Genomic DNA, 144,179 nt, shown 5'->3' on the forward strand with positions numbered 1-144,179 from the left:
GTGAATTAGAACAAATTCAACATCAATGGAATGATAAGTCTGGAGTTAATTGGTGGTCAAATTTTAAAAAATCAGTAAATATGTGGTCACAACCTTCGGTAAAATCCGCAGCTGGTAATATATTGTTAAATCCAATTGTTATTATAGCTATACTTGTTTTATTATGTATTGTTTATCAAAGTAGAATAAGTAAGATATATAAACATGTTAAGTATGAAGTAGATAAGGGAGATGGAATATTAAGGGAAATGATAAAAAGAGCACAATCCTCTCATTCCATAACAAATGTAGAGAAAAGGGTGTCTCATGCTAATGATTATCATATGGTCCCAGTTAAAGTATGATGTGATTGTAGTATAAATGTGATACGAATGTGATACGAATGGTGAGTAAATGTGTATATTTGAAAAGATATGATAAGGATATTATCCTATCATCAGGGGGAATTGTAAAAGATTCTAACACATTTAACATCTCTTTTAACCCTAGTAATATGAAATGGACCATATATAATTATTGGTATAGGCAATAGTCAAAGATATGTAATCATTGTTCATAAATAAATGATTATTAAGATATATTAATATGTTTCAATGATAGGCTTCAAGGTTTCCTTGACCTTAAGATATGGAATGAAGGATTTGCTGAACAGGCGTTCTATAGATAGGATAGTAACTTGCTAATGCATGGTATAGTTGTAACTCTAAAAGGGCATTACAATATACGTACAGTGACTACCTAAAATAGGATTTCGACGTGTAAAGATCTTAGTGAGCATGTTTACCCAATTAGGTGAAGACCAATAGACTGACATCACTATCCAAGGCACATATAAGCTAGGCTTTTGTAAGACATGGAGAGGCATGGGAAGAGAGGTCGAGAGAAGATGTACTTGCCATCCACGGACTCTTCACGTCCCAACACTCCCTCCCTCCCTCCATCCTCAGGAATGCATAGGACAGATGTCATGAACTAAATTCCTCTCCAAGGTTTTGTAAGACTTGTTTCGTATTTTTGTTACCTACTTTTTATATTCGTCTATTTTTGTTTGTATTAAATGTTTCACCTTTGTTTGCATCTAAGTGACTCTGCCTATTTTTGACGCACAAAATGTGTTCCAATTATTTGAAGTTTGTATTTGGCCCTAAATATATTTTATTACAAACACAGAGTCGTCCTCTGCCTAAGGCACAGAGCACAACGTGGGCGCAAGGGGAGGCCGCATAGGCCCACTCTCCGGGTCAAAGCCCATGAGAGTCCAATCAGGGAGGTGAAGATCGGACAACTCGAGTGCCCGCAGGAGATCAGGGAGCTCATGGTAATAGCGCAGAAAAAGGAGATGTTGTCATGGCGGATTACCAGGGCAAAGGAGTGACCCCAAAAATACGGGATGCGCAGCCGCTGCAACTCGGATGTCAATGGTTGCAGGGTGCACCTCACCAGTAAGGTAAGGTCCGAGATGTCTTGGTAAAAGGTGATCTGGTGCTCCAGCAATGGCCATGAGCCAACTTCGCACACCTGGAACATCTATAGGGGACTTAAGGGGTTAAAGGAACAAATCTAAGTAAACAAAAACAAAGCTGTTGTTCTGTTTTCTTCTCTAAGCAAGAGTTCCATCATGCATAGAATAGAACAGAGAATTTGATATAAGATAAGATTGTTTGGTCTATCTAGTTTGCCTGTTTTCTTCTGCTTTGAAGACTCATACCTTAATCACTCCTTGGTCTTGCCTTACATTTGGGATATCCATATGTCTATCCCATACATTTTTAAATTTCCTTATGTTCCCTTATGTACAGTGGCATAATTACCTTTCTCATTCCGTTACTAGTCTCTAGCTGTACATCCCAGCAACCTAAGTAAATATACGATGTTGCAACGTTTTAAAAGTGAAAAGTTACAGCTTGGTAAATAAGTGGATAAGAGGGTGGCTGTAACACTAGACTAGTGGGACTGGGGAAGATTAAATAGCAAAATATTATTAAAATAATATATGATTGACACACAAAGTAAGTTAGTAAGTTTATTTTGCTTATTAAATATTCCAATTTTCAAAATAGATATTATCACATACATGTATATTTACTGTATATCCATTTTGCTATATATTTATGTGTACACAGTACTGCTTATGTACACACATATATTCATACTCTCTTTTGCATTTCAAGAATTAACTGTTAGGTAGAATTTATAAAATGTTAAAATATTAGGTATATGTATATATATATATATATATATATATATATATATATATATATATATATCCATTTACTCACAGAGTCCATTGCACACCATTCCAAATGTTCCAAGCCCGGTGCTAGTAACCAGCAGTTTCCATATAAAACACTTTCAGAAAGATGGTCAGCACTCCAGGTCTTTAAATTGACAATTTCATTTTATTCAAAGTCAAGTCGACGTTTCAGGATGTCCTGGATGAAAGTCAGTAATGACTGAAACGTCGACTTGACTTTGAATAAAATGAAATTGTCAATTTAAAGACCTGGAGTGCTGACCATCTTTCTGAAAGTGTTTTATATATATATATATATATATGCTACCAAATGTCAGCGTAGGCTATTAAAATGTTTGGGGATCACATGATGTTCCCACTCTTGTCCATTTCACGTTATCATATGACAACAGGAATGTACAAAAAATTAAAATCTTTTGTATTCTTGTCCACAAAAAGTTTAGCTGTTTAATTGATATGTCTGTGCTAAAGCAGGAGTAACCAATGCATGGAAATGCATGGGTGTACTTTTATGTCCTATACTAGAAATCTTATTGATATTTGTATAGGGTAATACTGTTTTTAGATTCTGTGTATAGAGCTGATCTTTCGATTTTGATCTTTGGACAGCCTGAGACAAAATAGGAGATCAACAAAAACAGTAATTAAAAGTAGAGTTTGCAGGGGAGTTATGGTTCCAAAGCACTAAAGAAATGTGTTGCAAAAATGACTTAGTGTGCCCTGCATAATGAATAGTTCAAGCAATAAAATGACTCAAGATATTTCATAAATTTAATTATGAATTATATTGCGCCACCATGGAATTTTCACAGAAACTCACTGGGATTGGATTTTAATAATGTTTAGTTAATTTGGTGAGTTGAAACAACAATCTTTCTGGAAACTACCACTGGAGTAAATAAACCCAATAGTTTCATTTCCTCACAGACACTAAATCTACATACAATACTATATTTTATAGCAGAATGGTACTTTATGTTTAGATGTATTTTGTCCTGTGGAACTCTAAGGGTTAGGTGTAGGGTTTGTTTTTTTTTAATAAGACACTATACAGTGTATGGGGGTGGCAATTAATTTGAAATCACAGACAGCAGTACACACACCTATTTATACCCAAAACAAACTGAGGCGAAGACTGACTACTACCATCTTTTTCTTTGATGATGACTAGAAATGTTTTGTTTCAGTTTCTTCTCTTGTTTTCTTTTATACTCAAATGTGGGTTTTTAACATAGTCCTTAGTCAGAGGTGAAAAACCCAACTAGAATCAAACCAGGGTGCATAATCTGAAATGTAAAACTGGTTAATCTAAAAGTCAGATTGAAAACGGACAATACCCGTAACATTATTTTATGTGCATAAGTGGAGACATGCCTATATATAAAATAAAAGTATACATATAGGCTTGTCCTGAGGAAAGTCCACGAGGTGGACTGAAACGTTGACATCTTGGCATTTTGCAAATAAAAATGAAGCACTATTGAAGACTGTGAGTGCTGTCTTTACTACTTTTAGATTATTTTTACTTTGCTATTAGCCAAGCACCAGGCACCATGATTTTTGAACTAGGAATCTAATATTTGTCACCTTATTTATGCTTAGGTAGGAATGCAGGGCTATTTGTTATATATATATATATTTGGTTGTTTAGCTGCACAAAAACCTCCAAAAGCATCATACTACCTTCTAATCAAGTGAAGGGTTGCTAGCAAACAGTAATTTTACAGTTTGATGGTTTTTCATTCAACTACAAAATACACATCATTAATACATGTCTCTATAGATCTCCTGTAGTAGTGGATGTAATGATGCACTGGTTTCTGTGCGTTTGATGCTCTGGACAAGCTCTGCATGCTCAGTTACTAACTGACGCAAGTCAGCCATCTTATGCAGGAGTTTGGGGAAGAGGAACGGGGCATCAGGGTGAGATATCTGCAAGTGACTTCGGAGAGCACCTAAAATTCCCTCCTGGATGTCTTCTACTTGGGCAGGACTCATGAGGCCAGGGCGATCTGCAGAGAGATAAAGCAAGCAGCTGAGAATGGCAAGAGAAACGATGTAAACTATAATTACTGATGTGAGGTAAGCATGGAAAAAAAGTGTGTGGTGAAGGTAACATAAAACAGAAGAATATAGTAAGGCAATATATAGCCTGTTAAGGTTAATATGATATGACTTTATCAATATCATCCATTTTAGTACTCTGCCCAAAACATATTGCATTGCGGTATACTTTATATTGTCTTCCTATATGTCCATTCTGTAAGGCTATGTGTGTCCAAATTACCTTGTCAATGCAACGGTAACAGTTTTCAACCACTTGAATTATGTATGTAAGTATGCAATTAACACAGTAATTACACTAGCTTTCAGGCTGATCCTTGTCAACCCTAACTCGCCACTGTTTATGTATGCTTTTGTAAATGCCTTGTTCATCCCTCTTATTGCTCTGTGTAGGGGTATGGCAAGGCTCAGTTCAGGTTTTTTTAATTCTCTGTCTTTAGCTCCTAATAGTAAAGTAATACACTGCTTTGGATTCCATTATCTCTACACTGATGACACACTATTTTACCTATTCCCTCCTGACTTGATATTTCAATGACTCTCTCTCTTTCTGAAATTGCTTCCTGAATGGCAATCCACTACCTAATGTTCTTTATCTCCAGGACAAATGTAGATTTAGGGTCAGACTAGAAAGTAGTGTAAAATGTAAAGAAATAGTATGCAAGAAAATAAGAAAAGGACCAGTATAGTAAAGAATACTAGGACAAGTTTGGAATGTCTAACCACCGCATAGGATGATGGCTGCTACAAAAAGTGCCAGATCATTGTCATTAAGCTCGAGTGCATTGAACTTGGAGGCGAAGTGGAACTTGGGCTCCATGATATGACAAAAAGGATGGCGAAGGCTGCGCAGGAACTCCCGAGTGACGAAACCACGTCCCCCAGCCACTAGCAGCCCGTCCTTGTTCATTAGCGAAGCCAGCATGCAAAAGATGGCCTCGTGGACCCCATACTTCAGCAACGTGACCTGGTCATTGAGGTAGAGTGTGCTGAAGCCTGGAACACTTTTGGCAAAATCAGTGAGTGCACGTACAGTCTCCACAGAAGTGCACTGGCAGCGATAGAATACGTGGACTCCAACCTCTGTCCCTGGTGGGTCTTGGGTGGGCAATTGATCCCACACAATTCCTTGCTCTGCTTGCCATAAGGTATCCAAGTCATGTATTACAAATGGCTAAAGAGGGAGATACGTCAATGCATACTGTTAGTAAGCAGGAAGTATTATATAATGTAATTCTTAATTGGGTACTTATGGATATGGTATAAAACAGAATAATTTCTATGGGTGGATAATCTTTCCTATTGAGAAGAAATACCTTGATGGTCTCCCATAATTTGTGGTGTAGTTTCCTCTTACCGAAATGGTACTTCTGCCGGTTAAGATGTCCCTTGCTCTTTTCTTTGTCATGGAAAATGTGCTCATGTAAGAAGAGTGGATTTTCTGAGAAATGTCAACCAGATCAGCAGCAGGAGTGTCTCTGGCTCCTGCCCCAGCTACAGGACTCTGCACAAGCCGTCTTTTCTCTGCTTCCGGCATCCGTCCAAACCTAATAGCTGCCATGAGTTAAAAAAAAATAATGGCTGCTACAATGACAATTTTACACTTCTTATCCCTAAACTCAATCATTCTATGCTTCATATATATATATATATATATATATATATATTGTGACAGAATACCCCTTCACTTTGGTACTCTGTCCGGGAATCTTTACTTACACACAGTCTTCAAGGCTGCAGAGACGGCTCAGACACGAGGAGGGTAAAATAAAAGGCTGGGCCTGTTTTTATTTTTCGTCACAGGCATAACAGAAAATAAATAAATCAAACAAAAAGCCTCGCTCTTGTGAGCACTAACTAATACAAGTTACTCCAACCTAACTGCAGTTGGACAGCTTATCCGTTCCAACAAAACAAAATAACACAATATATGCAATAATTGCAGCAGTCAGTGTTTTTGGCAGCTCTCTCTCAGGGAGCCAAATGATCTCTCCTTTGCCCTGAGACCAGGAGGCTACTTAACTGCCTCTCCCATTAATTAGTGGAACCAGGTGAGTACTAGGAGAGTATCCGATAATCTCCGGACTGGATTCCCACCTGCTGGTCTTCGGCTGCTCATAAACTGTGGAGTGGAGCACTGGCCCGCCCTACTCTCCAAATGCTCCACCCCAGGGACCCAAAAAACACACAAATAACAACAGACGTTAATAAGTCCAATATTAACAGTACATCTCCCTGGGGCTAGAAAACATATTGTGGGTAACCACCCTGCAAAATATAAGGGGATATATACACTCCCTCCATTATCATCCCCTGCTTTCTGTCACACATCCTCCCCCCCAGCTCAGACCTGATGGGGTGAGCGACCATAGACATCAGCGAGTGCATTCTTGAGAGCCCATCAGCATTTCCCTGTTTGCATCCAGCCCTGTGTTCTACTGAAAAGTGATAAGGTTGCAAACTCAGAAACCAGCGCGTTACTCTACTGTTTTTCTCTTTGTTCTGGCACATCCCTGTAAGTGGTGCATGGTCAGTTACCAGTCTAAACTTTCTCCCTAGCAGGTAATATTTAAGGTGGTCTACCGCCCACTTTATAGCAAGGCATTCTTTCTCTACAATAGAGTAATTCCTTTCGTGTGGGTTAAGCTTCCTGCTTATGTACAAGATTGGGTGCTCTTCCCCTCGGCTTTCCTGAGAAAGGACTGCACCCAGTCCAACATCAGATGCATCTGTCTGCAAAATGAATTCTTTGGAGAAGTCAGGGGTTACTAACACTGGTTGGGTACAGATGATTTCCTTCAACTTTTTGAATGCTTTCTCAGTTTCTGGGGACCATTTTACCAACACCGGGGCTTTTGCTTTTGTAAGGTCTATTAACGGACTTGCAATTGTAGCAAATTCAGAGATGAACCTCCTGTAGTATCCAATTAAACCTAGGAATGTTCTCACCTGTTTCTTAGTGGCTGGTTGCGGCCAATTGCGTATGGCTTCTATTTTTGCCTGCTGAGGTTTCACTAAACCCCTTCCAATTGAATACCCTAAGTATTTGGCTTCCTCTAGGCCAATTGTACATTTACTCGGGTTAGCCGTTAACCCAGCATCTCGGATTGAATTCAACACGGCTTGCACTTTTGGAAGGTGAGATCCCCAGTCTTCACTATGTATGACTACGTCATCCAAATATGCAGCTGCATAACGCATATGTGGTTTCAATAACCCGTCCATCATCCTTTGAAAGGTGGCAGGGGCTCCATGTAACCCAAAAGGTAAAACCTTATATTGAAAAACACCATCGGGGGTAGAAAAAGCAGTTTTTTCTTTCGCTCGCTCTGTTAGCGGAACCTGCCAGTATCCCTTGGTTAAATCAAGTGTAGTAAGGTAACGGGCTTTCCCCAGTCTTTCTACTAGCTCATCAACTCTGGGCATGGGATATGAATCAAATTTTGAGATGGCATTCAATTTACGGTAATCATTACAAAATCTTATTGTACCATCCGGTTTTGGTACAAGTACAATAGGGCTACTCCAATCACTGCATGACTCTTCAATTACCCCAAGGTGTAGCATTTTTTTTACTTCTGCCCTAACTGCTTCCCTGCGAGCTTCAGGTATTCTATAAGGTTTGAGGTAGATCCTTTTACCTGGTTCTGTTATAATATCATGTTTTATAACATTTGTTCTGCCTGGGTTTGGAGAAAACACATCTGTATTTAATCTAATAAATTCCTTCACCTCACGTGTCTGGTGTACTGACAGGGTTACTGGTATGTTAACCTCTGGTTCCACATTATCCTTTAGGGGAAAGGTAGTGGCTTCCACTGCAACTAAGACTTCCCTGTCCTTCCATGGCTTAAGCAGATTTACGTGATATATTTGTTCAGGCCTTCTTCTGCCTGGCTGTCTCACCCTGTAGTTTACTTCTCCTACCCTTTCAATAATTTCATATGGTCCATGCCAGGTTGCTAGGAATTTATTTTCTACGGTGGGGACCAGGACTAGGACTCTATCACCAGGCTGAAACACCCGAACCCTGGCGTTCCTGTTATAACTATTCTTCTGATCCTGTTGGGCCTTTTCCATATGCTCTCGTACTATGGGCATAATAGCTTCCATACGTTCCTGCATTTGGCTTATGTGGGAAATGACGCTACGATATGCAGTACCTTCTTGTTCCCAAGTTTCCTTAGCTATGTCAAGTATCCCCCGGGGATGCCTACCATACAATAATTCAAATGGTGAAAAACCCGTAGAGGCTTGGGGCACTTCCCTAATGGCAAACATTAAATAGGGTAACAGAAAATCCCAATTTTTCCCGTCTTTATCAATTACTCTCCTTAGCATTGCCTTTAAGGTTTTGTTAAACCGCTCTACAAGGCCATCTGTTTGTGGGTGATACACAGATGTTTTCAGGTGCTTTATGTTAAGGAGCTTGCATAACTCTTTAGTGACATTAGACATGAATGGTGTTCCCTGGTCTGTCAAAATTTCTTTTGGGATCCCAACCCTGCTAAACATCATCCACAACTCTTTGGCAATAGACTTTGCAGAGGTTGTACGCATAGGTATCGCCTCGGGATATCGGGTGGCGTAATCCAATATTACTAATATATATTGGTGTCCTCTCGCAGATTTCACCAACGGGCCAACAAAATCCATTGCAATACGTTCAAATGGGGTTTCAATGATGGGCAAGGGCACCAATGGACTACGGAATGCTTTAAATGGGGCGGTGCGCTGACAATCAGGACAGGATGCACAGTAATTTGTTATGTCTGCAATCACCCCTGGCCAATAAAATCTTCTGAGTATCCTTTCTCTTGTTTTGTCCACTCCTAGATGACCCCCTAAGACATGGCTATGTGCAAGATTTAACACTGTGCGCCTATAACTTTGTGGCACCAACAACTGTTTTGTTGCCTCTTTTTTACCAATTCTATATATTAAGTCATTATCAACTTCAAAATACGGATAGGTAAGTGGTTTTCCTGGGTCAGTAGGCGATCCGTTGCTTACTGCAATAGTGCTTCTAGCCACTGATAAAGTAGGGTCTGCCCACTGTGCACTATGGAAGTTACCTGGGCTAACTTCTAAATCAATTAACCCCATGTCTTGTTCCGGACTATTCAAGGTGTCAGTTTGTTCTGGATTGTCGCCAACTAGTGTTTTAATAGGACATAACAACTTAGCTTCAGGCTTCTCATCATTATTCAGCTCGTCTACCAACATCTCTGCAAAAGGAAAATCATCCGACAACCTAGATGCATTATTCTCAGAGGAATCCCATAACCCTAAAAAATGTGGGAAATCTCTACCGATTATCATGTCGTGTGCTAATTTTGGTACCAGGCCAACTTGACAGTTTACTGTGCCACAATGTGTCTCAACTCGTACTATAGTAGTAGGATAATTGTGTATGTCCCCATGTATGCATGCGATATCTACCTTATTACAATTATCAATACAAATGTCGGGAACCAAAGACTTGTCAAGCAGAGTCACCATACTTCCAGAGTCCAGTAAGGCCTGTACTGTTTTCCCTTCCACAGTCACCGAACACCATGGATGATTTTTTTCACAACCACTTTTGTTTGCAGAACACACGGATCGTGAATATAATGAATAACCATCCCTATTATTACCCAAGTTACACTCCATTGGTTCAATATTATCAGGGCAGTCTTTTGCTATATGTCCAAATGCCCGACATTTAAAACATTTTATCATTCTAGTGTCCCTTGTAGGTTCTTCCTGCATGAAAAAACCTCTCTCTCTTGGCGTTATGTCCCTGGAATTATAAGAGCCTACTTGCTCTTCAAAAGTTCCCCTTTTCCCAGGAGCAGTCTTACCATATTTGCTGGGGCTTTTTAGGTTTCGAGGTCGCTCCGTTGCAGGATGTTGGATTACTTCTTCGGCTGCAATGTACCGCTCTACTAAAGCAACCAACTGGTCAGCTGTCTGGGGTTCGCTCTGACTGACCCACCGGCGGAGAGTAACTGGTAAACCTCTCAAAAATCGGTCCATCACTAGTTGCTCCACTATGTAGCTTGATGAGTTAACCTCCGGCTGTAACCACTTCCTGGCGAGATGTATCAAGTCAAACATCTGTGACCGAACGGCTTTTCCTGGGCTGTACATCCAGGCGTGAAATCTCTGTGCGCGGATAGCGGCTGTGACTCCCAAACGTGCCAGGATCTCCAATTTTAGCTTGTTATAATCCCTTGCTTGGTCTGGTTCCAGATCGTAGTATGCTTTTTGGGGTTCTCCACTTAGAAACGGCGCTATTAAGCTTGCCCATTCAGCCACAGGCCAGCCTTCTCTTTCCGCTGTTCGCTCAAATGCCATAAGGTAGGCCTCAACATCATCTGTAGGCACCATCTTTTGCAGATAGTTACTTGCTCTGATTACCTTGGGACCTTGCAGTCCTTCTGCGGTGTCCCTGGTAAGCCTTTCAGATAGGACCTGGATCTCTTGCTGCATGGCACGAGTGGCATTTTGCTGCTCCTCTCTGAGCATTTGATGAGCTTCAGCTTGAGCTAATGCGGCTTGCCTGATCATAGCTTCTATGTTTTCTTTTTGGGCTAGCACCAGTTGCTGTAGTGCAGCGATATTCTCTTGCTGTATAGTATTAGTCTCAGCTGCCCTTTTGTTAGTTTCTTGCTGCACTGTGGTGCACTGGATAAGTGCTTTAATGACATCCTCCATTTTCTTTAGTCTCTTTTACACCTTACCGACTTGTTCGTGTGTTGCCCGCATTCTCCACCATATGTGACAGAATACCCCTTCACTTTGGTACTCTGTCCGGGAATCTTTACTTACACACAGTCTTCAAGGCTGCAGAGACGGCTCAGACACGAGGAGGGTAAAATAAAAGGCTGGGCCTGTTTTTATTTTTCGTCACAGGCATAACAGAAAATAAATAAATCAAACAAAAAGCCTCGCTCTTGTGAGCACTAACTAATACAAGTTACTCCAACCTAACTGCAGTTGGACAGCTTATCCGTTCCAACAAAACAAAATAACACAATATATGCAATAATTGCAGCAGTCAGTGTTTTTGGCAGCTCTCTCTCAGGGAGCCAAATGATCTCTCCTTTGCCCTGAGACCAGGAGGCTACTTAACTGCCTCTCCCATTAATTAGTGGAACCAGGTGAGTACTAGGAGAGTATCCGATAATCTCCGGACTGGATTCCCACCTGCTGGTCTTCGGCTGCTCATAAACTGTGGAGTGGAGCACTGGCCCGCCCTACTCTCCAAATGCTCCACCCCAGGGACCCAAAACACACAAATAACAACAGACGTTAATAAGTCCAATATTAACAGTACATCTCCCTGGGGCTAGAAAACCTATTGTGGGTAACCACCCTGCAAAATATAAGGGGATATATACACTCCCTCCATTATCATCCCCTGCTTTCTGTCACAATATATATACACACACACACACATATACACACGTACATTTGTAAACTGAAGAAAATGAGTACTGCCATATAGAATAACAGCTTTTTTATTGGACTAACATTCCCTTAAGGACAATGGGCGGTCCCTAACCCATTGAAAACAATGCATTCTGAGCCTGTACATGGCTTTGTCATTAAGACGGGACAAGCTTTCAAGAATATCAACCCCCCTTTGTCAAGTCAAAAGCAATACTAACCACAAAACATCTAAGTAAGACATTGGCAGAAGTACAGGGGTTAAGGAGAATGATACAGACTGATAAGGTACAGGTGACTTTTTAAGGTGTTCATGTTTAATCCTCTGTATTTAGCATTAAAATGGTTAATCATCAGTACTTTTATTTGGAGCTCCTTAATGGGGTGGTCCCTCTGGGTGAAGTGGTGGCCAACCAGGGTGCAGTTATTATTTTCATTGTGTTTGTTAATGTGCCATCTATGTTGGTTAATACTTAAATGCAGTTTCTGGCTGGTTTCTGCAATGTAACATACTGTTCCACATTTACTGCACATGATCATATACACAGTGTGATCAAGCACTAAATATCCACAGATCTCAGTTTCACTCCTTGTGATTTGATATGTCCAGATGTTAACAGGAATAGCTGGCAGCTCTGTCATCTCCCTCAACACATTGCCATCTAGGGCTGGGCTCGTGATTATACTGAAAAGTCAGCATCTTCTGTATCCATCCTCAGTATTTTAATTTGGTATATAAAACAAGAGATGGACATTTTAAAATCTTAAAAATTTAAATCATTTTATTTTATCTTATAAACAAAAAATACTGGATATTAATATAGAGTTTTGGAATAGTTGGTAAGAATGTTTACCCCCCCCACATATTTCTAACCTAGTACCATTCAGTAATGAGATGATTAAGAGACATTTTTAGCTCTATATGGATACTACCTACTTGGTCTCACCATTATGGGACATGCCAAGACTCAGGCACTTGTTAAACCGACAATACTGACATTTGTTTCGATTCTTCTTTTGGATCTTACAGTTGCGATCACAGTACTCATACTGGAGCCTCATCCGGAGGGTCCGCCGGAAAAAACCCTGCAGAGTGAAAGGAAGAGAAGTAATGGAAATACATACACAGTTACTGCAACACTATCAGTATACATTTAAAGTGGACTAACTGCCATTTACATTAAATATAACAAATCTCAAATTATTTAACTTGAAATTGCTTCACAAATGATTGATAAAATAACTTGTGTTTACTTTTTATAATGGTTATTTATCAGCAAAATTATTTTTCTCACCGAGCATAAATGCTATATACAGAAATACAGGCCAGCATTGACAAGAACTTGGTTTTATTGTATTTTACTCTAATAAATGTAGTGTTACAAGACTGTCCCAATCCCTATTTCCCACTCCCTGCAAATCGCTGCTGGTAGTGTCGGGAATGCCACTACTGACACCTGGCCGGAGGACAGCAAGATTTAGCTTTCGCTAAAACTTTCGAGTGGTGGTCGCTCTCCCATAAAGACTCAGATCAGTAAGATACCTGAGGGCAAAAGAAGGCAATTTTAAGAGGCATCCGGAGATATACGGGGTTTGGGTTCGCTTGATCAGGGGGACCCGGTTTTCTGTACACAGGACATTTTACAGCCAAGGGACGGGAAGAAGGGTGCCAGCCATATGGCTGGAGTGTTAACTTTGGGCGATATAGGGGAATGGAGGGTATTGTATTCAACAAAGGCTGTGTGTATAAATGTGTGTCCTGTAACTAAATAAAGTGTCTTTGTTTTCACCCTTCATCAAGTCTTGACTGATGTTTGGGTGGGGAGCTAAAGGGAGAGACTTTGGCGAAGATAGTCTGGTCGAGTTTTGGAGCTCTGCCACATCTGGTGGCAGTGGTGGGATGGTCTCCGTCCCTAACAGACATTCTAGTATGTAAACCGTTTGCTAAACCGCAACACCTGCTGGGGGCTCAAGGATGAGTGGAAAGCAACAAAACCAAGCCTGTCATCATTTCTGAGCTCATGGAGAGTGACCAATCAAGCACCTTATCAGCGGCAAGGTCAGAGGAAACAGAGTTTCAAAAGGGCATGCGATGGAGGCTGTCCCTGCTGGGTCCAGACCAATCAACTGAGGTAATACTCTGTTATGGTTATGGTACAAGCCACCAAGGCGATGAAGACAAGGGAACAGTGGGGTGGACCCCCTGCGGTGAGGCTGCATCGTTACAAGGTTCAGTGGCAGACGGGGGGAGGAAATTATCCTACTCCGCTTTTAAGACCTTCCTAGATGGAGGGAACAATATTATTGGCTACCTTCAAGATTTTGAGAGGCAATGTGCTCTGCGGGATCTGGAAATGGCACATTGGGTAATAGTTCTTAGGAGCAAATTAATGAGACAAGCCACAGAGCCGTACTGTGCCGTTCCCGACAAGGACATTACAAACTATGAGAGGGTTTAAGAGAAACTCTTAGCGTGGTATGCCACGAAGCCTACAGGAGAAAGTTCTGAAGCCTCTGACAGGGAGCATGCAGCAGGGGAACCCAGAATTGGATGCAGGGCTGCCAAGCTACCACCCTACAACTAATCCTCCTGGAGCAGTTACGGCCATGCTGCTCGAGAAGTCTGAAATTGTGTGAGAGACAAGTGACCTTTAACGGTGGAGAAAGTGGCCGGGCTGGTGGGCTAAATTAGTGGAACATAGGAAAATCATTATAGCAAAGTTACAGTACTAAGTAGCTAACTATAACATCATAACAAAGGATATAAACTTAAAACAGAGTTTAAAAAGAAATCTAAATGTCATAGTGTTAATCCTTTAGAATAAAGTATCACTAATTTACTATATAAGTTACTTGGTTATTTATTATATTTTACTTACCTAATCAATAGATTACAAAAACAGACCATAGTCATACTTTTTTTTTTTAATCATATACCTTGCAGCCTTCACAGGCATGTACACCATAATGGAACCCTGATGCTTTGTCACCACAGACTCTGCAATCCACACTCTGCACTTGTTCCGGATGCTCCTGGTGATGTGAAACCAGCTCATCTGAGGATGGAGAGTAATGTAAGAGGTCAAAACAAATTAGAAAGATACTCAGTATAACACATACGCCCTTATCTTACCTAATGTCGATGTAGTTATACATTCAATATCATTTAACCACTTAATAACCAAGGCTAATTTATACTACATGACCAAAGCACTTTTTTTGCTATGTCTTTCTTTTCATTTTTCAGAGCAAGTACGTTTTTTAAAAAACTATATTGACATGTTAGACACTTTTTAAATATTTTTTTTCAACAAAATAAGATTAAAAGGTATATCATTAGTGACAGGCGTGAAAAATAATGAATGTGATGTATTCATGTTAGATGTGTATCGCTACAATTTTGATATGTCAATTTTACCTTGATTTAATAAAACATAGCACACATTTGGACTGATGACTTCTCTTTTTTTTAAATAATCATTTCTTCCACTTGTCAGGAGCATAGACCAGTTTTGATAATAATTGTCAATAACCACTATTTGTATTTAAAAATGCACTGATGTTAAGTACTACCTCTTAATCTGTGCCTTGTTTGTGTGTTGAGTGTTTACATTTCAGTAGGATTAAGTTGTAAAATGACTACCGTATATGCATATATATTGGAAACTTTGTTGTCACACAGTCATGCTAGATATGTTAATTGTTCCATTGAAATCAATAAGAGTACAATTAGCACGATCAGCGTTCAAGCAAAATCATATGTGTGACTGGCTGCCTCTCGTGCGAGATTGAGTTACATGGTACTGGAAGCATAGTTAAGCGTGCATTAGACAATTTAAAAGAATTCACCAAATTGCATGAAGTAAACATTGGAGTCCAGACAAATATAATAAACAGTCATTTTCCTTTAATCCTCCGCAAGCTTAGAGGAGTGTTTAAATCCATTTATCCTAAAGGCTCTAGAGTATGGGAGATTTTAGGTCTCTCTTGTAACCAGCCCATTTTTATTAGAGAGGACTGTGCCTAGCTGGCACAACCTCTGTAATGTCTCTTAACTTGTGCTGTGTTTGCATCTGAGCATAACACTGAGATATGGTGTCATATGGCATCAGAGGGAGAAACCCTGCTGTAGGGAGGTCAGGCCTAGGGCAACACCCCACCTAAATAACCCACTGGGCATACCAGCCTGTTCACGAGGTCCCAACACAGAATCATACACTTGCATGTGCATGAAACACAGATGTTTTGTGGCTGTTAAAAAGAACAGTGTTTCAAAAGTGATGCACAACTATTGAAACTAAATTTCAATTCAGTAAAGTTTTTTCACCGATGCCTGGAAAAAACTTTAACCACAGCTAAATTGTGTTCACCCAATCAGAATAATAAGTAACAAAACAATAAGTATTGGATTTGCTTAATAGCACAGACATACTATATTACCTGCAATATAAAGAATACTAAGCTATAAGCTTGTTATACATCTTTGATCACTAACTGTAGCCGTAGTAGAAATGCTGATGCATTGTGAACTTTCTCACAACATAATAGTTATCTCTTGTTTTTTCTCTTTTTCTCTCTCTCTCACTCTCTCTCCACACACTTTTGATTACCATTTGATAAAGCACACATAATTAGACAAAGCAACAAGCTACTGTTTATATGAAGGTTAAATAGTTTATTTTACCGTCTTTCATCTGTCTGCGATGTTACAAGATTTCTTTTGCAGTATATAAAGTACCAGATCCACCCCCCACCCCTTTCGTGCTTTGCCACTTCCTGTGAGTCAAATGACATCACATCAGGCAGCTGGAATGTGTGGGGGAAGAGCACACACTGCCTGTGTTCCTCTCTGTTCCTTGACCAGGAACAGTGTTTCTTCCCAATTTGCACTTTCGCTCTCACGTGTAAACATTTTTAATTAAAATAATATTGTTTCTAGACATTTCACGGTAAAAATATATTTTCCTCACAGAAATATATACTGCGTAACATTCTGCACAGATGAACTTATTTGATTTTATATGTGATTATGCTTCACAAAACAATTACAGGACGCAGTGCTGAAGCCTGGTTTACAAGGGCATTCTCAATAATAGATAATCCCTAAAGCACTGTATAATATAACTGAAAGCATTCTGGTAGCATAAAACAGTAACAAAAACAAATCAAAATCCAAGCTCAATTTTCTAAATATATAGTCCATAGAAAGTTGCAAAATCTCTGCGGTGATTTTTACCAAACTCACAATTCAGCTCTGCAAATATAGTACAATAGATGAAACAGAGGAAAGGGTCTAGGATCCAGGGCTAGACTAGGCAACGAGGCACCCTTGCAGACAAGGTCGCTAAACCCATTGAAAACAATGCATTTTGAGTACGGGCTTTGTCATTAAGGGGTTAAGACAGGTGACAGGAGAAACACATAGAAGTGGCTGATGGCACACTGCAGCAGCCGATCAGCCACTGGATCAACAGATCAAGGAGTATGTAGTGATGTTTAAGCAGAAGAGTGTGTATGTATGTGTAAGTGTATGATGTTAGAGTGAGGGTGTATGTAAGTGTGTGATGTTAGAGTGTCTGCATGTGTATGATGTTGGAATGTATATGTGAAAAGTGTTAGAGTGAGTGTATGTGCAAGTATATGGTGTAAGTGTGGGTGTGTGTGGGTTTATGTTTATTTAAGTGTATGTTAGAGTGTGTCTTACTGTATGGCTGCAGAGTGTGATAGCATGTGCATGCATAAGACCAATCCCATAGTTTGTGCATATGGGAAATGCCAGGAGGCAGTCATTGAACCAAGCAGTAGGAAGAATATACTGTATACACCAGTAAATAAATGATGTTTAGAAGCATGAGGTATGAAAGCCCTGTTTGCTGTAGCAACAATGTAAAGTAGATTTCAGCTACAGAAAGGGTGCTAGCTATGAACAATTGATATCATAGGCTTTCCTGAAAATATGTACTCTGTTTTGAGATAATGCTTAAATGTTTGAAGTGAACAGAGATATGGGTGTTGTAAGGTAGAACATTCCACTGGGTGGGAGCAGAATCACTTAAATCATGTTTGCAGAAAATGGGAGAGTTAGATGAGGAGATGTAAGGGGTATGTTATAGTATAGGAAATATATTTGGGGATCATTGTTAATGTAGGCATTATTACACTAATAAGAATGATTTGAAAGGGGTAAAATTTGGAAGATTTACCTTAATGCAGCTGGCCTTGTAAAATATACTTAAATACTTTCTTCAGTCACCCATTGGATTATAAATTATACAGGGCCATCTCAGCCCTTTCTAGAAGTAAACTACCATCAGTACTGGCCTTTCATAATGAGTAATGAAGTGAGAACCGCAACTCTCCCTGTTGTGAATAGACTAGTGTGTTTATGGGTGTGACTAGGGGACATGGGATGTGGCCAAATGTTTTAGGTGATGGTGACGTATTTATAGCAGATCGGGGTGATACCTGCATAACCACCAAAAATGATATGCACCTGTTAGTGAAGAACATCATGAACAAAAACGGATAAGAGGATTTCGGTCCTAGTTTTACTGTATCTTTCATAAAGACGGACACATGGGACAGTGGGTTTGATTCAGGTTTCTTTGTCCATCATATATATACTGTTTCTAAAGGTGCAGCCTGCTTTCTAGAACACTTTCAGAACTAGTCTCTTGAATGTCCAACTCTTCCCATTTTTCTTTTTCTTCTGCAGTAAAATTTAAAGAGACACTTAAGGTCCTTTTAAATGTTCATGTTTTGTTAAATGCATGGGGGTATTCTGTAGAATTTGAAAGGTGGATTTCAATGATGAAAGCATTTTCTTGCCACTGACTGGCTACTTCAGGCAACCAATTAGTGCCAAGAACTATCAGACAACAAAGGAGAAGGGCAGATTCAGGCCTACAGAGTCTGCATCAGATGTTTTTTTCATTTTGAAAAACATTATGTAGGGGGGATGTCAGGTACAGTAAACCGTCCTTTTAAATGTAATGTGGCACAAAAGGAGCCACACTTATGTGTTTTCTTATTAATGTGATTAAACCATCAGTGAAGAACACAATTATTTATCTGCTAAAGGACGCATCTAATGTTTTGTGTAAGAACAGCAGCTTTACATTGGAAATCTGGTGGATTTCCAAACCATTCACCAATGAGATTTTGTGTTCTTCCCTGGGGCATCTAATAAACTATCCCTGTAGAATTCCCAAACACTTTCATGCTATCATACATTTCACTTAAGCCCAGGGGCATTGCAAGGGGTGGGTAAGGCGGATGAAGCCAGTATTTTTGGTCCTGACTGGGGAATGAAGTATACTTAATCCCAGAGTCTCTGGTGCTGCCCTCTGCTTCCTACTTCAGCCCATGAAGACAATGCTTCATGTGAAGTAAAAGGGAGGGGAGGCAAATTAAGCTGGACCAAAGATGTTTATGTAAATGTAGTTAAAGTGTGTGAGCATGTCATTGCATGATATTAGAATATATCGTATTTGCTCGATTATAAGATGATCCTGATTATAACCCCCCAATATTTGAATATTCATTTAGGAAAAAAGAAAACACCTGAATATAACACTACCCTATAGGGAAAACGTTTGACTATATTTACTAAAAACTATGATTGAGAAAAATGCATTGCTTGTTTATATTTCCCAACCAGCCCACCATTTATGCACTCTGCCCCCCCCCCAGATATGCCTTATACGCCTATATGCCACTTAAGCTTACCAATTGATCCCCAGGCGTGCCCCCCGTGCTACAGATTCCTTGGTGTCTAGTCAAACAGGTCACGCAAGGTATACTAAAAAGAATGATAAATTAGGTAAAATGGCAAAACCCAAACGCAATGTAGTTACCACAACCAAAGCAAAATGTTTTAATATCAAATGACAACATTTATTACTTGTAGTGTTTTGACTCGTGCTTTTTTTAGGTGAACTTAAACTACTTAGTTTACATTAACGGCAATGATGACTTTTGCCATAAGTTTTAGGTTAAACACATTGTGAAGCTCCTTTCAACTTTACTAGAAGAAGAAGACATCTTCCGCAGACAGTGTATGTTACGTCATGACGCCAACCCCGGAAGTGAAGAAGACAGCGAAACGGAGTTGAGGCTTGGGAAATGTACGTGTGACGTGATACGTTAGTCTCGGAAGTAGCGGCGGAGGCGTGGTTGCCGGGGTGACGGCGGGATGGGGAAGGAGCAGGAGCTACTGGAGGCCGCCCGCATCGGGAACCGGGCGGCGGTGGAAAGACTGTTAGGAGGAAAGCGTTTGAGTGGCGCCGGACCAGGTGGAAGTGCTAGTGGAGGTGTTGGAGGAACCGGTGGACCTACTGCCAGCCACCCACTGAGCAATCTGCTAAGGTAACATTCGTGTTGTTTTGTGTTCTCGTAAGTCTTATGTAGTGTATATGTAGTGTTTTCTCGTAAGTATTATCGTGTTGTATACATATTTACATCTTTTTGTACTATTTGCGATTTCATAGAATGTAGCTGAAGAAAGACGCTCCTGTGTATATGAAGTGCGTTATTCAGCAGTATTAACGTTGCCCATGTCCTGAAAATAATGATCTTATCATAGTTATTCTGTATTTGATGTATTTTTCAACAGGTAATCCCAGCATCTGGAACTACATGCACCTTGCTGTTTTACTTCATTACATTGTAAAGGCTTTTATGCTGTGATGAAATCATGAATGTATAACAAATTATACTTGTGACATTTTATTAGTTCTAATAGTTACGCGTCATTTTCTCATCAGTTTTACTTGCAACACGTTTATTTGCTAATTGTTCCAGTTCTTGATGAGCATCTTAAACTTCTATGGAATTTCACCCTTTGAGATCTCTTGGGACCCACTCTAAGTGAAAAGGGCAGTCCAGATGTGGACTTCCTTGCTCTCTTGCACCTAGAGGGATACCAACTGGACCCTATGCAGGGCCCGTGCAGGACAAAATGTACGTCTAGGGTTGTTGGTTCCCTTGTGCAGGGGAAATTGGCCTCACATTTCAGTTCTGGACTGCCCTTGGGACAGCATCGGGCTATTAGATGATGGAGATTTTACCCTTTAATCACACAAGCCTAAAAAAACTTGAGATGTTCCCAAGCAGCAGGGCAGGCTACCAAGCAACTGTCCATTCTTGGTGAGCATCTCAAGCTTGTTTTGTTTGGTTGTTCCAACATGTAATTTCTATTACGGCCACTCAACCTTCATCCCCTGCAATAGTTTTCATTTTATGTCACCAATATGTGTGTGGTTCATTCTCTAAGGTAGCTAATTTGAGCCTCTCATTTGTTGAAAAAAAAAAAAAAAAAAGGGTTTTAAACCTTGCATAGAAAGATTTAATTTGACAGTAAATAAGAGACGCTTGGTCCATACAGTCTGCAGCTTTGCCTATTGAAAAGACTCAAACCTTTATCAGTGCTTGGTCTTGTCTCAGAATCAGAATAGCTTTATGTCTATGCCATGTATGTTTAAGTTCCCTCACTAAATTAACCTCTACTAATTCTATCCTCTCAGTAAAAATCTTGCATTGCATTCTCTATGTATAATTTGTTTAATATATATTTTTATTAATGGTTGCATACCAGGGCATTCAATTCTTTTTCATTTTCTTTAATTTCGAAGAATCTGGATAGACCTTCTGGTAACCTTTCGATTCTAACATTTGTTTTCTGACATCACCAGCAGAGAATGCAGAACTTCCGTTCAGGTATTCTTTTATTCTAGTGTAGCAGCAGAAACCAAAGAGCATCAAGTAAAGTAAGCTTTTTATAGGGTGTACTATTCACAAATATGTACACCAATCATCAGCTGTTTTTATTTTTACACTCGAATATTTCCTGTTCTACTGCTCCATTGTATCATAACTCTGGTTCTTAATGTTATGCAGATAAAAATAATTTTCTGAAAACAACCAGAGCAATTTTCACGTTTTGTCTTCATTCAATTATGATTTCCAACTAATTTATTTAGTGCACCCTTGCTTGATTATAAGACAAGGTTTTTTTTCAAAGCAAATATTTTGAAAAATACCCCTCGTCTTATAATCGGGGTCATTTTATAATCAGACCTCAAATAGAGGTCTGACTATGAGACTAAGAGCCAGATCCCCCGCAGTGCTGCAGGGGACCTGGATCCTCCTGTCCGGTAACCTCCGCTGCTGGTGCTTCTGACTCCCTGGCACGTAGTCAGGGCAGCGGGTAGACGTCTACGTGATTCACGTAGGCAGCTTCCGCTGCATCCGGAAGGAGGTGCCGTTAGCGGGGGGTTGTCTGCGTCCATCGTCCATACACCCTCCGGCTGTAAGAGAGAAACTCTCCTCTCTCCACGCTTTTGCGTCGTTTGTGTTTAGATGTAATTTTCTCCTCGCTCATTTAGTGAACCCACACAAATTATATATTGTTTTTTTCAGGACAAGAAGGGCTTTTCATTTATTTAAAATAATTTAATAAACAGGATGTTAAAAACAAACAGCAGAATAAAAAAAAAAACCTGAGAAAAATGCATTTCTTGTTTTTATTTCCCAATCTGCCTCCCCCAGTTATGCGCATTTGAGCCCAGGCTTTCCATTGAGCCTCCCAGATATGCCACACTGCCCCTCCAGATATGCCTTATAACCCCCAAATATGTCCCCCCAGACTTACTCCCTGTGCTCCAGACTCCTTGGTGTCTAGTAGAGGCAGCTGGTGAACGTCTGCGCTATGCGCGTAGACAACCTCTGCTGGTGGCAGGCACTTTTGCTGGAGCTTCTATGACTGAGCACCGGAAGGTCATGTGACGCCGGTGCTCCATCACAGAAGCCCCAGCGGAAGTGCCGGGTAGTAGCGGATGATGTCTGCGCGCATTGCACAGACGCCCACATTGCACAGGTCCCCTGCAGCGCTGCGGGGGATCAAGATCTTAGTGTTATCATAAGATATATCTTATAGTGTTCTAACACTTGCTCTAGAAAGAACTAGGGATGCACTGAAATGAAAATTCTGGACTGAAGCCGAAAATTCAGCATTCACTTGGCCGAAACCGAAAATGACCCTCCTCCTTAAAAACAAACAAAAAAACCCACGCTTTTATTAAAATTAAGTAACACACTTACAGTGGAGTATGGGAGGGGAGGAGGAGGCAGAGTGGAGTATGGGAGGGGAGGAGGAGGCAGAGTGGAGTATGGGAGGGGAGGAGGAGGCAGACTGGTGTATGGGAGGGGGAGGAGGTAGAGTGGTGTATGGGAGGGGGAGGAGGTAGAGTGGTGTATGGGAGGGGGAGGAGGTAGAGTGGTGTATGGGAGGGGGAGGAGGCAGAGTGGTGTATGGGTGAGTTATAGTGGTGTATGGGGGGTATAATGAATTTCAGAGTGGCATATCTGGGGGAGGCAGAGTGGTGAATCAGGGAGAATTTCAGGGTGGTGCAGGGCATTTATGGGGGGTGGAGTGGCATATCAGGGTGCCCAGTGGCATATAGGGAGGTATAAGGCATAAATGGGGGCATAAGACATATCTGGGGATAAAAGGTATATCAGGGGGCTCAGTTGGATATCACTGGCATGTAAGGAGTATAAGGCATATCGGGGGCACAGTGGAATATGGGGTGCACAGTGGAATCTCTGGCATAAAAGAGGTATAAGGTAGGGCTGCAACTAACGATTATTTTCATAATCGATTAGTTGGCCGATTATTTTTTCGATTAATCGATTAATCGGATAAAAAAAATGAATGTAAATTTTTCATTTATTTAAAATAATTTAATAAACAAATTATATTAAATACAAACAGCATAATAAAAAAACTTTGATAAAATGCATTTCTTGCCTTTATTTCGCAACCAGCCCCCCCCCCCAATTTATGCACATTTGAGCCCAGGCTTGCCACTCTGCCTCCCACATATGCCACTCTGCCTCCCACATATGCCACTCCACGCTGCCTCCCACATATGCCACTCCACGCTGCCTCCCACATATGCCACTCCACGCTGCCTCCCACATATTCCACTCCACGCTGCCTCCCACATATGCCACTCCACGCTGCCTCCCACATATGCCACTCCACGCTGCCTCCCACATATGCCACTCCACTCTGCCTCCCACATATGCCACTCCACTCTGCCTCCCACATATGCCACTCCACTCTGCCTCCCACATATGCCACTCCACTCTGCCTCCCACATATGCCACTCCACTCTGCCTCCCACATATGCCACTCCACGCTGCCTCCCACATATGCCACTCCACGCTGCCTCCCACATATGCCACTCCACGCTGCCTCCCACATATGCCACTCCACGCTGCCTCCCACATATGCCACTCCACGCTGCCTCCCACATATGCCACTCCACGCTGCCTCCCACATATGCCACTCCACGCTGCCTCCCACATATGCCACTCCACTCTGCCTCCCACATATGCCACTCCACTCTGCATCCCACATATGCCACTCTGCCTCCCACATATGCCACTCTGCCTCCCACATATGCCACTCCACGCTGCCTCCCACATATGCCACTCCACTCTGCCTCCCACATATGCCACTCCACGCTGCCTCCCACATATGCCACTCCACGCTGCCTCCCACATATGCCACTCCACGCTGCCTCCCACATATGCCACTCCACGCTGCCTCCCACATATGCCACTCCACGCTGCCTCCCACATATGCCACTCCACGCTGCCTCCCACATATGCCACTCCACTCTGCATCCCACATATGCCACTCTGCCTCCCACATATGCCACTCTGCCTCCCACATATGCCACTCCACGCTGCCTCCCACATATGCCACTCCACGCTGCCTCCCACATATGCCACTCCACGCTGCCTTCCACATATGCCACTCCACGCTGCCTCCCACATATGCCACTCCACGCTGCCTCCCACATATGCCACTCCACTCTGCCTCCCACATATGCCACTCTGCCTCCCACATATGCCACTCTGCCTCCCACATATGCCACTCTGCCTCCCACATATGCCACTCTGCCTCCCACATATGCCACTCTGCCTCCCACATATGCCACTCTGCCTCCCACATATGCCACTCTGCCTCCCACATATGCCACGCTGCCTCCCACATATGCCACGCTGCCTTCCACATATGCCACTCCACGCTGCCTCCCACATATGCCACTGTGCCTGATACACCTTATACCCCGATACGCCACACTGCCTCCCAGACATGCCACACTGCCCTCCCCACATATGCCACTCCACTCTACCCCCAGATATGCCACTGTGGCCCCAGATCTGCCTTATACACCCTGATACACCACTCTGTCCTCCCCAGACATGCCACACTGCCCTCCCCACATATGCCTTATATACCCTATATGCCTTATACCCCCAGATATGTCACTCCGTCCTCCCCAGATATGCCTTATACCCCCCAGATATCTCATAGTCCCCTCATAGAGTCACAGACCATACTTTTATAAATAAGTACTGGGTTAATCTTCACTGCCCCCAGGATTTAGATTCCCCTTAGTTTGCCCCCCCCTTTATCTCTAACTGCACCTTAAGTTAACTTTAATAAATTAATAAAATTAACCCTCAGTCCTCATCATTAAATTAACCCTAAACACCCCATTAACCATAACTGCCCCTAAATTAACCCTAAAGACCCCATCAACCACAGCATCCCCTAAATTAACCCTAAAGACCCCATGAACCACAACAGCCCCTAAATTAACCCTAAACATACCATTAACCAAAACTGCCTCAGATTAACTCCAAACACCCCATTAACCACAGCTGCTCCTAAATTAACCCTAAACACACCATTAACCATAGCTGCCCCTAAATTAACCCTAAACACCCTATTAACCATAACTGCCACTAAATTAACCCTAAACACCCCATTAACCATAACTGCCCCTAAATTAACTCCCACCTCCCCTAACTTTCAGTAGCCCAAATATTAATTTTAAACTTACAGTTAGATGAGTGTCACAGCCATGTGGTTCTGGCCTTCTGGGAGAAGGAAGGGGGCGGGGCCAGTTGTCACAGTGATTACAGGGAGGGACTGGTAAGTAGGAGCTGCTGCTGTGAGTCAGACTAAACGGATTATATAATGAGGGGTATTTTTCAGAGCATTTGCTCTGAAAAAACCCTCATTTAATAATCGATAAAAATCGATTCACCTAATCGATAATGAAATTCGTTGGCAACGATTTTCATTATCGATTATTATCGATTTTATCGATTAGTTGTTGCAGCCCTAGTATAAGGCATATATGGGGCAGAGTGGCAAGCTGGGGGTCAGATGTGCATAACTGGGGGCAGTTTGGTAAATAAAAGAAAATATAAACAAGGCTTTTTTTCTCAGTTTTTATTAAATATGAAAAATAGTTCACATATGAATTAATATTTACTAATAACTTTGTATTAAAACCTAGTTTGAGAAACACTGTGTTTGGGTTCTTGTAGCTTTTATTATGTTAGTAAAATAAGAAGGTGAATAGCGAGAGGCCATTGCAATAAAGAGATGAAAGTGTAAATTGTACGCTTTTTATTACATTATTTTAAATTAAAAAAAAAATTGCATTTTTATCCGATTAATCGAAAAAATAATCAGCCAACTAATCGATTATTAAAATAGTTAGTTGCAGCCCTATATATATATATATAATTGCTAACAGCAATCGCACTGCAATCATGCCCAGGCAACCAGTACATGCTAGAACCTGGGCATGACAGGAGTGTGATTTCAATAACAATATTACTTACATGATTGTTAGCAGCAATCACACTCCAATCATGCAAAGTCAGCCAGTACATGCTGGAGTCTAGGTGTGCCTGGGAATGATAGGAGTGTGATTGCTGTTAATTATATATATATATATATATATATATATATATATATATATATATAATATTATTATATTTGTTGCATTTATACTGTGTGACCAACGCGCATGGTAAGCAGCTGTAGTCAGAGCTCAAGGTGTATGGAAGAGCATTTATTGGACAATGCAGATAAAGATATACGCACTTTTAAAAAATTTGAAGTTATCCAACAATTGATGCTGTTGAGGAGGTCGTTACAAGCTTTCCGCTCGTAATAAGGGGCTTTCAGCTGTTGCTAGATGGGCAGTATGGCTCAGGTCTTGGAATGCTGATACTGCATCTAAATCAGCGCTATGCGATCTCCCATTTGAAAAAGGGAAGTTATTTGGTTCTCCACGAGGAGCTCATCAAACAAATGTCTGATACTAAAAAAGCTCTTCCGCAAGACTTGAGACCTAAGTGGAATCGAAGATATCCATACAACAAGCAGAGATATTCCATAGCATCTGACAAATCTTCCTTTCAGAGACAAAATAAAGACGGAAGGGTACAAGCTAAACCCACTAGACAAGAAAGGCCAAGAAAATTCTGACAGTGGGAGGCTGCCTTCAGGTATTTAAAAATGCATGGTTCCAGACCACAAACAACTTCTGGATCAGACAAATAATATCAGAAGGCTACAAGATCAGATTTTTTAAGGCACCCCGCAGTCACCTCCTGGTCTCTTCAAACCCATCCGTAAAAAAACAAAAAAAACACGGCACTAGTGGCAGCAGCATCCAAACTCCTCAAGAAAGGAGTAATTGTAAAGGCACCAAGAAAGCAAAGATTCCAGGGCGTTTATTCCCGTCTGTTCCTGGTTCCAAAACTAGATGGTTCATTTCACCCAGTGCTGGATATAAAATCGATCAATCAGTGTATAAGATATCGACGCTTCCGATTCTCTCAGTCACTCATATCATCCGAGGAGGGGACTTTATGGCCACGTTAGATTTCCAGGATGCATATCCAATGGCAGTGAGATCCAGAAAGTTCCAAAGGTTTGCTATGAAATCAAAAAGCCATCGGTCATTTCCAATTCAAAGCGCTACCCTTCGGTCTTTCAACAGCTCAGAGAATCTGTACCAAAATTCTCAGTCAGTTAGCAGCGGAATTGAGACTTTAGGGGATATCGGTCATTGCATACCTGGCTAATAAAAGCCTCTTCGGCAGCCCAGCTTCAACAATACCTTCAGACCACAATTACCTTTTCGCAACGCCACGGATGGATTCCCAATGCATCCAAGTCCAATTTGACTCTTGACTCTTGACTCCTGGGCTTTATTGTGGACTCAATTTCAGTATGTCTTCTACTGAATAAGAAAGCCAGGTAGATAAGACCAAAAATTGCTCGGTTACAAGGAAATCCATCAGACGAGCAGTGAGTATCCTGGGGTTAATACTCAAAATACAAAAAAGTGAAGCGCAATATTCTAATTAAATATAAGTTAAGTATAAGTACACAGGAACAAACTCCCCAAAATGTTCCAAATTAAATACAATCAAAACCACAGAAGTGGTAAATTATATGTGCAACACAAAAATATGTACAACGATACCCTTCCAGCAAGAGTTCCCACACGCAGTATTCAAAAGGCTCATATATAAAGATAAGAGAGAAAAAAAAAGAAAAAAATTATGGTGTAGTATATCAAAGTAGGTCTAAAAAAAACCGCTATTAAGCAGATCTGACCATTACAATTTAAAGGGCATAAATATGCCCATACGTAAAGTGTCATGTATCCTGGGGTTAATGACATCCCCCTATTCCAGCAGTGGCATGGGCACGAGCAAGGATGAAACCACTACAGTGGCAGATGCTTTCCAACTGGTCCAGGACAGAAGAAGATCTGGATTCATGCATTTTTATATCACAGGACACCCTGCATCCTGTCCCTGCACCTGGTGAAACGCGTGGAGAGGCTGATTTTTTTTTTTTTTTTCCTTCATCCATTCATATCATCACTTACCTGTGGATTGCCTTTGCTTTAATGCTGTTACAGCTCACTTTGTGAGCCACCACTTCTTGTAAGTTGCTCCAATAAATAGGGGCCACACTTTACTTGCTATACTGTGCCATGGTATTATTTCTTTTACACAGATCATTGGAAAGAACTGCATTTTAGATTGTCCTGGATACGATATTTTACCATCGTTTTACCATGCGCTTCCCTACCTGTATCCATTACTCATATTAGAACATGTGGAAGTTCCCCTCAAGGTATTAGATCGGTGGCTGCTGAATGGAGTATCCTAAAAAATCAGGAGTTTATACCCGATTCATTGAAATTTTTATGCAGTCTTGAAAGCTGTCTACTTCCATTATTTATAACTGATTTGGGAAGCGTTTTCCAGGTGGTGTTCGCCTTTTGGCTATATCCCCTCTGCAAGCTTCAGTTCATCAAATTATGCCATTGTTTTCTATTTCTCTCTATCATGGCCCATTCTACTAGAGCTGTTGCCGTCTCCTGGGCGGAAGCTGCGGCTGCCTCACCTGACCAGATTTAGAAAGCCTCCATATGGTCATCTCTACACACCTTCACAAAACATTACAGGCTAAACATCCTGGCATATGAGGACGCTGCTTTTGGACGCAAGGTCCTGCAGGCAGTAGTTACTCTCCCTACCGTTCTTAACTTACCTTGCTACATCCCTAAGGTATGCTGCCACTTGGGGGAAGGGGAAAGACAATTTCTTACCATAAATTTATTCTTCCCCCCCCCCCTCCGACACCAAGTGGCAGCACTTGATTCTCTCCCAAATAAATTTTGTTCTGCACTCTGTTGTCTCTGTCTTGTTACTTTTGGGGAGTTTCTGTTGCCCGTAGGAAGGGGGCGGGCTTGGGGTGAAGCTTACTTAACTTTTATTTTTTTTCTTCAGTTTCCTGTCCTGGCCAAAGGTATGTTGTGCTTTGTGTCAGGGAAAAGGAATTTACAGTAAGACATTTTCTTTTTTTTTTTTTACATCGCGTGGAAGGCCAGGTGCGTCGCTTACTTGGAGAACACTTGGCACCAGCATGCATCCATGAAGCCCCCACCTCAAAACTTACAAGACTTGCTGCTAACGTCTTGGTGCCGGAAACCACAGTACAACTTAAGAGGTCAGGGCTGTTTAGGCGGCAAAAGGGGGAACTACACAATATTATGCAGGTGGTCATAATGGGTGTATATATAAAATATATACCTTGCAGGCTGATCAATAGACATAAGGACATGAAGTAACAGACCTTTAAGGGAAGTTTCCTTCCTAGGCCATTCATGTTTGCTAGGCAGTTGTGCAATTGCAGACACGGTCCACAGTGCATTATAGCACATAGGGGAGATGTTGCCTTTGTTCTGGCAGTGTCCTTTGTCCTGAAGAGGAAGCTTCTTTTTGTGTGGACTCCAGGAACTCACATGGAAGTGTTTTTTGTTTTGTTTTGTTTTGAACCCACTAACGACAAAGCCCGTACATGTACACGGGCTGCTGTTAAATAGCTGCATCACTGGAGGGTCTATCCAGACCCTCTTGAGAACTCTCGAGCTCTTCTTGCAGGTGTAATGTGGGTACTGCATTCAACCATGCAAGGTCAATGGAGCCCAGCTCACTAATCAGTGAGATAAGTGGGGAAAAAGAAAAAAAAAATGGTAACATTTAAAAATTACCCACTGTCGCCAAAAAAATATATATATTTTTTTTTTTATGAACAAGTCTTACAATTCACGTTATAGCTTCACAAAAATTCCCACATGGAAAGAGTTAAAATATTGGCATTATGGGGGGCGTGGTCGGCTCGCGGACAAGATGGACGTGTGAGTCCGGAGCTCTGGTACACCCGGCCCGTATTATAGCATTTATTCGGCTGCTAAACGCACGATGGGCAAAACAAATAAGCCACATTCTACCCCGAAGACTTCGGGACCGAGGGACAGGGGTTCGCTTGCCTCGGTTCGCTCGTACTTTGCCGCCTCCCCGGACCGAGATTCGAGGGATTCTGATCACAGGCCACCTTCTCCCACCGCAAGCCTGGATAGCGTGGCGACTGGTGTGAGTGCCCGGAGACCGCGGCTGCCTTCCCCGGGTCCGGAGGATCTCTCCTGGAAAGAGAGGTTCGATTTACTCCCGACGAAAGCGGACATCGCCGATATTGTTGACCAAGCGACCAAAGGGATACGCTCAAGCCTTACCGCGATTCAATCGGATATCCGCCATATTGGCGAGCGCGTGGCGACACTGGAGGAAGACCAACCCCGAGTGCATGCGACAGTGGACTCCCTGACCTTACATCTCCGAGAGCAGTCCAGTCTCATACAACACCTGTCTCGAAAGTTGGAGGATCTTGATAACAGGGGACGCAGGAACAATCTCCGGGTTCGGGGATTGCCGGAGTCGGTGGCGCAGGAAGAGCTCCCTGCCACTCTGCGGGCCATCTTTAACAAGATCCTCAACCGGGAGGACGCAGCACCGATTGGGTTCGACAGAGTGCATAGGGCCCTCAGACAGAGGCCTTCTGACTCGCTGCCTCCTCGCGATGTGGTTTGCTGTCTGCAGGATTTCCCCTTAAAGGAGGACATTGTGCGGGCGTTCAGATCTCGCCCTACGTTTACGTGGGACTCTCACGCCATTTCAGTTTTTCAAGACTTGTCCCCCGCCACGCTGCAGAACCGACGTGCGCTCCAGCCACTTACCAAGGCTCTTCGCGCAGCGAGCATCCCCTATCAGTGGGGCTTCCCCTTCGCCCTGCTCGTGCGGAGGGGCTCTACCACGCACGTGGTCCGTCGACCCGAGGATGTTTCGCATCTCACAGAAGCTTTGGGTCTGCCGCACTGTGAGGTTCCAGCCTGGGAGTACTCCTTCTCTCCGCCTGCCAGCCTCTCCGACCCCGCCAGGGAGTGGTCCCCGAGGCCTCAGCGCCCTAAGCGCCGACGACGCCCGGACGACGCCATGCCCTGATGACACCCGTTCCGCTCTTCAGTGGTGCAGTCTTCATTCTTCTGGCGGAGCTTCTCGTGGACGCCGTCGTCTCCCTGTTCTGCTCTTTGGAGGATTTTCGCTGTGCGCCTTACCTGCTGGATGTCGCCGTCCTTCGATCATCCTTCCCGTCGCCCTCTTCCCGGCCTCTCTGGGCCTTTCCCGGGACTTTTTTCGAGGAACCGTGAGTGGGACAGCGGGTGTGGGGACTGGATGAATTGTGGCTCCCGCCGACTGGAGTGTCCTCTACGCCGGTTGTTGCCCGTTTGACCGTTGCGGACGGGGGCACCTGTCTGTGGGCACTGTGATGTCCTTTTTATGGCCATGTTCGGGGCGCTGCCCGTTTGTCCACTTTGCTCTCTCCGTTCCTACGCTATGGAGGGGCAGGTTCTCTCTTACGATTTTGTGTTCTTTTGTTTTATTTACCGCCGCGGATCGACTCGTTTCTGATTTTATTTTGCCTTTTTACATATATTTTTCCGTTCGCACCCGTTCGTTTTTCCATACGTTCTCATTCACATTCACACTTGCACTCATTCACGTACGCTCGTTCGCAGGCATTGCCTCTGTCACATTTACGTGGTCGTGCGGCCTATGGCGCATGGCCCTCGTAGCCCTTTCTCGCACACATCGCTTCATGGGTTCGCCCCTATGGTGTCCTGTTGCACTTGGTTCCTGCAGTTAGGCCCTTCGTGTGGTCTCAGGGCCGGGTGTGCCTCTCCTCTCCGATGTGAATCCGTTATGGTTCCCTTCTCCACCCCCCGGAGCCGTCCTGTCTCCCTCTCCTGTTGGAGTGGAGTGCAGGTTGTTGACCTTCTGTTTGGTCGTTGGGCTCGTTACTTGGTGCCTCGGCACCCGGGGTCGCTTGTGGCCCGTGTTGTGTCTACATTTGACTCTAAAGGTTTATGTTTACAATTTTGGTTTTCTTGGTTTTATCTTATTTTCTCAGTTTGTACACTGCAGGAGTCTCACTGGCCTCCATTGCTCTCTCCAGGTCTCCTTAGATGGTCCCTGATTTAGTTAATGTTGCCTCTCTTAATGTCAGAGGCCTCAATAAGCCCCAGCAACGATCCAAATTTATTCACAGTCTCCACCTATTTAAGACGCATATCGCGTTTTTACAGGAGACCCATTTCAGGTCTTCACGGGAATTTAAACTTACAGACCACCGCTATACTCAGGTGTTCTTCTCTAGCTCTCCCGACTCCAAGACTAGGGGGGTGGCTATTGTGCTTCATAAGTCGCTTTCTTTTCGGCTGTTGGACCTTTGGAGGGATGCAGATGGCAGAGCTATATTCCTGAAGGGTTTAGTTGGTAATTGTAAAATTACTCTTGGCACTGTTTATGCGCCCAACCGCGGGCAACACCTATTCCTCTGTCGTTTGTTGTCTAAGTTTGCGGAATTTCAGGAGGGTTTAGCTATTTTTGGAGGGGATTTTAATATGACCCTCGACCCTTTAAGGGACTCCTCGGCGCACTCCTCGCATATTCCCTTTACTCATATTAAGAAAGTGAGGAGGGCCCTGCATTCTTGTCAGCTGGTGGATGTCTGGTGTTCGCAGCACCCCCAGGGGAAGGACTATACGTTCTACTCTGCAGTTCATACCCGTTACACCCGCATAGACATGCTTTTTCTTTCCCATCACCATTTACTGCACTTACATTCGCCTGACATCGGCATCCGCTCGCTCAGTGACCATTCCCCAGCCCTTCTCTCTCTGAAGTTGTCTCCGTCCTTTCGCAGGCCCTGGAGTTGGAGGCTTAACGAAAATTTGCTGGATAATCCCTCGTCCTTGGCTGACCTTTCGGGCCACCTCACTAACTATTTTAAAGATAATGACTCAGATGCGGTTCCCTTTCCCACGGTTTGGGAGGCGCACAAAGCATTTATTAGGGGGCACCTCATAAATCTTGGTGCCACGCTGCGGAAGCTTCGCTTAGCCGACATTATGGCCCTGACCGCTCGCATTCACCGCCTGGAGCTTTCCCACAAAGCTACGTTGGACGCGTCTGTGTTGTTGCAGTTACAGGCTGCTCGGGATCAACTGGTGTGGGTCGCCGTGTCTTTAATGAGGCGATCGTGCAGTGTACTTTTTTCTTTTTATTTTTTCTTTTTACTTTTTCCTCTCTGTTTTGTATTTTCTTTGTTACTCTCTCTTTGTTAGGGTTTCCTTTTGTTTACTCAAATGTCTCCAGCATTCTCCGCGTTTCTCCATGCTATTATACAGCGGCACTTCCATATTTGTGTGCTTCTCGACCCTGGTGTGCCGGTTATATTTTCACGCGACCCGGTGCTCCCTACCTATGTACCGACCGCGATATTTGGCTCTGGGTCGTCTCTGGAGCGTGTTATGTATGTTTGGTTTTTTATTGTGCACGCTATCTGTACGACTTCTCTGTACGCTCTTGTTTTTATTGTAGTGCATATTTTCAATAAAGGAGAATTGACAAAAAAAAAAATATTGGCATTATAAATGCCCATAGGCTGTCTAGTTTTAAAAAAAAAAAAGTATGATTTGATGGGGTAAATTGAATTTATCGGCTTCAAAGATGTCCCAAATATGGGACGTGGGCACAGACTGACCGGATGTCTAAATGGCAAAAAAATACACACCTCACAAAGGTGGCATTTTACCTCCCAAATAACCCAACAAACCCATGCACTGTATCAGGAGATGTTACTGAACACATATTGGGTGTTGTTTGACACGGACATATACCAGGAGCAGTAAATTTATACCTGAAGTACGTGTGACAAAGGCTGATGGTAGAACTAGTGCATGGAAATGGTTAAAATACCCGCATTTGAAATACCTTGGGGTGTCTAGTTTTTAAAAATATATGGTTTGATGGGGTAAATTTCATTGGCCGGCTTCAAAGATACCCGAAATAGCACATGGGGCAGAATGACCAGCTTTGGGCAAAAAATGGTTTTGAAATAGCAAAACGCTACTGGTACTTATTGCCCCATAACGTGCAGAAAAAAAGCATAAAAACATTGGGTATTTCTAAACTCAGGACAAATAGTAGAATCTATTAAGCATGTTTTTTCATTAGTTTTTGTAGATGAGTAAAAGGTTTATTTTATTTTTTTTTTAAGTGAGAAAAATTGGTTAACAAAAATCACCATATTTTATCATTTTTTTAATAGTAAATTAGATGATACCATTATTTTTATATCTAAAGAAAGCCCTATTTGTCCTGAAAAAAACAATATATAACAGGGGCGTCCAACATGCGGGACCTTGAGGTGCGGCCCGCGTGAGATCGGCAGCCAGGGCAACCGATATCACAAGGGCCCTGCTGCTTACCTGTGGGAGGGTCTTTTGTACTGCACAGAGGAAGCAGAACCCAGCAGAGTCACGTGAATATACGTGACATCACATGACTCTGCTCCTGTCCTGCTTCCTCTGTGCAGTACAAGAGAACACAGAGGGAGGCTGCGCCCACTGCTAAAGTCTGAGCGGCATCGAGAGAGCTGCAGTGCAGGTAAGGTTGTGAGGGAGAGTGTTTGAATGAGTGTGTGATTGAGGGAATGAATCTGAGTGTGTGTGATAGCATGGATGTGAAAGTGGGGGACATGGTACAGGGTGGCTGTACAGGGAGGCTGTAAGTGATGTGCAGACCCCATACTGCTGGAAGCATCAATACAGCTAGCCCGGTTTCAGCATGTACTGGCTGACTTGGCATGATAGGAGTGTGATTGCTAACAGCAATCGCAGTCCCATCATGCCTAGGTTCCAGCATTTACTGGTTGCCTAGGTATGATAGGAGTGTGATGCCATCATGCCAAGTCATATTGTTGAATTTGCTGTCCAGTTTTGGTGTGTTATTTACTTCTAATAAAATTGTGGTTAACACACCAAAATTGGACAAAGAAATACAATAACAATATTAATTTATATATGATTGTTGAAAGCAATCACACTCCTATCATGCCCAGCCAACCAGTACATAATGGAATCTGGGTATGCCTGAGATTGCTGTTAACAATCTCTTATTAAGAGTGTGGAATTCATTTTTGGTTTCGGCTAAGTGAACCCTGAATTTTCGGTTTTGGTCCAGTATTTTCATATTGATGCATCCCTAGAATAAATAGAACTTTTTCATTTTTACTTGTCCAGAATCCTGAATTTGTAGTCGCAAAACTTTCTAGGCCCAGAAATCAATGAGAGGAAAAGTAAAGGTTTTGTGTCATTTAATTTATTTAATCTGCATATTTTATTAAAGGCTAAAAATTACAGTGAAAAATGAGTGCGGCCCACCACGGAAAAAACTTGGACACCCCTGATATATAATGTGGTAGCATGAAATGCGAGAGAAGAAAATCACAGCTAAACACTGAAAAATGTTAAGAGCCATTGTCCCACAATATATTACGAGTAAGAAACAGTCTTGTCATTAAGGGATTAAACATATTTGTACCATACGTTTATTTAATCGAGTCCCGTTTTCTGTGTTTGGTATGCCCACACCAAATTTTGGTTGTTTTTGCCTTGTTCTTTTCGGAAACAGTTTTTTGACTGTTCTGTTTGGACAAAGTTCGTTGTTTTTTTTTTGTATTTTTTTTAATGTAAATCAGCCTAAGGTGGCTGTTTCCAAAGGGTAAGGACTCGCCTTTCAACTATAGCAGCACCATCTCAAGGTTTACAAAGAGATTCAGTCTTGCTTTTTTACATTGCAGTAGCAATGTACCAATGGATACATCCAGCATGCTATGGGACTTTGGATATGGGAATTTCTCAAGGATTGTGCCATTTTGATTCATTTCTAAAGGTGATTTGGCAGCGGTAGTATTAGTAGTAGTAGTAGTAGTACTAGTAGTAGGGTAGACACTAGCAGACAGACACATCCAGCCCCATGGTACATGACACTGAATTTTCCCCAAAATTTGAAAAACATTTAAATAATTTATCCCTTGTAGTAAGGAAGGAGATTGTGCTAAAGAGGCACTGGCAGACAGACCGAGTCCCCTCCAAGGTCTAAAAAAGAATAGATCCCCCAGAGTAAAAAAGGACATTCAGAGGCAAAGTATGGGCAGGTACTGGGAGGCTAGCATCTAGCCACAAGACTGAATCCCCTCCTTATATGAGGAAAAAAAAAATTTGATCCACCACAGTAAGTTAGAGCATTTAGGGGCACACATCCAGCCAAAAGGCGGATTCCTCCCCATATAAGGAAACAAATCCCCAGAGTAAGTTAGAGAATTGAGGTGCAGGGGCAGGGTATAGGCCAGGTGCTGACAGACACATATCCAGCCACAAGACTAAACTCTCCTACTGCTACTGACAAGTTAAAATTGAATCAGCACACTTATATCTACTGCTTACCCGTTCCTTTTGTAAATGCTGATTGACCAGAGTGAAAAGTCTCCCAGAGTTTCTTGGACCCATCTGTCACAGTTATAGCTATCAATAAGGCCACCCTCCCCTATTTTTTGGCTACTTTTATCTAGCAATCATAATGTACCCTCCTAAACACAGTCCATTCCTACTTTCCCTCGTGAAGGAGTGCCAAAACGGTTTGTCATAGCGATGGCTAAACTTTGGAAAAAAAAAAGATAAATCTTACTGAAATTTCTGCGGTTTTGTCCATGGGACCCCATCAGAAACCCTAATCTCCCAAGCAGCAGCAGGGAGATGTACCTCACCTTTTTATGGCGGTACCAATACACCTATAAGGTAGCAAACCGATTAATCCCCAGTCTTTACTCTCCTGACCCCTCAGCCCTTGGACTTGTCAAATCTCTTTGCCCTATCCCTCCATGTCCTCAGGTAACATTAATACTTCAATACCACTGTTTTACTCTCATGGAACTAAATGTTTTTTTGCTGTGTGTGTAATAATTGTTGTACTGTGTATTTTATGTCAGGGCTTGACAAATTTGTTGTGAATCTAGGCGCCAGCTAAAAAAGGTAGGAGCCAGCATTTGTTTAAAACTAACAGTTGGTCAGGAGTGATCTGATCATCATCAGCCCACTTACTAAACTCACAGCATTTGACCTGGAAGTACCCTGGACTTTCAGGTCACTGCTGGTTTGTTTTTTTTTGGAGGGGGGGGCGCGCAAATGTTAACCCCTGCAATGCCGCGAATGTGTCATACACAATTGTGGCATTGAAGGGGTTAACGCTGCACTGTCGCGCTCATGGAACGATCAGGCAGCAGGGGAGGGTTGGGGACTGGTCTCCACACTCATGTGGAGACTGAAGATCCCTCTACCCCTGTCCCTGAAGCTGCCTCTGGAAGCTGGGACGCAGACGGTAGACCGGCATCTGGTGGGAGGAGTCTCTTTGATCACTCCTGTAGGAGTGATCAAAGGGCTTGTAGGGGCTCGTTTTTGCTGTTGCTGCAGCAGAGCCCCGTACAAAACTGGTATCAACCCCTAATGGAGCGATCAGGCAGCAGGGGGATGTTGTGTCAGGTCCCCACACTTGTCAACACACAACCCCCTTCCCTGAAGCTATCTGTGGCAGATGAAAAGCCAATTGCTGGTCTGCCGGCAATCGCGGTTCAGCGTACAGAATCACTCCGTGGGGAGACAGCAGCAGCTCCCCTGCGATCACCACGATTGTGGCGATGTGGGGGCATTTTTTGGGGGATGTAACAGGCTGACAAGCCCCTAGTCGCCAAGTTCTCAGTCGCCATGGTGACCTTGCGCCTGGGATTTGTCGAGCCCTGTTTTATGTAATTGCATAAGTACCGTATTTGCTCGATTATAAGACGACCCTGATTATAAGACGACCCCCCAAAATCTGAATATTAACTTAGGAAAAAAAGAAAAAGCCTGAATATAAGACGACCCTAAAGGAAAAAAGTTTTACCAGTAAATGTTAATTCATGTAAACTATTTTTTTTAATAAAAGCTATGATTGAGAAAAATATTTTTTTTGTTTTTATTTCTTGTATTTTCCAACCTGTCCCCCAGTTACGCACATCTGCCCCCAGGCTTGCCACTCCAATATGGCACTGTGGCCCATGATATGCCTTTTAACCCTCTATATGCCACTGTGCCCCATGGTATGCCTTTTGACCCCCTATGTGCCACTCTGCCTCCAGAAATGCCTTATACCCCTATATGCCACTCTGCCTCCAGAAATGCCTTATACCCCTATATCCCATTCTGGCATTTAGGGGGTTAAAATGCATATTATGGGGCAGAGTGGCATATAGGGAGGTATAAGGCATTTCAGGAGGCAGAGTGGCATTAAGGGAGTTAAAAGGCATTGTATAGAGCACTCTGCCTCCAGAAATGCCTTATACCCCTATATGCCACTCTGGCATTTAGGGGGTTAAAATGCATATTATGGGGCAGAGTGGCATATAGGTGTATAAGGCATTTCAGGAGGCAGAGTGCTCTATTAAATGCCCCCTTAACGCCACTCCAGAAATGCCCTATGCCCCCATTTAACACACACACACACACACACACACACACACACACCCTATACCCCCATTTAACTAACACACACACACACACACACTCTCCCCTCCCCTCCCCTCTCAGCCCTCTCTTACCGGTGCTTCCAGCCGGGGCAGCGGGTTGACGTCGCCTTCTGCTGCAGCCGGAAGGAGGTGGCGTTGGCAGCGGGGGTTTGTATCCGTCCGTCGCGTATACTTTCCCCGGCTGTCAGAGATCAGAGTTCCCCGCACCGGTGCGGGGAACTCTGATCTCTGACAGTCGGGGAAGGTTTGCGCGACGGACGCAGACAACCCCCGCTGCTAGCCACACCTCCTTCCGGCTGCAGCGGACGTTGTCTACGCGGATCGCGTAGACGTCAACCCGCTGCCCCGGCAATACAGCAGGAAGCACCGGTAAGTGTGTGTATGATGGGGGGGGGGGTGAGACAGGAGGATCCAGGTCCCCTGCAGCGGTGCGGGGGATCTGGATCTTAGTCTCCTAATCAGACTCTATTTGAGGTCTGATTAGAAGACGACCCCGATTAGAAGACGAGGGGTATTTTTCAGAGCATTTGCTCTGAAAAAAACCTCGTCTTATAATCGAGCAAATACGGTAACTGTTTCTATCTTTGATTGTAAAAAAACCAAACAAACATGCATTTAGTTGGATTATGGACATAGTTTGAGGTAACCTGCTCCTTACCGCATTGTGGGAAATAGACATACATTTTGAATGTTGCTGTTCTTAATGTTTCATTAATTGGTCCTCCGCTCATAGTTTTATGCCATTTTTACAGCATCTGGAGAGGTCCCAATGTGAATTGTATAGACAACTCAGGATATACTCCTTTGCACCATGCTTCTCTCAATGGACACAAGTAAGCAGTTATTTAAATACTATTTTTATTTTTCTCAGTATCAAATAAAAGTTATACCAGATTGTAAGGCCGTTCTATGTAATCGCCTTTCAGATTTGACTACTGCTGATTTATTATAGAATTTGGTAATCTCGTTAGTTTATTTTTTCTTACTAACTGATATCTCCCCTTTTTGTTTAGTATAGCTTTTTGCTCATACTAATGCATGTTTAAATTCCCATACTATTTTATGAAGTGAATGTTTTGAACATGAATGCATCCCTAGTGGGTGAGATTAAGTTTGGTATATGAGAATTGTGGGGCTTTTATAATGTGTGGCTTATTACTTTTCATGTTTACAGGGATGTTGTTGAGGCTCTTTTGAGGAATGAGGCAGTAACAAATATTGCAGACAGTAAGGGTTGCTTCCCTCTGCACCTTGCGGCTTGGAAAGGAGATGCTCAGATTGTTCGGCTTCTTATCCACCATGGGCCATCACATGCAAAGGTTAATGAGCAGGTACTATTCCACTGGCCACTGCAAGTTTAATATCCAGTCGTAACAGTATGAATGAAATGCATACGCGTGTGTGTGTAAATTATGCTTAGCCCTTGTGTGCTTTTTTTTCTTTCCTGTGTCTTTGCTCTTCAGAATTTGTGAACTCAGTGCAATTGGTTCTTGTTCTTATTCTGGTACATATATGTATAAAATGCACATTCATGAAACCTTTAAATCACAACAATATGGACATGATGACATCACGCAGTTGCTGCAGATCTGTCGGCTGCACATCCATGATGCGAATCTCCCATCCCACCACATCCCAAAGGTGCTCTATTGGATTGAGTTCTGGTGACTGTGGAGGCCATTGGGATACAGTGAACTCATTGTCATGTTAAAGAAACCAGTTTGAGATGATGTGAGCTCCTGCTGGAAGTTGCCATCAGAAGATGGGTACACTGTGGTCATAAAGGGATGGACATGGTCTGCAACAATACTGGCTGTTGCGTTTAAATGTTGCTTAATTGGTACTAAGGGGCCCAAAGTGTGCCAAGAAAATATCCCCCACACCATTACACCACTCCAAGCCTAAAAAGTTGACACATAGCAGGATGGATACATGCTTTCATGTTTACGCCAAAGTCTGACCCTGCTACCTGAATGTTTCAGCTGGAATGGAGACTCATCAGACCAGACAATGTTCTTCCCGTCTTCCATTGTCCAATTTTGGCCTGTGAAAATGGTAGCATCAGTTTCCTGGTCTTAGCTGACAGGAGTGGCACCTGGTAAGGTCTCCTGTTGCTGTAGCCCATCTGCTTCAAAGTTTGACATGTTGTCTGTTAATACATTCTGCATACCTAGTTGTAAGGAGTGGTTATTTGAGTTACTGTTGCCTTTCTGTCATCTTGAACCAGTCTGCCTAGTTTCCTCTGACATCAACAAGGCATTTTCATCCACACAACTACCGCTTCTCTGTAAACCCTAGGGATGGTTGTGCGTAAAAATCCCAGGAATCGGCAGTTTCTGAAATACTCAGACCAGCGTGTCTGGCACCAACAACGATGCCACATTCAAAGTAGCCTAAATCCCCTTTCTTCGCCATTCTGATGCTTGGTTTGAACTTCAGCAAGTTGTCTTGACCATGTCTATATGCCTAAATGCATTGAGTTGCTGCCATGTGATTGGCTTATTAGCCAATTGTATTAACAAGCAATTGAACAGGTGCAATGAATAAACCATGTATACAACTGCAAACTGCCGCACTTCAAAAAGTCTTTATAGCACATCTCAGTTTAGATACACCAAATTTAAACTCCCATGTTCATTTTGGAATTTACTGCTCCATATTATATTTCAATATAATCAGGACTGTAAAATATGTTCTGGTATCCTTGGGCGTAGCATACACTGCACCATGTTTTTAATTTTGTTGGAAGTTGGAGAGAACCTTGGAGGGAAATGTTGCCCCACTTCTTGCAAGATTTACTGATGGGTCAGGATCATCTTGCTCTAAACTTCTAATTACCCCATTTGAAACTATGATGTTGGTGGTCTTTGCCTTTTTAAAAATGTAATAAGGGGTTGCATATTGCATCATTGCATCAGTCTTCCTCATGAGGGGCATGGCTTCAAAAGTTGATCTGCCAAATCAACTCTCTCTCTCCATATGCCTGATGTAGGCCTTAAGATAGGGTGCCTTCCTAAGGACATCCACTTTGCCCTGGACGGAAACAAGCACCGCTCTTTTATTGTGAATGGTGGTCAGCATACATACATACATCCTTCCTGTCTCTAAATTTTACTATCAATGGCTCCTCTTGACTCAAAGCTAAGAAAGGCCCCCTTTATTACTTTTGTATCACTAAGTTGTTATGGGAACATTTTTTTTTCTCTAATGGTACCACAAGCCGCAGTATCCATACAAGACAGCAGCTTGAACACTGGAAACTTGTATACTAATTATCTGCATACAAGTGGTGCGCTTTGTTCATTAAAAGGTTAACAAGGTCCTACACTATTTTTTCCACCTATGTCTAGGTGGTCTGGGTGACCTGGTGTGACATGCTGGAGGTTTTGTTCGCATATACCCAGAAGCTATGCATCTACCCACTACCACTCACACTATTTGTAAAACTGTATACCATACCTGCAGTGTTCTGAGGGGATATACAGTTTAAATCCCAACCTGCTTTTATGCTTAATTAGGAATTCATCTATGAATATTACTCTCTGGGTATAGGCACTTCAGCAAATCGACTTTGGAAGTGGTTAATAAGGGAAAAAAAATTAAAAACCCTTTCAAAAAGGATCTGGCCAAAAGCCAGTTGCAGGGACCTGCTCCATATAAGGATTAGGATTACTACCCGGAGCAATGAGACTCTTCTTAAGTGGGGATCCAGCATCATCAGATCTGCTTAAGTGATCCACAAAACTATCTAATGCTAAACTAGCATTATGCCTATTTGCAGCATATAACATCTCCAAAACCGCTAAAAATTTGTTTAGGTGAGCCCATACAGACAACCTGATTTCCCTTACATTGGCAGGAAGGCTTCACTGCTGATTCTGAATCCTCAAAATCTGCTGTTCCTCCTTGTGGTTCATTTGGGCCTTGTTTTACTAATCGTAATAGTAAATCCTAAGGTTGTGAAGTGGGTTCTTTGGTAGGGTCAAGGACCATTTTAGTAGATTAAAAGCAAATATGGACCATAATATTTTATTCGTATAATTTTGTTCCCCTCATTTCTGGCAAGTCATTTTGGGATTTGTTGATTATTCTATTCTTAACTTGATTGTCTATTTAAGATTTACGTGGCTTTGCTAATCTCCCAGAAGAATTGCCAGATATTTGATAGGCTTTGTTGACATTCCGTTAAAGTAAATGGTGTGGTAAGAATGATCAGCTAATTACCGTATTTGATCGATTAGAGGACGACACTGATTATAAGAAGACCCCCAAAATTTGAATATTAATTTAGAAAAAAAGCTTGAATATAAGACTACACTATAAAGTTTTACTAGTAAATATTCACATGTAAACTATTTTTTCATATTTAATAAAAACTTTTTTTTCCTTCTATTTGCCAACCTGCCCCACAGCTTGCTATTCTGCCCTCCCCAGATATGCCTTATTCCCCCTATTTACCTATATGCCCCCCGACTTACTAATGTATCCCTAGACTTGTCCTCTGTGCTCCAGACTCCCTGGTATCAAGTGGGGCAGCCGATGACGTCTGCGGAATGCACGCAGACAACCTCCGCCGGGGCTTCTGTGACTGAGCAACGAAAGATCACCTCACGCCAGTGCTCCGTCATAGAAGTCCCGGTGGAAGTGTTGAGTAATAGCGGAGGTTGTACAGAGCTACGGAATTTGATGGCGCTATATAAAACCTAATAAGTGCCAGCAGCAGCGGAGGTTGTCTGCGTGCATCGCACAGACGTCCACTGGCTGCCACAGGGATCCTGCAGGGATTTGGATCTTAGTCTTGTAGTCAGACCTTTATTTGAGGTCTGATTTATAGGATGACCTCGAATATAAGAGGAGGGGTGTTTTTCAGAGCATTTGCTCTGAAAGAAACCTAGTCTTATAATCGAGCAATCCCAATTCCGTTTTTAAGCATCCTGTGGATTTAAAGAATTACATTCTTCATGTTCACAGTCTGAAAAACCGAACAAAGTTTACTAGCTTACAACCGTTGATATACTTCACATGTTGTTTTTTTCTCATAGACTATAAACATACCACATTGTATATAAAGTATCTCTAGGCACAGTAAACCTCTGAGAGCAATTGAACAAAACGTAAAACAGATGAATTTGCCCAACAGTTTAGTTCTGTGCAGCTCTTACAAGTCGTGTAAGTCTGGTATTCCCATTAGTTTTACCTTTTTATATGGGAGTAGCTGAGCAGAATCTAGTTGAGATCTCCTCTCTGCCTCTGAGGAACAGAGCCTTATTCATACACCTATTGGGTGTTAATAATGACTTCACGGACTACTTTACCTAAAGCACGTTGATACAAATTTTTTGGTACAGACACAAGAATTGACACACATATTGTTTATATATTACTGTTAAGCTTACAATTTTTTTTAACTTCATGTGCTTTGATTTTTATCCCATCTTTTTTTTTTTTTTTTCTCGCTTTTTTTTTTATAGAATTTTCAAGAGATGAAAAAATACGGCCCCTTCCATCCTTATGTGAATGCTAAGGTGTGTACGCCCCTTTCCACATAAGTGTGTTTTGAATGACAACCTCCGCTCCTCTGTAGCGTGAGTCCCCTATATATCCCCTTTATACTACCTGTGGACTTTTGTGCCCTGAGCCTTTATGCCACATTATTGCTTCTGTCACTGCATTGCTTATGTTGCTTGCAGTTTCAGATGCATGTAAGAGAGCAAGTATTTTCCCCAATTTATTACCTCTTGGTTTTAAATGAATCTTATATTTGATCAGTCAAACAGAATATAATGGACAATAATCACTACAGCACGTGAAATGTCTTTGTTTTGTCTTAAGAAATGACATACCAGTTTTAGATAACATTTGTTTTAAACCATTTCCACATCACTTGACAAACACTATTACATACTACAAAACTGAAGTTCACTAAAATGGTAGAGGAAACCCTGCTTCCCTGAGTATAGACCTTACTTTATGTAAATTTAATGTATCTTCTTTTACAGACTAATTTTCTCTACCATCTCTTGCAGATGGCATGTTATTGAACTGTCATTTTGCTTCCTTGTATTCCACCCCCCCCACCCCCACCACCTTCTCGACATATCTATAGTGTGACTTCTATATGCATTTTCATTAACATTGTCTACTTGGATGACAATTTTGAGGCATTTTTTTATCACTTCTGCAGTAAGCTGCGTATAATTGGAAATTATTCTAGCCTTGGTGCACGAATAATTATAATTTTAATAAAGACAGGAGGCGAGTATTTTGCATATCTTCCTTTACTCTCACAGTAGCAGCAAAGAGAGTTAACAATATAAGTGGAACAACCAATAGAAAAACACTACATAGGAGGTATATAAACCCCTAAGCCATCCTCCCCTTCCTCTTTCGTCGCTGAGAACTGGACTGAAGAAACGTCCTCCAAACCGGCTGATAGTCCAAAAACTGACGCGAACACCGGACTGAACTGGAAACCGGAACCAGAATCCTCCGGGAACAGGTGGCATCACACCGAATGTAGCCAACAGAGCCCAAACACGGGTAACCTAATCGTTAGCACGCCGCGGTGAGTTCACGCTGAAATAAAGAGAAAACACGTAACAGGACCAGATTCCTCCAATACACAGAAGAATGTCGCATAAATATCAATAAGAACCACCATAACCGCAAAGATATAGACAAAATGAGCATACAAAATCATAGAAAAAAACATGCAAAAGAAACCCAAACAACTTACCCAAATACGGGGGGGATGGGAGGGAAAATACTCGCCTCCTGTCTTTATTAAAATTATAATTATTCGTGCACCAAGGCTAGAATAATTTCCAATTTTTAAGGCAAGACAGGAGGCTTCCCATTTTGCATTTTTAACGCCTGAAATCAAAGCCACGGAAGATAACGGGGGAAAGTAAAACTCCCTGAAAGTGGAGGCCTGGGACCAATCCGCCGCCTTGAGAATATCGTCCAGCGCTGCCCCGGACCGAAGGGCGCAAGATGCAGCGGCCCCCCCCGAACCGAATGTGCCCCAAAACTAGCATCCACTAACGCCAGAGAGAGGAGCCAACGAATCCAGCGGGCTAATGTCGGGGAAGAGACGGCCTTAAACGGCTTAACATGAGAGATGAGAAGCTGTGAAACCGGGGAAGGACTTACCATAGCAGAGCGAGACAAGTACGACCGAACACATCTGGCCACACAGATTTTAGGGTCATCAAGGAGATAAGGATAGGAGACAGACGAGGAGAAAGTCTTAGTCCTCCTGTGGATCTGGAACAACAGACCCTCCGGGGAGAAAGAAATGGCGTGTGTATTGAGAGCCTTGACGTCTGAAACCCTACGAAAAGAAAGAAGACACAACAGGAAGGTAGGTTTCGCCGACAATTGACGCAGAGAAAGGGACTCGTCTGGCCAGGATCGCAGAAAATCGAGCACCATAGCGACATCCCACAGAGAAGTATAGCGAGGTGCCGGGGGCCGAGATAAACGAATGCCGCGGAGTAGGCGGCAGACCAGAGGAGCCTTACCAACCGTCTCGCCCGAGATACCCACATGACCGCCTGAAATGGCAGAGCGGAAAACATTAATGGTACGGTATTAGTGGTAAGATTTTCCTGAGGAAAACATCTGCGCCAGAAAATTAAGCACGTAATCTAAAGGGGCTGAATGGAGATCCACCTGCCGTCCCATACACCAAGCAGCCCAACTTCGCCAAGCTGCCTGGTACGACTTTCGGGTACCTGGAGCCCAAGATTCACGCAGCAAGGATTGAGCCGCCTCCGATAGGCCTGAGTCTGATCGGGGTCCCCTGAGATCGTCCACGCTACCAGGAGAAGACGACCCTCCTGGATGAGGAGGTGAAGTTGGCCCTCCGAGCCCGACAGGAGAGAAGGAAAAGACTGAAGCGCCAGAGGGTCCCGTACCGACAGCTGCAACAAAGCTGGGAACCACAGCTGCACATGCCAGAGGGGGGTCACCAGAACCAGAGAACCTCCGCTGCGTCGTAAGTGGTGGATGACTCTCGAAATGAGGGCGAAAGGGGGAAACGCGTACGCACCCGAGGGCGGCCACACCTGCATGAAAGCGTCCGTCGCCAGAGCCTCTGGGTCCGGAAGCCAACTTTAGAAGTCTTTCGTCTGGCGATGTGTCCCGGATGCAAACAGGTCCAGATGAAACGGGCCCCTCCGATGTTGGAGATCCTGGAAGACCTGACCGTGGAGCCTCCAGTCGCTCGCGTCCCACCAATGGCTGGAGAACCAATCCGCTAGGAGATTCTCGATGCCCGGGAGGTATTCCGCCTGCAGGGTGATATTGCGAGCTAGGCAAAATTCGAAGATGTCCTTCGTTACTTCCGTGAGGCACTTGGAACGCGTCCCTCCCAAGCAGTTGATATAGCGGACTGCTGAGAAGTTGTCCATTCGCAGGAGGAGGCAGCAGTCCGAGCGGTCTTTGGCCAGGCTCCGGATCGCGAAGGAACTCGCAATCAGCTCCAGACAGTTGATAGGGAGCGAGCGTTCCTCCAGAGACCAACAACCTCCGGTCGCTTCTGAGTCGGAGGCAGCTCCCCATACCAGTATACTGGCATCGGATTGGATCGCCCGACCGTTCCAAGCCTCCATGTGGCGAAGCCACCAGTGATGCTCCTGGCGCACCTCCCTGCGTTAACCGGATCACCTGGTCGTAAGAAGGTATCTTCCTCAAGTGGTGGGCCTTGAGGCGCTGAAGAGCCCGATTATGGAGAGGAGCGGGGAATATCGCCTGAATGGAGGACGAGAGGAGCCCTACCACCTGAGCCAGGAGACGAAGGGAGCAAAAATCTCGGTGGAGAAGAGCCCGAATTTCCTTCCGAATGGAGACTATTTTGGCCCTTGGAAGGCGAAGCATAGCCGCTTGAGTCTATCTCGAAGCCCAGAAAAAGAATGTGTTGGCTCGGGATTAGTTCCGACTTTTGAGTGTTGACAATGAAGCCGAGCTCGTGAAGGGTCCGAACGACGAAACCCGTCTGCGAGAGCAGAGTCTCTCGGCAACCCGAAAACAACAGGATGTCGTCCAGGTATACTATACACCTGACGCCCCTGGATCGGAAGAAAGCCATGACCGGCTTCAGGAGCTTGGTAAAGCACCACGGGGCTGAACTTCGGCCGAATGGAAGGGCCTTGAACTGCCAAATCTGTCTGCCCCAGCGAAATTGGAGAAAACGCCTGTGATCCGGGTGTATTGGGACGGAGAGGTAGGTGTCTGTGAGGTCCAACCTGGTGAACCAATCGCCCTCCGACATAAGGTCTCCATCTTGAAGTGGCGATAGACTACGAAGGCATTGAGGGACCGAAGATTTATCATGGGCCGGAAGTCGCCGGTGCGTTTGCGCACCAGGAAAATAGAGCTGAGGAACCCCATGGGACCGGGCGCTCGTTGAATGGCCCCTTTGTCGCGTAGGGCACGAAGCTCCGTCTCTATCAGAGCCTGATCAGCCAAGGACTGGAAAGCAGGACGAGGTCTGCGTATCTGAAATGGGGGAAAGACAAAGTCTATCTGGAAACCCTGGACTGTTTGGAGGATCCAAGGGTCTGATGAAATCCACACCCAGTTGTGGAAAAAATGGTATATACGGCCCCCAACCCGCAGAGGGAAAAAAGGATAAGAAACAGTTGGACTTACCGAAACTGGAACGTCCTCTGGGGAATCCCTGAGTGCCTCTGTCTCTGTATCCTCCACGTGAGATGACGGACCTTTGGTGGTAAGGTGGTCTGTACGAGGACTGTGGCTGAGGGAAGTTCCGGGGACCTTGGGATGAAGTACGGCTGGCGGCCCGGCCCCGCGGTCGTCCAGCCCTCCCAGAAAAACGAAGGTTCGGTTGGAAAACCTTTTTCATGGAAAGCTTCGCTTTGTTCCAGGATGTCATCAGTGACACGTGGCGATTAAGCTCCTTCACAAATGCATCCCCGAAAAGCAAGCCGTTAGCGGCCGCTCCTAAATCTTTGGTGCCTAACTCAGCCAGGCGGGGGTCCATGCGCAGTAAAGCCGCCTTGCGTCGCTCTGTAGCAATGGAAACGTTTGCGTTTCCCAGGAGACAAACTACACGAAGGGCCCAATCGTGTATAACTTTGGGGTCTAGAGGGGTATTTTGTAAAAATGCCCTGTCCGCCAGGGATAAAATTTGGGTGACAGGCCCTACCAGATCTAGGACTTTATCCTGAGCAGACTTAAGGCCTTGCTCCAAGCCCCGTCTAGGGTCTTTTTTATGCACCGACAAGAGAGCGATCACATTGGGGTCAAACTCTGGAGTAAGGGCCACTTTATCCGGGATGCATGGTCGGGTGCATTCGGCTCTAAGTTTATTACGGGCCTCCTTAGGAAGCGGCTTTCTGAGCCATTTATGGAGGTATAGAGCAATATGCTCAGGGGTAGCCCACTCGGTGGCCCCTAGTGTGGCGCATGGTGGTGGGATCAAACATAGAAGACCCTGTAGGGTCGAGGACCGGGAGGTCGGTGGACGTGGAAGTTGAATGGGATTGAGGGGGATCGGCAAGGTGGGGCTCATCCACCAAATACTCACGGACGAACCCGGAGTCAATATCTCTGGACGAGGCCAGATTAACTGATATATCAGATCCATTGGAGGAATCTGCCCGCCATTCGTCCACTATGGATAGTGGATCATTATAAGGAGTGCCGGAAGTTTTAGGGCGTTTAGCTGGTGCCTTGCCTGCAGATATACTGCTGCCCTTCCAGGGTCGTTTAGAGCCGGAAGCCTCCCCTTCCGATTTATCAGATTCTGATGGAACATTAGTAGGGCCGGACGGGACAGGAGGTTGCCCTTGGTTAGGTAGATTTGCGGACATTTTAGAGAAGAAGGACTCTACCGAAGTAGAGAACTTTGTTTCCAACCAGGCCATAAAGGCATCTTGGGAGGGCATGTTTTCCTGAGACATATTGTCTGTAGAGAAAGAGAGAGGGAAGTGTAAAGGGCAGGTATATGGAATAAAAAAAAAAGGCACTTATATATATCTATATATATATATATATAGATATATATATATGTGTTAGATCATCCACAGGGGCTCAGCCTGGGATCTGTATAGCCGATTTTTAAAATCCCCCAAACAGCAGTAAGAACACACAAAACAGGGCTTAGCCTGCTAATTATACCTGAAAGGAAATAAAAACCTGGAAAATAATCAAATAAAGGAAGCTCACCCGAAGTGGAGAGCAAGCCACACTGAAATGTTGTCCCTGAGTATGAAAAACCGCTAAAATAAGAGGAAGCGAACAGAAAATGGCGACTGGAGCTCACCAGAACGTAGTGAGACCCGGCCGCAATACCGAAAAACGGCCGAAAGTAGAGTTGCGCTATGTGAGCAGCAACATGGCCGCCGCACGCGAGAGGAGAGAGAAGCAATATGGTGGCGAAATCTCGCAACGCGAGATCCCGCCGCCAAACCAAAATGGCGGCTGAACCGCCCGAGATAACTAAAAAGCCCGCGAATCGCGGGTGAAAAGAAGAAGCGTCCAGGAAAGGGGACCAGAGACAAGAAATCGGAGGTAGCAGGGGAACCGGAAAGGTAAGAAGTTGGAGAACAGAAAGGAGAAAGGTGGGGGAGCCGTGTAAACCGGGAGAAGAGATATGGGAACGGGGAAATCAGAGGACCTCTAGAGAGGGGGGAAATACCGGGGAGACCGGGGAGGGAAGGAAGAAAAACCTCCCCAGAACGGACCCACAATCCGTAGAACCAAACAAAAAACAAACCACGAGGTACAGCAATATAGTACATAAAATATCAGAAATATACCGTATGAAAACAGCAGTAATAGAATGAATACGTGTTTTGAAAAGTGAAATAATTCTGACTAAAGGAAGAGGACTGACCTGCAGCTACGGTGAGCAGCAAAGAAAGAGGAAGAGGAGGATGGCTTAGGGGTTTATATACCTCCTATGTAGTGTTTTTCTATTGGTTGTTCCACTTATATTGTTAACTCTTTCTTTGCTGCTACTGTGAGAGTAAAGGAAGATATGCAAAATAGGAAGCCTCCTGTCTTGCCTTAAAATTGTAACATCCATGCAGCCTTTTCCTGTAATTAAATATTAGGCAGATTCCTTTAAAGTTTAACTTAGGTCTACTTTCTATTATCCAATATTTTGTTCCTTACAGCACCTATATGTGGTGTGACAATGCAGCTTACATGTCGGTTTATTGTGCATTCTTGCCTCGTTATCGTACAGGTAAAGCTGTCTATAGCAGGCATATTTATTGGCTAATTTCTACCTCACACTAATCTGTGGTTCAAAGGCTTTTTCATTGTTTTGTATAGCCAGCAATCCTAAAGCTTTGAATGTTACATAAAATATATTGTTCATTGTGACAATTCACAGGTTTAGGTATTAATATTGTCTAGTTTTATTGCATTGCTGAGGATTTCTGAGGCTTGAAGCCAAACAGTCTGACATTTAACCTTGTTTCCCCAACAGAATAATGATAACGAGACTGCCCTGCATTGTGCTGCACAGTATGGCCACACGGAAGTTGTACGTGTTCTCCTGGAAGAGTTGACAGATCCTACAATGCGCAACCACAAGATGGAGACACCACTGGATTTGGCCGCACTCTATGGGCGCTTGGAAGTTGTTAAACTGCTCCTTAACGCTCACCCAAATCTTCTGAGCTGCCACACTCGCAAACATACGCCATTGCATCTAGCAGCACGCAACGGCCATAGAGCTGTTGTCAGGGTGTTGTTGGATTCTGGCATGGATATCAACTACCAGGTATATAATAGATGTGTGTATGTATCTGTGTGTGTGTGTGTATATATATATGTGTGTGTGTGTGTGTGTATATATATATATCTCAAATAACAGATGGGATACATTTCTTGTGATAATACCTTTTTTATTGGCGTAACAGAATTTTGGATTGACAAGCTTTCGGGAGCTCTTCTCCCTTTCTCAAGTCTAAAACATTTCTGAGCGAAACGACACATAGAATTCAATGTTGTGGGGGGCTTACTGCCCAGACCTGATAAGGGAGGGTGAGATGTTGTAAAAGTATGTGTCCCTCCAGAGGGTCATAACATTATGAGCCTCTGGAGGGACACATACTTTTACAACATCTAAGATTCTGTTAGTCAAATAAAAAAGGTATTAGCAGAAGAAACTTATTCCATCTGTTATTTGATATTGACATCACTGGACTAATACGGCTACAACCTCTACTGTATGTATGTGTATATATAATATATATTAGAATATAATCTAGTCAATATAGCCCTGTGTTCTTGCACTAGATAAACTAAATCATGGCTGAAGGACTGTGCACAGCGCAAAACAACTTTTTAAAAATGACCTAAAAACATTAAGAGCTTGTATAGGGTGGGACCATATTACCTATAGCTGTTGGATTAACATGCGTCCTGTAAATGTTTTCAGGATTTCTAGATTTATAGATACTGATGGCTAGTTGGCTCACCTAATATCCTATATTAGCTATATAAATGTTATTTGAAATGTAATTTTCTCTGTGCATTGTATTATGCAAGATTCATGTATTTTGTTGTCTGTTTTTTCACCTCTCCCATTTAAGACAGAGAAAGGCAGTGCATTGCACGAAGCCGCTTTATATGGAAAAACAGATGTGGTACAGATACTGCTGGATGCAGGTGATACACTTGTGGGCACTGTCAACTTCCCTACCCTTTCTGGTTATATTTGTATCCATCCAGTTTATCCTTTAATATGTTTGGTTTTGTTCTTTCCTCTTTTTGTATATGCTATATTTCATTTTGTACTTTTTTATAAATCAGTCCAGCCTACATTTAGTGTTTTTATATTAAAAAATATATATTTTTCGTATGTGTATATATATGTGTGTGTGTGTGTGTATATATATGTATATATATGTATATATATATATATATATATATATATATATATATATATATATAATATAATAAACCACAGTGCCGTCGGCTAATATTGGCAAGCCTGGTAAATATGAGCAAAGAAGGTTGTGAAAAATTGCCTTTTAATTAACCCTTTCGTATTTATTTCAAAAAATACTCTGCTCTCAAAGTTTATTTTTTAAGAAAATGTATGTATGACACAGTTATCGGGACCCCTATAAGTTCATATGAGAAAAATATATTTGAAGTATATTCCCATTGATATTTTACATTTTTAGTACACCTAGGTGACTAGGAAGAGGGATTAGTTCAACCATGACACACTGGTATAAATATAAAGTAACACACATATACCAAGTTCCCTGGGTGGGGTGAACTGAAGAGGAAAGTTCACCAGTGTTGACCTTGAAATTAGGATGTGGAGAGATGTTGTATGTACGAATGGTGCCAGATCCCTTGCCATGTATTTTTCCCTGCCATCCCAGGTGACACTAGGATAGACTCCTCCTCCGTACCTGATAGGGCAGGACTCAAAAACTTTAAAAGGGCCCTCCCCTCCTACTAACACCAGTGTTTTTTTCCTGCCCTACCAGGTAGGGGACTCGTCTACCTTTTATTATTTTCTAGGCTCTAGGTTGAGCCGTTTCCCGGGCTAAGCCCCCATTCCTGGGGGATACCTTGCACCTCAGCCTGATGGCTGGTGCTGCGTCGCCCACGCTTGTCCCGGTCGCGGCGGTGATCGCGGCAGCACCGTCGTCCGGGCGGTGATCTCGGCACCGTCGTCCCGGCGGTGATCGGGCCGCGGTGGCGCCGGCGTCCCGGCGGCGTTCGGCTGCACCGGCGTCCCGGCGGTGATCGTGGCCGCCGTCCTGGCGGTTAGCGCGGCAACCCCTCCGGCCGTGTTTACGGTGATCCGGCGGGTTGCCGGCACCTCCTATAACCGGGGACGCCTGCCGGTCTGGCTGTTCGGCCTACAGATGCCGCTGTTGCGGCTTACTGGCTTCGGCCAATATGGCGTCTGATGTCTTCCGGTTTTGGGCTTCTGCACTTCCGGTTGTGCGTTCCAAGCCTCGTTTTGGTTGTAATTTAAAATTTTGGCGCCAAACTCTCTGCTGTTGCAGATTCCAGCCTAATTTCAGCTCCCTTCACTGTATATATATTTTAGAAGGTAAGTGATTTGGATGTTGTGTGTGTTCCTGCTGTTTTCTTTTGCTCAGGTGCTGTTGCATCTTTCATCATGTCGGCCCCTGATAATTCTGAGCCGCCCTCTGTTGAGGACAAGCCTAAGAAAGCTGTTATGAAGTCTAAACATGCCCAATGCTCTGGGTGTCACAAGGCTTTGCAGGATTCAAGGAAGAAACTCTGCTCCGCTTGCCTGAGGTCTGTAGCGGATTCTGAGCCCTCTGGGGGTAGGGAATTTTTGGTCTGGCTTAAAGAGGAGATGCAGTCTACCTTCTCTGCCTTCCGTCAGTCGGTTCCTGTTCCTGCCTATCATCACCTTCCCGCGGTACAAGACCCTGCTCTTCTGGGGCGTCAGCCCTTGTTCTCAGACTCTGAGTTTGATTATCCTGAGGTAGAGGAAGGTTCCTCAGAGGAAGGAGAGATCCGGGAGGAAGGTTCTTTTTTTATTCCCGGTGGAGGAAATTGAGACTTTAATTTCTGCTGTGAGATCAGCTATGCATTTGGAGGAGGCCTCCACCCAGAAAAATGACTTTCTTTGGTGCCAGCTTCTCCAAACAGTCTGCCTCGTTTCCTGTTCATCCTGCGCTTTCTGACATTATCAAGCAGGAATGGAACCACCCGGAAAGGAGGGTTAACCTGTCCAGACGGGTTAAACGCATGTTTCCCTTTGATGAGAACTTTGCTGATTTTTGTGCTACCCCGCTGGTGGATACTGCTGTTATGAAGGTCTCCAGGAAGACTACTCTGCCGCTTGAGGATGGCTCTCATTTTTCTGACCATATGGAAAAGAAAGCCGAAGCTGCAGTTAAGAAATCTTTCGAGGCTTCAGCTGCGACCTTTAAACCTGGAATTGCTTCTGCCTCAGTTTCCAGAGCTGTCAAAATTTGGCTCTCCCAGATCGAGGAGGATATTGCTGCCAAAACCTCCAGGGAGACTATCCTCAAGAACAGACCTGGGCAAAGCACGGCCCGCGGGCCACATCCGGCCCGCTGAATAGCTCGGACCGGCCCGCAAAGAGTGTCCTGGTGACTCACCAATGAGTCCGGTGTCCCCCCCCGCCCCGGTCACTTACCTTAAACTCCTGTGTTGGAAGCGTTTGTCTCGGGTGCCGGCGCTTTACGCTGGGCGCCGGCATATGACGTCAGACGCCGGCGATCAGCAGTGAAGCGCCGGCACCCGAGACAAACGCCTCACGCTTCCAACACAGGAGTTTAAGGTAAGTGACCGGGGCGGGGGGGGAGATCCTGAGAAGGGGGGGTTAGGGAGTTAGAGGGGAGATACTGAGAAGGGGGGGTTAGGGAGTTAGAGGGGAGATACTGAGAAGGGGGGTTAGGGAGGGAGGTCTTACTGTGTGTGTGTGTCTTACTGTGTTTGTGTGTGTGTGTATCTTACTGTGTCTGTGTGTGTCTCACTGTGTGTGTCTCACTGTGTCTGTGTGTCTTACTGTGTCTGTGTGTGTCTCACTGTGTCTGTGTGTGTCTTACTGTGTCTGTGTGTGTCTTACTGTGTCTGTGTGTGTCTTACTGTGTCTGTGTGTGTCTCACTGTGTCTGTCTTACTGTGTCTGTGTGTGTCTCACTGTGTCTGTGTGTATCTTACTGTGTCTGTGTGTGTCTCACTGTGTCTGTGTGTGTCTCATTGTGTCTGTGTGTGTCTCACTGTGTCTGTGTGTGTCTCACTGTGTCTGTGTGTGTCTTACTGTGTCTGTGTGTGTCTTACTGTGTCTGTGTGTGTCTTACTGTGTCTGCGTGTGTCTTACTGTGTTCATAGCTTATTCAGTTATTGTAATAAATATTTTAGCCCATTTTTTAGCTCAAAATATTTTTTCCTTTTTTTTCTCCTCTAAAATCTAGGTGCGTCTTATCAGCAGGTGCGTCTTATAGAGCGAAAAATACGGTATGCACTCCGAAGCCTTGTTCATTTTGTTCACTTCTGTGCTGTGCTAATAGTTATTCAGGCCTTACTTATTCAAGCACCTCTACCAATGACGTAGGCTTGAATAACTTTATTAAACAGCACATAAGTTAACAAAATGGACAAGGCTTCGGAGTTTGTAGTTTGTAGAGGTCTGGCCCTCTAAAACCATTCCAATTTCTCATGTGGCCCCATGGGAAAATTAATTGCCCACCCCTGCTCAAGAATGTTGCTGCCGTGAGATTGGCCGTGGATTTTCTCTGTGATGCCTCAATTGAAAACATCAGAATGACGGCCAGAGCTTCGGCGCTTTCGGTGGCAGCCAGAAGGGCCTTGTGGCTTAAGGCCTGGGCAGCAGATAATGCCTCTAAGAACAAGCTTCTTAATATCCCTTTTAAGGGCAAGACTTTATTTGGGGAAGAGCTGGAGTCCCTTTTGGAGAAGACCACAGGGGACAAGCATTGGATGCCTCAACGAAAGCCTCCTTCAAAAAGACGCCAGTCCTTTCGGCCTTTTTTCCCGGAACAATATAGAGGCCATAGTTCTAGGTTCATCCCCTCGTCTAGAGAACAAAACTTTCGAGGCAGATTCCCTCGCGGTAGGGGGAGATTTGACAGGATCGCCTTCCCCAAAGCGTTTCAAGACCCCAAGAACGCTGCATGACGCCTCCTCCATTCCGGTGGGAGGAAGGCTCCGTTTTTTCACAGACAATTGGTTCTCACTCACCCGAGATCCCTGGGTGAGAGCCATTGTATAGCACGGATATCAACTTCAATTCCGGACCAGACCTTCAGACCGTTTTTTGATCTCCCACCTTCCTCCAGACCAGGCAAGGCGGTCAGTCCTGTTATCCACCATTCAGCAGTTGTCAGACCTCAGAGTCCTGGTTCCTGTCCCCTGGCCAGAACTGGGCCAAGGGGTTTATTCTCCGTTTTTTCTGGTCCCCAAGAGACCGGGTGGTCTTCGCCTAATCATAGACTTGCGTTTTTTGAACAGTCACCTCCGGTTCATCAGGTTCAGGATGGAAACCGTAAGATCCACCCTCGACACCTTATGCCTCAACGACTTCATGGCTTCATTAGACCTAAAGGATGCATATTTCCATGTTCCCATCCATCCGTCCCATCAACGTTTCCTGAGAGTGGCAATTCCTCGGGGTTCAACTGTCCAGCATTTCCAGTTTCAAGCCCTTCCATTCGGATTGTCGGCGGCACCAAGAGTTTTCACAAAACTTCTGGCAGTCGTGGCAGCCCATCTCCGTGTCCAGGGAATCTCAGTCATTCCTTATCTGGACGATTGGCTTATCCATGCCCGGTCAGCGCAGATTCTTCGAGTTCATCTTTCCACGGTGGTCAACACATTACAGGATCTCGGCTGGATTCTGAACTGGGACAAATCCTGCACCGTTCCCTCTCAACATCTAGTGTTCCTGGGTCTTCGTCTGGATTCCTGCTCCGGGAAAGCTTTCCTTCCGACTGCCAGAATAGAGGGTATTCGATTCCTTGTACGCAGGATTCGCTCTGCGCACCGCAGCTCCTTGCTGTTATGTATGTCCCTGCTGGGCAAGATGGTCTCCGCAACTTATGCAGTACCCTGGGCTCTGGCCCACATGAGAATTCTTCAGGGATTTGTCCTCAACCATCTGGAAGACAACCCATTGGCTCTGGACAGGCGTGTCTGTCTTCCTCCGCAGGTCAGAGCTTCCCTCTCCTGGTGGCTCCAACGGAACGTCCTTGCCGCAGGGAGAAGATGGTCTCTTGTCTCCAAGGTACTTCTCACCTCCGACGCCAGCGTAAAGGGATGGGGAGCTACGTATCAGGACCTGTTTGTGCAGGGTCTCTGGTCTCCGGCTACGAAACTTCTTCCCTCGAACTGTCTGGAGTTGCTTGCAGTAGAAAAAGCTCTGCATCACTGGGAGCATCTGCTCGCCGGCAAGGACATTTTGCTTCGTTCCGACAATCAAGCAGTGGTAGCCTATATCAACAGACAAGGGGGCACAAGAAGTCCTCGGCTTCTTCATATATCGCTCAGGATTTCCTTTTGGGCAGAGTCCCATCACATGACTCTGTCTGCCATTCACCTCAGAGGATCTTTGAATTCTCAAGCAGATTTCCTGAGCAGAACTCCTGTGCTAAGCGGCGAATGGGCTCTGCATCCGATGGCCTTCAATCTACTCGTCCAACGGTGGGGCTTACCCGAGATCGACCTGATGGCATCCAGAGACAATGCTCAGATTCCGGTCTTCTTTTCCCTCAGGCCTCAGGATCATCCCTTGGCAATAGATGCCTTCTCACAAGAATGGAATTTCCGTCTCGCATACGTTTTCCCTCCGTTTGCCCTAATCTCCAGGGTCCTACAGAAGATCAAGAAGGACCACGCCTCCGTGATCCTGATAGCACCACACTGGCCGAAGCGGGTCTGGTATTCCGACTTGATCGCTCTAGGTCTCTCTCCCCCTCTGAAGCTCCCAGCTTGGAAAGACCTTCTACATCAGGGTCCATTCCTACACCTAAACCCTGCCGTGTTCCACCTGACGGCCTGGAGATTGAACGCGGACTGCTGAAAGCTCAAGGATTTTCTTGTCATGTGGCTGAGACTCTTCTGCAGAATAGAAAGAAGGTTACCTCTCTGCGATACATTAAGATCTGGAAGAGATTTCACAGTTGGTGTTGTTCCAAGGGGATTTTGCCAACTTCCTGTTCCTCTGCCTCTGTTCTGGATTTCCTCCAGGAAGGATTCGACTGTGGACTTCAGCCTTCTACGATCCGGGTGCAGATTTCTGCCATCAGTGCTCTCCTCGGGTTCGAGCTTATATCTCTGCCTGTGATCAGACGTTTTGCCAAGGCCATCGTCAGGATGCGTCCTCGTTCGGTCACCAGGATGGTTCCGTGGGACCTGAATCTCGTCCTTCGAAGACTCACATTACCTCCTTTTGAGCCTCTTCAGTCGGTTTCTCTGTATCTATTATCGCTGAAGACAGCCTTCTTAGTAGCGATTACTTCAGCTCGTCGGATTTGTGAACTCCAGGCTTTGTCTATGAAGGAACCGTTTCTCCGTTTTTTCCCGGATAAGGTGGTTCTCTCTCTGCCGCCAGAGTTCGCACACAAGGTTCAGTCGGATTTCCACAAGAACCAGGAGATCGTGTTACCTACCTTTTTTCCTGCTCCTGGCTCGGATGAAGAAGAAGTTCTTCACACTCTGGATCTGAAGAGATGCCTCACCATCTATTTGGAATGGACTCTACCCCTGCGTAAGTCCTCTCGTTTATTCGTGGCCTCTTCAGGGCCCAACAGGGGGCATCAGTATCTCCAAGTCTTCCATCGCTAAGTGGATTGTTGCAACCATCACCTTGGCATATTCTGCAGCCGGCCAACCTGCTCCTGTGGGGATCCGTGCCCACTCTACTAGGGCAGTCTCCACTTCCTGGGCTGAAAGATGTTGTCTTTCGCCCGACCAGATCTGCAAGGCAGCTACTTGGCGGACTCTCCACGCTTTTGTGCAGCATTACCGTCTCGACCAGATGGCTCAGGAGGACTCTCTTTTCGGTCGGAAGGTCCTTGAGGCTGTTTTGTCTCCTTAGTTTGCCCTCCCTTCTTCTTTGGTAAATCTATCCTAGTGTCACCTGGGATGGCAGGGAAACAGGAAGTTCTACTTACCGAGAGCTTCTTTTCCCTGTCAATCCCTGGTGACACGTTTTTGTTCCCTCCCTTCTTTTCAATAAATTTTGTTGCATCAGATTGCTTTGCCTGTGTGGTCTTTGGTATTCACTGGTGTTAGTAGGAGGGGAGGGCCCTTTTAAAGTTTTTGAGTCCTGCCCTATCAGGTACGGAGGAGGAGTCTATCCTAGTGTCACCAGGGATTGACAGGGAAAAGAAGCTCTCGGTAAGTAGAACCTGTTTCAACCTTGTCAGGCATTATAGGAGAAGACTGTCATCTTGGCAAAGGGAGGTAGCACATTTATTTTTAATTTTGTTTTGCATAAACCTGTTACATTTTCAATTGTTTGATATCCATGAGAGCAGTGTGTTTGTTTTTTGTTGTTGTTTTTTTTAAAAGAAAAGATCAGAGTTAAAAACAAAAATAGACAGCCTTCTTTGTTAAATTAAATTTTTTTTACTGATCACACTGATTAGAAAGCTGGGCTCCATTGACTTGCATGGTTGAATGCAGTACCTGTATTCAACCTGCAAGTGGAGCCAGAGTTCTCTAGAGGGTCTGGAGACCATCTAGCAAACTTTTTCAACTTCATTGTTTTTTTTACAGGACGGCCGCCATCTTGCAGTTGGTGAAAACCCACTCGCAGTGGCAGTTGTGACTGCTCTCCGGAGCGGTCACAGCCCGTCCTGGGGTAAGTGTTTGGTGCCGCTGAATGCCTCCTGATCGCAGCATTTCAGCAACGCCATTGAAGTTTAGGAGGTGATCGTTGATCCCCCTCCTAAACACTTTTAAAACGTGTGTGGCGGACTTTGACGCCCCGGGGAGGGGCCAGACACGGCCCCATGCCGTTGCTAGCACTATCTTACCTTGATGGAGGTCTGTGGACCCCCATCACCACCTACCCCAGCGATCTGCCCCTCATATTGAAGGGCATCACTGGGACCACCCGATCCGGCCGGTGACGTCGCGCATAATGATGCGATGACGTCACCGCGCAACTTTATTGAAAACTGACAATTGTCAGTTAAAGGAGGTATGGGGGCATGCTGCTTAGATGCCTGTATCTCAGGCATCTAAGCAGCTACAGACCCCCAACATATACCGTTGGAAAGGTAATCGCCTCACCATTCGGTATACCAACGGTATACTTGTGAAAAAAGAATAAAAAATATTAAGTTAAAAAAATAAAAATGTACAAAAAAAGAAAAAGATTTGGGGGGCCCCTAAAGGCAGATAAATAAAGATCAAAATTGGCTAGAGACCCCCAAATTAAATTATCTAAACATAAACTAGTTTAACTTAAAAATAAATAAAGTATTCTAGCTAAATGATCACTGTGGTAGCCAATGTTACCACAGTGATCATATAGCTATGAAAAAGTCACATTCCCTTTTTAAAAATGGCCGATACCAAATTTTAACCCCATGATCCCTTTGATCATGGGGTTAAATTTAGCCAATGGTAGACGGAGACAATTTTTGAAATCCTGATGAACTGCAAATATTATTAAAATCAGCCATTTAGCCTGTGTGGTACGTGAGTAACCATTTCATCGCTGGAGCGCCTTGCATTTTTACGGCAAAACTTATTTTTTCTGTAAAAGGGATTTTTTCTTTTCTCCCTTTACAATCATTTCTTTGGGATTTTAAGGGGAAAGAATGGTGTGTGCTTCTGTGAGTGAATGGAGATATGAAAGGCGTGTGAATGGTCAGTAATTAGGGTTGAAGCCTTGACGTGGCATTACTGCTCACGTAAGAAGTTAAATTATGGCACAAAAAGTACATATTTGCAAAAACTACACCCCTTGGCGCATCAAATGAGGGGCTGCATGTGTATGTACTTTATGTACCCTAATTTAACTTCCCAGATGTCTAGACCGCTTTAACTTCAGATATGGCAGAGAATCTTGTTAAAAAATTGTCTTAAAACATTTAGGGGTGATGCCTGCATTTAGACAGCTCTAGACAGCTGGGAAGTTAAATTATGGTACATAAAGTATATATTTTCAGAAACTGCACCCCTTGGCGCATCAAATCAGGGGCTGCATGTATTCGTAGCACAAGACTGGAGTGCGCAAGACATAAATGAACTTGTCGCTTTTAATTTAATTTTTTTTAATTTTATTTTTAGAAGTGTGATATTCACTTATTTGTTGTGCACATCAGATTTGTGATACAAATACAAATAAGACCTCATTTGCTGCAGCTGGGGGTGTAGTTTCTAAAAATATATAGTTTTGTTGGCATATTTTAACATCCCGGGCAGCTAGAGCTGTTTAATTGACGGCAGCCATGCATTAAATTTAAAGATGTCTTTTGTGATAGTCTAATAAATTTAACTTTTAGCTATAAAATATTAGAAAAACACAGTCTACTGTTCTCAATTTCTGTTTATTTTAGACCGGTTACCTACTACAAATATTTAGCAACTCAGCTTTTGATATTAGAGTTTAGAAAAATAACATTACGAACTAGTTTTTATTGAGTCGAAAGTGAAAAATTACACTTTTTTCTCATTTTTGGCTTTATTTTGCAAACCTAATGAGACATACACATGTAAAAATGGTAAATTTGGAATCTGCTGGGTGTGCTGAAAAAAACAATATATGGTTTGTATAGTTTATTCCCAAGAAATTTACTTCTAAACGCGTGAGATGCACCAAAATGCCGAAAACCAGCTTAGCACCAGGGTAGGAAATGGCTTAGCAGCCAAGGGGTTAATATTATTATTATTTTTTTATAACTTCTTTATTACAAGGAGAAGACAAAGCATACAATATAACAAAACAATGGTACACAGAGACATGGTGACAGATGAGATGCATACAGGTACAAGTAATGCACAATTCCAAAAACACATACAGTGCAGGTTAGAAAAACCCTTCCTCAAGCACAGAACACCTAGCCACAACACAAATTTCGAGATCCGTAACTAGATCAAAACCCCGGTATGGAATATTATTTTTTAAATGAATTAATTTTTTTTTTTTCTGCTTTTCTCTTTCAGGACGGGAGGGGGAGTGAGAGAGATGGTTTCTCACTCCCCTCCCCGCGATCCCCCTGCACCGATCACACTGTGATCTCTATGCAGGTCCTCACAGAACTGCATAGAGATCGCAGCGTCTCTGTGCCTCATCGGAGTGCAGGATATCAAACGACAGGGGGGAGTCCAGGCTGTCAAACGACAGCCTGGTCTCCCGTGCACGGCAGGGATGTGTCCCTGACGCTGCACGAAGGGCTGGACGTACCGGGACGTCCATAGGGGTTTCTTTGTGGGCGTTTTCTAGACGTCCCGGTACGTCTATAGGGGAATTGAAGGGGTTAAGTTATCTCTCCCATATTGTGAAGATGGTCTTTTAATTAATGAACCTTTGTAAGAATATGTTGTGGGAAATTAAAATAGATGAGACATGATATGTTTTTATCATGAATGTCAGTCTCTTTGATATACAGTGGTCCCTTAGTTTTTTTAACCAGTTAACTTGACAATGAGCTAATAGAAATTGTACACTATAAGTACTTTTGATAAGTGGGAAAATAATTATGGTGGCATGTCCCATTTATGAGACCTGGTTCTTATACTAAATGGTTTTGACCTAACGCATCTCCTACACAGCAGTGTAAACATGTGAAGTACTATTTTGTGCATGGCTTCCACCCCTCCCTGCACCTGCCAGTGATTCCCTCAGTTGAGACTGCTTGCTGATTGGTCATTGCCAAACCAGGAACATCTCTGTATCAAACAAATTCCCTGGTATAGAAGATTTTCTGCATTCTGGCACAATTGCATTTTTTTTTTTGCCAACTTTATTAGGGTGAGAAGCGCAGACAGTATTTTGTTTTTTGTATACAATTGCATTATAGCAGTAATTAAATATTGTGATGTAATAGGTGACCCAATAGTCAATTCAGCAAATAAATACACGAATGCACAAATAAAAAAAAAAATAAAAAAATTGGTTTTTGTGAAGCAAAACTGACATGACCTCAGTAAAAATTATGTGGACCATGGGTGCTCTCTGTATGCTTTTGTACACTATAAGACCAAAAGTGTGTAGACACCCCTCACCTACCTACTGGAATGTATAGTGTCTACTGTAAAGTGTGGTTGAGAAGAGATAATGGGCTGTTTTTCATGGCTGGGACTAGTTCCAGTGAAGGGTAATATTGTACAGCATGCAAAAATATTTAGACAACTGTATGATTCCAGCTTTGTGGCACCAGTTTGCTAAGGCCCTTTCCTGTACCAGATTTACTGTGCCCCTGTGCACAAAGCAAGGTCCATAAAAACACAGTTTGGTGGGGAGTGACTCAAGTATTGCTTGAACACTTATTCCGAGCCAGGCCTTCTCATCCAACATCAATGCTTGACCTCACAAATTCTATTTTGCTGAATGGACATATAGAAGAGTGGATGCAGTTATAGCTGCAAATGGAGGGAATGGGCAGCCCCATATTAATGCCCTTGGTTTTTGAATGAGATGTCCAACTAGCTCATATAGGTGGGATGGGCTAGCGTCCATATATTTTCGGTCTGATATTGTAGGTACCACTATTTTGATTGGGCCACTATATCATGATCATCAGTGTGCCTTAAATTGGGCATCTCAGTTGTTTAATGTGTCACAATGCACAATGCTGCCACATAAACGTACATTAATAGAATAAGGCTTTTCAATTCTACACGTTTCTTTGTTGAAAGTTTGACTCGATCATTTTTCTCTTAACTTCAATATAGGAATAGATGTAAGCATCGCCGATAACAAAGGAATGACTGCGCTGGATATTGTACAGGAGGTGCCTTCGCAGAAGAGCCAACAGATAATTGCCCTTATTCAGGGTGAGACCATATATATATGTATATATCTGTCATTAGTGTGAACACATCACTGTTTGCAAGAGTTTAGCCTACATGTTGTATAGGAGTAAGGAAGTCGCTTTGATTCAGTGCTATGCAGTACTGAAACAATACGTTTTTTTTTTCTTCTACATTTCACAACGTTTGAAACTCTGTTGTTCATGGCTTTCTCCGCTGCAGAGCACAGCACTGGCAAATCAGCCAAAGACACAGAGCAGGATCCCTTATCGTTACCTATTGCAACCATCAGCACTGATACGCAAGGAGGTAATGCTCATTGGGGAAGGTGTGCATTATATTAATGTTCTTATTGATTTCTTATTGTACATGTGCCTTGATCATTTTATGTATGATTTTGTTGCCACGTCGTCTCATTAAGTGATCTTTCTTCTGCACAGGGACTATACAAAGGACACTACTTGATTTGCATTTAGATCTGAATATCATTTCACAGTCTGAATCTCCATATGAAGCACTTTGCAATGCGTCCTCTTGCCACTCTCTAGACAGCATATGTAGTGGACGCTCCTCTGATAGAGACTCTCTTACCCATGACACCACAAGGACCCGGAGGGTGAGTCTCCTAATTTACTTTCAATAGTTTATTAATTTTCAAAGAAATAAGAAGTACAAATAACACCAATAGTAATACATGGGAGACAGTCACAGCTGTCAGTTATGATCAAACCAAGACAGTCGCAGCTGTCATTACATTGAAAATTCAAACCATCTTGATAAGCATGTATCTCAGTTACATTGTAACGTTATAAAAAACGTAAACAAGAAAACTTCCCTCTAAAGGAACAGAGTGAATTTTTTTAAAAAAAGTGTATATCTGCTCAAGTAATTTATAGTGAATGGTTTTAATAGTTGACATGCCATACCAGTGAGGATGACTGTAGTTACAGATAGCATTTGTTAAATTGTAGAGAGTAGGTCTGGAATCCTTAAGTATTCTAAAGAACCTCAAATATCTATACAATAGGATGAAGAATACCATGGTTTCCATCTGAATTTTTTTGTGTTGCCTGAGCCTCTAGCTAGAATTTTTTCGTAGGAATATGTAGTATTTAGTTTGGAAATGACTATATCAATAGAGGGAATCGCCACAGTTTTCCATTTGCTTGCAAGAGTGTTTTTTGCAATAATGCAAATGATACAGAATAATTCCCGATATTGTGGGGAAACAGTTTGTATCCCTAGAAAAAGTAAAATCAATTGAGGCGACCAATTTATAGGGCAGTTTAATAACGCTTTTACATTCTACCCAATATGATTGTATAAGAGGGCAATTCCATAAGATATGGTATAAGGTTCCCTTCTGGCCACACTTTCTCCAACATTTATTTGAAGAGTTAGGGAAAGCTTTAGCTATCCTATCTGGAGTATAGTACCAACGGGTTACTGTCTTAAAGGTGGATTCTGCATGTGAGGAGCATTGAAGAGCTTTATGTGAACATTTAAAAGCTAACCGCCAATCTTGAAGGGCTACATTTATTCCTATATCATTTTCCTATTGTTTTATGGGATAACTTTTATTACATTTATCAGATTTAGTGTGTGAGTCTCCTAATTTAATAATACTCCTTGTGCATCAATTTCTATAATGCTTAGGCTTGTGAACCTTCTTTTAAAACAGAAGGAGCGCCCTCTTCCACCTGCAAAGCCTCCACCCGAAGATGATGATGAATTTGAAAGGAGGCGGTGTGTAAGCACTGTCCGTGAGGTGAGGTTATAAACAATGTGACTGCTATATTTTTCTTAACGACCAGTGATGTGCAGGACATGTCACACAAAATCTGTCAACTTAACGACCAATGACGTGCCACGTCACGGCATTAAACAAGCTTAGAAAGTGATGTACGATCCAACCATCTAGTTCAAAAATATATATATATTTATTAAAATTATCTGTATATTCCCAAACACCCTGACATGGAAAGAGTTAAGATGCTAGCGTTTCAAATACCCGAGGGGTGTCCAATTTAAAATAAATAAATGGTTTTATGGGGTAAGTTAGACTGGCCGGGTTCAAAGATAGGGAAAGGGACAGACTGACCAAAAGCAGGGGTGGGGGGGCTCACTTCCCAAATGTGGCCTTTTAGCCCCAGAAGTTTTCAAAAATATATGATTTGATGGGATGAATTGAACTGACCAGCTTCAAAGGTGTACATGCGGTTAGTAGGACCAGATGTTAAAAGTTCCAAGTTGAAAAATGCGCACTTACCAAATGTGGTGTTTCACCTCGCAAACCACCCAACAAACCCAGGCATTGGTTGTATCACTGCGCTCGGGAGATGTTGCTGAACATATATTGTCGTAGTGTTTGACAGTGACATATACCAGGAGCTGTAAATTCATACCTGAAGTACAATTTGTGCGATACAAACCACAAAATTACTACCACAAATTACAAATGTTAATAGAATTAGTGCACCGAAAGGGTTAAAATTAGGTATGCACCAAAATAAAAATTCTGGGCCGAAACGGAAAATTCAGCATTCACTTGGCCGAAACCAAAAATGTCACATCTTTCGGAAAACAGTTTCACTTTAGGATCTAAAACAAGGGAACTTGTATCATCTGTTAATATGAAATAGCTCATAGAATTATGTGTATACTAGTGGATAGGGATAGTAGAAACAGAAAATTCAGCATTCACTTGGCCGAAGCTGAAACGAATGACCACACACACACACACACACTAAATAACAATATATATATATTAATAATGTTGATTTTTTCTGTCCAGTTTAGGTGTTACTTTTAATAAAAGTGTGGGCAACACACCAAAATTGGACAAACAAATCAATATATATATAACGGCAATCGCACTCCTGTCATGCTCAGGCAACCAGTACATGCAGGAATCTGGGTATGCCTGGCCATGATAGGAGTGTGATTGCTGTTAGCAATAATATATATTTAATACAGCAATCACACTCCTGTCATGCACAAGCAGCCCATACAGGCTGAAACATTGCTAGCTGCCCCCCTGCACATCACAGCCTCCTTATGCCATGCCCCCCCCCACTTAGACATCCATGCTTTCACACACACGTGCTTATTCGTTTACTCATTCACCAAAATTCACTCATTCTTGTACTCATTCATTTATTCAGATAACTCATTCATTCCCTCAATTACATACTCGTTCATGCTTAGGCTTCAAAGATAACGTGTATGATTAGAGACTCTGCAAGCATATTAGACAACTGCCCCAACTGACTCACTGGCATCATTGCAGATGCTGCCTAGTAGTGATACTAAAAGGGCTTAGCGATGCTAGGAACAGCAGAAAAAATGTGCTCCTGAAATATCTGTCATGAATAGCTCAGAAGCAGCTGACATGATAAATATATACAGTACAGGCCTTGGGTACAAACAGATGGGATTCATGTAGGATGTTTTTTTAACCACTTAAGAACTAAGGCTGTTTATTTGTCCTGATTTTGGAAACACCTCATAAGCCTGGTATTTTCATCTAATTTGGTAGTCAGAAGCTAAATAAGAAAAACACTCACTGGCCACTTTATTAGATAAACCCTGCTAGTACCTGGTTGGACCCCATTTTGCCTTCAGAACTGCTGGAAACATTCCGCTTTGTGAAATGGTGCATTATCCTGCTGGAAGTAGCCATCAGAAGATGGGTTACACTGTGGTCATAAAGGGATGGACATGGTCAGCACCAATACTCAGGTTAGCTTGGTGATGCTCAATTGGTACTAAGGGGCCCAAAGTGTGCCAAGAAAATGTCCCCCCCCCCCCCCCACACACACCATTACACCATCACTATTAGTCTGAGCTGTTGATACAAGGCAGGCTGTTTCCATGCTTCCATGTTGTTTACACCAAAGTCTGACCCTGCCATCTGAATGTCGCAGCTGGGATCGAGACTCATCAGACCAGGCAACGTTCTTCCTGTCTTCTATTGTCCAATTTTGGTGAACCTGTGCGAATTGTATCCTTGTATTTACGCTTTATCACAATGGCATTTCTCTATTCACCTTCTTATTTTACAGACATAATAATAAAAGCTACAAGAACCCAAACACAGTGTTTCTCAAACTAGGTTTTAATACTTAGTTATTAGTAAATATTAATTCATATGTTAACTATTTTTTTCATATTTAATAAAAACTATGAGAAAAGCCTCTTGTTTATATTTTATTTGCCCAACTGCCCCCCAGTTATGCACATCTGACCACCAGCTTGCCACCCTGCCCCCAGATATGCCTTATACCTCCTATATGCCAGATCCCACCGTGCCCCTTGATATTCCACTGTGCCCCCAGTATGTCTTATACTTCTTATATGCCAGTGATATGTAACTGAGCCCCTTGATATATCTTATACACCCAGATATGTCTTATGCCCCCTGATATGCCTAATATCGATATGCCTTATACCCCCAATATGCCACTGTGCCCCCTGATATGCCTTATACCTTCCAATATGCCACTCGTCCCCCCCATTTATGAAAATGCCACTCTGCCCCTCAATAATGCCATACACCATCCTAAAATTAATTATACTCCCTGATCCACCACTCTGCCTCACCCATACATCACTCTGCCTCTCTCCCCGACTCCCTGGTGTCTTATGGGGTGTGAACCTCCGTTGCTGGCTGGCACTGTCACTGGAGCTTCATAGAAGCCCTAGCGGAAGTGAAGGGGAGTAGTAGAGGTTGTCTGTGCACATTGTTCAGACGCCCACCAGCTGACAGAGAGGATGATCCTCTGCAGGAGACCTCGATTCTCTGTCAGCCGGTGGGGGTCTGCACGATGGGCACAGACAGCCTCCGTCACTCCTCTTCACTTCCACTGGGGCTCCTACGATGAAGGTCATGTGATGCTGGCTCTGCATCGTAGAAGCCCCGGCGGAAGTGGAGGGGAGAGGCGGAGGTTGTCTGTGTGCATCGCACGGACACCCACTAGCGGACAGAGTGGAATTCAGGTCCCCTGCAGCGCTGCAGGGGATCTGGATTCTAGTGTTATAATCAGTTCTCTGTTTGAGGTCGGATTATAGGAGAGAAGTTTTTCAGAGCATTTGCTCTGGGAAAAAAAACCCTCTTTTTTACAATCGATAAAAATCGATTTGACTAATCGATAATGAAAATCATTGACAACGATTTTCATTATAGATTATCGATTAGTTGTTGCAGCCCTAAAGGAGTGGTTGTTTTTTTTTTAGTTACTGTTGCCTTTCTTTCATCTCGAACCAGTCTGTCCGTTCTCCTCAACAAGGCATTTTCATCCACACAACTGCCGCTCACTGGATATTTTCTCTTTTTCTGACCATATCTTCCCCATTTTGATGAACTGCATAGAGTTGCTGCCATGTGATTGGCTGATAAGCTATTTGTATCAACAAGCAATTGAACAGGTGTACCTAATAAAGTAGCCAGTTAGTGTATGTACATCACTGTTGCAAAACTAGATTTTTGTTTATTAAATAAGTGTTATTCTGGGAGTTGGGGCCCAATAGTTATTAGAAACACTAGAGAATTTGCCACGGTCATGGATATTGTAGTAAGGTTAAAAAGTAGTATGAAATATGACGTGTGTGTATTGAGGAGAGTAGCAGATAAATTCTTACGAGATCTGAGCTGTTCAGACTTCCAAAATTTTGAATTCATTGATGACAAATAAAGGAAGCTGTTGGACAATTAGTTGATTAGTAAACATTTGGAGAAGGCAGAATTTTTACATATTTAATTATGAAACGATACCTGCAAGTTTGTAAATAAATTCTACAATTAGCTTGCAACAAACATCTGGTTGGCACAGGACAAAGTTGTTTAAGTGCTAAATAAACTCCTTCTTTTCTGAGGGTTGTTTGTACTTTGAAGACCTGGAGATGTTTTTTTGGTGTTAATACAACATGCTTGTTCAACCAAGATTTGCCTTTTTTCTTCTTAGTGTATCCACACAAATACATTTTTTTTTTTCAAGGACAGATGTTTTATTCATACTAAAAATTGATTATAGTTTCCAATTCAGTATTGAATTGGGGCTTTTTTTGCCCAAAATGATTGTTTAGAATCTTATAAAAACATCTGGGAACCTTGGTTCAGCGGACTCTGAGATCTTCGTCAATTTGCTAACCTCCTATGTGATTGTCAAATGATCCTGGTCTCTATACCCTGTTAATGAACCTGTGAGTGAATTAATCAACTGTGTAGTATGTTCAATTTCACTCTGTTTTTTGCTTTTCACTTTATTATTACATCTTATAACATAACATATTATGTATAACAAAACCATCTGATATTACGTAAAATTCTTTATTTTTGCCATAAACAAATGGCAAAATGTATATATACTTAACACATATCAGATGGTTTGTTTGGCTGTGACATACATCAGGAACGATACATTTATAGCTGACGGTACTGGGTGTGTACTAAAAGTGGTAGATTTAGTCCGCAGAAAGGGTTAAAATACCACCATTTGAAATACCCTGGGGTGCCTAGTTTTCAAAAATATGATTTGATTGGGTGAATTGAATTGGCCAGGTTAAAAGATGTCCCAAATGCGGGGGGGGGGGACAACCAGATGTCAAAGTTGAAAAATGCGTACTTCCCAAATGTGGCCTTTTAGCTCCCAATCAGCCTGGCAAAACTACGCATGGATGGGATCACTGTAAGAAGGAGATGTTGCAGGTGGTTGTGTGAAGTGACGTATACCAGAAACTGTAAGCTTATACTTGAAGTACAAAATTAATAACTACCACAAAAGACTGGTTTTAGAATTAGTGGATGGAATGTGTGAGAATACCAGCATTTGAAATACTCTGAATTGTCTAGGTTTCAAAAACATTGTTTGGGGGTAGATTGAATTGGCTGGCTTCCAAGATGTGCCAAATAGGACACGTGACATGATTCCCAGAGTTGGGAAAAAATGGTTTTGGAATAGCTCTACCCTGGAATAAACTCTACTTGTACTAATTGCCCTAAAACATTGGGTATTTCTCAGGAAAATGAAATCTATTTAGCAGGTTCTGTAGGGAAGTAAAAGGTTTTTTAAATAAGTGAGTGCTTTTTTCACATTTTTTTATAGGAAAAAATGGTATCTAAATAAAGCCTTTCTTGTAGAAAAAAAACAATATATAACTTGTTTGGGTACATTAAAAGAGAATAAAAATTCCAGCCAAAGCACTGCAGAAATGTTAAAACGGCCTCGTTCACAAAGGGGGGTTAAAAAAATAAAAACCCCAGCAAAATCATACAATTTTTTTTTTTAAATGTGCAATAATTATAATCAACAAAGCAGTGGTCACACACCTCACCTTAAAAGTGAAGACATCACAGTTTCGTTAACTGGGCATTATTGTAGAGGGTTTCTTTGTGTTACAAATGTTGATCCCCCCCCCCCCTCCCTTCGAGGGCCACACGCGGCCCCTTCTGCAGATGTTGATGTTGCTGAATTTCAGTAACACAGTTTTTAAGTAAAGAAAGCAACCTTCGGTCACTTTCTAAGCTTATTTAAGGTCATGATGTGCCAGGCATGTCATAGGTCATTAACTGACTGTTTTTCGTCAGTGGTTATTAAGGGATTACATCTATTACAAGCATATGAGAATGTTATTTTAGTTCTCTCTTGCCATAAATTTTGGTCTCAGCTGTCTGAGGATACCAGGCTGTCACTTCAGTGACCTAGGGTTTTTTTCTTCCCAACCTAACCCTGGACCTTATTTTTTCTAGCATGTGCTCTCTCACTAACCTTTCTAATTCCCCTTTCACCCTCTCTGTCCACCACTTCCTTTTCTGCTCTCTAATATTGTCTCACACTTGCTCCCTTGCACCCCAACCCCGCCTAACCAGAGACCTCAGCTCTATTAATCTTCAGAACTTCTCAATCAATTTACTCCCTCTCCAATCTCAAACATGTTCTGCCCTAACAACGCTACCTCGGTCTATAACTCCACTCTCACTTCTGCTCTTGAGCATGTAGCACCAGTTATTACTCGCTCCTCATGACGTTCACATTTCCAACCCTGGCACACGACTGTAACCCGACACCTACGGCGATGTTCCCGCACTGCCGAACGTAGTTGGCGAAAGTCTAATTCCATGGCTGACTTTCTGCACTATAAATTAATGCTACGTTCCTACTACTCTGCTCTTAACCTTGCTAAAGAAACCTATTTCACCTCCCTCATCTCCTCCCTGTCTCACAACCCTAAACGACTATTTAATACTTTTAATTCCCTGCTTCGACCGATCCCTACTACCCCTTCCACTAACCTTAATGCATCTGACTTTGCTATATTCTTCAATAATAAAATTCAAACTATTAGAGATGATATATCTGCACAGTCACCTACCTGCCCTCACCCTTCCCCTGACTATGCACCCCCTACCCACTGACCTCTTCTCCCCTCACTACACTAACTCATTTCTCTGCTGTCACTGAAGGGGATGTACATGCTCTTCTTTCCTCTTGTCCAACCACATGCCCCCTTGACCCCATCCCTTCCCATCTCACCCAGTCTTTCATCTACCCTTGTCCCTGCTCTAACTCATATCTTCAACCTCTCCCTCACTACTGGATTTGTCCCATCGTCCTTCAAGCATGCTACCATTACTCCTATCTTGAAAAAGTCCTCCCTTGACCTGACTGATCTCTCCAATTACCGTCCCGTTACTCTGCTTTCACCTTTCACCTCCAAGCTTCTTGAAATAACTGTTTATATACAATTAACTAAGTTTCTAGACTCGAACTTCCTGCTTGACCCTCTTCAATCTGGTTATTGCCCTCGACACTCTACTGAGACCGCCCTTACTAAAGTTGCTAATGACTTACTCACTGCTAAATCTAAGGGCCACTACTCCATTCTAATCCTACTGGACCTTTCTGCTGCTTTTGACACTGTGGACCACCCTCTTCTCCTTCAAATGCTTCATGATCTTGGCCTCTGTGACACTGCTCTCTCATGGCTCACTTCCTACCTTGATCGTACCTTCAGCGTCTCTGTCTCCAGTAACGCTTCCCCTCCCTCTCTGTTGGGGTACACCAAGGCTCAGTTTTAGGACCCCTTCTGTTCTCTCTTTACATTTCCTCCCTCCCAAACTGATCTCATCCTTTGGCTTTCAATACCACCTGTACGCTGATGACACCCAGACCTATCTATCCTCCCCTGATCTCTCTCCTTCTGTCTTAGATTGTGTAACTAACTGCCTTGCATCTGTCTCTACCTGGATGTCTGCACGTTTCTTGAAACTTAACCTCTCCAAAACTGAACTCCCCATCTTCCCTCCCTCCAATGTTAAGATTCCCCCATCTATCTCCCTCAGTGTTAATGGTGCTATCATCATCTCCCCGTCTACTCATGCACGATGTCTTAGGTCGGAATCAAGGGTGACACCTTCGTTCACATCCCATATTCAATCCTTCTCTAAAAACTGTCGCCTCCATCTTAAAAACATTGCCCGCATCCGTCCCTTCCTAACACAGTATGCCACTAAGGCTCTTGTCCATGCCCTGATTATCTCTCGTCTTGACTACTGTAACTCTGTCTTAGCCGGTCTCCCTCTCAACCATCTCACCCCTCTACAATCCACCATGAATGCTGCTGCCAGACTTATCTTCCTCTCACATCGCTTTACTAACGTCTCTCCCCTCTGTCAGTCTCTTCACTGGCTGCCTGTGCGCTTCAGGATTCATTTCAAAATCATCACTCTTACTTTCAAAGCCCTTCATAGCGGTTCCCCTCCCTACATCTCCTCATTCATCTCTAAATACACTCCTAACCGGTCTCTCCGCTCATCCAATGATCTCCTTCTATCCTCTCCTCTGATTTCTAGCTCTCATGCCCGCTTAAAAGATTTCTCAAGGGCTGCCCCTATCCTCTGGAATGCCCTCCCCCGGTCTATCCATCTCTCTCCCTGCCTTTATTCCTTCAAAAAAAATCCTTCAAGACTCACTTCTTTAAGGATGCCTACAACATAGCACGTTAACGCCCCCCATATTCCTTTAGCTCACCTTTCCTAGTCCCTCTCCTCCAATACTTTTACTAGTGTGGCTGGTCTGTCCCTAACAACGGCACTTTTACCTATTGTGTAATACACCCTAAATCCCTCTAGACTGTAAACTCGTTTGAGCAGGGCCCTCCTCACCTGTTGTCTCTGTTAGTCAATTTGTTATGTTACATACTACTTGTTATGTCCTGTCTACCCGTTGTACAGCGCTACGGAATTTGATGGCGCTATATAAAACAATAAATAATACCTTACTATATTTCTGTGTTTATATTGGTTTTAGGAGGAGAACCCATATGAGCTATTAGTCACTGCGGAGACCAAGAAACCTAGTTCCAGAGGTACATGACAATCATTAGTGATATGTGTGATACAGACAAATTTAAGCACATTAAATATGTATGGAGAGTAACATCTGTGCATAAGTTGTGCAATCAGTATGCACATAAGTCAATCTTTTTGTACTTCCTTATACTTTCCCATGCTGACTATTTATTTTCTTCACAGGGCAACCTCACCCACAAAGTGATGCCGGAAACTCTCAGCCTCAGGTGAGGGACTGTAGTTTTAAACACGCATCTGCTGAACTTGCCTGTTAAATAATACATGTTGATAACTTTAAAACACTCTTTCTAGGTGCTACATCTAAGATAACCAGGTCCCTCATATTATATTGATGCCCCTTATACACCTTCCTTGTTTCTATTTGTTTTCTCTCTTCCTGGCAGGCGCTTTAGCTGGTTAGTGGCATCTCAGAGGAAAGACATTGTTTTGATCATTCTCCCTTGCCAGCTTCCAAAGATGTTTGCATCTGTAGCCAGGAGCTGCTGTTGGGAAGCAGTTGCCTCTTCAGGCTGGCTACATGCTGGCTGGTTGCCTGTTTCAAAGCGGCAGGGAGGATTTTCAGACATATGGAGACACTTAAGATAATGGCTTATTCTCCTTACAAACATATTTGGTTTGACCAACCTTTGCCTTCAAAACAGCATCAAGTCTACTCTGTTCACTTGTACATGATCTTGGCAAGTAACTTGTTTCAAACATCTTGGAGCCTCATACTCTCTCTCTCTGACATTTCCATCAATAATGCCAAAACCACAAATTTGTCCGTCGGGAGGTGACACACAAAGCCAGTTCATGTCACGCAAAAACGGTTTGTTAACGGCCAATGACATGGCATTAAACAACCTTAGAAAGCAATTTATGATTGCGTTCTTCACTTAAACTGTATTGCTGTAATGTCTCGATGTCGTGGCATTCAGCAACACAGAGATCAGTATCAGGGGCCATGTCTGTGATTTAGCGCCCCCCCCCCCGGGCATCAACATCCTATGGCGGCGGATACGTGTTTTTAAAAGATCAATGATCGTTTTAACGATCGTCAAATTTTGACAATGGCTGGTGGTAAAATTAGTGCATAAAAAGGGTTTTAACCCGCGTGTATAGTTTTCAAAAATATGATTTGATTGGGTAAATTGGGCTTCAAAGATGTCCTAAATAGGACATGGTGGCAGAAGGACCATGTGTTTTTTTTTTTTACCTCCCAAACAACCTGGTATCACTTTACTTGGGAAATGTTGCTGAATATTGGGATGTAGTGTGACATACACAGGACCTGTAAATTCACACCTGAAGTACAATTTGTGTGGAAAAAAATACCAGCATTTGAAATACCTTGTTTCCAAAAATGTATGGTTTCATGGGGGTTTATTCTTTGTTGTCCGGATTTCCTTCTCTTTTGTCATCAGAACTTAGCTGTGCCGCCTGATTTTTAACAGCCACGTGAATTTTAACCCCTACCCCTATGGCATCAAAACTGGATGTATTCAACCTAAATTTTGGAAACATAACAGCACAATAAACCCAGAGAGCAAATCATGTGTGTCCCACGCCCTCCCAGAAACATATGACTTTCTGTCTATCAACTAGCCCATCATCCCCTACAACCTCCACCCCACCCATTTGTTCTATGTTTTCATGGTTAAAGCATTCTCCTCGTTATAATATATTGACTATACTAAGTAGTGTAATGAAAGGTAAGTTTAAAGTACTGTTTACTTTCAACATTCAGTTTGTTGGTGAATGCTTCCCATTTTGTACAAAATATTTTGGTTAGTATTTCTTTTGTATTAGAGGACTCCACTCAGTCCATGTAAAACAAATAAAAAAACAAAAACACCTTTTCTTGAAGTACCCTCCCAGACCAGGGCTGATCCCTCAATCCAAAACTGCAAGATAGTTTTGGGTGCGGTGGCCAGGACCATCTGTACCAATTTTGACACCTGATGGCCCAGACTTGTTACAAATATTACCGTTTGAGGGGCCATCTGAGACGTGCCCAACTTGATTTTAACGGTATATTGCCTGAGCTGGGTCCAAAAGCGCTGTATGGTCAAACACTCACAAAAATAATTCCACAGATCTGCCCCTGGAGACTGACATTTGGGGCATCTGTCATCTGCTCTCAGACCCATATGGGCCTCTTGCTTAGGGGGACTAATATACCCAATGAGCTATTTAGTTTTAGATTCTTAATGACCTTTGCTGTGTCTTTGGGGTCATTGTCATGCTGTTGATTGCTTTTGGGGCAACGAACAAAAGTATTTTGTTGAGTGCTTTTTAACTTTTGACTCATCAGTGCAGAGCACCTGCTATTTTTCTGCACCCTAGTTCCTGTGTTTTTGTGAAAAATTAAGTAATTTGGGCTTCGCTGGTATTGATTTTTTTGGTTGCTAGTCTGTCATTAAGACCACTTTGGACCAGACTTCTCCGGACAGTAGATAGGTGCATCAGGATCCCACTGTTTAATCCCAGTGCTGAGCTGATGGCAATGCTGGACATCTTCGACTGCAAAGTAAACATGATGTGTCTTTCATTGCATGCACTAGGTTTCCTTGTCCGACCACTGCGTCTTTGACAAGGAAAATAGCCTGGAAGATTTGGTTGTTTTTCATCTTGACAATGACCTAAATTGATGAAATTGGATTAAAGTGAAGGTGAAGTACCCTAGAATTATATTTTTGGCCGGCCTAAAAAACAAAAGGCTGTTTCATCTTTTATTTAAGAATCTGTTATTGTGAGAATGGAAGAATCTTGAAAAGAGACCTTCATCTGCTTTTGAGTCTGATATTACTCAGAAAAATCAAGCATTACTGTATTATCCTCCTAAAGTGCAATTCCCAGTTGTTCAAAGCACATACCACAAAGATCTCATGGAAGGTGTAGACCACTAAGTAAATATAGAAGTGCACTCAAATTAAGTAAAAAAAAAATAAAAATATATATATCTATTCCAGTATTTTATTGAGCACAGTAGTGCTGAAAGAGCTTAAAGTAATGTAATAAAATCCCGTATTTGCTCGATTATAAAACAAGGTTTTTACCCCTCATCTTATAATCAGGGTCATCTTATAATCAGACCTCAAATAAGTCTGACTATGAGACTAAGATCCAGATCCCCCGCAGCATCCTCCTGTGTTATGCCCCCCCCCAACTTACCAGTCCATCTGAGTCCCCGGTGCTTAGTCCGTGCAGCGTGTAGAGCTGTACCCGATTCGCGTAGACAACCTCCGCTGCAGCAGAACTTGTCTACGCGAATCACGTAGAGCTCTACACGCTGCCCGGACTAAGCACCGGGGACTCAGATGCATGGGACCTGGATCCCCCCCCCCCCCCCCACTTACCGGTGCTTCTGAGTCCCCGGTGCTTAGTCTGGGCATCGCGTAGAGCTCTACACGCTGCCTGGACTAAGCACTGGGGACTCAGAAGCACCGGTAAGTTTGGAGGAGGGAGGGAGTGTTAAACGGGGGGCATAAGGCATTTCTGGAGGCAGAGTGCCCTGTGAAATGCCTTTTAACCCCCTTAATGCCACTCTGCCTCCAGAAATGCCTTTAAACCCTCTATATGCCACTCTGCCTCCTGAAATGCCTTATACCTCCCTATATGCCACTCTGCCCCATAATATGCCTTTTAACCCCCTAAATGCCAGAGTGGCATATAGGGGTATAAGGCAATTCTGGAGGCAGAGTGGCACATATGGGGTCAAAAGGCATATCATGGGGGCACAGTGGCATATAGAGGGTTAAAAGGCATTTCTGGGGCAGAGTCGAAAGCCTGGGGGCAGATGTGCATAACTGGGGGGGCAGGTTGTAAAAAAAGGAAATAAAAACAAAATTTTTCTCAATCATAGCTTTTATTAACAAACAATTGTTCACATAGTTTACATGAATTAACATTTACTGGTAAAACTTTTCCTATAGGGTTGTCTTATATTCAGGCTTTTTCTTTTTTCCTTAAATAATATTTAGATTTTGGGGGTCGTCTTACAATCAGGGTCGTTTTATAATCGAGCAAATACGGTACATACATGAAGAACAACGAAGAATGCCGAAAAGATCCCCAATGTTTTGACACAGGTGTCTTTGTCAAGGGTCATTATGAAACGTTGCCATTACTATCTGGGTTATTTTTTCCCGGTGTATAGTGGCAGTACCGTTGGGTTTGCTCTTTTCCCGGGACAAACACTGTAAAAAGAACCAAGGGTTAAGCTCCACCCCCCCTTACCCTATAACCGCACGTACCGGCATTGAGTCGGTTCTTTTTTGTCCCACAGGGACGAGCACTGGGGCTTCGGCTTCTCTTGAAAAACAAAGGTCGGCACACGGGTTGTGCCAGCCAAGAGGGGGTCCTGCAGTCCGTTCACTCCCCGGGTGGGAGCTCGGCTGCTTCTCATCGACACCGCGTTACAGACTGATTCTGTAGCGGTGATTTAAGCAGCCAGGGGAGGAGCATGCGCAGTACGGTGGAACGCACGCCCGGGTGGCTATGCATTCCACTGATGATCCGGCCGTGCTACAGCGCATGCGCGGTTCGGATCATCCGATTTTGGCGCCAAATTCAAAATTTGGCTGCCTATAAATACTGTGCAAACCTGTCTGACCACAAGAGTGTGTGTCAGGACAGGTTTTTCCGTGTTGTCTGACCCCCCCCATACGGTTTTTGGTGATCTTTATATTGATACACCAAAAAATGTTAACCCCTTCATCTCCAGAGAAGGATAAAATGCCTTCTGCTCCTCCAAAAAAGGCTTCATGCAAGTCTAAACATTTGGCTTGCCTTGAATGTAATACTCCTCTCCCAGACGGCTACAAAAGGAAGACATGCCAGCAGTGTTTAGCAGATATCCTGGCAAAGGAGAAACAGAAGGATATGCAGTCTTTTTTATCCTGGTTCCAGGATAATTTGTCTCAAACATTCCAAACCTTCAAGGAGGCTGCCAAACCAACGGTACAAGACAAGCCAAGTAAAAAACGCAGGAGAGAGCGAAGTTCATCCACATCAGAGTTGTCTTCTGGGGAATGTTCTCGTTCATCTGTGGATGTGTCTAGTTCTGAAGATTCTGAATCCGAATCCGGTTTTCCCTCTCAAGAACTGGGGAAAATTCGTTAAGTGAAGAAGTGAATCATGTATTGCTGAATCCAGAGGCTAAGAAAAAGGGTTTCCCAATTTTGCCTCACCTTATGGAATTTGTACAGCGTGAGTGGAAGCATCCAAGTAAGCGAGCTTTTGTTTCAAAGCACTTCAAACTAATTTTTAAGCTTCAAGATGACATCATATGGGAAGAGCTTCCTAAAGTTGATGTTCAGATCGCTCAGTTGTCCAATTGGAGAAGTTTCCGGCTTAAAAGATACCATGGACAAAAGAGCAGAGACTGCTAATATAAGAATCTTCCAAGCAGCTGGGCTTCAAAGCAAAGCAGCATCAGCTGGAGCAGCGTTAGCGAGAGCTCAAGGCTTATGGCTCCAGAAATTGGAAGACCACGTTCTGGAGGACGCAGATAAGGCTTTTTCTCAACAATTTGAAGCTTTCTAATGAATTTTTGATTGATACGGTGGAAGAATTAGTCAAGCTATCCGCCCGTAATATGGGGCTGTCTTACGGTTGCCAGGAGAGCAGTTTGGCTTAGATCCTGGAACGCTGGTTCTGCGTCTAAATCTTCACTGTGTGATTTACCGTTCGAGAGAAAAAAGCTTTTTGGTTCTCCTCTGGAAGAACTTTTGAAACAAATGTCGGACACCAAGAAAGCGCTGCCTCAAGATGTTAAGCCTAAATGGAACCGCAGGTATCCCTACAATAGGCAGAGATATTTCAGACCATCGGATAAGTCTTCCTTTCGGAAACCAAAATCAATGTTCGCTTTCTTCGCTTAAACGGCGTTACTGTAATGCCTCGATGTCGAGGCATTCAGCAAGGCCGAGATCGGCATCGGGGGCCATGTCTGGCCCCTACCCGGGGCGTCAACAGCCACCATACATTGTATGGCGGCGGACGCCCGTTTTAAAAGCGTTTAGGAGGCGATCAACTTAAATGGTGTCGCTGGAATGCCTCGATCAGGAGGCATCCAGCGACACCAAACACTTACCTCTGGATGGGCTGTGATCGCTCCTGAGAGCGGTCACAGCCGCAGCTGCCGGTGATCTTCGCCATCAGCAAGATGGCGGCGGCCCGGGAAAAAAAACAATAAAGATGAAAGAGTTCGCTAGATGGTCTCCAGACCCTCTAGAGAGCTCTGGCTCCACTTGTAGGTTGAATACAGGTACTGCACTCAACCATGCAAGTCAATGGAGCCCAGCTTTCTAATCACAATGTGATTAGTAAAATATTCAAAAAAAAAAATAATTGTGCTAACATTTAAAAATAATTATGCAGTGATGTCACTAGATGAACCATCCAGTACCAGCAAAATGTGTAAGAAAATATAAAAAAAAGTATTAAAAAAATAAAATAAAAAAATTAAGTTTATTTTGAGCAAGTGCTAAAATTTCTCAAAAATCTCAACAAAGAGTTAAAATAAAAGCACTTCAAATACCCAAGGGGTGTCTAATATAAAAAAAAAATGGCTGATGGGGTAAATTGGAGTGGCAGAGCTCAAAGATAGGGCATAGGTACAGACTGACCAAAATGGAGAAAAAAAGCGCACTTCCCAAATGTGGCATTTTAAATCTCAAACAACATGACAAACCCATGCATGTCGGGTATCACTGCACTCAGGAGATGTTCCTGAACACACATTGGGGTGGTGTTTGACAGTGACATATACCAGAACCTGTATATCTATAACTAAAGTACAATTTGTATGAAAAAAATAAATAAAAAAAATTACTATTACAAAGTTTGACAAAGTGTAGTTGTATAATTGGTGCATGGAAAGGGTTAAAATAACAGCATTTGGAATACCCTGGGGTGTCTAGTTTTCAAAAATATATCGTTTGACGGGGTTAAATTGAGTTAACCGGCTTCCAAAGAGGAGATGGAGGCAGAATGACCAAATGACCACCTGAATTACGCATGCCCCAAAAGTAGCCTTTTACCAGCCAAACAATCTGACAAACCCATGCATGTGGGGTATCGCTGTACTCAGGAGATGTTCCTGAACACACATTGGGGTGTTGTTTGACAGTGACATATACCAGAACCTGTATATCTATAACTAAAGTACAATTTGTGTGAAAAAAAATAAAAAAAATTACTATTACAAAGTTTGACAAAGTGTAGTTGTATAACTGTTGCATGGAAAGGGTTAAAATAACAGCATTTGAAATACCCTGGGGTGTCTAGTTTTTAAAAATATATGGTTTGAATGGGTTAAATTGAGTTAACCGGCTTCAAAGATGTTCCAAAGAGGAGATGGAGGCAGACTGACCAGATTTTTTTAAAAAGGTTTGGAAATCATAAAACGCTGCTTGTACTTATTGCCCTATAACTTACAAAAAACAGCAAAAAAACATTGGGTATTTCTAAACTCAGGACAAGTAGTAGAATCTATTTAGCTAGTTTTTTTACTTGCTTTTTTAGGTGAGTAAAAGATTTTTCAAATAAAAGTCATAAAATGTGTTTTTTTTTCCAATTTTTCACCATGTTTTTTTTTTTATAGTAAATAAGATGATACGATCAAAATAATGGTATCTGAAGAAAGCCCATCTTGTCCTGAAAAAAACGATATATAACTTATGTGGGTACACTAAATGGGTGAGGAGAAAAATGCAGCTGAACACAAGCACCACAAAAGTATTAAAACAGCCTTGGTCCCACAGGGTACAAAAAGAAAAAATGAGCCCGGTCCTTAAGGGGTTAACCAAGATATTATACCAGCGGTGTCCAAGTTTTTTCTGCAGTGGGCCACTTCATCAGAATTGTATACGTGTGAGGGCCGCACTCATGGCCTTTAATAAAATATGCAGATTAAAATAAAGTAAATGACACAAAACCTTTACTTTTCCTCTCACTGATTTCTGGGATTTCTGGGCCTACAAATTCAGGATTCTGGATAAGTAAACATAAAATAGTTCTATTTATTTTAGGGAAAATTCTGGACCAAAACCGAAAATTCAGGGTTCACTTAGCCGAAACTGAAAGTGACCCCTCACACACTTTTAATACAAGTAAGTTACACACCAAAATTGAACAAAAAATATATATATTATGATTAACAGCAATCTCAGGCATACCCAGATTCCAGCATGTACTGGTTGGCTGGGCATTGTATTTTTTGTCCAATTTTAGTGTGTAACCACACTTTTGGACAAAAAAAAATCAACAATATGACTTGGCATGATAGGAGTGTGATTGCTAACAGCAAACACACTCTTTTTATACCCAGGCAACCAGTGAATGCTGGAACCTAGGCATGATGGGACTGTGATTGCTGTTAGCAATCACACCCCTATCATCCCAAGTCAGCCAATACATGCTGGTACGGGGTGGCTGTAAGTGCAGGCCCCATACTGCTGGCAGCATAAATACACAAGGGGGACAGCTAGCCAGGTTTCAGCATGTACTGGCTGACTTGGCATGATAGGAGTGTGATTGCTAACAGCAAACAAACTCTTTTTATACCCAGGCAACCAGTGAATGCTGGAACCTAGGCATGATGGGACTGTGATTGCTGTTAGCAAGCACACTCCTATCATCCCAAGTCAGCCAATACGTGCTGGTACAGGGTGGCTGTAAATGCAGACCCTATACTGCTGGCAGCATCAATATACAAGGGGGGCAGCTAGCCAGGTTTCAGCATATACTGGCTGACTTGGCATGATAGGAGTGTGATTGCTAACAGCAATCATAGTCCCATCATGCCTAGGTTCCAGCACTTACACATCCATGCTATCACACACACAAATTCATTAATTCACAGATTAATTCATCAGACATACTCATTCACACAACCTACCCCACCCCCTTGCCTGCTCTACAGCTCTGGATGCAGCTCACAGACTTCAGCAGGGGGCGTGGCCTCCCTCGTTCTCCCCACAGGGGAAGCAGGACTGGAGCAGGGAATAGACCCTCCCACAAGTAAGCAGCAGGGCTCTTGTGATCCTGGCCGCCGATCTCACGTGGGCCGCACCTCGAGGTTCCTCGGGCCGCATTTGGACGCCCCTGTATTATACCATCATCATTAATTGGTTCAAAAGCAAGACCAGGAATTTCTGATGCCTACTCGCCTGTTTTATTTGGGCAGCAAAATAGATACAAAGACTCTTAATTTACCATGGCCAGGTGAATTACTGTCACATTTACAGTGGTTTTTTTTTTTTATGAAAAAGTGGTACGAAGGTGTGCTTGCTCACTCTTAGAGCCATGGCTATAACAGACAGCCAAAGCTTGTGCATCTGTTGAACAAATCTGTAAGACAGCCACCTGGTAAGCCTTTGGTAATGCTACAGTTGATTATAAAGTGGTATTCTTTTTGCATTATCCTGTGTTTTCTGGTTCTTTACCACAAGGGAAAGGTAAGTAAGGAGCGTCTATATAGTAGGGTGTCTATCCTTCATATCCTTCAGGTGGAAGAGGACCGAAGCCCTGTTGCTGCATATAAATTTATTGTAACGTTTTTTTCTTTTGCTGACTTCAGGTCAGACCACGCCGTGCTGCACTCCCAAATGAAACACCACGCCCACCAACTCGCCATGGTTCCTCTGATTTGTCCAGTGGCCACTCGGAAGGAGAATCTCATGGCTCTGAAAGACCAAATAGTAAGAACGACATTAATATCATGCACCCCCCTTTTCACTTTGTACTGTACTCTTTTGTCTGATAGCTACTAACAATTTGCATGAAGCCAGCTCTAGTTTATCCCAAACATTCCTGCTCTGGAATTCCCAAGGCTTCTCTTTTGAAATGTCAGACATCTATTACACAATAGCTGTTCTATAACTTGTGACACCAGCTGCCCAGCAGTCAGTGCTGCTCCAACAACTGAATGCCGACATAAATACATTTGTCTTGTCCTAGCTTAATTAGACTTGCGTGTGTGTAATTTTTGTTCATTTTCTTGCTGGTTCCAGTTTTCTGCAGAACAGACTCTGGTTCTGGTGTCCTGTTTTACCTTAATTTTGTTTGCGTGAATGCTTAATTTTACTTCACAGGTGGACAGCGTAGAAGCAGCTCTGGAGGTTGGAGCTTGGCTTCAGCAGATAGCACAGACTCCCACATGCTTCAGCACTTCTCTGGGCTCTTACACGGTTCCTCTCCAGTGTGCGAAGTCCGAGATCCCCCCTGTGATTCTTCGGGAATGAACGCTAGTAGAAACAGTGCAGACGCACGCATGGAGCTTCCCCTACGTCGTAGTCTATCTAAATCTGATTCCGACTTGCTGACATGCTCTCCTCCAGCTGGTGAGGGTGAAGATTTGAATCGCAGTGAATCTCTCACCAACTGTGTGGCTGGGGGGAGCAAAAAGAGGTTGGAGAAATCTCCTTCCTTCACCTCCGAGTGGGATGAGGTTAGTACAGGAAATCTTCGCTGATGGTAATACGTCTCAGAGGTAAATGCATAGTGCTGGGACGGCTTATTTATGTTTTTTTAAAGGTGTTGTATGAATCTGTTGCCCAGTTGTGAAAATAATTAAATGGGAAGGAATAAGAGTAATATTTTAAATACCCCTCTGACATTGCCACTTTTCCAACAGCGTCTGTTGCTGGTCCCTGCATTATTCCCAAAACACAACGTAAGAAAGGATAGATTTAAAAGCAACTGAGGAATGGGGCCTAACTGGACAATTTGCTGATTTCTGTGGTGGTTATGTGTATGTCTTACATGTATGTTTTGTTGCTGGTGTGTTGGTGGTATTGGCTGTTTTGTAGTAATCTGGTGAATGGCCATGCTTCCTATGTTTCAGAATATACCATCTTACTGTTGTAATGTCAGGGCTTCAATATACGATTACCTTATTGCTGCTTCTGTCTTGTGTAGCATTGCTTCACCTTGCAGTTATGTAATGTGGCAAGCTTAAATGCACTTTTTCGCTTATGTGTTTTTTCTTTTTCTTTTACAGATTGATAAAATAATGAGCTCTATTGGCCAGGGCATTGAGTTCTCCCAGGAGCAGCAGGTCATGGCAGGTATGGCATGTATTATCAACTTTTATTTATATAGTGCCAACAATTTATGCTGCGCTTCTTACAATACATACATATAGATTTAAAATGGATTATTGTTATCTCACTTTCAGTCATGGATGCCTAATAAACAGTTTTTCCTCAAACAATTTAGGGTGCCCTATTCCAGAGCAGAGCATAGCACAGTGGTTAGAGTCTCTTGGACTCATTCAGTATGAGAGCAAGCTGGTGCTGAATGGCTTTGATGATGTTCGTTTTCTGGTGAGTTAGCAATGTGCAATAAAAATGATAGTAGTACAAGTAGTACTTATGGTATAAACCAAATTGTGTAGTTATTGTGGTGAGAGTTGCAATCAGAAAAAAAGGATGTGAGGTGCTGGCATGATGAAACATTTCATCTTACTGAAATAACCATTTCTGGGACCCCCATGGGTTCTGTCATCTGCATGTTTGGGGATGGCATGTCCACTTAAATTATTATACACGGCTAATTATGTCATTGTACTTGAAAATAATGTTGGTTCTGTAATACAAATATTTCATCTCCATTTACCTACAATGTACGAATTACCAAATATTACAGATAATTACAGATTATATTGATTAATAGCCACCAAAAATAGGCTGTTTGAATTTGGTCCCACAATCAAACCGTCTTGAGTAGGTGGTGCACACAGAGTGCATTTTACAAATATTGTATATAGGCTTGATTTCTAATATTAAATGTAATCCCTACTAGTCTATTACAAGTGTGTGTTTTTGCAGGCAGATAACATGTTGGAGGATCAGGATCTGATTGACATTGGTATTACAGATCCGCTGCATCGGAACAAACTTCTTCAGGCAGCGCATTCCCTACCAAAGGTATTTAACGGCGTAAACAGGTGTAAATTGTCAAATGTTGTAGATGGGCTGATATAGATGAATACAAGAGGGGTACGATAACTAGTTTGAGTGTGTTATTGAAAAAGCCACTATTACAATCAAAATAATATTTCGGTGTAATATTTCTGGTAATGGTCTTAACCCATTAAAGTCTTGAAATGTATCTGAGATACATTTTTTGGCAAAGTGCGCCTAGACAGCCAGCCACAAATCTCATATTTATAGAGAGAGAGCCGAAAACAACTACGAGATGGGTTGATGTCCAAGTTCTCAGAGTAATGTCTGCAGGGAAAAGAGGTCTCCCACAGAACTGTACCACCAGTCGATATGCACCCGTCAGGACATAGGAGAACATGCTTTGAGACTGAACATAGGCTACACAGACACTTTACCAGGGATGGGGAAATTAAAAAAGACAGGAAACATGAAAGGATTAATGTAATTAACACAAAATATAAAGGCAGAGGATTACACAGAGAGCACTGACATCACACACAAAACAATGGCGGATACACCAACAGAGGCAAAGGGATTAGGGAACGTACACTTGTTTCTAAGCGCACATAGCATTTTAATTTAAAATTCCAATGTCTATAATAATCCTAAAATGGGCGTCTAGCATCCATTACATTTCTCACCATTTCAATACACTGACCTGATGACCTGATATTAAATGGATGTGCTGCAGGTGTGACAGTGTCCTTGGTGTAAATTTAAATTAGGGATCCTGGACTCCATGCCACTGTAACGCAACACTGTCATTACTAGGCCCATGGTTTCCTCCTTTTCAATGGGGCACTACTTGTGTAATGTTCCTTTAAAAATCCTCCCACTCTAGCTGCTAGGGGTGAGGCTTCTAGCACCATGCATCCTGGCATATTAGATTGCCTCTGTGAATGAAGTTCTGATGTCCCGCTTCCTGGCGCTTCTTACTGCCACTGGCCTTGAGGCTCTGGTACTCCACATCCCGGTCTATCAGACTGCCTCTGTGAATGCTATTCTGGTGCCCCTCATCCCCGTAATTATGACATTTGCAGGAGTTCTTCTGTCTTGCACTTTTGTACCTTAATCCACCGAAGTGGATGAGGCTCTGCTGCTTTGCATCCCATCTTGCCCAAAAGCTGTGGTGTTTCTCTTATCCTGTAACTCGACCAACTGTCAAGGTGGTTCAAGACCTCTCTGCAAAAGATGAGTCATTTGTCTGTTTCATAGTAGTCCTATTGATTCTGGGCACCTATCCTAACTCTGTGTTCTAGATGGTGGTTTGGACCATCTACAAGGAGTGTCGGATCCCATGGCTGCCACAAGTTTAAGGGGAGCCAGGGAGTCTACTGGGATGTCCCTGACCGTTGTTGCCGCCTTCCTTGTAGCGAATGCTGGCATCGTGATGGGTAGACGTTCCGGTTTCCTCTAGGGAAAAGGTCTCCCAAAGGACTGTACTACCCATCAGGAAGCAAGAGAGCACATTTTTTTGGGACTGGGTGTAGTTTTATGTAGCCACTTTACAGATGTATATGAGCGTGCTCCAAATTTTGAGAAATGGGCTGTGGGAACTGAAAGAAATTCAATACCCAGTTCTTTTTATCCAACAGTGTTAACATTGGTAAATAGCATAGTGTATTGCCCACACCCTTGATCAACCAGACTTTCACTGTTGCTTCACGCCATGGGTGGGATTTTGATAATTGCCACAGGCAATTCTGGAGATTTAAAGGACGCTGCACTATTGCTCTCATGGAGGGATCAGGCAGCAGGGGAATGTTGTGGCAGGTCAATACACAACCCCTTCCCTGAAGTTGCCTGTGGCAGCTGAAAACGTGATCGCCGGTTTACCTGCGATTGTGTGTTGAGCCTGCAGAATCACTTCCGGGGGTAGCGATCAAAGGTTCAGGGAGTTGTGCTGGTCTGCTCAGACACCTTGGCAGACAGCAGCAGTGCCCCCGCGATCACCACAATTGTTACATCACGGAAATATTGAGCCCACTTGGGCATGGTTTGCCTGCTACGTCACCGTTAGGTGATTGATTTTTTATTTATTTATTTATTTTTTACATTAACTTTCCTTTGTTTTTCCCCCAAATGTATCAATAGTAGGGATGCACCGATTATATATATCGGTGGTCGAAATATATCGGCCGAAAAGGGCATTGTAAAAAAAAAATAAAAATGAAACGGTCGAAAATAATCATCCGCAGGGGCCAGGCTGCTTACCTGTGCGTTGGTCACACACACTGTGTGAGCAGCGTCTCTTGTACTAGCCAGAAGAATCAGGAACCCAGCGGGCTCACGTCAATGCACGTCACATGACTCTGATCCCTTCTTCCCCTGGAGGCGGGGTAAGAAATGTTGCAGACGGAAGAAGCCGGGCCCCTGCAGAAGTTTGCGAGTGAGAGATCTGCAGTTCAAGTAAGGGGGGTGGGGGGAAGGTGTATGAGCAAGTATGCATAATTAAGGGAATGAATGAGTAAATGTTTGTGAATGAGTGTGTGTGTGATTGCATGGTACTTGCTGCCTGGTCATGATAGGAGTGTGATTGTTAGCAATTATATATATATTAATATTGTTACTGAATTTTTTTTTTGTCCAATTGTGGTGTGTTACTTTAAATTATTTTATTTTTTTTAAGGTGGGGCATTTTCGATTTTGATTTCAGCCAATTGAATCCTGAATTTTCAGTCCAGAATTTTGTGGTCATACTGCACATGTTGGATTCTGGTTGCAATATTCTATGTATATATATGTGTGTGTGTGTGTATGGTTTTAGATTGTGTGCATGTACATTTAAGTGTATTGTTAGTGTGTATGCATGTATGTTTATATGTGCATGGTGTTAGTGTGTATGTGAATGTATGTATAAGGGTATGGTGTTGGAGGGTGTCAGTGGGTGTGTGTATGTGTGTGTGTTTTAATTCATTCAAAGACCTAACCACAATCATTATCCCCCAACCAATACATTCAAACCCCATATCATCATATTCCTCCCCACCATCCTTTCCACCCCTACCATTAATTCCCCATATTGCATCACAATCATCCACCTTCATCATCATGCTCCATAACATAATTTCCCATCATCTTTATACCCATTTATTTCCTATCTTAATATATTTTCCTTAAAATGCGCTTTTTTATATTTATACAATATTCAACATTAATTTTCATAAAATTTAACACAGGGATATAACTAAAATCATGGGGGCCCCATTGTGAAATCTCGAAACTGCCCTTCTCGGCTACCTCGGCTAAACCTTTACTTTTCCTCTCACTGATTTCTGGGCCTAGAAAATTTTGTCCTCTGAAGTTAATACAAATTCAGGAGTTTTATATCTGAATAAGTAAAAATTAAATTGTCAGGAAAATGACACCCAGACACACACACCAGGGCAGGCTTTGCCACACTGAAACCCAAAAATACACACACCAGGGCAGGCTCTGCCACACTGACACCCACATCTGTATGGGCTAAGCTACAATAATAATAATAAAAAAAAAAGCATTTTCCACACTGCTTTGTTGTTGACACCTCTTTTGTGTTTTTGCCCCTTGTATATTGCCCCCAGCCAGCGCTATGTGTAGTTATGCCCCCAGCCTGCCCCTCCCTTGTATTGATTTATGTAATGGCCACAGCTTGCCCCCTTGTGTATTGATGCAGCCAGCACAGATAAAATGCTGCCCTACAGTATGGCTCATGTATATCTGACTAATTGGTTCCCTTCCCAGAGTCGATACATCCCTCATACTGCAGGGCAGCATTTTATCTGGGCTGGGGGAGCAATATGTAAAAGTTATGTGTGCATTGTATATTTATCCCACCACCTAGCCCCCCGCTTTAGTATCATGTCAGCCCTGGCACGCTGATTGCATCCACAAGATCGGCCCAACACCTAGATTGGAAACATAGGGTTTGCCACTTTTGCCCCCAAACAGCCTGCCTGTGCCATGCTTCCCCCCCATTTACACATCCATGCTATCACCCACATGTTCGTTCATTTGCTCATTCACAAACATTAATTTACTCACTCACAGATGCTCGCTAGCTCACAGATGCTTACTCACAGCTACTCGTTCATATGCCCTCCCCACCCCCTTACCTGAACTGCAGATGTCTCAGTGCTGCTCGCAGACTACCGCAGGGGTCGCTGCTTCCCTTTGCTTGCACTCTGTCCGAACAACTTCTCTCGTTCCACAGGAACGGGGACAAGCAGGGGGAAGCAAGAACGGGGCAGAGTCATGTGGCATAACCTAAATTAACGTGACTCAGCTGGGTTCCTGCGGGGTCACACGCAACATATAGGTAAGCAGCAGGGCCCCTGCGGAAGTTAAGCCGTCCTCCGGGTGATCCCGAAGGAGCGGTGGCGATCCGATGCCAGGTATCTGGGGATGGATAGCTCGGGGTCCTGAGGATATCCTGTCCAAAAAGTGGCTCTGAGACATGTTGCTTGTAAAGCTAGGGATCTATTCCCAGGGTACTTATTTGGGCTTTTTAACACTTTTGATTCCAGGGATTTTAATAATAATTTGATATTCTGTTATTAAGGAATATTTTAATATAATTTTCGAAAGCGCTATTTACAGCTATTTGAATTGCAAATAATGTGACTGAGATAGGTATGTGTAAGGGGTGTGGCATGTGGGCACAATAGCTCAACTACCCAAAAAATGTATGGGGCTGATGTCCAAACATTTTCAGCCCTGCTTGCCACCTGCTGATTTCCTAAATTATTTTGCTGCCTTCCAGTTCTGTGCCATTAGATGGCACCTAAGAAGAAGTCTTAGACTGCAGCAGACAACCATCCGCATCCAGGGGGATTATGTATATCCAGTGATTATGTATATGTCTGTTAGTATGTAGGATGGTAGTGTGAATGTGTGTGTGTTTAGAGGTAGTGTGGAAATGTTTATCGGTGGGTGAAGGGTTGTTCAAGGGTTGTTAGCAATCACACTCCTATCATGCCAAGTCAGCCAGTACATGCTAAAACCTAGCTAGCTGCCCCCCTTGTGTATTGATGCTGCCAGCAGTATGGGGTCTGCACATCACTTACAGCCACCCTGTACCAGCATGTACTGGCTGACTTGGCATGATAGGAGTGTGATTGCTAACAGCAATCACAGTCCCATCATGCCTAGGTTACAGCATTTACTGGTTGGATGTGTAAGTGCTGGAACCTAGGCATGATAGGACTGTGATTGCTGTTAGCAATCACACTCCTATCATGCCAAGTCAGCCAGTACATGCTGAAACCTAGCTAGCTGCCCCCCTTGTGTATTGATGCTGCCAGCAGTATGGGGTCTGCACATCACTTACAGCCACCCTGTACCAGCATGTACTGGCTGCCTGGGTATGATAGGAGTGTGATTGCTGTTAGCAATCACACTCCTATCATGCCAAGTCATATTGCAATTTTTTTTTGTTCAATTGTGGTGTGTTACCTACTTTTATTAAAAATGTGAGTTTTTATTATTATTTTTAAAGGTGGGGGGTCATTTTCGGTTTTGGCTAAGTGAACCGTGAATGTTTTGGTCCAGAATTTTCATTTTAGTGCATCCCTAGAATAAATAGAACTATTTCATTTTTAATTATCCTGAGTCCTGAATTTGTAGTCACAAAACTTTCTAGGCCCAGAAATCAGTGAGAAGAAAAGTAAAAGTTTTGTGTCATTTACTTTATTTTAATCTGCATATTTTATTAAAGGCCATATTTTCTCACAGTGAAAAATGAGTGCGGCCCGCGCACGTATACAATTCTGATGAAGTGGCCCACTTCAGAAAAAACTTGGACACCCCTGGGGTAGAGAGTGAGAAGGGGGGTTAGGGAGAGGGTAGCTAATGAGAAGGGGGGGTGGGGAGAGGGTAGCTAGTGAGAAGGGGGGGTAGGGAGAGGGTAGCTAGTGTGAAGGGGTGGTAGGGAGAGGGTAGCTAGTGAGAAGGGGGCGAAAGGGAGAGGGTAGCTAGTTAGAAGGGAGGGTAGGGAGAGGGTAGCTAGTGAGAAGGGAGGGTAGGGAGGGGGGTAGATAGTAAGAAAGGGGGAGAGGGGGTAGATAGTGTGAGAAAGTGGGGATCTGATGGGGGAAAATGCTGTCCCCCCCCAGATTTTTAGGGGTTCCTACGCCCATGGGTGCAAGCCCCAGTATACCACCATATACACTGTGACATCACAGGCATCCATAAGAAAAAATAGATTTTTATTCATATTGCACCGAGAACATTGTCCTAGCACTAAAAGTTTAAAATTATATATAAAAACACTTACCACCCCAAACCCTTTAAACCAGTACTTTTTAAAAATAGTACACTATAGGGTAATATGTAAGGGATAGATGTGGCACTCTAGAACATTCCCATAATCCATGGGATTATGTCGAACATAGTGGGTTATTGTTCAACAGTGGCATTTACTGTGAGAAAAAAAAAAGCACAATTGCAAAATAAGAAGTTAAAATTATTATGTTATTGTCAAAAGAAAGCCTTACTTGTCCTGGAAAAAAAAATCCGCTTTGACACAGGAAAGCAGAATCGAGTAAATCTATGGTACACATGGTGAAAAAAAAATATATTCTCTTTACGGTACTGAAATCTCTCGGTACTGAAGGGATTATTGTTAAAAGGAAGTTCCCACCCTTTTTTTTGTTTAATTTATTACTAGTGTGGTGTTTGACAAAAATATAACATGACCAGCCTATAGATAAAGTAAGTTTAGTGGACCAAAAATGGATAAAACTAGGTTTTCGTCAATGCTAACCAACATAACTGTATACAGCTGTGTATTTTGTAGGTACAAGGATATTTTCCTCCCCCATGAGACTTCCACTTTAAATTGTCTGCAAAGACTACACACTCATCAAAAGACGAGGATCATTTATCCATGCTACAGGGTTTCGTTAAAATGCTATTTAACAGTTGTTTTGCACTTATCCTTGTGCATGTTACTTAAAAATGTCCTTACATCTGTGCAAGCTACATTACGTTTAAATGCTACATAGTGAATGTTTTTTTGTTTGTTTTTTTTGTGTTTCCCCCCCACACATTTAGCCACTTCCTCTCCCAAGTGATCTCTCTGTGTCAACCTGGCTTCGTGCACTCTCCCTCCAACAATATGCTCCTAGCTTTCTTAGCAGTGGGTACACGTCTATGGAGACTCTGCGAAATTTGTGGGAACTTGAAATTGTAAATGTAGGTTGTGTTTGATGGTTTGCCTTGTTTTTTTTTTTTTTTCTTTCTGGCACCTCCCTTATTTTTGCCATTTATAAATTGCAATGCAATTATGCACTTTATACTCTACTACTGCATATCCGCTTCATAAACCTGTGTAAGAATCATGTTGTATAAGCCAGTTTAAGTCCCATATCTTAACTTCCAGGTATTAAAAGTAAATTTACTGGGTCACAGGAAGAGGATTCTGGCATCCTTAGCAGACAGGCAATATGAAGACCCACCTCAGAAACCACCACGTTTTTCACAGCTCAGGGTAAGGACCATGACTTTTTATATATGTCCCCCATTTACACACAGTTCATTAACAAATCAAATCTACATGGGAGAGACGGAACACCATTGTCCAAAGATGTGTGCAATCACATTTAATGTGTGTTCAAGCAGTGTTTGAACATATATCTTCAGATATTTGTATTTTTGTTGATATTCCTATGCAGGGCGTACCTAGAGTATTTGGCACCTGGGGCGGATCCTGTATGTGGCCCCCCCCCAAAAAAAACACTTTAAAACTGCATAGCTTCTATCGTTATATACTGGCGTAGACATTGAAGGTGGTACAGCATTGCTGTTATCATTATATATTGAGGCAGACATTGAAGGTGGTACAGCATAACACCTACCACTATATACTGAGGCAAACGATGGTGGTACAGCGTAATCCCTATCACTATACATTGAGCCAGACATTGATAATAGTGTAGCATAACTCCTATCACTATATACTAAACCAAACATTGATGTGGTGTAGGCCTACCACTTCATTGTCTGGCTTAGGGATGCACCAAAACTTCTGGACTGAAACAGAAAATGACCCCCCACCATAAAAAAAAATCTCACACTTTTATTTAAGTAACACAGACAAAAAAATGCAATAACAATATTAATCTATAAATGATTAAGGCATTTCTGGGGGCAGATTGGCGTATAGAGGGTTAAAAGGCACATCATGGGGCAGAGTGGCAAATAGGGGGTATAAGGCATTTCTGGGGGCAGAGTGGCAACCCTGGGGGCAGATATGCATAACTGGGGGGCAGGTTGGCAAATAAAAAGGAAAAAATATATATATATTTTTCTCAATCATAGCTTTTATTAAATATGAAAATATTGTTTACATGAATTAATATTTACTAGTAAAACCTTTTTTCCCATAGGGTAGTCTTATATTCAGGCTTTTTGTTTTTTTCCTAAATTTATATTTAGACTTTGGGGGGTCGTCTTGTAATCAGGGTCGTCTTATAATCGATCAAATACGGTATCTCTCATTCAGACAATTAATTCACTCATTCTCACTATCTACCTTTCCCCCTTTTCTACCCCCTCTCCCTCCCTCCCCACTATCTACCCTCTCCCCCTTTGTAGTTAAAGGTTTTGGACTTACCATTCAGAAGTCCTGCGGTGGGAGCACAACGCCTCTCCTCGTGCTCTGCCGCTTCACTGCTGAGTGACGAAATATGACGTTGTATTTCGGCGCTCAGCATGAGATGCCGGCACCGCGACGGAGTTAGAAGCCTCGCAAAGGAGACTGAGGGGAGCCGAGCGGTTGCTAGGCGCCCCTCTGTCTCCTCCGCGTAAAAAAAAAAAAATCAAGGACATGTGGTCACCCTAGCCCGCGACACCCGGGGCGGACCGCCTGCCCCACTCTAGGTACGCTACTGTTCCTATGTATTTATTTGTCTCCTGTAATCAGAGATGACAGATGTCTGTCATGTCAAAAGATTCTCTTTCTACATCTGTTTCCTGAAATAGTTTTTGTGCTGTCACCAGCCCTGTTGTAAGATATGAATTTTTCTCTGTCCAGTGTCAAGATGCATTGTACAATACTTCACCCTCTTCCCTTACATCAACTGAACAGCATCCTAGTTTGACACTTCAATCCAGCTTGTTACAGGCTCCAGAGAACAAAGGAGAGCATCAGAGAATTCAGGAGCTCGTTGTGGAGGTATGAATCTACTGTTACACTAAGTTTTTTTTGGAAACGTACCCACATTTCTTGCTAACTATCCCTGTTCTTAAAATTGAGAACCTTTGGTCACTCACTTAACCCTTAAACACACCACAAAAACCCACACCAGACTGGTAATATGCTGCCACCACCAAGTTATGTTTTAAGCTGACTACAGTTTATGGACGCTTCGGTAATGCCCAGTACTACACTGATGGGGTCAAAAATGTATAAAACCCAATTTAAGTAAAACAATTAAGTAACATGGTTTATTCCGGCTTTCTCGGAAGGTAGAGTTTGGTTAGAGCACAGTGACGGAAACTGGATTAATATGTAGTTTCATCTGACGAAAGTCACAGTGCTTATGTACAAAAATTATATGAACAAAGCTGATAACAATTTAGACACAAAGTATACAATACAGTTTGTAGAAAATAAAACTAGGATAAACACAGAAAAACCTAATTATACAAAACCCACATAGGTCATCTGCGGGAGCCTCAATGCCATCAATGTTGGGTTTGAGGATTTTCGGTGATGATCTAAATCCATAGAAAGCTACATCTTAACATTTGTTTAGATTGACAGATCCCATGCTGTCCTTCAGATGACCCAAACTCGTCATACAGGACCATCACCCTAAATTCCATGTTATAGGGGAAGGTCAGAGCGGGAAAGGCTGCTTATCATTGACTTGCATAAATTTTCATTCATTCTTTGCAGGAGGAATCCAAATTAACTTTGAGGCCTCCCAGTGTGGCCACTTCATATGCACCTTTGCAGAATTGGCATCACCAACCTGAGAAGTTAATCTTTGAATCGTGTGGCTATGAGTCAAGCGTAAGAACTAAATCAGCTTCTATCATAGTATAGCAAAAATCTTTGAAATATGCTGTATGCTCTTTATTCATTTTATTCATTTTTTTTCCTTACACTTGCTCATCAGTATTTGGGGTCAATGCAAATTAACGATCTTCGAGGAACAGAATCCACCCAGGATGCTTGTGCTAAGATGAGGGTGAGTGTGGAAGTTGGCTTGGGTGGCCGTGTAGGCAGTGTTTTGGGTGTAGACCTGTCACTTGATTTTGAATTGAGATGATGGGCATTGAAATATATTCAGCTACATTTTAAATAATACAGCAAACATTCCTTATCCTCTAGAAATCTACAGAGCATATGAAGAAGATTCCACGGATCACTCTTTCCATCAGTTACAAGGGAGTAAAATTCATTGATGCGTCGAATCAGGTAGGAAATGTACTCGGTCCAAACACCATTTCTGTTTACCTATTTCTTCCTTCAGCTTTTTAAGCAGCTGCCCTTTATACCTAACTTTGTTCACTGAATTTTCTCACTGTTGTGATGTCTGTCCTGATTTATTATATCACTTTCCCCTGCAGAATGTCATTGCAGAACATGAGATTCGCAATATCTCATGTGCAGCACAAGATCCTGAGGATCTTTGTACATTTGCATACATCACCAAGGATCTCCAGACGAGCCACCACTACTGCCATGTGTTCAGCACTGCTGATGTGGTGAGTCACATCTTATTTTATTAGTTCTAATTAATGTTCGTAGTGGGGGGAAGCACCTTAAGGGGGACCTGTCATTGAAAAATGCAGGATAGCCGTCAAATCCTTAGATCGTCTGCCATTTTTTTCTGATAACATGCTGCATTCACCTTGCTATCAATTGTCACAAGATTCCCTGTGCCTTTAGAGCTCACACCCCACAGCGCGGTGCTTCACGGTGGGGATGGTATTCTTTTCCCTATAGACCTTGTTGACCCCTCTGCAAACATAGCCCTTACGGTTTTGACCATGGAGCTCTATTTTGGTCTCATCACTCCAAATTAGTGTGCCAGAAGCTGTGAGACATGTCAAGGTGTTGGTGCTCTTTGAAGAGACCTAAAAAGCATACCTTACATCCTGTAGAACTCCCAGATTACCTGCCAGGTGATTCTTGATCTTCAAGAACAGAAGATAGGTTTGTTTATTTTCCATCAATAAACTTTTTTTTTTTTCTGAAAGTCTCTCTTCCAAGTTGTCCCACATGTGCAATAGTCAGGTTTCTGCATTGTTTTACCTCCTGAATTACCCCCAAGTCTTCTTACAACCCCACTATTCTCAAGATGTTGGTTTGCTGCTGTTGACATAAGGACATTTTTAAAGTCCTGTAGAACTGAGCCATGCAGAAGATCCTGTTCTCTTACCACATCACTTTATCTCATTTACTTTCTAGGCCACATCGGCAGACATTAACCCATCTCTTAAATGCAAGGCAGCAGTCTGGCCAATCTTATGCCAGGCATTATCATTTGGACTTAATGCCTGCTAAGGACACTGCACACCAAGCTGTTGTCTTAGTCCCATTCAATTCTCATGTGCTCCTGGGAATGACATAGAAATAGAATTCTTACATGAGATTTTATTTTGCTTGTCCATTCCCTGGTAGTGACCCCCCCCTTAATATAATTTGCTGTATTTTCTGGTGTAGGGTTTTTTTTTTTGTTTTTTTTTTTTATCATACTGTGTATTGAGGAATGTTCCAAGCTTTTATTCTATTTTCTGACCAACCTGTGGTGCTGTGAAAAAAGTATTTACCCCCTTCCCTATTCCTTCTATTTTTGCTTGTAACCCCTTCAGTCAGGGTTTTTGGTATCAAGTACCAGAGCAATTTTGCCATTTTTTGCGGTATGTCGGTCGATTATTCCTTTTTCCTGCGAATAGTGTACCCATGTAAACTACAGATTGTTTATAATTAGCGTAAAATTTAGGATGAGAAATTTAGTAAAAACTAGCGAAAATTATTTTTTTTCTATTTTCCTCTCCGAATCCTCACAAAATTAGGTAAAGTGATGGAAAATACCCTCCAGATTTATCAATTCAGGTGTCCTGATTTTGTATTTATATAGAATTTTCATACTTTCCCAGCACTTATAGGGAACATACTATAAGGTGTACATCATTATTCTTTACAATAGAATTACGTATGATGGGATTGCAACTCTAATTTTAAACAAATAAACCAAAAATAAACACAAAAGTATATAATTCTGTAAAGCCGACAACCCAGACTATCGTATCAGAGGTATTTGGGCATTCTTCATGTAGCTATTTGGCCCCAAATCACTGTCAAAGGTGGCTGCAGAAATTATTTCTGCGCCTTTTTCACCAACACTTCTGTGTTGCTTAGATTTTTTTTTGCACGGGGTATATGTATTACGGCAGAGAAACATGGACAAAATTGATTAGCTGCATCTCCAGATTATGGAAATACCCCACATCCTTAGGTTTTTTTTCTAGAGGGTCATATCCGTGCCTCGCATATAGTACCCTATAGGGTAGTATTTTTCATACTTATGGCTTAACGGGTTTGGGATGGATGAATGGGGGCAGGGGGTAATACCTTTTTAGATGTTGTGCTAGGGCATTGGGATGTAAGGGTTTTTTTATTTTAATTATCTTAATTGTTAGATAATTACTAACACTGTTATTGTATATTGTTAGAGCAATATGTTTAGAGGTTCTCTTAGTTCACTTTTTGTTTTTTTTTCTCATTATTATTTATTGTACTATTTTAGTGATTTATTTTTTATTTTGAATTTTTTTCGGTGGGGGAGGTGTTTCGTGTTCAGTTTTTGAGAAGTTGTTTCTCCTGTCACTCCCATTAGCACAGGAGATGGCTCCGCCTATCCAAATAGGGCTGGAAAGAATAAAAAACCCCAGAACCTCCCCCTTACCCACAGTTCTTTCCTGTCCTATTTTCTGGGTAGGTGCGGTCATTCCCCGTTTGTTGTTTTCTTGTAGCTCGTGGGAGAGCTCATTTTCCCTGGTGCTGCCGTCACGCTTTGGGTAGCGGGTAAGCGTTTTTTCTTTCCTTATATCCGGTCCGATCCATGGAGCAGGGATAGGGTTAATCCGTACAGGGTCCGTGATGGGGACCCTAGCATGCCTTACCTTTCGCAGCCGTTGGGCGGGCTGGCTGTTTTCAGGATGCCGGGACTCCACTTCTCTCTGCCGGCGGTTGCCGCAGATCCTCCCTGTGATGCTCTTCCAGGTTTTGTCACAGGCTGCCAGAAGCAGCTCTCAGGTCAGAAGAGATTTTCGCCGTTCTGGTCCAGTTTTTCCTGCAGTTCTGGTAAGGTTGTTCTATTTTTATTTGCTTATACTGCTGTTGGTTTGCAATTGGCTTCTGACGAGTCATGGCGTCCTGGTTTTCTGCTCTGGTGTATTTCTTCCTCTTATCCCAAGTAAGGTTATGAGTCCATGGGAGTTTTTTTATGTTTTGACCGTCTCCTGTCCTTTATCAGGATGTCGCTAGATAGGCTAGACCTCCCTGAAGAATTTCCAGCTCCTAAGAAGGCTACATCCAAGACAAAGCATTTTGCATGTAAAAATTGCAAAGCTACTATGTCTGACGCCTCTAGAAAATTTTGGTTCATCCTGTCTGAGTGCCAGGGAGGAGTCCTTTTCTGATTTCAATGAGTGAATGAAGGCTGTGCTCCAGTCCACTTTTCAGCCGAATCGATCATTGGTTTTTGATTCTTTGCCCAAGCCTAAGACATCCTGTCCTGATCCTCTGCCTGGGTTCCGGTCTTCTGGTCAGGATCCTGGTTGTTCGGGCTCCGAAAGGGACTGGCACATGGAGGAACCTGGATCTCAGGAATGGGGGGGGAGCTTTCTGAAGAGACCTTTTTCTTTCCGGCAGAAGATGTGAACAAGCTGGTTGCTGCAGTGAGGGCCACTCTAGACCTGGAGGAGGAACAGCCAAAGGGGAAAAAACAGGTTCTTGTAAGAAGCCCAGGGCTTTTCCAGTCGATGAAGCCTTGAAATCTATTTTTACTTACCAGTGGAACGCTCCTAAAAGAAAGCTAACCATCTCCAACGTAGTCTCACGGCTGTTCCCTTTCCCAGAAGATTTCTCTGAGCTGTGTTTAGACCCCAAAATGGATGCTCCAGTGGCCAGGACCACTAGAAGATCCGCTATTCCCTTGGAGGATTCCTCTCATTTTGCGGATTCCATGGACAGGAAGGCAGAAGGAGCAGCTAAGAGATCTTTTGAAGCTTTAGCAGCATTTTTTAAACCAGGAATTGTGATGGATTCCGTGGCCAAGGCTATGCGCTTGTGCCTCCTCCAGCAAATTGAGGAAGATATCCTAGGGGGGTGCAGGAGAAGATATTCTCCGGGACGTTTCACATGTGAAGAGTACGGCTGACTTCTTGTGTAATTATGCTATGGAATCCGTCTGCATGGCTGCTAGGGCCTCTGCCTTATCGGTGTTCTCTAGAAAGGCCCTATGGCTCAAATCTTGGTCAGCAGACTCTGCCTCCAATTTGTGTGGGATACCCTTCTCTGGGAAGGATCTGTTCGGAAAGTAGTTAGAAGTTCTGTTGGAGAAAGCTACTGGTGACAAGTATTTTTTGCCAAAATGTAAACCTCTGCCACGTTTTCGGCCCAACCAGTTCAGAGCATCCAGAGGTCAGGATTCCAGACCCCAGTCCAGATTTCGGGATAGACCTTATGGCTAATATTTCGGCCTTTCCGTGGTAGACGGGGCTTCTAAGAAAGCATGACACCAGAATCATTACGGTAGGGGGCAGGCTGAAGAGTTTTCTTAATCAATGGGCTATATTTTGTTCGGACGCTTGGACCCTGGTAATCATTTCTATGGGGTACGGTCTGGAACTTGTCAGTTCTCCTCCAGAGCGGTTTATGGTTTCTGTGCCTCCTGCGAATCAATTCAGGAGAATGGCACTTCTGGTCCTTGTTCAAGAGTTTGTGACAAAACAAGTGTTGATCCCTGTGCCTCCAGGCTCAAGAGGAAGAGGTGTTTACGCCCACGTCTTAGTTGTTCCCAAATCATCAGGAGATTTCAGACTCATCGTAGATCTCGAGTTTCTAAACAGTTTTGTGGCTTACAGGAAGTTAAGGATGGAGTCTATCCACCATAGAGCTTCTTTCCAATGGAGATTTTCTCGCTACTCTCGATCTTCAAGATTCCTATCTTCATGTTCCCATCAGGCAGGAGTCGCAGAAGTTTCTTCGAGTGGCTATTCCATCTACAAAAGGGACTGTTTTTAGTTCTAGCCCCTTTCTTTTGGTCTTCAGCTCCAAGTCTTCACCAAACTGCTGTCAGGGATTGTTGCAAGCTCTTGATCTTCTCTCCCACCAGATTCACAGGATTGTTTGCCTGCTTCAGGATTTGGGATAAATTGTCAGTTTTCAAAAATCCCATCTGCTTCCCACCAGAACAATTCCCTTCCTGGGGTTTATGCTGGATGCTTTCTGTTAAAAGATTTTCCTGCTGGGGGACAAGATTCAGAATATCATGCACCTTCAGGGAATGATGGATGATGGGATTGACCCATTCCAGCTCTCTCAAGGAAGGTTGCCGTTCCAGCAAGCGTTCGCTTTCCCCTCAGATGGTGGCTTCAGGTGAGAAGACCGAGTTCAGATCTGGTTTGGCCCGAGCCTATTTGGACAGTAGTGTCTAAAGACGCCAGTTTATCCGGTTGGGAAGCCATGTTGGAAGAGGAATTCAGACAATGTCATCTTCATATCAATGTGCTGGAACTTCTAGCTGTCTGGAAGGCGCTCCTTTCTTGGCAATCCAGGTTGCGGGAAAGGCAGTAAGAGTTCTGTCAGACAATTGCATGGTGGTGGCGTTCCTGAACAAGCAAGAAGGCACAAGGAGTCTTCAATTGGGCGATCTTCTTCAGAAGATCGGAAAGTGGGCCGAGTTCCATCTCTCCCGCCTTTGGGCCGTGTTGATTCATGGGAAGGAGAACATTCCAGCAGATTTTCTCAGCAGAACATCAGAATGGAGCTTGAACACTGCAACATTTCTGCAGATCACAAGAGACTGGGGTACTTCATAGATCAACCTCATGGCAACGGCAGCCAACAGGAAACTGCCTTTGTTTTATTCCCTGTCATCGGCGGGCCGCCAGTTAGCTCTGGATGCATTGTCCCAGTCTTGGGACTTTGATTTGGGTTACATCTTTCCCCCTCTACCTCTCATCACCAGGGTTCTCCAAAAGATCAAGAGATACAGATGTTGCGTGATCCTGATAGCTCCCGACTAGCCCAAAGGGATTTGGTATCCAGAGTTAATCTGTCCATAGAGCCTCCAAAGAAGTTGGAGAATAAGCTGGATCTCCTCCATCAAGGGCCTGTACTTCTGAGAGGGACAGAGTAATTCAGGCTAGTCTCTCCAAAGAGGTGGCTGAAACCCTGATGAAGAGCCGGGAGCATGTTACCAATCTCTGGTATGAGAAGATCTGCAAGTCCTTCTACTCCTGGTATGCTAACAAACAGCTTCAGCTGCACAATGTCTCCATCCGCAACGTCCTAGAGTTCCTCCAAGCTGGTTTTCATAAAGGTCTGTCTCCAGCCACCCTGAAGGTCCATGTGGTGGCTCTTAGCGCTCTATCAAGTGAACAGTTAGCTTTCATGAAAGAAGTCTGTAGACTTCGTCCATTCAAGAGGCCTCTGGTGCCCTCCTGGGACCTGAATTTGGTCTTATCTAGCCTAACCCCTCCACCTTTTGAGTCCCTCGAAGACATCCCAATCAAGCTTCTCACCTGGAAGTTGGTTCTGTAGCTTCATCTAGAAGAATAGCCAAGATCCAGTCTCTCTCCATTTCAGCTCCTTATCTTCAAATCTTTGATAGGGTAGTTTCCCATACTCCAAGAGTTTCTTCCTAAAGTCATGTTGCCTTTTCATCTGCATCAAGATATTGTCCTTCTGTTTTTTTGTCCTCACCCTACGAATGACCAGGAACACCGGCTCCATTGCTTGGATGTACGCAGTTGTTTGAACCTTTACCTACAGAAGACTGCTCCAAGGAGAAGATCTTGCTGGAGTTCCTATTGAGCAAATTTGCAAAGCTGCTGTTTGGGAGTGTGTTCATATCTTCGTCAAGCATTATCGTATGAAGGTCTAGACTATGCCAAGTTCGGTAGAAGAGTCTTGGAGTATGTTTCTTTCTCTCCCTAGTTTCTTTTTTAAATCTCCTGTGCTACCGGGTTTGACAGGGGAAACATTAAATTCTTACCTGATAATTTATTTCCCTTGTCACTTCCCAGTAGCAATTAGTTGCACTCCCTAATAATGTTTTTTTTGTTTTTCCGTATTTGGTCTTTTGTATTCACTGTGGGTAAGGGGGAGGTTCTGGAGGTTTTCGGATCATCCAGCTAATTTTAATATAAGACAGAGACAATGTGAGTAAACACAAAATGCAGCTTTTAAATGATCATATTATTTAGTGAAAGTAAAGAGTTGATCAAAACCTGTATAACCCATGTGAGGAAGTAATTGCCCCCTCTAAACCTAATAACTGATTGCAGTTGTTGTCGCCAGGGGTGACACAACCAAACATTTGCAATAACTGGCATTGAGTCTTGCATCGCTGTGGAGCAATTGTGGCCCATTCTTCACTTGAGTTTTAAGTCGCAAAGTGATATCCGGACGTTAGGCGGTAGGATAACTTGATACATTTAGATTTAGTATCTGCTTCACTGATTAAGACGTCAGTAACTGATAGAAACAACACATATACCACAACTTGACCTATCAGAACCGTAGGTACCTATCATACCACAGTCCTGATACACACCCACTATTGAGAAGCTAGCGGGACATTTAACATAGAGACAGATGGAAAGTTATGTGATCAGTGGATAGAGTATGCATCCCCGATGTGATTTGAGACAGCTAGTAAAGATTACCAACTACTTAGATTGTAAGCTTGCGAGCAGGGCTCTCTCCACCAAATGTATCGGTTTGTCTTAGTCTGTCAATTCTTGTCTTGTCATATCCCTTGAATTTATGTATTGTATTAAGCGCTGCGTAAACTGTTGGCGCTATATAAATAAAGGATAATAATAATAATAATAACTTATTGACGTTGCCGATGGTAGTAGCGATTCATTGGGTGCAGATTATATATATCAGGCATGCAGAGCCCAGCTCATGATGCCGATGCTTCTGAAGAACAATGATTAAGAATGAAGACATGGGTTGCTGCTGCCTCCCGTTCAGAAAATAGTCGTGTAGCATTGCTTATTGTGTACCCAATGGTGTTAATATTAAGAGTGTATTTAGTTAAAGGAACATAGACGCCCCCCAAAAACTGGCAATGAAAGAGCCTGTTAGAATTAAGTAGGCTGAATCATGAGCTCTTTGTAAACAGGAGACCCTCCCCTGGTATAGTTCCCCTGATTAAGATAAGGCTTTAAGTGAAATCCGCATCATGCTTTCTTTTCTCTGTCAGTTTTTTAGCTCCCCACCCATATTTTGGGTTCATAGGGATGTTCAGACCTTTAAAAATTATACTCTGAGTTACTGAGCCATGGATAGCAGCAGCGATCAAGGAGTTATTCTGTTATAATTATCAATTTGACCGGCCGTTTAAACTCTTCAGTGGGCATTGAGCCACGTATGAATCTGTACTGAAAATATTTTGTCAACATTCTTAGGGGACTTAGATTAAAAGTTATGTTTTGATTGTTTAGTTTCTTTTTAAGTTTACAGACTTGTTCCAGATCCTTATTCTATACCTTCTTTAAAGTAAATATGTATAATATCTTCATCACTGTATGAATTCATTCACACTGTGCAAGACTTAGTAAGGACCAATCAGAGTCCACATGTTCCATATTAGTCTCTGTCTTGCCTAGACTTTCAGTTCACAGTAGCACAAGTGTCCTCATTCCCCCCTCCTATCCTGCTGCTGCCCACCGCCGGCATATATGCATGTTGTGTTAACATGTATGTTTTACTGTATGGTGTAAGAGTATGTATTACTGTATGGAGTTGGCATGAATGTATATTGTGTGAGCTAATCTTTGTATATCTTGTGTGTCAGCATATTATGTTTGAGTGTGTCTTAGTTTATGGTATTTGTGCATTAATTTGTTACTAGAATGTATTTATACTGCAATAGGGCGTTTAAGAGCATCATAATAATCGCCTTCAAACTGTTTCCTCTCCTATGTCTGTTTCACAACAGAATCAGGCCTATGAGATTATTCTAACACTTGGCCAAGCTTTTGAAGTTGCTTATCAGCTAGCCATACAGGCACACAAATCCAGACTACCTGAAGCTGTTGTCTCCCGTCCATCCAAGCCTGTTCCCAAGCCACGTGGCAGCATTCGACGCCAGACAGTAAGTACCATAAACATTAAGATGCTCTTTTGACTAATTTACTGATGCAAGCATGTTTATTTGTGAAAATAGAGGCATTGGATATTTTGTACTATGATGAATACGACTAGTATGAACACCCTAATTGGGTGTACTGTTATGAGTATTAGAAGAGGCATTTGTGTTTTTGTTAAACCTTGACTTGTTCCTATAACAAGAAACCGAATATGTAGTACATTCCAATGAAAAGAAAAATATGTAGCTTAAATTTGATTAGCGTGCAGTGGTCCAGTTACTATTACAAATGGTAACAGCTTCCCTAATTGGACAGGGCAAGAATCATGGGGTCTTTTTAACTAAGAAATCCAACTGGCAATTCAAAACTATTTCCCAAAAATCTAGTGGAAATTAAAAGCCTCTCAATCCATAATTTTTGTTGTTTGGGGGATATTTTTGTCCCTTACTGGACTTTGTGGAGTGCATTAATCTTGCGATCATATCTAAAATTCAAGTAAAGGAACATTTGGGAACAGTGTTTTTTCCCATTCGCAATTACATTGCAAAAGACAATCCCCCTGTGGGACTAACTAGCACATTTTTAACCCCTTCGTGACAATGGCTGTTGGGGCTCGTGTTTAGCGGTAATTTTCTTTCCCATTTACTGATCCCACACAAGTTATATATTGTTTCAGGTGTTTTTTAGATGTCATTTTGATTGTCATATAGTTTACTATAAAAATATAAAATATGGTGTAAGATTGAGAAAAGACTAACTTCAAAAAAATAATGTACTCATCTATAAAAGCTAATAAAAAAAATCCTGCTAAGTAGATTCTATTTGTCCTGAGTTTAGAAATACCCAATGTTTTTATGTTTTTTTGCTTTTTTTCTGCTCGTTATGGGGCAATAATTACATGTATCGTTTTACTGTTTCAAAACCATTTTTCCCAAATCTGGTAAGTCTGCGAACATCTTTGAACCTGGCCAAAGCAATTTACCCCATCAAACCATATATTTTTGAAAACTAGGCACCCCATGGTATTTCGGTTTGTTGTAATATTTCTTGTGTATTTTTCCCCACACATATTTTACTTTAGGTATGAATTTACAGCTCCCGGAATATGTCAATGTCGCTTAGCACCCCAATATGTGTTCAGTAATGTCTCCTGAGTACAGTGATACTCCCATGCATGGGTTTGTCTGGTTGTTTGGGGCTAAAAGGCCACAACTGGGACATGTGGATTTTTCAAATTGGGATTTTGACATGTGGTCATCCTCCCCCGTGTTAATTGGGACATTGTTGAACCCGGCCAATTCAAATTACCCCATTAAACCATACATTTTTTAAAAGTAGACTCCCCATGGGCATTTAACATGCCAGTATTTTAACTCTTTCCATGCAAGAATTGTTTGAAGATATACTACTTGGCCATGAAATAATTTGCCCATTTTTTTTTTTTTTTTTTTTACATTTACTGGAAGGTTCCCCTGGTGGTAATTTCTCTGAAGGAAATTAACAGGGATGAAATAAATAGGGGAAAAGAGTGAAAGTGTCCAGTGCATACATTATTGCGTAATATTAAAATCAGGAAAACTTTGAATTCAGTTTTTATAGCGTAAAATACATTATATACATTATAAACAATGATCTAAAAATTAACATTTCAATATATTAACATATATTCCGATGGGAAAACCAGGCACATCCACTCGTCTAACAAAGCAATCATCTAAAAAAATCAGACTAAGCAGACTGCCCTCATGGGATTACATAAATATAATTTTATATTTACATTCAATACATCTGGACCTTCAATGTCAATATTCAATACACTTATTTTCGTAAACTTGATACATTTTGATTAGTATCTGCTTCTGTCTTTAATGGATAGAAACAACACTGACATACGTAGGGCTGAAACAACTAATCGATAAAATCGATAATAATCGATAATGAAAATCATTGTCAACGATTTTCATTATCGCTTAGTCGAATCGATTTTTATCGATTTATAAAGAGTTTTTTTCAGAGCAAATGCTCTGAAAAACTCCTCTCCTTATATAATCCGACCTCAAACAGAGATCGGATTATAACACTAGAATCCAGATCCCCCGCAACGCCACAGGTGACATGGATTCCCCTCACTGTCGGCCGGTCTCTCACTTCCGTCTCTCTCCCCTCTCCCATACACCCCTCTGACTCCTCCTCTCTCCCATACACTGCTCTGCCTCTCTCCCGACTCCCTGGTGTTTTGTGAGCCTCTGTTGCTGACAGGCACTTTTACTGCAGCTTCTTAGAAGCCTCAGCGTAAGTGAAGGTGAGCAACGGAGGCTGTCTGTGCACATCGTGCAGACCCCCACCGGCTGACAGAGAATCGAGGTCTCCTGCAGCGGATCATCCTCTCTGTCAGCTGGTGGGGGTGTGCATCGCACAGACAGCCTGGTATTTGTATCTGATTAAACACATGGAAGTAGAACAAGTAGAAGCTGTTACAAACCAGCTTTTTCTGGTTTCTTTTAAAGTTTCATGTTGCGATTAAAAGTTAGGCAACACATTTTTTTTAGGTCCTTTACTTTTTAAATTTGTCTGCTTTTGCACATAATTCCAAATTGTTTAGCATTAGCAACTATTTTGTGTTTGTTGCTGAATGATTTAGTAAAGTGAAAAATGTTAGGACACTTTTGTCCACTGTGAATATACACTCACTGGCCTTTTTATTAGGTACACCTTGCTAATACCAGGTTGGACCCCCTTTTGCCTTCACTACTGCCTTCATCCTTTGTGGCATATTTCTACAAGGTACTGGAAACATTCCTCAGAGATTTTGGTCCATAGGGACATGATGGCATCACGCAGTGGCTGCAGATTTGACGTTTGCTAATCCATGATGCGAATCTCCCGTTCCACCACATCCCAAAGGAGCTCTATAGGATTGAGATCTGGTGACTGTGGAGGCCATTGGAGTACAGTGAACTCATTGTCATGTTCAAGAAACCAGTTGGAGATTATGTGAGCTTTGTGACATGGTGCATTATCCTGCTGAAAGTAGCCATCAGAAGATGTTAACACTGTGGTCATAAAAGGATGGACAGCAATACTCGGTTAGACATTTAAGTATGCCAAGAAAATGGCCCCCATACCATTACACCACCACCAGCCTGAACCATTGATACAAGGCAGGATGGCTTTCATGTTGTTTACGCCAAAGTCTGACCCTGCCATCTGAATGTGGCAGCTGGAATCGAGACTCATCAGACCAGGCAATGTTCTTCCAGTCTTCCATTGTGCAATTTTGGTGTGCCTGTGTAAATTGTAGCCTCAGTTTCCAGTTCTTAGCTGACAGGAGTGGCACCCGGTGTGGAATGCTGCTGTAGCCCATTTGCTTGGAGGTTCAACGTGTTGCACGTTCAGAGATGGTATTCTGCATACCTTGGTTGCAGAGGCGTATCTACTGAAAATAGCGCCTATGGCAAGCACTGAAATTGCGCCCCTGTCCAAACATCTAAAACCCATTTACTAGTCCCTGCTGCCGATAGCAGGTATAGATCAACACACAAACCCAGATCAATTGAAATTCACTTGTGATCTCAGCACTGAAGGAATATATACCCTCCCCCCCCTACCCACTATATACCCTCTCCCCCCCACTCACTATATACCCTCTCCCACCCCCTAGCCACTATATACCATCTCCCCCCCAGCCACTATATACCCTACCCACTATATACCCCCTGTCACGGTCAGGACTACTTGCCAAGCCGTGACTGTGTGGAGGGCGTGGGCATGAAGGGGTTAATAGCACCAGGCCTCTGGATTTACTAACTTGACCCCTTAACAAGGCATAAGCTATACCAAATTAACCCCCAAATCCTGCCTGTATCCCCCCAGGTAGTCTGCCACCACTCACGATTTTGATACCGGATTTGTGAGAAATCCGAATTAGAACCTCTAGCTCTATATATATATCAACCCACCCTGGGCAACCAACATATATATATATATATATATATATCCAGTAAAACGTAATAACAACAATATGGTAACGTGTTATCCTCTCTTAGGGTTCGTGGATATCGATACTAGAGCCCAAAGACAGACTTGGATTATGAATATTTTAATAACAAAAAGACAAAGATTACACAGTGCCAGAATTACAAAAAACAAGACATACAAAATAAAAGTAAAACAGCAAACAGTTCTTAAAAACAATAGGACTTAAACACAGGACCCTCACTCACGAGTTTCTCCAATAAGTAGGCCTGTGGGAACTCCTTAAGTCCAGATGGTTTCTTAGGATGTTGTTCCGATCAGAGTATATCATGGAGTTCTGCCTTGAGGTCGCTGCATTGTCCCTAAATCAGACTTTCGCAAGCAAACGCCCCTCTGACCACATGACTGATTATATGACACCATCCCCAAGAATCGGGTCCCATCTTTGATGTGCCAATAAGTTATGGTGGGGTAAAGGTGATGGAAACCCCTCCACTTAAGATAGGAATGGAATTCCTATAACTCAGGGTCCTTATCTGTTAGGCCATGAATCACCACAGGGCTCCTTTGGGAAGATGACACCTCTAGCCAGAACAGATACAGAGGGCATGCACAAAAACACATTTACATCAACCTCAGATTAACTCATTGAATGCCTAAACAAAGAAACTAACCACCTCTGCTGGGTTGCCCTTCCATGCATCCACTACGTTATATGAGTTAATCATGACCCCCCCCCCCCGTAGTTCTCTCACCTTGAAGTCCAGCGTCGGGAGCACGATGCTGCTGTCATCCTGCACCGCTTGCTGGTGCCCGCTGCTTCACTGCTGAGCGCCGTAATATGACGTCATATTTTGGCGCCCAGCAGTGAAGCAGCGGGCACCAGCGAGCGGCTTTTAAACGGTCTTCTTTTTTTTGATGCGGGGGAGAACGAGGGGCGCCGAACAGTTGCTAGGCGCCCCTCTCTCTCCTCCGCATCAAAAAAAAAAGACAGCGTTTAAAAGCCGCTCGCTGGTGCCCGCTGCTTGGCGTCGAAATATGCCATATTGCGGCGCTCAGCATGAAATGCCGGCACCGGGACGGAGGTAGAGGCCTCGTGGAGGAGAATGAGGGGCGCAGTGCGGTCGCTAGGCGCCCCTCTCTCTACTCCGCATCAAAAATAAATAAATAAAAAGACGGCGTTTGAAAGCCGCTCACTGGCGCCCCCTTCAAATGGCGCCTATGGCACGAGGTGCCATACCCTAGATATGCCTCTGCTTGGTTGTAACGAGTGGTTATGAGTTACTGTTGCCTTTCTGTCATCTCGGACCAGTCTGCCCATTCTCCTCTGACAATAACCAGGAATTTTCATCCACATAACTGCCGCTCACTGGATACTTTCTCTCTTTCAGACCATTTTCTGTAAACCCTAGAGATGGTTGTGCGCGAAAATCCCAGTAGATCCGCAGTTTCTGAAATACTCAGACCAGCCCGTCTGCTACCAACAAACATGCCACGTTCAAAGTCACTTAAATCCCTTTCTTCCCCATTCTGATGCTCAGTTTGAACTTCAACAAGTTGTCTTGACCACGTCTACATGCCCGAATGCATTGAGTTGCTGCCATGTGATTGATTAGCTACTTGCGTTAACAAGCAATTAAACCGGTGTACCTAATAAAGTGACCAGTAAGTGCATAGATGCCCACGACAAGGAAATAATTCTACCCCTGTACAAGTCACTAGTCAGACCACACATGGAATACTGTGTACAGTACTGGGCACCAGTGTACAAGAAAGATATAGTGGAGCTGGAGAGGGTTCAAAGACGGGCAACCAGAGTAATAAGGGGAATGGGAGGACTACAGTACCCAGAAAGATTATCAGAATTGGGGTTATTTAGTTTGGAAAAAAGACGGTTTAGGGGGGACTTAATAACTATGTATAAATATATAAGGGGACAGTACAGAGATCACTCCCAGGACCTATTTATACCCAGGACTGTATCTATAACAAGGGGACATCCTCTACGGCTGGAGGAAAGAAGGTTTCTACACCAGCACAGACGGGGGTTCTTTACAGTAAGAGCGGTGAGATTATGGAACTCTCTGCCAGAGGAAGTGGTGATGGTAAACTCAATAAAAGAGTTCAAAAGGAGCCTGGACGTGTTTCTTGAAAGCAATAATATTACAAGTTATGGATATTAGATTAATAGGGACAGAACGTTGATCCAGGGATTTATTCTGATTGCCATATTTGGAGTCGGGAAGGAATTTTCCCCCTGGTATGGGGCAATTGGCATCTGCTTCATAAGGGTTTTTTGCCTTCCTCTGGATCGACACAATATGTATATAGGTTGAACTTGATGGACTTTGGTCTTTTTTCAACCTTATGAACTATGTTACTATGTTATGAACTATGTTACTCAGAGTACGTAAATTGCAGCACATCACATCCCTCTGGTTATTCAATCTTTCATATGGAAAGAAAAACTAGGATAACTTTGCCAAATACTTTTACTGTCAATATAAAACACTACTTACAAACACTATTAGTTGCAAATCTTAAAATCATAATGCAGATTCAGTGGATCACGCTCAGTAGTCCCTCCAGTAATGAATGAATCATGTCCACGAACTTCCAACCTATGTTCCTCCTTATCTCTGCTGATCTGGGGTTTTCACCAGCTGGTAGACAGGTACAGGTGTAGAATAATAAAACAAATATAAACCCTTACAATCTTTCTAACTCGTTTTGTCTGTAGGTCAGTCCTGCTTCCTTATGTGTCCTTGACTGAAACTTGATTTCGTTCCAATGTAGCAAGTTATAAACGTTGGTACATCTTTACTTCTTCCTATATACACCACTGACCGGTTACAAACCCTATATATATCTATGTAACTGCACTTCTCCGTTTAAAGCAGCGTTAAATTTAAAGCAGCGTTACACCAACTATTAAAACAAGTACAGAAATAATATATCTATAGTTATAGCGGTAAAATATACTTTGTCAAATATACATAAAATTTTAAACATCAACGAACCACCAACCAATTAGTACAATTTACAAACCAGAAGAAGGGTTAACTACTTTATTGAGGGTAAAACCTAGGGTGTTGTGCATGTTGTTTACATTGTTTATTTAACCATGATTCTCATTTTTAATTTTCCGTGCACCAACACTAATTATAGTGTGAATAATACATTAAAATAATGAAAATGTTTGGGGGGAAAAAGGTGTTTGGAAGTTACAGAATGCAATTTACCCTTTCAATTTACCTTTTCAAAACTTTCAACTTTCAAATCTAATTTAGGACTGTTTGGCAGCCCACCAGCTCAAAATACCCCATGCAAAAGTATATATTAGTGGAGAGAAGACAAGCCAGGGTATTTCACCAGGAGCATTTTGACACTTATTTTTTGCCTAACTTGTTTTTTTAGGATTTTTGCACACGTTACATGCAATTGCTGTGAAGCCCACCGAAATGTATACTGCTGCATCTTTAGCTTACAGAAATACCACACATGCATAAAGTTTTGTATATTTTCCTCCAATCGGTCGGGCATTCACCTAGAGTTCTCCCCACTGTCCTCCAGGGGTGTGTCCTGGAGGATCCTGTCATGTTTGTTATGATTTCCAGGGGGGCATGCACAACTACGTTTTGCCAGCGTTCGCGGGATCTTGAACATGAATTTATGTCTTCATGGCAGTGTTTTACAGCAGAATTAGAATTAAAGCCCAGCTCTCTCCCCTCAGTAGTTCTGTCTCTGGGTCATCTGGGTGCTCCCTGCCATTTCGGTTTGGCACAGCTCTTCAAGCTTTAGGTACCTGTTTTTATGCCTCTTGGTTTGTTTATATAAACAAAGTCTGGTGTATTGTGTTATTGATGTGTTTCTGGTTATTTGCAGAATGTCAGCTTGTAATGAACTTCCACCTGATCCATTACTTGAACAGTAAGGAAACATTTTTTCTTAAAGGAGGCATTTAATTTGTGCCTTTGGTGAACAGGCTATACCTAATGGATTCAAGAAAAAATCTTGCTCTGTATTTATTAAAGCTGTTTTTTTTGTCATGGCTGAAATAAAATCTGCAACAACTGTTTGTAGAGATTCGCCATAACATTATGAGCACCTGCCTAATATTGTGTAGGTCCCCTTTTTGCCGCCAAAACAGCCCGGATCCATCGAGGCATGGACTCGCTCTGAAGGTATGCTGTGGTATCTGCCACCAAGGCATTAGCAGCAGATCCTTTAAGTCCTGTATGTTGCAAGGTAGGGCCATCATTCATTCATACTGGTGCCATGTGTTCTCCTGGTAAGCGACACACCATCCTTGTGAAGTAAAAAAAACCAAAAACAAAACATGATTCATCAGACCAGGCCACCTTCTTCCATTGCTCCGTTCTCCAACTTTTTAGGCAATTTGAGCTACAGTAGCTCTTCTGTTGGATTTGACTGCACGGGCCACTCTTCGTCTCTCACGTGCATCAATGAGCCTTGGCTTCCCATGACCCTGTCGCCGGTTCACCACACCCAGTTGTGTAGCCATCACAATTTGGTCCTTGTCAAAGTTGCTCAGATCCCTACAATTGCCCATTTTTCCTCTAACACATCAGCTTTGAGAACAAAATGTTCACTTGCTGCCTAATATATCCCACCAACTGACAGGTCCCATGACCATAATGGTCATAATATTATGCCTGATTGGTGTAAGTGTGTGTCCAGTTAATTGTAAATATGAAGAGTTGTCTGATACTTACTTTGATCAGGATTCTGATGATGTAAGTTTTAAGATAAGTCATCTTCTGAGGGGGAGCAGTTAGACAATTTGACCTTATTTGCGGTGGAGGATACTTAATAAGGCTATGTGTACAATTTTGTTTTTGAAGTAGGTGGCAAGCTCCTGGGCAGAGACGTTAGAGGGCAAGGGAGGTGCTGTGGGACAGAGAAGAGTGTTAAAAGTGGGAAATTGGAGGATTTCCCACTTTTAACACTTTTGGAGGAGATGTGTCTGTGTGGAATGCCATGGCTTAGGTGGATGACGTGGGGGATTGCGTACAGTTACAGGGGCAACCAAATCTAGGGCTGAGGCTAGTGTATGGTTATACTGAGCTATAGCTGCGTCAGGACAGGAGGAGGAGGAGGAGGAGGAGGATATACTTGAGAGGAGTGGCCGTAGTGTATCCGTAAGCTGTGGAGTGTTGAGGTTGCGGAGGTTATGGTAGGTTTGTGGTGGTTTCATGGGTAGAGAAGGTGTGTGTAGGCAGGCTGTGATCAGACAGACACATGGGAGAGTTGGAGAAATGAGATGTGGAACAAAGGTGGGAGAACACTAGATCGACTTGATGACCGCCTGGGAGGCAGTCCATTGTGAGAGTCTGAGAGAGGAGAATGAAAGTAGTTTGGAAGCAGCAGGTGAGGATGGGTCATCGATAGGTATATTTAAGTCCCCTAGGATTAGTGTAGGGAGAGCCATATTAGAGAGACTAGGAGCCAGTACACTTTTAAATGTGTACACAATGTCCGCGATATACTTTATGGCTGCAGACGCCCGTTTTAAAAGATCGCTGATCCTTTATAACACGAACACCCACCCCAGGACGCACTACAGGTACTGGATTCTACCATGCAAGTCAACGGAGCCCAGCTTTCTAATCACAATGTGTAAATACATTTATTTTTTTTTAAGGAAAAAATGCTAACGTAAAAATAATTTCGCACTGATGTCACCATCAGTGGAACCTTCCAGTTACCAAAAATTTAAAAAAGGGCAAAAAAATTAAATAAAAAAATATATATATATTTTTATGAGCAAGTCCTAAAATTAGCGTTTTATCTACAATCAATGGAAAGAGTTAAAATAATTGCATGTTAAATGCTCATAATGTGTCTACTTTAAAAAAAAAAAAATATATATATATATATATATATGATTTCATGGGGTAAATTGAATTGGCCGGGTTCAACAATGTCTCAATTAACACGGGGAAGGATGACCACATGTCTAATTTCCAATTTGATCGGAAAAAAATATAAAAACATTGGGTATTTCTAAACTCAGGACAAATAGTAATATCCATTTAGCAGGTTTTTTCAGAATTTTTCTAAATTTTTTTTTACATATTTTATCCTTTTTTATATTAAATGATATGATCAAAATTGTATTGCGTCTATAGAAAGCCCTTCTTGTCCTGAAGAAAACAATCTATAACTTACGTGGGTTCAGAAAACTGGAAAGAAGAAAATGACAACTAAATGGTAAAATAGCCATTGTCAAGAACGGGTTAAAGGGACGCTGTGTAAGTACTTTAATATGTACTTTTCAAAATGACACATAAGAGCCTGCCCTGCAGCAGCAGCAGCCCTCCTTTTGACTGTTCTTACTACTGGTCGCTTGAGGCAGTCAGTCAGTGGCAGGAAAATGCTTTCATTGTAACCCATGGGTAGTGCTTTCCACACATGAGCATCAGTCTGAACAGACCCCTGCATACAGCGTTCATTTGAGCCAGCAATGGATCTGGCTGGAGGGGAGTATCATACTGCTGAACAAATCTCCTGTGGGATAGGGAAAGAGGAGAATGGGCTAGGGGATTCTGCAGAATCCCCCCATGCAGTGGATCACAATAAAATTTGAAGGGACGACACAACTATCATATGTATATATGTATATGTATGTATATGTGTATATATATGTATATATATATATATATATATATATATATATATATATATATATATATATATATATATATATATATATATATATATAATATATTGTAACGGGTTCACCAAGAGAGCTGTAGTAACTCCCAGAGATCACCCAGTATCCTCCTGTTGTCCCCGGAATCACTTCCAGCACCAGCTAGCATGCATACCTCGGAACCCTGCTATGTGTACCCAGTAAGTAGACACAACTACCTTGAATTGAGTACAGCAGGAATGAACAGTTTATTGTTGTAAAACATAGACTCATATATCCACAGAACTTAATTAACATAAATTAACATTGATAAACAGGTACATGTAGACAACCCAACCTTTAACCCCTTCAATCCCAGGGGTTTTTGGTACCTCAAAGCCCAGAGCAATTTTGCCATTTTTGGGGTATGTCGGTTTAGCGATGATTCTCTTTTCCTGTGAATAGTGTACCCATATAAACTATATATTGTTTTTTCAATGAGAGATAGAGCTTTCGTTTGATACCATAGTTGGATGATTAGCTGAAAATTTAGAATGAGAAATTTAGTAAAAACTAGCGAAGATTAGAAAAATAAACTAATTTTGTTTTACATTTTCCCTCTGAATCCTCACAAAATTAGGTAAAGTGATGGAAAATCCCCTCCAAGTTTATCAATTCAGGTGTCCTGATTTCAGAAATACCTAATTTATATAGATTTTCCAGACTTTCCCAGCACCAGGGAGCATACTATTAGGTGTACAATTTTGTATAATTTTTATGCCTATGGCTTAACGGGTTTGGGGGTTGTGAACGGGGGCAGGAGGGTTATACTGGCTAGATGTTATGCTAGGGCAATGGGATGTAAGGTTTTTTTTATTCTCTTTTTTTATATATATTTTTTTTAATTTTTTTTAGTTTAATTTTTTTTAAATTTTTTTTTTTTTTTACATTTTTTTTTTTTACACAGTAATGGTTAGAGGTCCTCCTAGGGACCTCCTGAACATACCAGTGATGTCACAGTGACATCACAGCTCATATTATAATTTTTTTTAGTATTATTTATATTATTTTAATGATTTATTTAATATTATTTTTAAATGACTAACCGTTTTGTTTTTTTTCAGCTTTTCTGTTACAGGCTGGGAGGGGGAGTGAGAGAGATGGTTTCTCACTCCCCTCCCCGCGATCCCCCTGCACCGAAACACTGTGATCTCTATACAGGTCCTCACAGACCTGCATAGAGATCGCAGCGTCTCTGTGCCTCATCGGAGGGCAAGATATCCCCGCAGGGGATATCCTGTCCTCCGATGACCTTCCGGGTTACGTCAGCAGTGACGTAACCCGGAAGGGAATGCCCGATCGCGCGTTTGCAACTGCGCGATCGCACGGTTTACCGGTAACAGCTTACCGGCTTTCATGCCGGAAGCTGTTACAGGCGATCGGACAGCAGAAAGCCGGCAAAGCCGGCTTCTGCTGTCAGTGGGGAGTCCAGGCTGTGTCCCTGACGCTGCACGAAGGGCTGGACGTACCGGGACGTCCATAGGGGTTTCTTTGCGGGCCTTTTTTGGACGTCCCGGTACGTCTATAGGGGATTGAAGGGGTTAATCCCCTTCAGATACTGAATCTCCCCCTGGCAGCAATCCTGTTATGGGATTAGTTTAAACAATGGAGTTCCTGCGTGTTTGGCAGCCAGGCTGGAGCCATCTCTGACTACCTTTGGGCCTTGTATGACAGGTCATTTTGTCACAAATATATACAAAAATATAAATTTATGTGAGGTGCTAGATAACTCTAAACTTGGTATCCATTGTTTTCAAACAAATGTATTTTTTAATATCATTAAAATTGTTTCTAGACAATTGGATCTAATTTGCAAAATACAGTTTAATTTTGGAAAAGGTGCGGTTGAATTGAAAAGAGTAAAGAGAAGTGCCTCTAATTTAATAAGGGCAGGACTGCCGTCAAACCTATATTGGGCCCAGTAGAAACCTAAAAACAGGGCCTCGCTGCACTGTACTTCACCCACGTGCCCAACTTCATCCACAATTTAGCCACCCATCCCCAATTCCTGGAAAAGTGTCACTTGGGCCCCAAAGCACAAAAGAACCCAGTCCCGTGCAACAGGTGGTTGTAACCCTGTTATGATGGCACTGTGTTTTGAGCTATGAAGCGTATAGTTAAACTGTATTGATTTACTCTACAAAAGAGTTATCATAGCGTGTCACCCGTCCCTGGAGGGAAAATATTCACCCCACAGGCAGAACAGATAACAGTAGGCTGCTTATCACGATTACAGCAGGGCAGACTGTATCAAATGTTTGTAAAGACCTTAAACTTAAGTTTTGTTCTTGGTCGTGTTATTCTAGATATTTAATCAGTGTTTTCTGTACTAGATGTGTCTTCGCCACAAGTGGATTTGGATAAATTGGGTAACTGGGCTGATAAATGGCAAATGAGATTCAATGTAGACAAATGTAAAATTTGCATAAAAGTGCATTTCCCAAAAATACACTTTGGGCATAATAATAAAAATGCAACATATCATTTAAATGGTGTTTCCTTGGGGGAAATCTACTAATGAAAAAAATTTGGGAGTAATTGTAGACAATAGACTTAGCAGTAGTGCACAGTGCCAGCTAGCGGCTGCAAAGGCAAATAAGATATTGGCATGTATTAACACCTTGACTGCTAACGACAGCATAGTCCCAGTCAGCAGTCCCAGCCAGGTGCCAACGACTGCACCATGCCGTCGCTAGCACTACCCTGCCTTGATGGTGGTCCCTGGACCTCCATCACCACCTACCCGGCGATCTGCCCCTCACACTGAAGGGCATCACCGGGGCCACCTGATCTGCCCGGTGACATCACCCGCAATGACGTGATGAAATCATCGCGCAACTTTATTAAAAACTGACAGAGGTATGGGGGCATGCTGCTTAGATGCCTGTATCTCAGGCATCTAAGCAGCTACAGACCCCCAACATATACCGTTGGAAAGGTAATCCAACAATAAGAATAAATATTAAGTAAAATGTAAAAAAAATTTGAATTATTTAAACATAAACAAACAAAAAAAAGTTTAAGTATTCTAGCTAAATGATCACTGTGGCCAATGTTACCACAGTGATCATATAGCTATGAAAAGTCACATTCCCTTTTTAAAAATGGCCGATACTAAATTTTAATCCCATGGTCCCTTTGATCATGGGGTTAAATTTAGCCAATGGTAGAGGGAAGCAATTTTTTAAATCCTGATGAACTGTAAATGAACTGCAAATATTATTAAAATCAGCCATTTAGCCTGTGTGGTAGGTGAGTACCCTGGAGCTCCTTGCAATTAGACAGCTGGGAAGTTAAATTATGGTACATAAAGTATACATTTGCAGAAACTACACCCCTTGGTGCATCAAATGAGGGGCTGCATGTATTAGTAGCACAAGACTCGAGTGAGCAAAACGTAAATGAACTTGCCGCTTTTAATTTTTTTTAGCAATAAAATATTAGAAAAACACAGTTCTCAATTTCTGTTTATTTTAGACCGGTTACCTACTACAAATAATTAGCAACACAGGTTTTCATATTAGAGTTTAGAAAAATAAAATTACAAACTAGTTTTTATTGAGTACACTTTTCCCATTTTTGGCTTTAATTTGCAAACCTAATGAGACATACACATATAAAAATGGTATATTTGGAATCTGCTGGGTGTGCTGAAAAAAAACATGGTTTGTATAGTTTATTCCCTAGAAATTTACTTCTAAACGCGTTTAAACGTCAGCTGCAGCAAAATGCTCAAAATTGCCTTAGCACCAGGGTGGGAAATGGCTTAGCAGCAAAAGGGTTAAAAGGAGTATTGACTCACGGGAGGAAGATATTATTCTGCCTGTTTACAGGTCCATGGTTGAATATGCAGTTCAATTCTGGGTGCTTTTTCAGAAAAAAGACATTATGGAACTAGAGAAAGTTCAGAGGAGGGCCTCTGATACTAATAAGGGGAATGGAAAGTTTTAGTTATGAAGAAAGGCTAGAAGAGTTGAAATTGTACAAATTAGAGAAACGGTGTCTTAGAGGGGATATGATAATGTTATGTAAATATGTGCAGGACCCATACATAGGGCTCTCTAAAGACCTGTTCATTAATAAAACATTACAAAGGACAAGAGGTCATCCGCTAAGACTTGAAGTAAGGAGGTTTAGTCTATGGCGACAGAGGGGATTTGTTACAGTAAGGGCAATAAAAGTATGGAATTCATTGCCTGAAGAGGTGGTGTTAGCACATTAGATGCCTTTTATAAGGGGTCTGGATATGTTTTCTAATGAAGCAGAACATAGAGCGCTATGTATGATAGTATAGGAATTCATATTTAGTGCTTGTTCATCCAAGGAGAAATCAGATTCCATTTGAGTCAAGAAGGATTTTTTCCCCATTGAAAGCACAATTCGAAATTGCTGACATGGTTTTTTTTCCTCTGTTTGAATTAACAGCGGTTAACAAGGAATAGGAAAAGGGTTGAGCTTGGTGGACGCACGTCTTTTCTCAACCTAAACTACTATAACTATATTTTGTGGAATGTGCGTATGAGGCATTGCAACAGCCTCTTAAAATGGATTATTATTTTTTTTGCAACAGGGTGGATATTCTAGGGTATGTACTTCAATTTAGAAAGTAATCCAGGGGTTATTCTGAAAACCCATAGTATTTAAAGAATATTCCCCTTTTTGTGCAAAATTATCATATGCATATGCATTTATTCAACACATGACAATTTTTGCTTGATATTGTCAATGTCCTTTGTTTTAAACTTACTATTTAACATACTAATGATATGGCCAAATGAAATTTTTATTAAATTTACAATATTGTGCACAATGACTCTTAACATTTCCTTTTCAAAGTTTTTTTTGACTTATAAACATATTTTGAATTGTCTGTACCAGAATATAAAAGCAATCATAAACGGTTATTAAAAGAAATCCAAATCTGTACCATCCTAAAAATCTTTAATATGGTGCAAATATTTATTTTACTTTGATAGAATAAATGGTCTCTTTATTCACATTTACCTGAAAGGATGCTAAATATGGAACAATGTTAAGCGTAATTTCTACATCCTTACAATTTTAAAGAGTCAGTATGAACAAAATTGTAGCAATGGTTACTGTGCTTTTCCATGTCAGACTGAATCATCGGAAAGGGAAACGCCGATGCCTGCTCATGGAGGAGTGTCGTGGACCATGGAACCAAGGAGTAGTCGAAAAGATACTTGATCAAGAAGTGAGTGCTGACAAGAAAATAAGATAAGTCCAGTTTAGAGTATGTATTTATCATGTGTGAAAACTGGAGATCTAGTCAGTTATATTTCTAACTCCCTGACTACACTATACATTAAAAGTCCAATCCCAGTGAATGTATGTGCATGAAAAGTTTGGCTGGCCATGCATAATGCATAGCTAATTGAGTAAGATCGTCTCTTCATCCATTGAATAAGGCATTATAAAGGGCCAGCTTAATCCTTTTTGATGTTGAAACATGCCAGTTTTATACCTTCATAATGAATAGTGAACTGTACAACTCCCCTGCATGTTCTACTGGCAACTTCCCCTTTAGTGAAAAAACCTCTCTCCTTTGCTTTGGAGATTTAATGTTTTTGTTAAAAAGCAGAAACAATTTAAAACGGTGAATGTGTACCTTTCTGTTACCAGGTATTCTTATCTTTTATAATTAGGTTTGCTACAAAAATGTATTTGATCTGTGGTACATTATTTTAGCATATTTAATGAACTATCCATTTCATTAGAGATAGCTTGAGCTGAACATGCTCCTTTTCAGCACTTGTGATACACGAATGCATGTTTAATGTATGTTATGCATAAATGTGAAAGTTAAAATAATTTTTTGCTTTAATTACTTCCATATAGTAAGAAATACCAGTAGGCTGGTATCTTCTGCAGTTATTGTTAACTCTTATCTCCTTTTTCTTCCAGTTAAGGATCTTGTGCTGCAGTCAACAGACCCCTCACCGTTCTCAAACCTTCCCATCATGTCCCAAAACTCAGGAGAGCAAAGGTCTCTGGCAACTAACATTGGGCCACGGCAAACAAAGGGAACAGAATCTCAATCCCCCACACCAATTGACTGATTTATGGGGGGATGAACTGTATTTTGTTGGAAGCTGTTTTTATAATTTAGAGATGTGCGGCAGAATGGAAGATCTGTAGTTCATTCCTTTTCCTATAATGCTTTCGTTCTTGAGATCTGCATTGAGCGGTTTACTCACTATTCAATATTTTTTTGAACTGCAAATGCCCTTCCCCTTACATTTAATGTAGCACTTTTTAGGATGGTGGTAGCAGTTTGGGACAATACAAATATATGTGGTATTACCGCAACACATTTGTATTTGTTTATCGCAAAGTGTCACAGAGTTCCACTGATCATGTACAGTGTAAGCCTGTATTCTTTCTATTGTTTTTATGTGATGTGGGCATGTCCAAATGGTGCGCTGCAAGCCAGATGGGGCTCAGAACCTTTTATACAAATTGCAGTTATGTCTTCACCTTATGTATCTTTGATATAGTGGGCGAATACCAACAACTCGCATGTGAATCTGAAATGCAAACTGTCTGCCTAGTTCAAAGCTTTAACAACACTGTGATAAGAAAACAAGAAGTAGGAATTAAATTGGTAACGTTAAAAATCTGCAAGAGCCCTTAACCTGAAAAGATTATGTACTTATTTGCTTGGTCTGAGGTTCAACCTTTTATTTCATTTGAGTAAAAACATTAATTTTTAAAATTGCTATAAAAAAATCCAAACAAAGAAAATGTTAGCACTCGTGGAGTCCCTGAGGCATTGTAGATCTTACTGACCATATAGTCATTTACTTTACTCAGGCTAACATTGCCAAACATTTTTTAGGAAGCTGCTTTTGAATGCCTTTCTTACATCTCATATGTCACGCATTGTGTTTAATTTATAATAGATGAGAACAGTATCACGTCACTGGACACTATGACCGTACGTTGTGATATGCCTAGTGTTCATATAAATGCATTACACCCTCAGTTAATGTTCTCATAAACCCGTTTATCTGGGGAGGAATGCTAATGCCTACTTCAGCTGCACATGAACAAAAATAATCTAAGTTCTTCCAGCCTTTATGGCTTGCTCTGTACCATGTAAAGTCAAATTGTGGAAGACAGTTGTGGCTTTTTGCCAGCCCACGTGGACTTATGTGCACCTAGCACTGCTGCTTTTGCACCTGAACCGCCACACTAACATTTTAGTCAATACTCGTAAAGCTGCTATATATGATCCTATATTTATCTTCTGAATGATTCTTTAGTTTGAATATGCTATATAGGTACACATAAACTAATGGTACAATCCCCTCCCCCTTCTTTGACTCTTTAGACGCTCCACTCTTTTTTTTTGTTGTTAAAGTAATGGGGTGCTCCCCCAAAATAGTTGTATTTGGTAAAGGGAAAAAATAATTTCCCATCCCCAAACTAATGTAATAATGCTGATTATCTGTACACTGAGAACAAGGAGCCCTACACGATGTAATAATGAAGTTTCTGTACAAACTGAAGGAAAAATCACTTATGATGACAAGATTTCTATATTCATTATATTCCATGTTGTATAATAATATGTACACAATAACGGGTACAATGAAGTGTTGAACACACAGTCACGATTTTACCAAAGTGCAGATTCTTTTCATATGCTGAAAAGTAAATCATGGTGTATATTATTGACCATCTCTACACTTACAAAAGTAGGGGCTTTGTTAAACAGTTATAATTCTTAGCAGTCATGTCCCTGGAGATATAATGCTTCCCATACCCAAAAAACACTATTCTGTAGTGTAAAATTACACCACGGGTTAAATTCTACAGTTTATCGAAGTATTTGATAGTGGTGGAGAATTGTTTTAAGTATTTTTTTAACACTTATAAAAGCTTTTTGATTTTTTATAAATGCTTTTTTTTTTCTGCTGGTGGTTGGGGTTCATGTTCTTTTAACAATTTCATTACTAGTGGGGGTAAGTAATTTAATGTACTGTTCTGCCTGCGCTGGTATTGAAATAGGTAATCCCTTTCAGCTGAGCCTCCAAAGTATTCAAACAAGATGCAATACTTGACATCTAGCAGCAAAAGGTGAAATCACTAAGCCTTGAGTGTTTTAAATTTAATTCACAATTTTATATATATTTTAAGCTTGTTTATTACATGATAAATTATATGGTAAAATGCTGCAAATAACCTTGCAATATGAAGTAATCAGTTTGTTTTATGTGATTTGTTTCCTCTCAATTGTATACTGTCTTTAAGGGTACTAAGAACTCTTCCACTCAGTTGGTCTTATTACTGCATGACTGCCTTTGAATGTGGAATGTTACGTTTTCAATGCACACAACATACTTGCATCATCTTGTTTTGTCTCATGTTCAGAACAGAAATGTGTAGTTTTCATCTGAAATATTCATTCTGTTTACTATTGATTGTCAGAATTTTATAATTTCTCATGAAGAAAAGAGTTGGTAAAAACCTGCATTTTACCCTTGTTAGAATGAAACGCTATTATAGTAATACAGTTAATTTTTCTCTTCCATAATGAATTGGTATCCTAAATTATCATATGAATATTTCTGTCCTGCATTCTTTAACAGCCTGATGTTCAGTTAGTACTTTGAACTAGATGATTTTCACTCTGTGTATAGTTATTTACAGTCCAGATCATACCTTCCCAATATATTTGTGTTTAGTGTATTCTTTTTGAGGGAGCTATGTGAGTTGTAGGAAATGTTTCTTCCATTTGACTGTTGAATATTATCGGAGGAGCACCCCTACCCAAGCTTTCATGCCTGACTTCCCAGGAGCAGCCTTTTAAATGAAATAATCCCAATATTTAATCTTTGTACTAGAATACTTGAATGGTTTGCGTGATGATCGCTGGAAGTTTGATTATTTTGTGTTTATATTAAACAAAATATGGTGGGCACTGAAAGCCTCCAGCATGGACCTTACTGCATCCTGCTGTGTGAGCAGTCACTGTTTAATGCCAGCCTTACCTACAAGACTTTTTGGTATTTTCTTAAGTGTACAATCTTAGAACAATTAATAAACGAGACAATTTAGGACCAGAATGGACTTGTGTGATTTTTGTATTGACACTTTCCACTCCGATACTATGTTGGATGTGCAGTCATGGGTATGCAGTAAAGTGGGGCTTAGCCTAAACAAGCTTTTTCTACAGAGAGGGGAAACTCTTAATGTAGGATTTCCATCATTGAACAACAACAACAAGGCAAGTGGTAATTTAAAACATCCCTGTTAATTTACATATGACGTTTTGTTCCACTATATTGCTACCAGTTTAAATTTAAAGTTAAATCCATATGTGACCAAACATCAGTTGAAACCACAGCTTCTCGGTCTTATTAAATGGGTAAATTTTTTATACATTGTATATGTTTACATTCACCATTTAATGACAGATGATAGTAAAAGGATGATGGAGTACTGTAGGCTCTTCAATTGAGGAGAAAGTAGAGGTACAAAGTGTAGAGATGGGTCCCCGTGTCTTGTACCCGTGAGTCCTTATACCCTTTTACAATCAGTCAAGTGATTATTTTTTGTGGTGGAAGGGTATATTTATAGCTAAACAGACTCAGAGGAGGGTGGTGCACCAATATCCAAATATTTTAAAGACTCCACCACCTATGTTCGGTAAAATGCAATAATGACAAAATAACACACCACTCTGACTTAAGTGTGGAAAAGTAAGGTGGGAGTTTTTCTCTTGGTTGCTCTCTGCAAGCCAATTAGTAACATATTGTATTGAAAAAGACAGCCCCGTATTTGCATGATTATAAGGCAAGGTTTTTTCAGAGCAAATGCTTTGAAAAGTATCCCTCGTCTTATATTCGAGGTCTGATTACAAGACTAAGATCCAGATCCCCCGCAGCACTGCAGGGGACCTGGATCCTCCTCTCTGGCAGCTGGTGGGGAGCGATTTTCATAATAGATTAGTTGGCAGATTTTTTTTCAATTAATCGGATAAAAAAATTAAATTTTTTTTGTTTAAAATGATTTAATGAACAAACTGGGTGCTAAACAACAGAATAAAACAACTTTGAGAAAAATGCATTTCTTGTATTTATTTCCCAACCTGCCCCCCCAGTTATGCACATTTGAGCCCAAGCTTGCTACACTGCCTCCCAGATATGCCTTATACCCCCCGATATGCCACTGTGCTCTGTAATATGCCTTATACCCCAGATATGCCACTATGCCCCCTGATATGCCTGATAACCCCTATATGCCACTGTCCCTCTGATATGCCTTTATACCCCGACTTACACCCCCCCCCCCCGATTTACCCACCTTGCTCCAGACTCCTTTGGTCGTAGGGGCAACCAGTGAGCGTCTGCGCGAAGCACGTAGATAAACCTCTGCTGCTGGCCGGCACTTCCGCTGGAGCTTCTATGACTGACCACCGGAAGATCATGTGGCGCCGGTGCTCCATCGGAAGTGCTGGTAGTAGCGGAGATTGTCCGCGAGTATCGCGCAGACGCCCACCGACTTACAGAGACAAACATCTGCAGTGTTGCAGGGGATCCTCCTCTTTGGCAGCCAGCGGATGTTGTCTGCGCGCATTGGCGGTACTTCCACCAGGGCTTCTATGGTGGAGCACCGGAAGGCCAAGGTCATGGAAGCCCCGGCAGAAGTAGAGGACAGTAGCAGAGGATGCCTGCGCGCATCGCACAGACGCCTGCCGGCTGTCAGAGGAGGATCCGGGTCCCATGCAGCGATGCGGGGGATCTGGATCTTAGTGTGGTTATCCGACCTCTGTTTGAGGTCGCATTATAAGACGAGGGGTATTTTTCAGAGCATTTGCTCTGAAAAAACTCTCTTCTTATATCCGATAAAATCGATTTGACTAATCGATAATTACATTTTTTGGCAACGAATTTGATTATCAATTTTCGATTGGTTGTTGCTGCCCTAGTTAAAAGGTATGTCAGGGAGGCAGAGCGGCATATATATGGGTGTATAAGGCATATCTGGGGAGCAGAGTGGCAAATAGAGGGTTAAAAGGCATTTCTGGGCGGCTGAGTAGCATATAAGGGAGCATAAGGCATATCTTGGGGGCAGATTACATAACTGGGGCAGAGTGGTAAATAAAAGGAAATAAAAACAAAATCAGTTTTCTCGATCAGTTTTTATTAAATATGAAAAAATAGTTTACATGTGAATTAATATTTACTTGTAAAACCTTTTTTCCTATAGCGTCTTATATTCAGGCATTTTCTTTTATTCCTAAATTAATATTCAGATTTTGAGGGGTCGTCTTATAATTGAGCATATATGGTAAATAGTACTTAGCTGCAACAGTATTTCAAAGTCCCCATGCTGTAGTAATGCAAATGATCTTCTAGTGGTGTCAACTAGCTCACTCTATAATCTCCTGCTGTCTCAAAAAATAATATAAACAAAACAAAATGCTCTGAATTTCCAAAAATACAAAAATATTTTTTTTATTATCACGTTATAAATGGCCAACATATTAAAGTGACAAAAATTATGCAGAAAGAACCTACTGTTTGAGCTCTAATTATAGTGAGTAAGGAGCTCCACCTACAAGGTCAAAGTTAGAACCCATAATAATCATAACAAACCAGAGCAAAACAATTAACCAGTTCAGTCCCTGAGCAATTTTGCCATTTTTGTGGGTTCAGCGATTCTTCCCCTTTCCTGCAAATAGTGTGCCCATGTAAACTATATATATTGTTTTATCAAGGAGAGAGAGCTTTCTTTCGATACCATAGTTAGATAATTAGCTGAAAATTTTGCATGTAGTAAAGACTAGCGAAAACTAGAATTTTTTTCTTCAACTGTTTGCAGGCTTTCTTGTGCATCATCTTTAGAAGATGCTTCCTTCTGGGACGACAGCCATGCAGACCAATTTGATGCAATTTGATTCTGGTCAGAATTTACCACTGAAACAATCAAATGATCCCACTTAAAACTTTACACCACAATCACTTTTTAAACATGACCCCAGACTCTCCACCACTGCTTGCTGCAGCTTCACCCTGCTTTCTTTATATTCAATTACACTGCTATGCTCACTTTTGCCCTTAGAAAAGTTAAGCAAACACATGTTTTGAGCAGGGACATGCCTTTTGGATAATTCTACTTATATTTTTGCACCTCCTCTATGGTCTATGGTTTCTCTAAAGTCAAGGCCTCCAAATTGTAAATGCAAATGCCCAATATGTAGTTTTTTTTTTTTACTGGTTTATGGGGGTATTTTAATAACTCAAATTTAAAAGTTTATTGGTGGTTTGCTATTCTTGTGTAAGGGGAACTAGTCTGGAAATTGTTTGTGAAACGTATCTGATGCAGAGGCATGTTCAGACAGACCGGCAAGAATGAGAAAATATGCAAACTTTACTCACTTGACATATTGGTGGTTAAGTTGTGAATGCATAGCATTCCTAATATGTGCCTTTCCCACTTATTATATACATGGCCACGATTTAAAAGCTGTCATATGGTGGGTGGCATGATCCAGCACAGACAAGAGGGAACATGTGGGCTGTAATGTCTCATCCAAACTGGTGTATGAAGACAAACAAGTGAGTACAAGGTGTTTTAACTTGATACTTAAAAGTTCTGCTGAGATTACCCATTCATCACTGCATTTTTGTGTATTTTGATCTCTCCTTATCTTAATCACTCTTCCAGTTTATGCTCAAATAAAAAGTATTCCTGCACCCTCAGTACAGACTGACAGCATACAGGGGCTGCCTTATATTTCAAATCCCTCTGTATTCTGGATGTGCGTAATCATATGTTCCAGGAAGTGTATAATTACATTGTGCTGCAAAACCAGCCACAACGTCTTCCAACATTGACTGATGCCCAGGAGCGTACCTAGAGTATTCGGCACCTGGGGCGGATCCTGTATGTGGCACCCCCCCACTTTGGTAATCACATTTTATTTCTGCCGTTCAGGGACACACAATGAAGCGCATGGGATTACAGACACAGGTGTGTGTGTGTGTGTATATATATATATATATATATAATATATATATAAAATATATGTACACATACACGTTAGTACAAACTACATAATATGTACTTATTTCTTTGAAGTAAAGACCGTGATTGAAATATGGTTTAAAAATAACAGCTGAATTGGCAGTTTTTGTAAATATTTTATTATCTCCTCATGTGACAACAGTGAAGAAATGACACTCTGCTACAATGTAAAGTAGTGAGTGTACAGCCTGTATCACAGTGTAAATTTGCTGTCTTCTCAAATATAAATCAATACACAGCCATTAACGTCTAAACCTTGACAACAAAAGTGGGTACACCCCTAAGTGGAAATGTCCAAATAGGGCCCAAAGTGTCAATATTTTGTGTGGCCACCATTATTTTCCAGCACTGCCTTAACCCTTTTGGGCATGGAGTTCACCAGAGCTTCACAGGTTGCCACTGGAGTCCTCTTCTGGATGTTAGAGACCTTGCGCTCCCCCACCTTCCGTTTGAGGATGCCCTACAGATGCTCAACAGGGTTTAGGTCTGGAGACATGCTTGGCCAGTCCATCACCTTTACCATCAGCTTTTTTAGCACGGCAGTGGTCGTCTTGTAGGTGTATTTGGGGTTGTTATCATGTTGGAATACTGCCCTGCTGCCCAGTCTCCAAATGGAGGGGATCATGCTCTGCTTCAGTATGTCACAGTACATGTTGGCATTCATGGTTCCCTCATTGAACTGTAGATCCCCAGTGCTGGCAGCACTCATTCAGGCCCAGACACTCCCACCACCATGCTTGACTGTAGGCAAGACACACTTGTCTTTGTACTCCTCGCCTGGTTGCCGCCACACAGGCTTGACAACATCTAAACCAAATAAGTTTATTTTAGTCTCATGGGACCACAGGACAAGCTGACCACCCACCCCTTCAACCTCTGCAGCAATGCTGGCAGCACTCGTACGTCTATTTCCCAAAGACAACACACCTGCTCCCCATTCCCACCTGAGACCTTGTAACACTAACGAGTCACATGACACTGGGGCAGGCTAATGGCTAATTGCCCAGTTTGGACATTTCCACCTAGGGGAGTACTCACTTTTGTTGCCAATGGCTGTATGTCGAGTTATTTTGAGGGAACAGCAAATTTACACTGTTATACAGGATGTACACACACTAAGGGTATAGATCAAATAAACACATGGAAACAGCATTGCAGGTATTGATCAACTGAATAAGACATACAAACCCTGTATTTGCAAGTAGACATAAATAATGTATGGAAACATAGCATAGCAGATATGGATCGACAGAATAACACAAAAACCCGGCTTTGCAGGTATAGATCAATTGGAATTCACATACAAACTCAGCATTAAATGTATAGATAAAACCCCTTAAATTACAGGCATAGATCACAGGTCGCACACCCCAAAGCCAGTCCTGGCATCCACATTGCCCACATCTCCTGATAAGCACCCAAATTACACGGATAGGACTTGCCATATTTGTCCCCAAACAGCCCAGCATGAGTCAACTTTGTCCCCCAAACAGCCCGACCTGTGCCATCTTTGTCCTATGAACACCCTGCCTGTGCCATCTTGGTCCCCAAGGCTCAAAAACTCTGCTTGTGCCATCCTTGGCTTTCCACAAATCAATTATACATCTATGATACACACAAACACTTTTACAGCCACTCGCTAATTCACACTTTCATTCACATAATTAATTCACAGAATAGTTTATTCTCTCACTCATTCACACATATAATTTACACATATTCATTAATGCATTCTCACAAATGAATTAACTCTTTATTTCAATATCTTATATTCTTACCACCGCCTTTCTCACTATCTAACCCCTGGGCAATCCAGGACATGTGGTCGGTCACCTTATCCCCCCCCCCATACACTTTAAAACTGCATAGCTTCTATTATTATATACTGGTGCAGACATTGACGGTGGTACAGGATAATTGTTATCAATACACATTGAGTCAGACATTGACAAAAATGCAGCATAACCCCTATCACTATATACTAAGCCAAACATTGATGTGGTGAAGGCCTACCACTTTAGTGTCTGGGTAGGGATGCACTGAAATGAAAATTCTGGACCGAAATCAAAAATTCTGCATTCACTTGGCGGAAACCAAAACCGAAAATGACCCCCCCCCCATCTTTAAAACAAAAACAAACAAAAAAACCCACACACTTTAAAAAAAAAAAAAACACAAGAATTGGACAAAATTCAATAACAATATTAATATATTTATTATTATATTCAACGGCAATCACGCTCCTATCATGCCCAGGCTTACCCAGATTCCAGCATGTACTGGCTGCCTGGGTGTCAGGCTGATAGGAGCGAGGTGATGAACCCAGTATGCAGGCTACCTTCCAGGAGATGAGGGAAGGTTTAGTAGACAAGGCAAATCCAGAAACAGTCCGAAGGTCAGGGCGGGAGAGAGCAGCGAAGTCCGTATAACAAGCCAAGGGTCGGGATAGGAGAGGACAGGAACAGCGAATAACAAAGCCAGGGGTCAAAACCAGGAATCAGTAATAATCTGGAGCGCAAACTAAATAGCTCTGTCAGGAACAATAACGGAGCACTGAGTGAAGCTTTAGTGTTTTGGTTGCCGGGATATGGCGTCAAATCCCGACGCACAGCATCAGTTGCTGTGCGCATCGCACCTCCCACTCCCTTGATTGGCTTTAAGCCGGTGAGAGGGAGATCCTTGATCTCCCCAACCAAGCCTGCCCCTCTAGCAGCGGACATTACTCTCCGTATCTGGACACCACGCCGGCACCCGGGGCGGACCGCTAGGTATGCTACTACTGATGCCCTCTGTGTGTGGTAGATCAATAGAATTGCTTGAAAGTACAGATATTGAAAAAAATCAATAATCCTTTTTATTGCCACAGTCCAGCTTCCTGGAGGAAAAACATTTAAACTAGGAACAGATGTGTACAGCAGAAAACCTAGAACAAATTGCCAGACATAGGAAAAATAATCTACAGAGAAATATTTAAGTACAGAAATCATGATTCAGGAATTTATACTAAAATTTAAATCATCTAAAAACAATATCTCTATCCTCCAGTCTTACCCTGCAATAATTTTCTCAGCATCCCCCTTACACAAAAAGTCTTAAAGGGACAGTCTACTGCGCCAAACTGTCTCATTGTCAGGACTCGGGTGATCAGGTCAGGTAGGAGCCCATGCGCAAGGGATACTTGGGGTTCAGTATGTAACCCACGGTGCATGATTATGCAAACAAAGACACCACAAACAGAAATCCAGGTAATGCAGTGTATTTCATGTATATAACAGGACCAGCAAATAGGGGTGATATAGTCTAAGCAAGTAACCGGACGTATGGCAAAATAAATACCGGTAATAAGTCTTTTGACAGGGAGCCCGCTTGGAAGGGCACGGAAAGGCACACAGCCCACTTGGAAGGACACAATAGCAGGGAGTCCACTTGGAAGGACACAAAAGCAGGAAGTCCACTTGGAAGGACACAAAGCAGGGAGTCCACTTGAAAGGACACAAAAGCAGGGAGTCCACTTGGAAGGACAAAATAGCAGGGAGTCCACTTGGAAGGACACAATAGCAGGGAGTCCACTTGGAAGGACACAATAGCAGGGAGTCCACTTGGAAGGACACAATAGCAGGGAACCAGGAACAGTACAGGTGCAGAGCCAAAGCAGGAAGGTCCATAGACTTCATCGGTTGCTTCAGCGAAAAGATCTTCACGGTCATCACTTAGAATGACATCTGCAGGCTTAGGACCATTAGAATTTGTACTGATGTCTTCTGCAGGAAGGCTAGCTGGCTCAGGAGACGATGGGCTTGACTCCATGGTGGACACGGTGCTGGTGAAGAGGTCCTCGCTGTCTTCCAGCTCCTCAAAATCAGTCTGTCTCCCTTCCCCAAGCGGTGGGGGCTCCCTCTCTGCTGCCATCTTGCTTCCAACTGTCACTGCCCTTATTTGCTGGTCCTGTTATATACATAAAATACACTGCATTACCTGGATTTCTGCTTGTGGTGTCTTTGTTTGCATAATCATGCACCGTGGGTTACAGACTGAACCCCAAGTATCCCCTGCGCATGGGCTCCTACCCGACCTGATCACCCAAGTCCTGACACTCATATATATGCCCTCATATGCACATAAAAGTACTTTGTAAGGACCAGGGTTTGCTCTAAAGGACCAGAGCAGTTTTTGCTGTCCTTATTCAACTGTGATTGCCCACTAACTCATTTAGTGTACCCCCACACGATATATATTTTATAAATTTGTTTTTTTGCTCAAAAGTTTGCATACCCTGGCAGAAATTGTGAAATCGTGGCATTGATTTTGAAAATGACTGATCATTTAAGGCTAGTGATCATATGAAGCCACTTATTATCACATAGTTGTTTGGCTTTTTAAATCATAATATTAACAGATATCACCCATATGACTCTGAACAAAAGTTTACATACCCTTGAAGGTTTGGCCTTGTTACAGACACAGATAAGGTGACACACAGGTTGAAAATGGCAATTAAAGGTTAATTTCCCATACCTGTGCTTTTTAAATTGCAATTAGTGTGTGTGTATAATCAGTCAATGAGTTTGTTAGCTCGTATGTGGATGCAGTGAGCAGGCTAGATACTGAGCCACGGGGCGCAGAGAAGAACTGTAAAAAGGACTGTCTAACAAAGTAATGGAACTTTATAAAGATGGAAACTGATATAAAAAGATATCCAAAGCCTTGAAAATGCTAGTAAGTACTGCTCAGCCACTGGAAGATTTGGGGATCTCTTGATACCAAGCCAAGGTCAGGTAGACCAAGAAAGATTTCAGACACAACTGCTGGAAGAATTCTTCGAGATACAAAGAAAAATCCACATGTAATCTCAGGAGAAATACGGGCAGTTCTGGGAAAAGATGGGGTGGTTGTTTCAAGGTTCACAATACGATGATACTTGAACAAAAATGAGCTGCATGGTTGAGTTCCCAGAAAGAGTCCTTTATTGCACTAATACCACAAAAAAAGCCCAGTTACAATATGCCCTACAACTAATAAAATAGAATACCATCCCCACTGTGAAGCATGGTGGTGGCTCACTGATGTTTTGGAGGGGTGCGAGCTCTAAAGGCACAGGGAATCTTGTGAAAATTGATGGCAAGATGAATGCAGCTTTCTGATATGTTATCAGAAAATACTGGCAGACGATTTGCATTCTTCGCCACAAAAGCTGCTTGTCAGCAATATGTAAAAATTATATGTGCCCTGGAAAATATGGCTGATGTAGTCACCTGGTAATTCTCCTGGATTTGCTGGAGAACTCCAGGAGAAGTGCTGCTTCTCTGGTTCTCCGAATAAACAGCCAAATCTTCTGGGTCGCGGCGGCTGGGTCTTGGCACTCCCTGCCCATTTCCCCTTTAACTGGGGTTGTTTCACGCAATGTCAACAAGAACACCCACTGATGTCAGTGAGACTGCCCAACATCATCGGGACTGCCTAAGAAACTATCAGCCCTGTCCTTAAAACTGACTACGGCGGCTAGGACGCAATCCACAATCGTGGGGCTGACCCTCTATGATTGCCCCAGTGGGAGCTATGAAAGGTTTGCAGGGGCTCTTTTTTTTGCTGTCCTGAACTTCCGGGCAGACAGCAATAGGAGTGCCCCATGAAAAACTAGCATTAACCCCTAAATTTGTGGCATTAAAGAGGTTGTCGTTCATATGGAGCATTTGGGCAGCAGGGGAGTGTCAAGGCTAGTCCCCACACTTGTGGGGAGACCCAAGAAACAGACAGCTCTCTTCCCTGAAGCTGCCTTTAGTAGCGATCAAAGGCTCAGAGGGTGCACTGGGTCAATGTGCTGGTCTCCCCAGACCCAGTGGTTATAAAGGGGTTAATATGTATTTTTTAATTTGTCCTTCATATTAAAAAAAACAACACTTTCTTTACCTCTGCATAGCTGATCAGGGCCCTCATCAGCATTCCACATTTACCTCCAGTTTCAAACAATTAAGGAAACCACTCCCAATGAGATCAACAGAAGCTGCAAATGTGCATGCGTGCTTGTGACAGAGAAAGAGACACAGATTTTCAGAATGTGCTTCCTTACACATAGCCAACTCACGCTATTGCATTCAATCACTTTCAGTTTAAAGGGAACGTATATTAAAGACTTCCCTTAGATAGAAGATTAATCTCTGGAGCTGCAGCTATCCAACCCCTATGTGGTCCACCGAATGCTCACCTATTGAAATCAATGGGAGCAATTTCCATACATGCTAAGGAAGGGGCCTTGTAATACTCCCCCTGAGCCAAGACATTTGTGGTAGTGAAGGGAAGTTCGGATCAGTAAAGTGAATCGGTTAATTTCAGTTACTGCTTCCCAGTCACTCCCTGCACTCACACTGATGATTGGCCTTCCCCTTTCCTTATAGTCTATGAATCCTCCTGCCTGCCTAATCAGGATTATTTGTTTTTGCAGGGCTGGCCCTACAATGGAGCAGAGTGGGGCTATTGCCCCCAGGCGGCACTTTTGAAGCGGCACTTTGCCGCCCCAAGCTTTTTTTTTTTTTTTTTAAAGCGGAGGAGAGAGAGGGCACCGAATGGTTTTCGCTTACCAAGTTGTCAGTGCCCGCTCTGCGCCCCTCTCTCTCCTCTGCGAGCCCTCTAGCTCGGTCTCAGTGCCGGCTTGTAATGCTGAGCGCCAGAAGTGACGTCAATTTCCGGTGCTCAGCATTACAAGCCGGCACCGTGGCAGAGCAGGGACTCGCCGCAGGACTGTTTAAAGGTAAGTACAAAGGGGGGGAATAGGGTAGATAATAGGGAGGGAGGGTAGATAATGGCGTTGGCGAAGTTTAAAATGCCGCCCCCCCCTGGGGGGGGTGGCATTTTAAACTTCACCCCAGGCGGCATTATGTCTTGGGCCGGCCCTGTGTTTTTGCATTACACACCAATGTATTCTACAGCAATGTAATATGTGTCCACACTGCTTAGCAGCTCAACTCACAGTAAGTATAAGATTAATATTTGGGGTGCTGAAAGTTAGAGGCGATGGGGGTTAATTTAGGGGCAGTTACAGTTAATGGGGTCTTTAGGGTTAATGGTGAGGACTAAGGAGTTAATTTAATTGATTTCATAAGGTTAACTTAAGGTGCAGTTAGAGGTAAAGGGGTGCAAACTAAAGGGAATCTAAATCCTGGGGGCAGTGAAGATTAATCCTGTATTTAGTTAAAAAAAGTATAATGTGTCAGTGACTTGAATATGCTCTGAAGTCTGAATCAGTGAACTGGTAGCTCAGAGATGCTCTGAACGATTCTTTGAGTCAGTGAAGTGATGAATCAGAGCGTCTCTGAACGATTCAGTGAACTGATGAATCAGAGTTGCTCTTACCGATTCTTTGAATCAGTGAACTGATGAGCTGTTACATGATCTCTCAGTCTGTGTGCTGTACAGATGACTCACTCTAGGATCATATTACCAGTGCAGTTAACAGAGCCGGCCCAAGGCAAAATGGCGCCTGGGGCGAATTTTAAAATGCCGCTCCCCCCTTATCTACCCTTCCTCTCCCTCCGTCCCTGTCGCCCCCCCCCAATTATCTACCCTTCCTATCCCTCCATATTATCTACCCTTACCCCCCCGCCCCTTGTACTTACCTTTCAGCAGTCCTGCAGCGAGTCTCCCTGTTCGGTCTCGGTGCCGGCTTGTAATGCTGAGTGCCGGAAATGAGGTAATCAAGCCGGCACCGAGACCGAACAGGGAGACTCGCCGCAGAGGAGAGAGAGAGGGGCGCCGAGCAGGGAACTAACAGCTTGGTAAGCGAAAACCACTCTGCGCCCCTTTCTCTCTCTTTCGCTTTAAAAAAAAAAAAAAGGGCTTGGGGCGGCAAAAGTGCCGCCTGGAGCGGTTGCCCCACTCGGCTCCATTGTCGTGCCGGCCCTGGCAGTTAATGATTCCCAGACTGGTTACAAATGAGTCATTCAGTCTAATGAACGGATTCATCCAGTTCATTGAAAAGAATCGGTTAAAAAAAAAACGATTAGTTTATTAACTGGCCATCACTAATTTGTCGAGCAAGCACTAAAGGTGACTCATTGTAAGTACATCATAGTTACATAGCTATATAGGCTGAAAAAGACATGCGTCCATCAAGTTCAGCCTTTCCTATATCTGTTAATTTTTTGCTGTTTGATAAAAGAAGGCAAATAACCCCAGTTTGGCTCTTTCCAATTTTGCACTAACCAGGGAAAAAAAAATTTCTTGACCCCAAAATGGCAGTCAGATTTCTCCTTGGATCAATAAGTTGTTTCCCCATAATTAAAGATTATATCCCTGAATATTATGTTTTACCAAGTATTCATCCAGTTGCTGTTTAAACGTCTGTACAGACTCCGATAAAACTACATCGGCAGGCAGAGAATTCCACATCCTTATTGTCCTTACTGTAAAAAACCCTTTCCTCTGCCTTAGACTGAATCTCCTTTCTTCCAGTCTAATGCATAGTCTTGTTTATGAACAGATTTCCACAAAATGGTTTGTATTGGCCCTGAATATATTTATATAATGCTATCATATCCCCTCTGAGGTGCCGTTTTTATAAACTAAACAGATTTAAATTTGTTAACCTTTCTTCATCAGTATAGTGCGCCATTCCTTTTATTAATTTTCTAGTGCTATGATATCCTTCTTTAGAATAGGTGCCCAAAATTGCACAGCATATTCAAGGTGTGGCCTTATCATTGAGTTATACAGAGGCAAAATTATATTTTTATCCCGTGAATTGATGCCCCTTTTTATACACGACAATACCTTACTGGCCTTAGCAACTGCTGACTGACATTGCATATTGTTTGTTACACCTACCTGTCCTGCCGGGTTCCCACGGCGTGTCGTCTCTGGTGGACGGCTACCGCGGCGTGTCTGCGGCGATCGGGTGATTACCACCGAACCGCCGCAATGCGCTCGTCCGTTACCGCTTCTGCCTGTGTGGCACCTCCGCGCCACTTGCGGAGGTAACACAGGCAGAGCTTGTTGTTGTGTTGGCGATGTTTGCGATGTTGCCATCGCGACGGCGCCATTCGCGGGCGCTGGTCGTGATGACATCATTGTGCGTCCATTGGCAAGTTATCCCTGCCTCTAGTCCTATTTAAACCCCCTTGCCCTGTGCTATAGTGCCCATGCAACAAGTCTTTATTACTCTGGGTGTGTGTTTGTTTACGTTAGTGGTTCCTGTATCTACGCTTCCTGATTTCCGTGTACCAGACCTCGGCTATTGTTCCTGACATTTGCCTGCCGCAACCTCGGCTTTGTTTCCTGATTCTGACCCTGCGCTGCCTGCACCGACCTCGGATTGTTTAGTTCTTGTGCCTTTGCCTCAGGTCCTGATTTGTCCTGTTGCCTCGGATTACGTACCGTCCATCTGCGTATACGTCGCCGCTCCTGCTTAGTGGGTCCGTTATCCTGTGGTGCCTAGGCTTGCATAACATTGTTGCCTAGTTTGTTGTCTATAACAATTCCCAAATCTTTCTCATTTGTCGTTATCCCTAATTCACTACCGTTTAGGGTGTAGGTTGCTTGTGCATTCCCTACTCAGAAGTGCATAACTTTACATTTATCTACATCACATGCAAGGAGATGTGTTCAGCCTAACACAGGGGCGTCCAAGTTTTTTCTGCAGTGGGTCACTTCATCAGAATTGTATACGTGCGCGGGCCGCACTTATTTTTCACTGTGAGAAAATATGGCCTTTAATAAAATATGCAGATTAAAATAAATTAAATGACACAAAACCTTTACTTTTCCTCTCACTGATTTCTGGGCCTAGAAAGTTTTGTGACTACAAATGCAGGATTCTGTATAAGTAAAAATAAAATAGTTCTATTTATTTTTGTGATGCACTAAAATGAAAATTCTGGACCAAAACCGAAAATTCAGGGTTCACTTAGCCGAAACTGAAAATGACCCCCCACACACTTTTAATAAAAGTAAGTTACACACCAAAATTGTACAAAAAATTATATATTATGATTGTTAACAGCAATCTCAGGCATACCCAGATTCCAGCATGTACTGGTTGGCTGGGCATTGTACCGGTATTTTTTGTCCAATTTTAGTGTGTAACCACACTTTTATTAAAAGTAACACACCACAATTGGACAAAAAAAAATCAACAATATGACTTGGCATGATAGGAGTCTAATTGCTAACAGCAAACACACTCTTTTTATACCCAGGCAACCAGTAAATGCTGGAACCTAGGCATGATGGGACTGTGATTGCTGTTAGCAGATTGCTGTTAGCAATCACACTCCTATCATCCCAAGTCAGCCAGTACATGCTGGTACAGGGTGGCTGTAAGTGCAGACCCCATACTGCTGGCAGCATCAATACACAAGGGGGACAGCTAGCCAGATTTCAGCATGTACTGGCTGACTTGGCATGATAGGAGTGTGATTGCTAACAGCAAACACACTCTTTTTATACCGAGCCAACCAGTAAATGCTGGAACCTAGGCATGATGGGACTGTGATTGCTGTTAGCAATCACACTCCTATCATCCCAAGTCAGCCAGTACATGCTGGTACAGGGTGGCTGTAAGTGCAGACCCCATACTGCTGGCAGCATCAATACACAAGGGGGCAGCTAGCCAGGTTTCAGCATATACTGGCTGACTTGGCATGATAGGAGTGGGATTGTTAACAGCAATCACAGTCCCATCATGCCTAGGTTCCAGCACTTACACATCCATGCTATCACACACACATAAATTCATTCATTCACAGATTCATTCCCTCACACAGGCATACTCATTCAAACACACTCCCCCACCCCCTTACCTGCACTACAGCTCTCTCAATGCCGATCACAGACTTCAGCAGGGGGCACGGCCTCCCTCGTTCTCCCCACAGAGGAGGCAGGACTGGAGCAGAGAATAGCCCCTCCCACAAGTAAGCAGCAGGGCTCTTGTGATCCTGGCTGCAGCTCTCCCGCAGGCCGCATGTTGGACGCCCCTGGCCTAACACATTCCCTGCATGAAAAATAGCTGGAGGTGGGGAAGCGTGCAAATGCATTTGCAAGGGAGAACATCACAAAAGATTACCTATCATATACATTAAAGTGCATTTGATGGCTAGGGAGTCCATTTAAATGATTTTGTGTGAGAGGTGATTAAATATAAGGTTACACTGGGATGCCATAAGCATTAATGTGCATATGATGTCCATTGATCAGTTAACCTTACATTGATATACATATGTGGAATCTGCAATGTTTAACCCTTTTACGACAATTGATGTGCCAGGCACGTCAAGGAAAAACATCCCAATGGCAAAATTGACCTGTCTGCCACGTCATGACTTTAAACGGGTGTAAAAGACAATCTGTGAGTGCTTTCTTCACCCAAAAGGTGTTGCTGTAATGCCTTGATGTTGAGGCATTCAACAACACCAAGATCTGCAGCAGGGGATCACATGCCTCTCGCAAGATGGCGTCGCTTTAAAAAAAATAAATAAAACCCTCCAGACCCTCCTGAAAACTCTGGGCTCTGGGCAGATACTACATTCAACCATGCGAGTCAATGGAGCCCAACTTTCTAATCACAATGTGATTAGTAAAATAAATTAAAAAATTAAAAAAATTGTGTTTTTTCATAATTACCCCTCTCTCTTTGTGGGGCAGGGTCATCCAGGGGCTGCCATTATGATCAGATCACTCCTACTGGCCAGGAGTGATCAAAGACTCTTCCCTGCAATCTCCGGTCTACTGGAGATTGTGGGGGCTCGTTTTTGCTGTACAAAACGGGTATTAACCCCTAAAATGGGACATTGAAGCGGTTAACGCTGCTCTGACGCTCTCATGGAGGGATCAGACAGCAGGGGAATGTTGTGTCAGGTTGCCTCACTTGCCTGAAGCTGCCTGTTTGCTCGATGAGAGCTTCAATTCATGAAAAACGGATTTTGAGCCGACAAAATCACTCTGTGGGAGTGATTGAAGGCTTGGGGGCGGGCTCTGGGTGGCTGTGCTGTCTGCTCAGGCACTCGGGCAGACAGCAGCAGCAGCGCCCCCACGAACACCACAACTGTGGCAACGTGGGGACATTTTATTATTGTATTATTAGTGATTTTTTTTTATTTATTTTTTTATTTGTCTTTCAGCATGTGAGGAGAGTAAGAAACATGTCCTCTGATGACTTTCTGGTTGACGTTCCAGTTTACATTTAAAAATGTAACAGTTTTCCGGCGTTCGTGCCGGAAGCTGTTATATGAGATCGGGCAGCAGAAAGCTGGCGAGGCTGCTTTCTGTGGTAAGTGGTGTGCCTCAGGGTCCAGTTCTCTTTAACTTATTTATTAATGATCTTGAAATAGATATTGGTCGCTTGTCTGTGTTTGCTGATCACACAAAATTAGGTAAGGTTATAAAGTCTGATCAGGATGTAGCGTTTCTTCAGAATTATTTGGATAAACTAGGGGACTGGTCAAATAAGTAGCTGATGAGATTCAGTATAGATAAGTGTAAGGTAGTGCACTTTGGTACCAAAAATAAGTATGCAACTTACACTCTTAAGGGCATTGCATTGGGAAAAGCAGAAAATGAGAAGGACTTGGGTATAACTGTAGACCATAGACTTAGCAACAAAATGCCGTGCCAGTCAGCGGTTTCAAAAGCCAGTAAGGTATTGGCATGCATAAAGATGAGTATTAAATGACGAGATGAAACTATACTGTACCTCTTTATAAAGCAATGGTGAGGCCTCACCTTGAATATGCGGTGGAATTTTGGGCACCAGTTTTAAAGAAGGATGTTATAGAGCTGGAGAGGCGGGCTACAAAGTTAATTAGAGGAATGGAGAATTTTAGTTAACTTGTTTTCACTGGAAAAGAGATGTCTAAGAGGAATCTGATCACATTGTACAAATACATACAAGGTCAGTATAAACAGCTCTCTAGTGATCTATTCACCAAGAGGTCTCTACAAAAGAAGCGGGGTCATCAACAACAATATAAGAACAATCAGAATATGGAACTCTCTGCCTAAGGATGTTGTATTATCTAACTTTGTGGATATTTTTAATAAAGGTCTGGATGCTTTTCTGGTTAAGCATAACATAAAGGGCTACAACTGCTAAAAGGACAGTTGTATAATAAAGTTGATCCAGGGAGTAATCTGATTGCTGCTATGGAGTCAAGAAGGAATTTTCTTCCCTGTTGTGGCATAATTGGTAATTGCCCCAAGTAGGGTTTTTTTTGGCTTCTTTTGGATTAACTTTAGAACTAGGTATGTGTGAAAGGTTGAACTTGATGGACTGAAGTCTTTTTTTTCAACCTACTATACTATATACTATACCAAAGCACCAAGTGGAGGTCTAGTGGAGTCTATGCCTCGACGGGTCAGGGCTGTTTTGGCGGCAAAAGGGGGACCTACACAACATTAGGCTGGTGGTCATAATGTTATGGCTGACTGGTGTATGTGGATGCCATGCCCAAACTAAAAAACAAACAAAATAATGGTATCGACTCTAACTGTATCAAAAACTTAATTGGAGGACCATGATATGAGTTTGTTTGAATCACCATGTCCCGAACAGCCTGTAAGCCTGCCTGATGTACAATTATCATACACCGGCTGGTAACATCCATGGTTACCAACCAGATGTCTGAAGGAGGGGTTGATTTGTTAATATGTTCTAAAAAGTCAGGGGTATCCCGTATACATGTAAATAGTCATCTTGTTACTTTTATTTTTTTAGAAAAATCCAGCCACTTGGCTATGGACTCTTATAAACTGCCACGTGCGGAAGCAGTGGGCAGCCAGGAGGTTTCATTTGTTATGTGTAAAGCGCTGAACAAATTGGGTGTTTCTTTTAAATATTCAAAGGTAATCAAGTTAATATAACTATCCAGGGCTGATTTTAAAACTGACTTGATATTTTTACTATTTTTGTTGTCACCACGTGATTAGGGCCGCTGTGACAATGTGAATTTTCTATCCACCAAGTAGATAATTTGATGACTGCTTTCATTAGGGGTTGCTCTCCAGTGAACGACATAGGTGTTGTGGGTAAGTAATTGAACACAGGTTTATGTTGTTTATGTGTGAAAGGTTGAACTTGATGGACTGAAGTCTTTTTTTTCAACCTACTATACTATATACTATACCAAAGCACCAAGTGGAGGTCTAGTGGAGTCTATGCCTCGACGGGTCAGGGCTGTTTTGGCGGCAAAAGGGGGACCTACACAACATTAGGCTGGTGGTCATAATGTTATGGCTGACTGGTGTATGTGGATGCCATGCCCAAACTAAAAAACAAACAAAATAATGGTATCGACTCTAACTGTATCAAAAACTTAATTGGAGGACCATGATATGAGTTTGTTTGAATCACCATGTCCCGAACAGCCTGTAAGCCTGCCTGATGTACAATTATCA

General features: G+C 42.5%; 3 protein-coding genes across 3 annotated transcripts in view; 1 reads left to right on the top strand and 2 right to left on the bottom strand.

The window, feature by feature from the left end:
- Positions 1-1,527, bottom strand: part of LOC149274289 (putative E3 ubiquitin-protein ligase makorin-4) — an 18,718-nt gene extending 17,191 nt beyond the window's left edge. The window contains exon 1 of the mRNA XM_089505679.1: positions 1,234-1,527. Within this exon, the coding sequence (XP_089361805.1) occupies positions 1,234-1,527 (294 nt within the window). The remainder of the gene's footprint in view (positions 1-1,233) is intronic.
- Positions 1,528-4,018: 2,491 nt separating this feature from the next.
- On the bottom strand, positions 4,019-16,278 carry LOC149274290 (peroxisome proliferator-activated receptor delta-like). Its single transcript, XM_089505680.1, has 6 exons — positions 16,251-16,278; positions 14,693-14,811; positions 12,703-12,841; positions 5,676-5,872; positions 5,042-5,492; positions 4,019-4,266 (listed from the first exon to the last, which is right to left on the bottom strand). Exons 1-6 carry the CDS (start codon positions 16,276-16,278, stop codon positions 4,019-4,021), a joined length of 1,182 nt encoding a protein of 393 aa, XP_089361806.1.
- A 3,671-nt stretch (positions 16,279-19,949) lies between these two features.
- On the top strand, positions 19,950-114,993 carry LOC149274291 (ankyrin repeat and SAM domain-containing protein 1A-like). Its single transcript, XM_089505681.1, has 24 exons — positions 19,950-20,122; positions 39,716-39,796; positions 40,138-40,294; positions 44,435-44,488; positions 51,427-51,723; positions 52,538-52,613; positions 64,346-64,447; positions 64,646-64,732; positions 64,864-65,039; positions 66,105-66,191; positions 84,230-84,235; positions 84,358-84,478; positions 84,872-85,227; positions 85,780-85,846; positions 85,998-86,104; positions 86,609-86,707; positions 93,758-93,898; positions 94,086-94,193; positions 96,606-96,722; positions 96,829-96,900; positions 97,044-97,130; positions 97,283-97,420; positions 105,901-106,060; positions 114,914-114,993. Exons 1-24 carry the CDS (start codon positions 19,950-19,952, stop codon positions 114,991-114,993), a joined length of 2,949 nt encoding a protein of 982 aa, XP_089361807.1.
- The last annotated feature ends 29,186 nt before the right edge of the window (positions 114,994-144,179 follow it).

Source organism: Sceloporus occidentalis, unplaced genomic scaffold (assembly GCF_023333645.1).
Source record: "Sceloporus occidentalis isolate IW3139 unplaced genomic scaffold, rSceOcc1.0.p SCAF_339, whole genome shotgun sequence".
Lineage (NCBI taxonomy): Eukaryota > Metazoa > Chordata > Lepidosauria > Squamata > Phrynosomatidae > Sceloporus > Sceloporus occidentalis.

Excerpts from the sequence above, each read along its gene's own strand:
- LOC149274290 (XM_089505680.1), bottom strand. The coding sequence starts at position 16,278 with ATGCATCAGCATTTCTACTACGGCTACA. Across the intron at positions 12,842-14,692 it reads ATGCCTGTGAAGGCTGCAAG|GGTTTTTTCCGGCGGACCCT; the intron begins GTATATGATTAA and ends TTCACTCTGCAG. Across the intron at positions 5,873-12,702 it reads TCTTGGCATGTCCCATAATG|CTATTAGGTTTGGACGGATG; the intron begins GTGAGACCAAGT and ends AACTCATGGCAG.
- LOC149274291 (XM_089505681.1), top strand. The coding sequence starts at position 19,950 with ATGGGGAAGGAGCAGGAGCTACTGGAGGCCGCCCGCATCGGGAACCGG. Across the intron at positions 64,733-64,863 it reads CAGCACTGATACGCAAGGAG|GGACTATACAAAGGACACTA; the intron begins GTAATGCTCATT and ends TCTTCTGCACAG. Across the intron at positions 65,040-66,104 it reads ACACCACAAGGACCCGGAGG|AAGGAGCGCCCTCTTCCACC; the intron begins GTGAGTCTCCTA and ends CTTTTAAAACAG.